We start from the raw sequence: 121,896 nt of genomic DNA on the forward strand, positions 1-121,896 counted from the left end.
ACGCTGCCTGCCACACCAGGACCAGAATCCACTGGAAATCTTCATTCAGGGGACATTGGGTGGTATGTGGATAAAGAAAGCCACTGACAAATCCCCAGGAAAACCACTGGCCCCTAGGCAAGGTGGCTCTGCTGGTACTTTCTCTCAATGCCTGGACTTCAAACAAAACTGCAACAGGCCAGAGTCAAACTCAATTCACACTCTCAAATACGAGTAAGGAGAGGGTTTGAGTTATATGTTATAAGCAATGTATTTTAAGACTTCTCCATTCTCGAGCATCACATATTACCCATCCTCAAATCAGAGATTTTAGGAAAACTTCATGGGCTAGTTGACAATGGCTCTGGCCTAGGATTCAAGAATGCAAGACTTTTGTCCTAACCCTGCTACTGTCATTGATCCTGAAGCATGACATTGAACTTATGGCACCTCAGTCTCCTTGCAATGAAGTTTGGTGACCACCCCATGGGGATACAATACCATGCCTCGGAGCAGCAGTTTTAAAATTCAGGGCACAATAATTACTATTCATTTTTGATAAATTACTCTCTCAAGAATTAGAGGAAATATCAGATGAAGAGTTCAAGAAAATCTAGTTAAAGGGATGAAAGTAAGACTAAGAATTTTCACTCAGATAGAATCTGTATCTTCAAGACTTCCCCTCCCAACTGATGTCTCCTGACCCCTGGGAAGGTGTTGTTCTTACGTCCCGCTGGGAGAGGCAGAATGCACAGTGGGAGCTGGGTTAGCAACCACGAGCTCTGGGGTGCTAGACCAACTCTGCCAGGACGGCCCTCCTTGTTGAGTTTCATCAATTTTATGGACTTTGTGAACTAGCACTGCTGGGCGAGGAGGAGATGGGGGAGATTCCAGTTGCTACTTAAAAAGGATTTGGAAACATCAAACCACCTCCTCTGCCCTGAAAGGAGACTGGAAACTTTGTGAATTACATCCCTCCGCCATCAGGAGTAGGTACAGCAGAAGTGTGACTGACATAAAATTTAAAGAAGTATAGGTGTTAAGTCATAAGAGACCATCATGAGGCACATTTACCATCGATAGTTTACAGGGAAATAGCTGAAAACTGTCAGATGAAATCTTAAGATAACCACTGTTAGGCATTGAATTGTGTACCCCCAAAATTGGTATGTTGAAGGCTTAACCCCCAATGTGACAGTATTTGAAGACAGGGCCTTTAAAGAGGTAATTAAGGATAAATGAGGTCATAGGGTGGGGCCTTAATCCGACAGGACTGGTGTCCTTATAAGAAGAGAGAGAGACACCAGGGAAGACACAGAGGAAAGGCCATGTGAGGACATAGCAAGAAGGTAACCATTTATAAGCCAAAGAGAGAGCTGAGGAAGAATCAAACAGCTAACACCTTGATCCTGGACTTCCAGCCTCCAGATCTGTGAGAAAATAAATTTCTGTTGTTGAAGCCATCCAGCTTCTAGTATTTTATTATGGCAGCCCTAGAAAGCTAATACAGCACTGTGAATACATTTTCTTCTTTAGCACAAGAAACAGATCACTTCTGTTTCCATCCTCTAAATATATAATTAAAATAAATGCATCCTGTTTTTGTGAACTTGCTTGTTTTCTTTATTGAGTTTTGTGCTTCTTGTCATTCCTCGTATTACTTCTGAATCAACCTTCCCCTGCTCCCCGCTCTAGTCCTACCATGACTCAGCATTGCACAGCGTGGAAGCTTCCATCCCTCTCTCAGACAGCTGAAGATAGGATGAGAGCAATAACAAGTTACGCTGATTTGCAGCATTTTGTGTAAGCTGAGGTCTGCCTAGAATGCCCCAATCAAAAGGCATCCACCTAAAGAAATGGATGTGTCTTCTTCAGTCCCAGCGAGGCGCCCATCACTTATTTTCCGTTCTGCGGTGATAACTCAAGTCAAAGAGGCCAAAGAGATAAAACCGCTGACCTAAAGATTTTTATCCTGCATCTGGGGGCGGTTTGGACACAAATTCACAGAGAGTGGACAGTGGGTAAGTGAAATTGATGGTGCCACACAGCGTCATATAAACAAGCAGGCCCAGAGGGGGACATGAAAATGTCCACCTGCCTTCATGGCTGTGAGTCACAAACCAATCATAGCTTCTATGATGTCATAACATATATGTCACCTCTGAGCTCCTTGTCACCACTGAGCCAGACTTAACATTAAATCATGAGACAGGGTGTCCAATGACCCTGACTTCCAGGGCAGACATTCTCTCACTAGAGGACCAAGCTTGCTGCGACATACAATCCTGTGTGGGAGCTGGCAGAGAGCCTGAACTGCAGCTGCAGAACTGTGGGGAGCCCAAGGCACTGGCAGTAAACATGGCGGCCAGCTGTGGGATGCTGGAAAAATGGCCACTCCTGAGAGGATAGCTGGAAATCTGAAGGGTGGCTCAAACTTCCTCAGAATTAGAGTCAGGGACCTACAGGGACATTCTCTAAAAGCTGCTCTGAAAACCAAAAGATAACTTTCCCAGGAGGCATTTTGGGAAGGACTCAGAGGATGACAGTCCCTATGGATGAATGAGCAATACCACCCGGGATTTCAGCTCCAAACCCTCTGACCAGAGACAGGGGCAGCCTAGGACTCAAAGCCATGCTTACCAACGTTCAGATCCTTAGTACAACCTTCGCAATATTTGTCATGTCTGAACATCTCCTGTGATGGTTAATTTTATGTGTCAACTTGACTGGACCATGAGGTGCCCAGATATTTGGTCAAACATTATTGTGAGTGTATCTGTGAGGGAATTTTTAGATGAGATTAACATTTGAATATGTAGAATGAGCAAAGCAGATTGCCCTCCCTAATATGGGTGGGCCTCATCCAATCAGTTGTAGGTCTGAATAGAACAAAAAGGCTGAGTAAGAGGGAACTCCTCTTGCCTGATGGCTGTTGAGCTGGGATATCAGTTTCTTTCCTGGCTTCGAACTTGAACTGAAATATTGCTCTTCTTGAGTCTCGAGTCTGCCAGCTTTTGGACTGAATCTATACCATTGGTCACCCTGGGTCTCCAGCTTGCTGACTACAGATCTTGGGACTTCTCAGCCTCCATAGTCATGTGAGCCAATTCCTTATAACAAATCTCCATCTATCCATCATCTATTGGTCTATCTATGTACCTATCTACCTATCTACCTATCTATCTATCTATCTATCTATCTATCTATCTATCTATCCTATTGGTTCTGTTTCTTTGGAGAACCCTGACTAACACACCTCCCATACTGTATTTACTTAACACATACTAAATCTTTAAATGGCCTATCTAAATAAATAATTTTTTTTTTTGGTGAGGAAGATTGGCTCTGAGCTAACATCTGTTGCCAATATTCCTCTTTTTGCTTGAGGATTGCTGCTGAGCTAACATCCATGCCAATCTTCCTCTATTTTGTATGTGGAATGCCGCCACAGCATGGCTTGATGAGTGGTGTGTAGGTCCGTGCCTGGGATCCAAACCCACAAACCCTGGGCTGCTGAAGTGGAGCACACAAACTTAACCACTATGCCACTAGGCTGGCCCCAATAAATAAATTTTTAAATTCAACTTTATGTCACATTCATAAATTCAAATCAAGTATTTTTTATTAAAATTATAAATACATTAACTGTAAAACTAAATAAACACATTAAAATAATAGTTCCCCTGAAAACACACATTTCTGATGGTAACTGTATATAGAACAAAACTTCTGTCTCTCATTTCAGTCCCTGGCAAATGGAGACCAACTATATTTTATAGTGATTCTTACCCTCCTTTTCAAGTATAAAATCCTTTTCTCTTAGGCAACGAAAATAATCCACAATACACAATACGACAGAAAGAGTGCCATTACTATGTGTTCCAGTTATCAATTGCTACATTTAAAACTACTCCAAACTTTGTGGCTTATTATGTTTCACCATTTTGTGGGTCAGGAATTCAGGAACGGTTCTATTGGGCAGTTTGTCTCTGATCCCTGTGGCATCTGCCGGGGAGGCTGGGATGGGAGATGCACTTCCAACGTGGTTTCTTCACCCACAGGTCCAGTGGCTCCATGTTTCCCGCCTCTTTCTCTCTCCCTCTGCTGTCTCACCCTCCAGGGCCTCTCCAAGGGTCGTTGGCTTCTCACTACATGGTAGCCTTGGGGCAGCCAAGATAGAGGGAGGGTGCTTCTTGCGTGGTGGCTCAGGGCTCCAACAGTGAGCATCCCAAGAGCCCCGGGTGGAGCTGCAAGGCTCCTTTGTCAGGCCTGGAACATCATTCCACCACATCCTATGAGTCAAGCAAGTCACTGAGGATACCCCAGAGTCAAGGAGAGGGGAATTAGACCCCACAGCTCCGTGGGAAAAAGAATCTGTGGCCATCTTTACTCCTCCTCTGCATTTTTATGTTCTGAACAAAGAGAAAGTCCTCAGATGTAGGATTTCCACATCATGGATAAAGTGTCCTGTGTATCCAGAACTGATGCAGGAGCCAGGTCACACTGGGGCAAAGGCGTGGGTTTGGAGTCAGGCACAGCTGGCTTTGAGACCAGTTACACCACTTACTGGGCGACCTGGAGCCAGTTGCTTAAACTCACTGAATCTCGGGGGGTTTGTCTGTGAAGTGGAATAATGATACATTCCGGGGCTGTCGTGTGGATACCTAGCACAAAGCCTGTACCATCACAGTCCCTCAGTAAGTGTTAACGCTTTCAAGCAAACCCAAAGAATAGTGAGGATATACAAAGGTATTTTTAAAATACTGTATTTATGATACAATCCATGCATAATCTGAAGGAGAATGAGACAAAATAGAAAGGGTCTTCTCGCTTAGCTTAAAACTGCAGTTTTTAGAGGAAATTCACCAGCAAGCACCTTCCCAGAATGTCAAAGTTACCCCCAAATTCCTGCCATGATATTTGAGATAGCTCTGCTTAGTAATCATGTAGGGAACCAGCAAAACAGGACCATCTTTTTTCTAAACCATAATTATCAGGTGTTTGGGGAGGTAGGAGAGACAGAAATGCATGACAGGTCAGCGTGCTCCGGTCCACGTTATCACACAGTGGTGGTGATACCATCCCCTGCCGAGGGGCACTTTGGAAATACGTTGGAAATGGTTTTATCTGGCACAACGTTGGGGCGGAGTGAGCATTACTGCATTAGAGGGCAGAGACCCGGGATGCTGGATGCACGGAGCGGTCCTGCATAAAGAGCGTCGTCTTGTCATATAGTTACGGAAGTGAAAACTCCATTTTTCTGAACCAAGAACTAACTTCTTTTTACACATAAACATAGTGTATTTCTACTCAGCTATCATATACACTTTATTTTCCAGGAATGCAATTAGCATGTAAATCGAGGGAAGACAGTTCTCTGTTTTGTTCAGAATTCCAAGCATTGTTTACCATTTTGGAAACTCGTGTTCCGGCAGCAGCACCAGCTGGGTGTGATCTGAGTCCCCAATACCGCTCGCCTGTTGGAGGCTGCACTGGAGGTAGCAGACGTCACATATCTGGTCACGTCGTTATGGCATCCACCGGAAGTGATTATAAGTTACTTTGCCTTCATTCCTCTTTATATTTCAGTTATGACATTATACTGATTTTTCTTAAATTATGGGTGTGGGTGGACTATATTATCTGGGAATTTCACTTCAGGATTGTAAACAGGGCGTTAAAAAATATTTGTAATAAAAATGAGGGTTGAGTCTGACAGGACTGAGCATCCACTGCCTTAAAAGAAGTTTGCTGTGGATCAAAACTGCCTTTCCAAGTGGAAACACCAGAGAATCATTTCCTTTCTGGAACCTGCTGGACCTGGGAACAGCCCAGCCAGGCCGAACAGGAGCAGCTGGCTCTGAGGCATGAAAGAGCTCTTTCTCTGCAGCCCCCAGGGGTGAGAAGACTCAAACACCCCAATCGGCTTTCAAAACTGGAGGAAAAAAGACTCAGCAGACTCCCTATGGCAGTGACCCTTGACAAGTTATTTAACATAAGCCTCAGTTTCCCCATCTGTGTAATGGGGATAAACATAGCCCCTTCTCGTATTGACTTCCTATGTGGATTAAATAAGATGAAGCATGTTTAGGGCTTCCCTTAGCATCCCTAAGCATACGATGCTCAACAAATGGGAACATATATTTATTACCATTCATACAGCACTTTACAGTTTACAAAGCCCTTTTCCATATACTGTATCCTTTGAACTTTACATGCAACATCCCAAGTAACCTTCCCAACAAATTCTGAAATATTATATCGTATGATCTAATAAGTTAGGGGTAACACCAAAGAGTGTGCATGCTCTTTCCACAACACTATGCTGCCTCCACCATGCTGACAGTATCATTCATTTAATCATTCATTCATTCATTCAACAAATATCGAGCACTTGCGACATTTGAGACACTGGGCCTCAGCAGTGGGGACTGACAAGGAATACCATCCTTGTGGAGGGGAGGGTCAGAGAGCCCCATGGTTGCCACCATGCTTGCCCTAGATCATACTGGTAGCCATTAAACTGGCTTTTCCCACTCAGTATCCAGGCTGCCCCATTCATATTTATTCTGTGCAGCTCTGAGGACAGAAGTACACTCTCAGAGGAGGAGGAAGTTCTGGAGGGAAAGATGACCTTATTAACAACTGGAGCTTCCAACAGTGGAGGGGCAGCCTTTTGAGGTTGGAGGCTGTGCTGTCTGCATGCTTGGCAGACACTAGGGAAGGGTCTGAGGCTTGCCCTGGGAGAGAGGCCTTCAAAATCCATTCCATCTAAGAATCTGTGACCCACTTAGAGACCACTTCTCAGAGTACAGGTTTTTGCTTTTAACTCTTCCCTTCAAATGTCAGATGTTTTTCCCTCAAGCTCATTATTTTGGCTATTATTTTAACCTTCCAGCTTCCACAGAGGGGTGAGCTGGCTGGAAAATGGTCTGGGACTTAAGTGGTTCCATGGTCCCAGTGTAAATTCTCCTTCTCCTGTCCTAAATCTGTATTCTCAGGGATGAGAAAGAAAATCCCCTGGAAACTGATAATCAATCTACCAAGTACACAAGTGGAATACAGGAAATCTCGGCCAAAGGGTGCCCTGGGTTTGCTTATCTTTGTCCAGGAAGCCATGTAACCCACGCTGTCCACTGTTCAAAGTCTACAAGGACCAGATAGGTCTTTGGTCCCGCGGAAATTTTTTTTCTTCAGGCTTGAAAATGTCAAATATAGTCATAAAAACAGTGACCTAACCTGTGCCCAGAAACATATTTTTTTCATGATTATAATTACAGTTTATTCCACATTATTCTGGTCTCAAGCCAGTCAGTAAGAACTCAATTTCTCAGCCCTTGATCTCAGCAGAGATTTGATTCCAGGGAAATGCGTGTGAGACAAACTTTTCTGAATGTACTTTTTCCTTACTCTGCTATCGGAGAACTTCTACTTCCTTTTTCTTTACTGGGTTCATGCCAAATGACTTCTAACCAAAAGGGAGGCAATAGAAAGAAAGGACCTGTCCTCTATACTAACACATGTCATCGGCCCCCACACATTGTCACACACATCTCACCCCAACTTGAGTTTCTAACTTCAGTTCCTGGGGAGAGTTTATACTCATCTGGTCTCATTAAGGCAACATACAGTTATAGAGCTTCTCACTGTGGGACCAATTAACCATTTCCACATCAGGCACCAACATCACCCCACCACACACTTTGCCCTTATTATTTATGTCAAGTACTTAATTATGTTACAAACACTCAAAACAAGAGCTGTATTTTCACATCATGGGTGGTGATTTCAGGCATGAGAACCAGTTGGGTTTCTTTTTTTTCACTGTTTCAATGCTTTGTAATTTGTGCACCAAAATCTAAAGCTATCTACACCTTTCCGCTTGAAGCATTTTTGCAAATGAGGTCTTTAAAAGTGATACAATCAAATATACTCGAGCATCTTTTGGCATCTGAAATAGAGAATTCCAAATATAAAGGGGAATGCACCAATGGCTATTGGCTTGACCCCCACATTTCATGGCAAACTCCCCCAGCACAGGCAACAATAGCAACAGCATGAACCAAACCAATGACCAATGATTTCTGAAAAATGACAGAAATCTATTCTCAAGGTGGAGTTCTTATTGATCAATAAACCCAGCGCCTCACACGACATTTTCGAGCTATTCTCTTTGGGATGAACAGCATATTTTAAGAGCTAATTGTTTGATTAAGCCTTGACATCACCATCATTTCCCAGTAGAGAGGGCACTAAATCCTAAAGGATTGGGAAGGACTGGGAAGGAAAGAAGTCAGCCTCTTTTCTGGAAAGCTACAAAGAATGAGAATGATGCTTATTGGCTTGTAATAGTTTAGAAATGGCTAGGCCCAAAGGAATTGGTTGTTACACAACCTCCAAATCCCAGCTCCAAGACAAAAAGCGCAGATGCCCTGAAGTTGGTTTTCACCTTGTGTTTTTCTCTTCAGTTCTCCCTTTCCTCGTGTATCAACGCCTCGGTTGCCTGTCCAAACAAGATTAAAATCCTGAGGCATCCCCAGGCCAGCTCAAAGGCTGCATCCAAGGCAGACCCTCAGACATGGCCGCTGAGTGTTAACATCAGTCTGGTGAGAGGGCTCAGGGCCTGGCTCCTGGCACCAGGGAGAAACACACTCCTTGGTGTACAATCCTGGTTTTCTCATCAGAACAATGATGTCCCAGGATGACCTGTGGACAAATGCAAAAGGGAAAACAGAAAATCTTTTCTTCAATCCAAAAGGAAAGGACCTAAGGTCTATAAGCAGACAGCCGTATACTACTGTTGGCTATTACTGAATCCTTTCTGAACTGCACCAGGGGATACAAGAGGGAAAGCGATGGTCAAGTCCGCATGGGAAGGGGGCTGGAATAGGCTCTTTCCTCTGGGTTCTACCCCAGTACCTCTCTATTCAGTGCCATTTTCCCTTGGCTGGACTGGGACCCAACTGGGGGAATTCTTCTCTCTGCCCAGCTCAGCATTTGTTCCCAAGTTCAGCACTCATCTTCATGAAAGGCTGCATATTTCTTTAGGATTACTTTCAAGCCATATGTTTCTGTTTTGAAAGAATTAGGGTTTTTGCTCTATAATGATCAGCACAGAGAGAGAAAAAGGGCAAAGGCTTTTGTTACTCCCAAAAGTTGAGTCACCATCACGGGGCTAACCAGACAACATCACCACCTTTGAAAGCACAGCGTGGACGCTATTTTTCCCTGGCACATTAATTTTCTCATAACAGCCAACTCTACTCCTCTGCTTCTGCATTGTGTGCCTTATGGAGAAAGCAAGGCCAACCCTCCTCAGCCCAGCCCCTTCCTCAAAGGGCTGGCACAGCCTGGCTGCAGTGCAATCATTCTTGAAGGTCAGCAACACCAGGACCAAGTTCCATTTCTCTGATCAATCAACGCAGCTGCTGAAAAATAAATGTGCATCTGCCTCCCCACAAATAAATATTGAGGTAGAACGTGTCTGAGTTGGTGGGAGAGTAAAGAGGAGTTTCTATCATTCTGTGCCACCAGATTCTCTATAAAACGCAACTGGTCAGACAGTAACAACAGCAATCCCAGGGAAGCCCACGATGTCGATCTCAGAATATATTCCCATCACTCCAAGGTGTCACAGACTCAGGGGAATGACTTTTCAACTTAATACAAAGTGAGAACTGCCACTGGGTAATAAATTCTTTTCTGTCCTAAAAAAGTAGTCCACGAAGTAATCGTTGCAAGGAGCACGAGGTGTTTTATCTCCTCCATGGTGGCAAAGTGACTTTTCTGATTGGAAAGTGCTGATTTATTCCAAAATATGCACAAATCCTGCTTGCTGCTCATCTCCATCCCACCCTCCTGAAGGCAAAGATATTCTTAACTGTGTCGGAACTGCCAGCTTAACCCAGCAGGAAGCTTCGTCACCAGCAGCCTGTCCCAGCCAGGTATCTAGGCTGAGTGGAGCAGGAGCCCAGCAATGGTAACATTTGAAGAATCCAGAGGGAGGAGAAGTCAGACTTCTGAAGGAGTGATTGCCACCCATCACCACTTGCCTTCCAGCAGCTGTGGCTGAAGAGCAGCATCCCCATCACCCAACAGGCTGCCCCTGAGTGCTGCCCACTGGTTGACCAGCAGCACTGGTGTGTGTGTGTGTGTGCACGCACGTGTGTCTGAGAGGGCTCCTTGTGGACCAGGCTGCTCTGAAATTCTCAATGCTCCTGTACCTCTTCAGACATTAATATGTCTAGGTCAGAATAAGCCAAATTTCACATAACCGTAAGCACATCCCTTCTGCCCGAAGCTCCTCTTCTTCGAATCTCAACCTAAATCGCCACATCTGACAAGCCGCCCGTGAGAGTTTGCAGAAATATTAAGGAACGAACCCTTGCCAGAACTGAAACCGAGATGCGGGCAACAACAATGAAAAACACTTCGAACCTCGTGGGCTTGCAGTCTAGCACTCGAACTCGGTATGTGCGTACCAACGAATGCAGCATTCGCCACAGCGATTTACAGCCGAGATTCTAGCAGAGATTTATAGCAGACACTAAAGTGTGGCACTCTTGCAAATGCAGAGGTTTGGGGGGGGAAGGTAGAAAAGGAAAATGAGGAAAGAGAAAGCGACAAATTCAAATGCAATCCAAACATTCCGAGCCACCTTTCAATCTCAGAAATTTTACAGTCATTTGGGTGAGCCTAATGGTCTTTGAACCACCTTGGAAAATGTCACAATAGACGTTTGAATTAAAATCCAGTAGGTTTGCGAAAAGACCAATTGTTAAAAATTGGCAGCATTCCAGAGAATTTACTAGGCTGCATACTGCCCGGGGCTGAGAGAATTGCTAATTCCAAAGAAAGTTAATTATCACCTTATTGATAAAGGGGTAATTTTTAAAGCTTGTGGTGTGGCTTTTGAGACTCATTAATTAAAACAGAGTAATTTACTAGACACAGTGGTGGCTTCTGTTATATTATGTATGTACCAAACCATTTGATTTTTTTTTTTTCTCCCAGGGGCTGTTTTTAATCCCCCTGGTCTCTCCTCACCTGTCTGCTTTCGAAAGCAACAAAAACGTTAAAAACGTATACATCTCAAACTAGCCTTTCGGGAGATGCCAGGATTAGGAAATAAGATGTGGAAGGAGGCACTTAAAGCTCCCTCCCAGCCATGTCAAATTCGCCCACCAAAATTAAGAAGCACGTGTGCTCACACCAAAAGAGATTGCTTTCACACACTTCACCTCTAAAATGTTCGACCGAGCGTTATGCTCTTTGCTAGTGAGAAGAGAGTCTTTCTTCATCTCCTTTCCCTTCCCTCCCACACCGCCCCCGAAGAGCAGGAGGCTCCCTGGAAGCGAAGCGGCAAGGAATGAAGCCGGAGGCGCTTGGAATCTGAAGCCCCCAGCCCGGCGAGGGGCAGTGTCGCCCCTTGCTTTCTTCAGGACGTGTGGGTTGCGGGGAGCACGTCCCGGCCGCTTGGCGTCAGTGTGATGCTGAGGCTTCCAGGGGTACAGACCCCGGAGGAACAACGTCCCGCAGAGCTCTGCGGGGGGCCCCCGGGGGCGACTCCGAGCTTCCGCCCCCACCTCCGCCTGGACCCAACGTTCGCTCTCAGGTGTCAAAAGGGGCGAGTGTACGTGTGTGTGATGTGTCCCCTGGCCACGCCACACTGTAAACAGACCTACAAAACACTCTAAAATCGAACTCCCCAAATAGACATAAAGGTTATTTCTCTCCGAGCATTCCTCGTTTTGACTTAAGGCAACTTTAGTAATGTTTCCTTAAACTTGTGGAAGTATTTGAGATCCAAAATTGATATTAAAAAATAAACAAAAGCCACCCCGTGATGAGAGGTTGAACGCAATCTGCTTGTGATTTTTCACATCATTTAAATGTAAAGAATTTAAAAATTCTATGTTTGTACTTTGGGGCATCACTTGAATTTTTATAATAAGCAAATATTATTTCACATTTAGAAAAAGTCTTTACTTTTTCGAATTTCCAGTATGAAAGTTCTTACAGCAGGGTGACTGTCCTCGGGGCTGGCTGGTTTTCTAGCAGCTGGTCAGCTTGCCTTACCTGCGGTTGGAGGAGCACCCCGCGACCCCAGCCCCCAGGAGCCACGAACCAGAAAGTGAAACTCTTCGTGCTGGTTTCACTTGCCCCGAAAACACACCACCAAAAACCAATAAATGACCGAAAGCAATTTACTCTTGTCTTCTTTCTATTATTGTTCATTTACTTTGTTTTTTCTTTTATTCTTTTATTTCTTTCTTTTTTTTTGCAGCAAAATAAAAGTAATTTTGATGGCACAGGGAAGAAATGTAAACACGTTAAACGTAAAAGAGCTGGGTTTCAGTGGGATTTGCACTTTTCTTATAATTCCACAAATCAAGCAGACTGAGACATTTACCAAAATATGACATAGCCTCTCCACATACACAAGTTAAAAAGCTAAAGAAAACACATTCATATTTTTTAAAATATCTGTCTCAAATAGCTTTAAAAAGTAGAGATTTTGAAGCCACCCAACGACTTCCCTAAAACTGAAGGTTCTACATTAACATTTTATTTGAGTTTAGATGATCACAGCTGCTTTGCTAGGTAATCTTCACCCAGCTGCTGGTGCTCAAATACCACCTCAATTTTTCAGGCTCGTTCTACCAAGCAGCACAAAAAATGCTCCACGCAGATACTGTACCCCTAGGTAGTTTTCTTAACCACACTGTAAATTCCTTCTCAGCTATTTTTATGCTTTCACTCCAAATATTCTGTTTTATTTTTTTTTTTGTCTTGAGAAAAAAAGCGACTGTCTCTCACTCTTCAAAAATGGTTCCTCTGATTGAGAAAGAAGAAAATACACAGATTATACAACAAACATCTCGATTCTAAAGTGCCTGGATTACTCTCAAGTACCGCAGTGTCTGAGACCAACCAAAAAGCCGCTTTCTCAGAAAGCTGCTGATCATCTAACCATCTTGAGGACCGTCACAGAATCGAGAGACATCACCACGAGCCACCTTTCATTACTATTACAGGTAGTAGAAAGAACTCTGACCTAGCACCTCAACAATTGGTCAAATGACTTACAGGCAGCCGGTACCTCACCCTCATCCAAGTACTACACTGCTCAGCAAGCAACGTGGAGAGGAAGCCTTGTGCCACCGAGTTCAAGTCATGCAACACCCCGCTGGGGAAGGAGATGACCGTATCTGAACTTGGAAAAACTGCTCCTCACATTCCATAGTTACCTGGTTTTCTTCCCAAAACTAACCAACACCAGCAGCTAGCAATAAAGAGTATTCTCATCTATCCTGGTAAATTAGGAAAAACCAGCACAAAGACACATAAAATATTCCATCTGGGATATTAAAAATAAAATTCCATTTAAAAAGCCACTCTTGCATGTTCATAACACATTGATTTTAAAAATTAAATTTTAGGTAAATATTTTTTATCCCAAAACATACTACAATTTTTTAAATTTGAAGAACAAAACAAAGCAAAGTGAAATCATTGTGCAAAAAAAAAAAAAAAAGAAAGAAAAGAAAAAAGAAAAAGCTAACCAGTTATTTGAGTTCACATTTGGGGAAAAAAATAACTTGCTACATATTTAAATGCAGAGTTAAATAGTAGTGAACATGTATATACCCCAAATTTATAAACTATATAATTCTATACTGCATCTTCCCCTCTGAGATCTGGTTGAAAGCAATGTTGTATTTTGAGCAGGAAGAGGTCAAGTTTACCTGTTGGCCTCCGTGGTTTTAGATCAGGACATTTGTGCATTGCCATAGAGGGCAGCATGCAACCCAGAAAGCCTGAACCAGGTAAACTGTCATGCTGACAGTAAACAGAGAAGGATCCCGTGTCAACGGCACACCCTCCGATTGTGCATCTCCCTTACCTACGGCTTGTTCACCAGAGCCCTGATCAGGTTCTTTACCAGGCCGGGAATGTTGACTCAGAAGACAGATGACTTTCAGTACATGCAAACCGAGTATTGTAAAAGCTAGTCTTCCACCCGTGTGTTAGGAGCTCACAGTTAGTCTCCAGCAGCCCTGCTCTCCGGCTGCAAACATCTCATTAGACTAATGCATTCAGCACAGGCAGAAAACTCGATTTACCATAGCTACAGCAATGAATTTCCATTACGATGACAGCTTCAACCACATCATGTCCGGAAAACCAGCCAACCACTGGCTTTTAAAGAACACACACATTTTACATGCAGAAAACGAGGCGTGCGTGCGTGTGTGTGTGAGTGTGTGTGTGTGTCGTGTTTCCTTCCTCTTAGCAGCCTAACTAAGAGAAACGTGCAGTGTAGCTTTTTGCCGACATGAGCTGCAAGGTAATGACACTTCTGCTTCTTTGGTAGTTACGTCCTTGTAATAACCTGAATTATGTCACAATTGTCAGAATGGGTGTTTCCAACATTTCGGTTTTCATTACCCCTCTTCTGTTGCCATAGAAACCAGACTGTAACATCATTTCTTTGTCCCAGTCCTGCAGCAGTGTGGGCCAGCACCGGGCTTATAAGATACTGGTGATCTGAAGGAGTGAATGTTTGACTTTGGACAAATAAAACAGAAAGAAATATTCTAATGACATCATGGTTAGGGAGAGACTGTGTGTTTGCCAGAGGAGTGTGCCGACACAGGTGAACACACAATGGTCATACGTATAACTCTACAGCTGCATACTGCACATGTGGCCAGTTCATTAAAATAGGGCCCTGACTTGGGCTCCAGATCTGTGTGTGTAAGTGCAGAAGCATTCTACACTCATGTTCTACACTCGTGAACGTGGTCGGGGCCTGCATAGTGTGGAATGGTCCTCACACAGGATAAAGGTTACTCTTCATCCTTCGTGTCCTATTGTGTTCCTGTGGCAATTCAATTTACACTGGTAAAAGGACTTTTTCTTCTTTTTTTTGTAAAGTGGAGAAAGGCTACCCCTTGCCCATTTCATTCACCACATTCTGGGGTATTGTCATTGTTGTTACGTGCCATCAAGTCAGCTCCGACTCCTAGTGACCCTATGAATGAATGATGTCCACATGTCCTGTCCTCAACAGCCCTGCTCCAACTTCTGTAGACTCACACCTATGGCTTCCTTTATGGAGTCAATCCATCTCACATTTGGTCTTCCTCTTTTCCTAGGGTATTATTTCTGGAGCATTATTCCCAAGTATTTCTTACAAGATGAAACATCCATTCAACAAATAGGTGGCCATCCGCAGGCTTACTTCTGGGGATGAACGACAAGCAAATTGAGCCAGGACTAAACATCAACTAGGACTAATTAAGGCTTAGGCCACAACTTGGACAGTTACCGAGAGTGGAAAAAAAGAATTTACACCTTGAGGTTTTTCTGAACATATATGCAGAGTCCCATTAGAAAGAAATAAGAAATCTCTCTCCTCAAATTATGAACATAGGAAAAAATTAAAAATTTTTAAGTCAAAGCATTGTCCTTATTTAGCAAGAAGTAAATTCACTACTTTAGTTCATTTAATCATCTAATTTTGTTGTTGTGTTTTGTGTGGGAAAAGGCAAGTTTGGTAGTTTTTCGTTTTGGTCATTTAATGTAAGTTGATTTCATTAAAGGAGGAGGAGGAGGAAGAGGAGGGAAGGAGATGAAAAGGAGGAGGAGGAAAGAAAACAGGGCCCAATGGATGACTTCAATTTGGCCAGCATCTCTGTCGCAGCCATAGTGGTTGTATCCATGCCCGAGGCCTTGAACACAATCCCACATTACACCCAGCAAAGTACCTGGAGTGTCTGAGATGCTAAACCAGTCTTCACTTTTAAATGTGTCTTCAGATAAATGAAATAAATCTTTCTTAAATAATCAAAATTATTTCCCAAATCCTGTAAAAGAAGAAAAAGGTTTGGCAGAATCTGCCTGAAAGAAAGGAGTTATGGTTTTCCCGCCCAGCTCTGTGAGAGTTTGTGATTCTGATCCTCGGAGTCCACACTTCCTCACCTCCTCCCAGACACACTGTAGTTATGGCCTGTCCTGTGTCTGGGATGCAGGCTTTGGCACCACAGGTGAAATGCACAATGAGGCTTAAAATGGAAATTAACTAAAGCTGGCTTGCTTAAAAAAAATATATGTATATATTCCATATATATATATATGTATGTATATATATGGAATTAAACCCACGTTTTTAAAAGTCCTAAATGTTTTCAAGTCTAAGAAAAATTTAACTTAAACATGTAAGAGAAAAGAAATTTGGTGAGATGGCTGCATACAAGTTAAGGGGTCTGTTAGGAAGAAAAGGAGCCCTTCCGAGCTGATGTAGCTCTGTCTTGTATATCCCTGGGCTGTGACCAGGATGCTTAGGTTGTGCCACGTTGTTAATTTTCTTTGGCGCTGTGGTTACATTTCTGTCTCAGACCACAGGCAGCATGCTCTACTCTTTCCACACAAATGCTACTGGGTTGGTGGTTAGCAAGAGGCAGCCAGAGGGAGCAGGTTAATTTGGGGGCATTGCAAACACAAACCTACTTGGAGTGGTTGCCATTTGAAGAGTAATCCCTCTGTCAGCTGCTGGTAAAGAGTTGTGCTTCCAGCACAAGCATCAGGTAGAGAGGGCCGGGTCCTGGACGGGAGAGTCAGGACTTCTGCAAAAACAACCCTCGTTGTCATAATAATAGCTAACATTTACTAGGGAAATACAGTGTGCAAGCCTTTTTCATATGTTATCTCATTTACAACCATTCTATGAAGTTAAGTATTATGAATACCATCCCCATTTTACAGATAAGGAAACTGAGACTTAGGGTTGTTAAATAACTTGCCCAAGGTCACACAGCTCAGAAATGTTGGATACAGGATTAACCCCAGCAGTCTGTCCCCAAAGACACAGTGATTAATCATTTGGCCACGTGGCATCTTGGTACTGCCCCTTGTTCTAGCTCTGCCATTAACCCAATGACATTGGTCAGCTCACTATCCTTCTATAACACAGGGGATGGGGATAGGGGACTAGATCATCTTTGTGCTCCCTTACAGTTCTGACATTTTATAGTCTGATGAATTGCTTTACCTGCTGGGCTGGAACAGACCAATGCTTTGGGTTAGAGGAGAACTCAGTTGTGGTTGTAGCCATAGCTATGACTACTAAGGGGCCAAAAGCACTCTCATTTGGGGTGGAGGTAGGGGGGAAAGAGCAGAGAGAAAGAACAGGGAAGTTTTAAAAGCCAGGATTCCATTCCTGAAGTAACAAAGGGAGACCAGTCTCCCACACTCAAGTGGCCCCATGACTTTGCTTCCTCATTATTCAACAGAGACTTTTCCTTAAGTGTTCCTGAAAGTTTGAGAAGTTTCAGGGTTATGGAAGGTATGAAGCTTATGATCAACATTTTGCCAAAGGGGAAATCAAAGCAGCAAATTGTTAGTCTGGTTAGTCAGATAAGAGAGGCAGAACAAAGAGTGCATGCCAGGCTCCTTGGCTCCCCGGACCTGCCGCTGCTTCAACCTGACACCCTGCCTTCGTGGGGCCAGATGTTAGTTTAAACCACACGAGCAGGGATCTCTCTAAATTAAAAGCAAAACTGTTCTTCATAGTGAAGATAAACAGAAAACAACTCAATGTCCAACACAAAGAGATTCCTTAAGTAAATGTGCGTGTGTCCACACCATAGAATATACAATGTAACTACCAAAAAGGATGTCATAGGAAACCATGGAATGACATGAAAAAAATGTCCTCAATACATAGTTGCTAAAAAATTGCAGATTACAAAATAATACACAGAACAGAATCTTATTTCGAAAAAAACAATTTGGAAAATATTGGAGATATGTTAACAGTAATAATCCCTTGGTGATAAAATTGTGAGTAATTTTTATCTTTTTAATCTACCTTTTTTATATTTCTACAAAGGAAGACCGACTTTTTTGTGATAATAAAAAGTTATATGAACTAATTGATTAGTAACAGAATTTTTCCTTATCACATCTGCAAAAGTATTTGCTTATACTTTTCATACATCTTAAGTCTCAAATTTCTTTTTCATCAATGAAATAAAAATAAAACTTTTGCCTGGCAGTTGTAGGCTACAGTCAGCCCTGGCCTTAGCTAGTGCTTCAAGCCTAAAAACCGCCCCCAACTCGCTCAAGTCATCCTGCTGTCCTCATCCTAGGCTTCACCATCACTTCATATCTTTGAGCCCACGCAGCGTACTCAGCACAGCCAATACAAAATCAGGGACAGACTCCCTATCCTTATCCCCACCCAAGGGCTCCCATAGTCTGTGGGGTCCTCTCAGAGCTGATAATACTCAGTCTTGTTTTCTTAAAGGCATGTGTTAAAGACACAGGTGGTTGGGGGGAGGGGAAAGCGATCAAATGAAGTGAAAACCACTCCCATCCAAGGAAAGAATGACTCATTCAAATTCTCCTGGGCCTAAAACATGGTTCCTTTCAGATGGCGCCTTCTCTCTTTGTGGCTCTGGGTCTGTGGCCCTAGCTGATATTCAGGAATAGACTTAGTGGAAATATTCGTCTCAAGGTCTGGCAGTTTTGGTAGCAGCAAAGAGACCTCATCCCAGGGGCAGTGTCTGGTAACAGGGTCAGTATGGTGAGGGCATGTGCTGACAGCTGGGAGAGCTGAGGGGGACAGGAGCAGGAACTTTTTCTTTGGTCACTAGGCTGTGAATTCCAAGATGACAGGGAACCAATCTTGATCTCCACTGTACCCCCACCATGTAATGCAGTGTCTGGTGTGTAGGAGGAAATCAACAAGTAATTATTGCTGAATGAATAAAAGAAATTAGGGGTTAAAGAAGATGACCTAATCTTAATCAGTATTAGTACAGGCTTTTAGACATGATTCCTTTTCCCTGAAAAAGTGATTGACTTTGGATCTCTGTCATCAGAAAAAAAAAAAAATCATAATTTGTTAAAATTGAAAGGATGACTTCTCTTTTCCCTCTCTCTCATTCTTTATGCTGTTACACTATTATCTCCTTGGGATCACTTCTCCTTTAGACCATGTTTGTTTGAAACTAACACACTTTTATTCAAAATTCACATAGGTGATCTCCAAGCACTTTTGGCTATTAGCTAGGTTTCCCTTTTCCTCCTAAAATATTTTCCCCAAGTTAAATATGAGAAAACAGCCTTGGAGTGCTCAGAAACTCCTAGAATTGGAGAATATCAGCCTCAGCCAGACCTATATGTGTCCTCCAAAGAGACAGAAAGAGAGACTTCAGATAAAGAGTATATGCAATTTCAGCTGACAATAGTTACTGCTTCTAGGCTCAATTTCTATAGAAAGGTGTGTGTGTGTTCACGCACCTGTGTGTGTAACATAGGAGGGACATAGCAGGGGGCCCAGCTAAGAGACACTCTACATATTTTAAAATGTCATTTAGAAAATAGCCTTTTGGAGTTGCCTGCAGTTTCAGTTTATAGAATATAGCCATTGATCACCTGAGGCTCCATCTCCCTTTATTTGAGGGAAGAGCTCCAAGATGAGCCCCTTAGTCACCAAAAGGCAAGAATACAACCATTGTCCTTGGAACAAAACTTGAATCTGAATGCAGATGATGCAGTCTGAAATTTTTCATTCTCTTTAATAAAAAAGCAGCTGGTTAGTGAATAAAAAACAACTGGTTGATGAGTTCCTCTTAAGGACAACCAACTTTAGTGTGGACCATGTCTTTGATAAGCCCATTTAGGGTAGAAGCTGAACCCAAAAAACTGGGTCTGGGGCCCAGAGGAAGGAAGAGGGTAATAAGGTTGCAAGTAACAGTAAAAACAACTTAAACTGGCTTAAAAATAAACAGCATTCATTGGCAGGGAGTTCAGTGAGCTTTAGGTGAGGATGACCCAACAACTCAATGATGTCACCAAAGACCTGGTCTGAATCGTCCTATGTCTGGCTTTCCTCATGGCCACAATATGGCTGCCAGTTGCTTCCAGGCCACATACTACTTCCCCATTCACTTCCAGCCCAAGGGAGAGCCTCTCCCGGTGGCTTCCACAGAGGAGTAAGGAAGCTTCTTGCCAACATCCCTCTCATCTCATTGGCTGAAATTGGGCCATGCGCCATCCCTGGACCAATGACTGCCACCAGGATATGCTGATTGGCTTAAGTTCACCTTTGAATTGGGTGTGAGTGTGGGGGTGCTCTGCTTTCCCCCAGGCACAGGAGCTGTCTGGGGAGGGGTGGATTTCCGAGTAATTGCAATTGCAGTGCTGTAACTTAACGAAAGGGAAGAGGAAGGGGTGCTAAAGAACCAAAATCGGCAAGAAGAGACTGACTAGTTGAAGGTGGGGAGGGGGAGATCTGGGAGAAGAAGAGAAGAGTGCAGAGGTGGGGGGATGGTAGGAAGCTGTGCCCTGCGCATGTGACCCACATCCCTATCTCGCTCTCAGACACCCATTTTCAGGAAAGACCACAGAAATTGTGAAGTGCTTGATGTGGTTGAATTTCTTATAGAAACTGGTGAGGAGGCTGAGTTTTGCATCCTGGGTCGATGCAGGTGAAACCAAGATGACGTGTGAGAAGCCAGGGGCCAAGACCAAAGGGATTCAGACTCTGTTAAGTCTGGGGAAGTAGGCAGCCATCTGGGGAGGACTCTGGACTTCCCTGGGATGTGAAAGTTGGGAATTTAAGGGGCAGAAAGGCAGTCAGCTAACAAAGGGATTACAGCCGTGTAAATTGGATGTATATTTAGCTGTATTGCGTCTTTTAATAAAGGGGAGGAACCTTCTGGACGAAAGAATTGGCTAGGATTGGTACTCTCAAGATGGGTTATTTAAGACTGAATAACTTTTGAGAGTAGTGTTGTGGACTACCGGGATTATCTTATCCGCCTGTGCGCTTCACCCCTCAGCTGTGCACACACTGTGCGTTTGTGTGTGTTGTGGAGTGGGAGGTAAGAGCCAGGCCCTGCCTGAAGGGAATTGGTGGGAGGGTCTGTTCTGTCCTCTTGAACCATTTGGGGGCTGCAGGCAAGCCTTGGGAAAACAGCAAGGTGGGAACTGAAGGAGCTGCTGAGCAGGCGCCATATGGCCTGAGGTTCAGGGGACACTGTGGGGACTCAAGGACTGCCTGCTGTCAGCAGCAACAGGCCATGGCAGCACCATTTCGGAATGGGCCCTCTACTGACCTTCCAGTGACGGAGACCAGGAAGGACCTCTTTGTACAAAAGAGTTTGCTTCCACTCTTTGGACTAAGTCCCCCAGAGAGTTTGGGGGACTCTCCAGAGAGGGATGGCCGTCTTCCCCTGGTTTGTGGAAAGGGGTCCAGCCCAGATTATAGTCATAGGAACACTAAAGAAGATGAGAATAGCAAAACCTCAAATGAAAAGAAAACTTAACAAGAAATGTACAAGTGTTATGTGATGGTCAGTGGCTCAGAGCAGGGATTCTGGCTTGACCACATCTGTGACCTTGGTCAAGAAACTCAGTCCCTCTGTGCTTTAGCTTCTCATCTGTAAAATGGGGATAGTAATACTGTTGCGAGGATTAAAGGAGTTAGTATAGATATAATGTCAAGCTGTTAGAGTAGTGTCTGGCATATATATATATTAGGTGCTATAACAAGGAATAGGGAATCTAAACGCTATAAACACACTATGAGAAACAGAAGGAGAAGGGGACAAAAGCAACAAAATCGTAGAAGCCGCAAAGCAGATGGACAAGAGGGAATTGACCTGGGGACCCAAGACATCTGACCCTTTATTCTGAAGTAGGGGATCCTAGGAAGTACACAGTTCACACCAGGGGGCCCAGAAAGGCTCTGAAACTGGAGGCCTCAGGAATCTGCAAAAGTGGAAGTGAGGGGGAACTAAGAACGAGAAGAGCAGACCCTCTCCCCACCCCTGTGCTGCTGGTCACGGCCCCTCAACCCTGATCAAATGCAGCTCACTCTGTTCTCAAGGACACAGGCACAGCTGAGGGCAGAGGGGCTGCACTGAAACAAGATTCAGAGAAAGTCCACATCCCTAACACTGAGATCCACAGCACCTGCCCCCACTCAGCTGCCAGACTGTTAGCAGCCAGGCTTATACCCCCAGATGGGACATAGGAGGATTCCTCTGGGGAAACTGACCAGCCCTCGAGAAAAGATCTACACACACTGACAGGTGGGGTTCACATGGCCCAGCAATATCCCACTCCAGGGACGCCCACTGGTGACAAGCCCATCCATATGCACAGCTTCCCGTCACATTATAAAGGCCTCCCTAAATTTGAGCCTGTGGCATGAAAGACAGAGACCAAAACCAACAAACAGAAAGAAAAGGATTCTGGAGAAAACAGGCAAAATTCAGAGAGAAAAAGAAAAACATTTAAAAAATTATGATTAATGTCCTGGAAGACATAATATAATAAATTGCATCAATAACATGCGAATGGGTTGGTACAAAAAAAAAAAAAAAGACTACAGGAAAGTCGCAGGGTACAAAATCAATCTACAAAAATCAGTTACATATCTGTATGCTAATAAGGAACTAACAGAAAGAGAGCTCGAAAAGATAATACCATTTACAATTGCATCAAAAAGAATAAAATATCTAGGAATAAATCTTATCAAGGAGGTGAAAGACCTATACAGTGAAAACTATAAGACACTATTGAAAGAAATCGATGATGACATAAAGAAATGGAAAGATATCCCATGCACATGGATTGGAAGAATAAACGTAGTTAAAATCTCCATACTACCTAAAGCAATCTACAGATTCAATGCAGTCCCAATCAGAATCCCAACATTCTTCATGGAAACAGAAAAAAGAATACTAAAATTCATATGGGGCAACAAAAGATCCCGAATAGCTAAAGCAATCCTAAGAAAAAAGAACAAAGCTGGAGGCATCACACTCCCTCACTTCAAAACATACTACAAAGCAATAGTAATCAAAACAGCATGCTACTGGTACAAAAACAGACACACAGATCAATGGAACAGAATTGAAAGCCCAGAAATAAAACCACACATATACAGACAGCTAGTTTTCAACAAAGGAGCTAAGAACATACAATGGAGAAAGGAAAGTCTCTTCAATAAATGGTGTTGGGAAAACTGGACAGCCACATGCAAAAGAATGAAAGTGGACCACCTGCTATCGCCATTCACAAAAATTAACTCAAAATGGACCAAAGACCTGAAGGTGAGACCTGAAACTATAAAACTCATAGAAGAAAATATAGGCAACACACTATATGACATTGGTCATAAAGGAATCTTTTCGGATGCCATGCCTACCCAGACTAGGGAAACTAAAGAAAAAATAAGCAAGTGGGACTTCATCAGATTAAAGAGCTTCTACAAGACAAATGAAACCAGAATCAAGATGAACAGACAACCCACCAGCTGGGAGAAAATATTTGCAAAACATATATCTGACAAGGAGTTAATCTCCGTAATATATAAAGAACTTGCACAACTGAACAACAAAAAAACAAACAACCCGGTCAAAAAATGGGCAGAGGAAATGAACAGACACTTTTCCAAAGAAGATATACAGATGGCCAATAGGCAAATGAAAAGATGTTCAAAATCACTAATCATCAGGGAAATGCAAATCAAAACAACACTAAGATATCACCTCATACCCGTTAGAATGGCTACAATCACCAAGACAAAAAACAACAAATGTTGGAGAGGATGTGGAGAAACAGGAACCCTCATACACAGCTGGTGGGAATGCAAACTGGTGCAGCCTCTGTGGAAAACGGTATGGAGATTCCTCAAAAAATTAAAAACAGAAATACCCTATGATCCAGCTATACCACTACTGGGAATCTATCCAACGAACCTGAAATCAATGATCCAAAGAGGCTTATGCACCCTTATGTTCATTGCAGCATTATTCACTATAGCCAAGAAGTGGAAACAACCCAAGTGCCCCGAGACTGATGATTGGATCAAGAAGATGTGGTATATATATACCATGGAATACTACTCAGCCATAAAAAACACAAAATCGTCCCATTTGCAACAACATGGATGGACCTGGAGGGTATTATGTTAAGTGAAATAAGCTAGAAAGAGAAAGACAAACACCATATGATCTCACTCATATATGGAATATAAACCAACACATGGACAGAGAAAACTGTATTGTGGTTACCAGGGGCAATGGGGGTGGGGGGTGGGCACAAGGGGTGAAGGGAGACATATATATGGTGATGGACAAACAAAAATGTACAACCAAAAATTTCACAATGTTATAAACTGTTAAAACATCAATTAAAAAAAAGGACATTAAAAGGATAAAAGAGAGTCCTTTGGAATTAAAAATATGAGAGCAGAAATAGAAAATGTAATAGAAAGATCAGAGGATATTGTCGAGGAAATGTCCAAGACAATAGAGAAAAAAGCTAAAAGAAGGAAAATAGAAGGAATTAGAGGATCAGTGTAGGAGATGTTTGGCAGGCCAACGCCCCTAAAGGATTCACAGAAGTGGAACACATGTCCCTCCCGGCTTCCCCCTCCTAAAAGTTTATTTCAGCCCATTTTTGGTTATATTTTGATGTCTTCTTGGGGAAACAAGGGTTTGGAGCTTCCCAGTCTGCCATTTTGCCGATGTGAATAATCTTAAGTAAATTTTGATTGCAGCAATTTTTGTTCTTCTGCTGTAAGATGTATTTTAGAAGCATAGAATAAATTTCCTAAAACAAATTTATACACGCTGCTAAGAAAGCATGCTGTTTTGGAAAATTACATTAATTGGAATATTATTGCTCTCTCACTTGAAAATACTTTAGTAAGGGGAGCACTCTGAAAACGTACAGATGGGTCTGGAGCAGGCACAGGGACGAGTCCTGCAGGTCAGAGGAGCACTGTCCCCTTACTCTCAGAGCCTTATCCCTCACCCACCCAGAGGCCACATCACTAACATCCTAACTGATAAAACTCCACTTAAGGTACCGCGTCCTCTGGACCTAAAGTCCAATTTCTAGATACTGAATCTCTAACCACATCACAAGACCTAGGGACATTCCAACCCAGGGCTTACCAACAATGTGGGGTACCCTCACCATCTCCAGACCTCCCAAGCAGCACCCTGGCCACAGCATCCATCATCGTCCGCCTCCTTGGTCAGAGATGGGAATAGCTCTCCCACTAATACCTTTGATTGCCCAGACAGGTGTGGGGACTCCTCGGTCAGGTGATGGCCTCTGTTACTCAATATTCTAACATAACCGATTCACATAAAACAAAACATAATACACATTATATTTCATAAGCTCCCACTTTATCAAAAAAATGAGAAGAATCAAGACCACATATCCCAGGGCTCACTAAGAATCTGCCTAAATTTAGCCATTTCCTTATATTGTGTCTTGCTGAATCCTATATATTTGGGAAGTTGTCTGGCACATAAATGCCACATTCCTCCCCAACAATATCACATACTCCTCCCTTTTCAGCTGGAATAAGTTCTAAGGCCATGAAGCGTGGAGCACGACAGTTCTCAAAGCCATCATTCTTACAGTGATATATTTCTAATCTCTCATATGGCTTTGCCCCTCCATACATTGGGAATTGTATATTTAAACACTGTTCTGGAGCTTATCCTGGGTTCTTGACTCCCAGTCTTGATCTCCCTCCCCACCCCCTATGTCTCAGGGAGCCGTCAAATATCCATACATGTCTCCATACGCAGGAGGTAGAATTGGGAGCGGGCCACCATTCTTTGCCCATTATCAGAGCCCACTTTGTGGGATCTGCATTGAGTGGCAATGGTATAGAACCATTAGGAAGTATCATGATGTTCCAAGAACTGTGCCTTTCCACTTCTGCCTGGGCTTATGAAACATGTATACCCCGAACAAGGGAGTAGCCCTATAGGGTGGGTGTCTTGGGGTGTCTGGGGTTAGATTGCCAATCATGAGTTCTATGTGCCCAGTGTCTGGGCATTGTGGACCCCAATCCTAGATGTCCAGAAGCTAAAAGGCCCAATGTGCTCCCACGCACACCCTATGAATTCAGGGTTTTGGTCCCACCCTCCTCCATAATGGCAAGCGCTTTTCCTGACATTTTCTCTTCATTTATGATATTTATCAAGTTTACCACTGGCGACAGGTCCCCCAGAAGCCACTCATAGCCTGTGGCTCTTGATCTGTTTAAAACCAGACACTATAGTAGCCCATCCTTTAGGGATTATGGAGTGAGGGGTCTTCCAACTCTGGAAGAGTATTTTTCCTAAGCATTTCTTGATGTAGATCAACTCTCTATCAGGGGCCCTGACTGCCCTGGAGGTACCATAACACTGCCTAGTAGAGTTGTGACTACATTATCTCTCCAGTTGTAGCTGGTTCCCCACATTAGCACAGCACGGTGTTAGGGCAAGCTGATTGGCTTAAATCTTATTCCATTTGGTATTGTAACCCAACATGTCCCAGAATAACCTCACCATCATTAAGAGGGCAGCAGGGGAGTCCTTAAGTTTCTCCCCAGAAATAACAGGGCAGGGTTAGCACTGTCTTACCATCACCTGGGCAGAGCTTGTGGCCCTCCAGAGTCCCAGAGGTGACCACTCAGCCTCCCTTTCTCCCCAGGCAGCAAACACCAGAGGTGAAAGGAAACATGATGTCAGGTTCTGGCCCGTCTTCAATTCTTCCCCTGTGTCCTCTACGGCTTGGTTCAGGAGTGTCTAAAGATGGACAAATCATCATGGGGCAGTTGATAGGAGTGATTTGTTCCAGAATAATGGTGAGGGGAAATTCCAGAATGATAGATATGCAACGGACCTAGAGAGTTGCCCATCCTGGAGGGATGTCTCCAAGGGAAAAACTAAAACTAGGAGGTAAGGTAATGCTCGAACATAATGAAGGCATTATGATGGGTGATTTGGGGATAAATTTGTGATAGGTACTGGGAAAACCAAGCAAAAATTTTTAAAAGATAGAGAGAGAAAATTATTAACTTAAAAAAAAAGAAGAAAGAGAATGAAAGAAAGAAAGAAAGAAAGAAGGAAATATAACCATAGTACACTATATGGCTCAATTCAAAGTAATAGATACATTTTTGAAACAATATTAACAGTAAGTATTGATTTTATTGAAAGTTATGCTATAACTTTATTGGGAAGATGGAGGGAGGAAGAGGTGGGATGAGGTTTTCAAGCTATACCCTCATCTTCCAAAGTCAATAGACTATGAAATCAATAGACAATGTCTAAAACAAAAAATAATCAAGAAATGGGAATATGTGCAGGTTAGTTAGAAATTTAAAGACAAATACTAGAAGAACCAGCTAAAAAAATGGTTGTCATTGGAGAATGGGGATGAGGGAACAGGGAACAACTATTTTTTATATAAATCTTGCAGAATTACTTGCCTTTTTAAATCAGATAGATATGTAGGCAACTTTGATTTTTAAAAACATTAAAGTTTTTTTTTTTTTTTGAGGAAAATCGGCCCTGAGCTAACATCTGCCAATCCTCCTCTTTTTGCTGAGGAAGATTGGCCCTGGGCTAACATCCGTGCCCATCTTCCTCCACTTTATATGGGACGCTGCCACAGCATGGATTGCCAAGCGGTACATCGGTGCACGCCTGGGATACAAACCAGCGAACCCCAGGCCACCACAGCAGAGCAGGCACACTTAACCGCTTGCGCCACCAGGTCGGCCCCAAATAAAAAGTTTTAAGCATGTTCATTAAAAAATTTGGAAGATACAGAAAAATAGAAAAAAAGAAAATCATTGATCCTCTACCCCTGGAAGTTTAGGAGTTCACAAATACTATGAACATGATTTTTTTTCACCTAAGAAGAGTCACAATTTTTAAAAACGTGTAATAAAACTCAATTGTAAATTAAAATAAACATTGTAAACATAATTTTAAAAAATTTAAGCCTAATTTGACTGCTTTTTTACCCATAATAAAGATTTCCTTGTTTCTACACATTCTTTATGAAAACCCCTAATCACTGCTCTCTAGTTGGATGTTGGAATTTTTTCTTGGAGAGATCCAGTGAACCCTGTGGAGCCTAGAACACTGCCTGCCACACAGCACTCAATAAATTCAGAGATCAGTGAACTCCAAATGAGTGGGAGAGAGTTCCTTGAAAGTGGAAACTGTGTCATATTTATTATTGGGCCCTGGTTTGGGATAAATAATGTGACCCACTGTGTGCCCGGCACACACCTATCATGGACAGTAATTTTATAATAAATATGGCACCTTTTGAGCTATCTAGTATATCAGATGCTTACAGATTCCTGACTTCTGAATGTCCTTCTACTAACTTATGATGGCTGAGATGACAGCAAATCTTTACTCATTCATTCATTCAACAAACACGTAACAAATGCCTTCTGTGTGCCAGGCACTATTCCAGGCTCAGCTTAAGAAACAGATCAAATTCCCTACCCTCGTGGAGCTTACTTTCTACTGTAGGAAGACAGACAATAAACAAGATAAATAAGTAAAATGTGTACATGTTAAATGGTGATGAGGGCTAAGAAGAAAAATTTAAGTAGGGAAAGAGGATAGAGAGTATCAGGGGTGTGGTGAGGGGGAGGGGAATTTTAATTAAAATTAGGGTAGCAGGAAAGTCTCCTGGAGGTGAAGCTGCATTAAGACCTGAAGGCAGTGAGGGAGGGAGCCAGCTAAGCCTCAGTTCTTCAGCCACAATGCGTATTGGAAAGAGGGCAAGCAGGATATCAGCCTGCTCTGGGGGACCCCTCACCCAATGCGTGTAGGCAGAGCATCCTGGGCAAGTTACCTAAACTCTCTCTGGGCCCCTCAGACTGGGAGTAATGACAGTTAACTCATAGAATGGACTTGAAGATTCAAGACACTGAATTCTTTGCTCTCCTCTGTGACTTCTGTGATGTTATCAGAGAAACATCAGTCCCCATCTATCTGCTCAATCCCCAAACCCCATCTCCCTCTGTCACCCATTATATCACATCATAAGATATAGAGTGAAGGGTTGTCTATATTGACCAACATCAGTCATTTATAAATAGTTTAAAATGTAGAGTGGTAGTCATCACCCTTCCAATAGGCCAAGGTTTTTTTCATTTGTATTCTAAAATGGTCTCAAGTTTTAAATCAGCCAACTAGCACTTATCTAGATCTATTGTATGCCAGACACCGTACTAGGCATGGAAGAAACAAATACAGCCTCTTCCATCATGGACTCATGGTCGCAGATACCAGCAAAAACACTCCTTTACATCTGATCTCTGAGGCCAGAGGACATGGATGCAAATCTTGACTCTGTCACTTATTAGGTGAGTAACTTTTGGCAGATTACTTAGCCTCTGTGTGCTTCAGTTTCCACATCTATAAAATGGGGGTGAAAATACATTACTTGTAAGGATTACATAAACTAATACATTTAAAGTGTTTATAACAATACCTGGAATGTCATAAGCACTCAACAGATTTTAGCTTTTAAAATGACATAAATAGTTTATAATACTTTTTTTAATTCATAACCTCTAGTTTTCACAGTGGTACTAGATGAAAGAGAGCTAACAGTCACAGGTCTAACCTGTGTAATTGAATGAATTCCTCCTCCTCTACACATCTCTATTTGCATCCACTAATAAACAGAGAGACTTAGGACTCTTCTGGGGGGGGGGTGGTAGGAAGGTTTTTCTTTTTTTCAATTTCACTGATTTAAGCTCTTTATTATTTTCTTCCTTCTGCTTGCTTTGGGTTTAATTGTTCTTCTTTTTCTAGTTTTTTAGAGTAGGAACTTAGATTATTGGTTGGAGACACTGCTTCTTTTCTAATATAAGCATTTTAATGCTATAAACGTTCCTCTAAGCACTGCTTTAGCTGCAACCCACAAATTAGACATAATATATTTTCATTTTTATTTTGTTCAAAGTATTTTTAAATTTGCCTTGAGGATTCCTTTTTAGCCCATGGGTTATATAGAAGTGTGTTCTTTAATATCTGAATATTTGGGGATTTTCCAGATATCTTATTTTTATTGATTTCTAGTTTAATTTCATTATGCTCCAAAAACATACTTGGTGAGATTTCTTTTGCTTTTTTTTTAACTCTTCCACCTTCCCTCCACCCCTGGACACAGCAGGGGCACCCTACAAGCTCTCCAGGTGGCATCGCCACCCAACAGCATGGTGCATGCCCCAGAAAGCCACTTGTCTAAGGGCTGCAGCTCCAGGAACCAAAAAGAGATTTTCATTTTTAAAAGTGTGTTAAGGTTTTCTTTATGGGCCAGCATACGGTCTATCTTGGTGAATATTTTGTGTGCAATTGAAAAGAATGTGTATTCTGCTGTTGTTGGGTAGAGTATTTTATAAATGTCAATTAAGTCAAGTTGGCTAAAGATATTATTCAGATCTTCTATGTCTTTACTGATTTTGTCTACTTTTGGATCAATCACTGAAGCCTCCTTCTACGATTGTGGATTTTTCTCTTTCTCCTTTCAGTTCTAGCAGTTTTTGCTTCATGTCTTTTTAAGCACTGCTGTTAGGTATGTACACATGTAGGATTGTTATGTCTTCTTGGGGAATTGATCCCTTTATCATTACATAATGTCACTATTTATCCTTGATAATATTCCTTATTCTGAAGTCTACTTTTTCAGATGCTGATATATTTCAGATATTGATATAGCTACTCCAGCTTTCTTTAGTGTTTGCACGGTATTTATTTTTCATCCTTTTACTCGTACTATATCCATACATTTATATTTAAAGTCAGACAATATCAAATGGTCTATTACATATGCAATTGAAACACCAGAAGGAGAAGAGAGAAACAAGGAGGGAGAAGAAATACTGGAAGAACTAATGGCTGAGAATTTTCCAGAACTCATGACAGACCCCAAACCACAGATCCAAGAAGCTCAGAAACATCAAGCAGAAAACAAAAACAAACAAAAATATCACACCTAGGTATATCATTTTCAAACTGCTGTAAACAAAAGATGAAGAGGAAGTCTTGAAGGCAGCCAGGAAAAAAACAGCACATGACATTCCCTGGGAGGCAAAAGACTCTCAAAGAGTAGTCAGAGGTATCATTCCAGTGCCCCTTGAGAAGGTCATCAATCCAAATTTTTTTGAAAAAACAATCTAGAACTAGCTTCACCAAACTTATAACAAACTGTTTTGGAGCCATCTTAAAACTTTCAAGAGCATGCCCTTTGATCCCCTGATATTCCAAAGCACAGAGAAGTGCCTTGTTCAAAGTAACCCAGGAAAAAAACTCCCCCCACAGAAGTACATTCCACTACTCACTAATGTCTTCATCAACCTGCCTGCTCTCCCCCTAGACCCTGCTATCTGTTATCCCCACACGCCCTACAGAGGGGGATTGTAGAAGAGCAGTACACCCGTAGGCACATGCAACTTTGGGGAAGAAGGAGACTGAACATGCTGCCAGGTAGGGATCATCCACCCAAACTTCCCGAAACAGGCTGGAGTGCGTGGGAAGGGGACTTAACCACACTCTGCTTTCACAAGAATGAAAGAGACCACTAGTGAAGAGATTGGCAGGTATGTCACCAGGGCCAATGGCACAGGGCTGCTGGCGATGTCCTGTTGACCAGCTTTGGCACCTGCACCCTGGTTTCCCTACCCCTGAAAGAGAGAAAAAAATCAAAGCAATAACAACAACAAAAAATCAAAAAAATCAAATAAAAAAAATAATAGCAAACTGAGTAGGGGAAACTATCAAGGACACAGTATGAGAATGAAATGAGTATGTATTTGCTAAAGAAAAGCTAGATGTGAGATAGTAGACAGAGGGAAATTGAAAAATAAAATGTAAACCATGACACAGAACAATTAAATGACGGGAAACAGATGCAAATGTGTGTAAGGAGGAGAAAAGTAAATGAAGAGGCTGACAGAAAGAAAGCACGTGCTGGCTATGAAAGGGTGAGTGGGTCTTCTGGAGCAGGGTTGACCCACAAAAGCATGATGGGATATATGTCATAGAAGGAGGGTGCCAAGGAGGGGAAAAGGGTGTTGGTGCCCATGCGCACACATGATTAAATTAGTCTTTTACCCGCAATCTCTTTTCACCTTAAATGTATTGAGATAAAATTATTAATGTGGGGCCGGCCCCGTGGCTTGGCAGTTGAGTGCGCGCGCTCCACTGCTGGTGGCCGGGGTTCGGATCCCGGGTGCGCACCAACGCACCGCTTCTCCGGCCATGCTGAGGCCGCGTCCCACATACAGCAACTAGAAGGATGTGCAACTATGACATACAACTATCTACTGGGGCTTTGGGGAAAAACAAATAAATAAATAAAATTATAAAAAAAAAATTATTATTGTGCTCACAATGTATCAAGAAACTAATGATTAAAATGATTTGCAGGTGCTGATTAGCAGCCACAAGCCTCAACTGTTCTTAAAGGTGTGCAGAAAGATGGTAAGCCCCTAGCTGCTCCTGTGGCCAGCAGGATCAAGGCTTCCTCACTTTGCCAGACAACTTTATTTTTAAGGACAGACTCCAATTCATTTCCCAAACAACTGCCTTCAGAGCCCCATATTGCACTGACAGTCACAGCAGGGGGACTTCCTCCCCACAGTCAATTCTCTGTCCCATTAGTTCATATGCCATATTTTGCACTTCCAACACACTATATATTTTAGGGAGATTAAAAAATCATATCCACAACATAGTGACACAAAGGATCTCACCTTTGCAAAAAGGACCATCTGAAATTTGGCTTGGGGGTCAAAAAATCTGTCCTGACACAGCAGGACAGGATGGCCTTGACTACCAAGCTAGCATTGCTGGAGCCTGGAGACTCTCCCAGGGGGACGGGCAAAGGTGGGAGATCGCACGTGCTCTTAGCCTGTTTTCACACTGGACCTAGCAGCTACTAGAAGGGTGATGGTTCTCTAGAAATTACAGAATGATGGACTGGATTCTTTTTTCCCCATGAACCAATAGAGGAACTGGGATTTTTCTCCCTTGCTTGCATGATTTCCTGTTACTAATTAGAATATTAAAATCTTATGAGGATGATGAGGTGACCAAAGTCTGAATTTGAAACTCTTCAGTGACTATGCTCCCTTAGAAAGAAATAGGCAAGGGTATTATTTTGAATCCTCGGATTTCAATTGTGTGTGACAATACACAGAGTTGCATTAGAGTTTTATTGTCCTAGTAAGGGGATACAGTGTGGGGAGGAAGGGTTTTATGAGACTTGAATTACCACGAACATTTACTACACATGTTATTAAATTTTTACCTCAAGTCCTCCAAATGCCTGGCCCTTGTTTTTCTTTCCTGGACCAATTCCCAGCTCCCCAATGAACTCAGGGCCACACATATTGGACTAATCTGTGGAGAATGCTCTGCTCAAGGTCCTGTTCCCCCCTGCAGTGACAGGAGACAAGTGGGCTCCTGCCTTGGGGAAGAGAAGTACCTTCCCTGAGGCGAACATCTCCATCACGGAAAGGCTCACTATGGAGAGGAAAGCACCTCTCCTGCCAGGAGTTCGGTCGGCCTCTCAGACAGAGCTTAGGTATCCAACAGGAAGAGAGCTCTTTCCCATGAAGCTAGCACTTCTTGGGTTCTAGGAGCTTCCTGACCAAAGCCCCAGCCTGGCAGCCATGGCCCTATCTATTGAGGGGCTGAGGGCACCCCTCAAAGAGTCGTCTCTCAGGTACCAATGAATTGTACCTTCACTCATCAGTTTCCTTGGTGTTACGGGTTGAATCACGTCTCTTCCCCTCCAAAAAAAAAAAGGTATATTGAAATCCTAACCCCTATTACCTCAGGATGCGACCCTATTTGAGACAGGGTCTTTACAGAAGTAATCAAGTTAAGTTAGGTCATTAGGTGGGATCTAATCCAATATGACTTGTGTCCTTATAAACAGGAGAAATTTGGACACAGAGACAGACATGCATAGAGAGAAGACAATGTGAAGAGACACAGGGAGAAGACGCCATCTACAAGCCAAGGAGAGGTCCTGGAACCGATCCTTCTCTCACAGCCCTCAGAAGGAACCAACCCTGCCAACACCTTGAATTTGGACGTCTAGCCTCCAGAATAGCGAGACCATAAACTTGTTTGAGCCCCCCTGTCTGTGGTAGTTTGTTACAGCAGCCCCAGGAAACTGATTTATTGGCTTCCTCTCCTCCATGACCAAGCAGGTCAGGACGAAGGGGACGCATATCCACATCTGAGCCAGTCCTATTTTTGATGGGATTCCACAGTGGAGTGAGGGAAAAGAGCTTAACAAGGGCCAAGCAGTGTTATTAGTAATGTAATACGGGGAATGAGTCCCTTGGCCCAAAATCTAAATGCAATGGACACATAGACTCTGTGTGTGTGTGTGTGTGTGTGTGTGTGTGTGTGTGTGTGTGTCCCATAGGATAGTGCGTGTGAAATGGTTCCCCAGAACTGAGGTCCCCAGGAGGCTCCCACAGGCTTTGTTCAGGGCTGTGAGGGTGGTATCATGACTTCTGTATTTCCGCCCCACAGCAAAGTTCCTATTCAGCTTGGGCTCCAGTCAGAAAGTAAACCTCTCTGCCTAAACAGCAAAATATAGATTTTCCCATAAAAATAAATTACTATAAAAATATTAAGCTCCTCAAAAGAAAATGTTCCATAGTCATAAAGGGTAGCAGCTTAAGCTGAATGCCGTGATTGAAATGATCAGTTGCTTCTTTTTAAAATCTGTTAAGAAAGCTGAGGGCTTAGGGGAAAAAGTCATGGACAAGGTTGTGCTTGAGTTTGAAACAAAACAGAGAGAAGTAGGATTTTTTTTTAAAAACTAGCAGGGTTTTATAAATGGAATTAAAAATACACAGATAGGAAGATATTCAAAAGACCAAATAGAAATGAGTATCTTTCATAGTGAGAGCTTCACACATTCTTTTATTCCCCCACAACCTCTCCCCTCCTCCCTCCACATAACTTCATTCCTGGCTAGAGTTGCCACAAAAAATACAGGACATTCAGTCAAATTTTAATTTCAGATAAACAAAAAATATATATATAATATATATATACATGCACATATATATTATATATACATAAATACATATACTTTTCAAAATATAAGTATGTCCCAAATATTGCACAGAATACACTTATACTAAAAAATAATTTGTTTATCTGAAATTCAAATTTACCTGGGCATCCTCTTTTGTGTGTCCTAATCTGGCAACCCTGTTCTTGGCCCCAAAGAAGTCTCCAGACGGCTCGGATGGGCTGTGGAGCGTGATGACTAAATTTACCGTGGGGGTACGCTGGATTTCCCCCTGCTCCAGGGAGAGGCCCTGAAAGCTCCCTGCTCACTCCCCTGGGGCAATGAACGAGCTGTCCTCCTCCCCCACGTGGGGGGTCAGCGGGCTACGGCCTGGGGACAGTGGGGGAGCCCCCTTAGGAGGCAGGGCGCCAGCTCTGTCCACTCGAGGGACCAAAAACTGAAGCGGCAGGGACTCCCTTTGCGTCTGGGGGTCCGAGGAGAAGCAGCTCGGTCCCGGGGTGGGCACAGGGACAAGGTCGGGACTCGGGGGCGGGGAAAGAGCGGATGCCCGAGCCGCCCTGAGCTCGGGAGTGGCGGGGGCCTGGCCCGGGGCCGGCAGGGCGCCGGGAGCTGGCGGGACCGCAGCAGCGCTCCAGGCACCCCGGCTCCGCCGCGGGCTCCAGGAAGGGGCACCGGATATCCCCGTTCCCTGCGGGCCTCGCTCGGCCCTCCTCGGCCACCTCGCGCCCCCTGGCGGCCACAGCCGGAGACGCCGCTCACCCACTCCGGGGACACCGGGGACTGAGCACCTGAACTGCGGGGGCGAGAGTCCTGAGGGAGCTAGTGCTTCCCGGGACAGGAAAGAAGAAAGTGGCCGTTTCAGCCGAAGACACCTCTTTCAGTGTCTGCACGGACAAGGGAATCACAGCTGTGAGTCCCCCAAAGCATCTACCTGGTAGTAGGACTGAGCCCCTGGTTGAATGTCCCCAGGGAAGATCCCCACTGCCCCTGAGAGCATCTTGCCCATCTCGTCTGCAGGCGTTAGGTAGCTTAAGGCCTTGCTGGCCCCACCTGTAAGATCTCCTTGAGTGCGTTTGATAGAGGAATACCGTCTTTTCAAATATAAAATTTGCCAAACTGTAGGAAGTTTGTAGACATGTAGACATCTTCCTCTCTCAGAATTAATATTCTCTGGCTCTTGCTGCTAACTCAAAATAAAAAGATCAAGATCTTGGGTCTCATTTTACTTTATTCACACAATGATTCCATCTTCTCTCTCCTTCCCACAATGCTGTGGGGATGTTCTCTAGACCAGCAGAAGAATCAAGAGGCGGAGGTTCTGAGTGAACACCAAGGACAAGAGGTGTCCTAACACCTCACGTGTCTCTGGCCCTCTTTCTCTACCCCAAATAAGTTAACTTGGCAGAGACTGTCTAAGTCCTCATGACGGTTAATTTTATGTGTCACTTTGGCTGGGCCAAGGTACCCTCATATTTAGTCAAACACTGGTCTGGATGTTGCTGTGAAGGTATCTTTTAGATGAGATTAACATTTAAATCAGTAAACTTTGAGTAAAGCAATTTCCCTCCATAATGTGAGTGGGTCTTGTCCAATCAGTTGAGAGCCTCAAAAGGAAAAAGTCTGACTTCCCCCAAGGAAGAGGGAATTCTGCTTCCAGAATGCCTTTGGACTCCAGACTGCAACATCAACTCTTCCCTGGGTCTCCAAGCCTGCCGGTCCACTCTGGAGATTTTGGACTTGCCAGCCTCCAGAATTGTGTGAGCCAATTCCTTAAAATATATACCTCTCTTGATGGATAGACAGATATAGATTCTCTATATATTTATAGATGCAGGTTTATTAATAGGATGTATAGCCATAGATACATCCTATTGGTTCTGTTTCTCCGGAGAACTCTAATTCAGCATCTCCAGAGCTCGTGCCCGGCTGAGCCCAGACCCATCCCTCACACCTGCTACGGAACTTGCCTCCAACAACACCGCTCTTCTGTCTTGTCAGTTTTTCCTCTCCAGTGGGTGATTTTCTTCTGCATAAAGTGTACTGTTGTTTGTCTCACCTCAAAAAAAGATCTTGATTTCAGTTCTCTTCCAGCTGCTACTCGGTTTCTTTGATCTTCTTTGCAACAGCATTGCTCTAAAGAGTTGTGTATGCGCTCTGTCTCCAGTTCTCTCCTTCCATTCTCTTTGTTCACCTTTTCATTGTGAAATATAACACATATACACGAAAGGGAGGGGGGTAAAAACAGAAGCATACAGCTTAACGGTTTATATAAAACAAATCCCCCTGCTACCACCACCCAGGTCAAGAAAGAGCACATCAGAGCCAGCCCTGATGGCCTAGTGTTTAAAGTTCGGCGTGCTCCGCTTCGGCAGCCGGGGTTGGGTTCCCTGGTACAGAACCACACCACTCGTCTGTCAGTTGCCATGCTGTGGCAGCAGCTCACATAGAAGAACTGGAAGGACCTACAACTAGAATCTACTATGTCCTGGGGCTTGGGGGAGGGAAAAAACTATGTACTGGGGCTTTGGGGAGGAAAAAAAAGAGAGAGGAAGATTGGCAACAGATGTTAGCTCAGGGCAAATCTTTCTCAGCAAAAGAAAGAAATAAAAAAAGAAAGAAACAAGAAAGAGCACATTAGCAAGAGCACAGAAGCCTTCTTCGTGCCCCCTCCCTCTTCCTACCGCTATCTGCCCCCAAAGGTAACCACCAGCCTGACTTTTATGGTAATCACTTCCTCAATTTATTTTATTGTTTTACCATCTGGGCGTGCATCTCTAAACACAGTACTTGAATTTTACCTGCTTTTTGAACGTCAAATAATGGGATAACAAAAAATGTCTTCTGTGGCTAGCTTCTTTCACTCAATATTGTGTTGGTAAATTTTACCCATGTTGACATATGTAACTTCATTTCATTTAGTTTCATTACTTTATAGAATCCTGTTGCATTAGTTGTCTATTGCTGTGTAACAAATTATCCCATAACTTAGCAGCTTAAAACCAATGTTTATTCTATCATCTGTGTTCTGAGAGTCAGGAATCATTTGTGGCTTAGCTAGGTGGTCTGATTTAGGGTCTCTGATGTAGCTGCAGTCAAGTTGTCACCTGAGGCTGTAATCTCTGAAGACATAACCAGGGCTGGAGGATCCACTTCCAAACTCACTCACACGGCTATAGACAGGAGACTAGTTCCTCACCACATTGTCATCCCCATAGGGCTCCTCATGACGTAGATTCCCCAGAGCAAATAGTCCAAGAGAAAAAATGTGAATGAGAGAGCTCCCAAGATGGAAGCTGCAATATCTTTTAAACCTAATCACGGAAATAACACATCATCACTGCTGCTGTATGCTATTGATCACACAGACCAACCCTGGTCCAGTGTGGGAGGGGACCACCCAGGATGGGAGTACCAGGAGGCAGGGATCATTGGGGACCATCTTGGAGGCTGCCTACCACAACTTTTATATAAACACAGGAACGTTTGTCCATTCTATTATAAATCAACACTTGGGTTGTTTCTAGTTTGGGGCTGTTATGAATAGAGCTTCTGTGAACACTCTTGCACATGTCAATTGGTGCATATGTGCATGCATTTCTGTTGGCTAAATACCTAAAAGTGTAATTGCTAGGTCACTGCCTATGCATAACTCCAACATTAGTAACTAATGACAAATTGTTTTACAAAGTAATCTACAAATTTACACTCTTACCAGGAATATATGAGATTTCCAATTGCTATGTGTCCTCAACACCGCTTGGTATTGTGAATCTCTTCAACTTCTGCCCTTCCGGTGAGCTTGTAGTGATATCTCGTTGTGGTTTTAACTTGCATTTCCCTGATGGATAAGAGCTTGAACAGCTTTTCATATACTTTTTTGGCCCTCGGGATATAGTGTTTTGTGAAGAGTAGTAGACATGGAGACATGGCCTCAGATCGTCCTTCAAGGAAGGACTTGCTGCCCAGCGTCAGGGCGCGTGGTCAGCAGAAAGCCTCAGCCCGCGGCAGCTTCAGGGTTTGCCTCAACTGCAGAGAACCACCTTGTCCACGGTCACCCTCTTGCTAGGGAGCCCACGTGTTGACTGAGCAAGGTGGGACTAAACGGCATAAAGGCACCACCATCTCAGTCTGACATGGGACACATCAATGAGCAATGTTCATCCTGAGCCCCCTGCCAGGTTGGCCCAGGCTTTGCTAGGCCTACATTCCAGTTCAACTCCTTTCTCTGCCCAATCCTGCTTCCTCCCTCATTTTGTCTGCAATAAACTTCTTGATTCTTAATAAACATCTTGCTCCACAAACTACTTCTCAGGATCTGCTTCTGAAGAACCCAATCTGGGACATGAAGTGCCTTTTTAAGCCTATTGCTCATTTTCCTATTGAGCTGTCTGTCTATTTTCTTTTTTCGTACCAATTTGTAGGAGATTTTTGTTTAGTGTGGATGCAAGTCCTTTGTCAATTACGTGTCTGGTAAATATCTGCTCCCACTCTGGGGCTTGCCTTCTTCATTTCTTTATTGTGTCTTTGAAGAAGAGAAATCCTTCATTTGGATGTAATTGAATTTCTCAGTTGTTTCCTTTTTAGACAAGCTCTCTGTCTCCTACCCTGAGGTCATGAATACATTCTCCTATATTATATTCTAAAAGCTTTTATTGTTTTGCTTTTCGAATTTAGACTTATAAGCCACTTGGAATTAATTGTTGTGTAAGACATGAGATGGGGGACATGCATCATTTTTTTTCCCCCCAAATGGGTATCCGATTGTCCCAGCACCATATTTTGAAAATGCCTTCCTGTCCCCCACTGTTCTGCAGTGCCAACTGGTCACATGTGTGAAGTGTATGGGTCTGTCCACATGTGTGGGTCTGTTTCTGGATTCCCATTTATATCATTGGCCGCTTCATCTGTTCTTGTCCCAAGACCACACTGTCATAATTCCCATTCTCTTTCAGGCCCACTTGAAGAGGGGTTCTTGTCTCCAATTGTTCCACTGAAATTCCTCCTATGAAGATCAGCAACACCTCCTCCTGGCTAAACCCAATGGTCAATTCTCAGTCCTCATCTCACTTGTCTTCTCAGCAGCAATCAATACCAGTGACACCCCTCCTCCTTGACACAGTGTCTTCAGGACACCACACTCTTGATTTCCCTCCCACCACACTGTGAGCTCCTTTCTCAATCTCCTCCGCCGTTTCCTCCTCACCCCAACCTGATAAGGGTAAGCCTCCTCAGCACTCAGCCCAATCTCCACTCATTTCCTTGGCGATCTCAGTCAGCGTGTAAATGCTGTTGAACCCCAAATTTAGATTTGTAGCTGGACCTTGTTCTCACACTCCAGATTCGAGCATCCAGCTGCCTACCTAACTTTTCCATTTGAAGAATCTCAAACTAACATATCCAAGACAGAACTTCTAATCTTTCCCCCAAAATCTGTTCCACATCTTGCCTTTACCTTCTCTGCTGATGGCAACTCCATACTTTCCCTACCGAGGCACAAAACCTTAGAAGAATCCTTACTTCCTTCTTCCTCTCATAACAGCACATCCAATTCATGAGGAACTCCTGCCGGGTTTACCTTCAAAATACGTACATCCCAGATCCAAATACTGCACCCCACCTCCACGGCGGCCACTCCGTCGGAGCCTCCATACAGACAATGGATGGCTGTTATCATCCGTTGCCTTACAACATATGTGAAAATTCCAGGGAGATTTCTGCAATAACCTTCTAATTGGTCTTCCTGCTTCAACCACTCTCTCCTAGTCTTTTTTTTAACACAACAGCTAGAGGGATCCTTTTAAAACATACGCCAGATCCTGTCACTCCTCTGCTCAAAACCCTGCGGTGGCTCCCACTTCACTCAGATTAGAAGCCAAAGTTCTTATTACTACAGGCCCTGCCTGCTGCAACCTCCGTTCTCTCTCTGAGCGTATCCCCTGCTGCTCTCCCCTCATCCGCTTGGCTCCAGCCACCAGCCTCCTTGATGTTCTCCTCACGTGCCAGGCCGCTGCTGTCTTTCAGCCTGTGTGCTAGTTTTGCCTTCTGTCTGGAACATTCTTCCTCGAGACATCTTTATGCCTAACTTCTTCACTCCCTCAAGCCTTGGCCCAAATGTCAGCTTTGAGATGAGACCCATCTTGACCACGAAAATTGAAACCCGCTCCCCTCCCGCCTTCTTTCTCTTTCCCTGCTCTTTCTTTTTTCCATCACACTTATCAACTTATTTGCTATTTAAATTATTTATCTATTATGTTTATTGTTCATTCTCTTTCCCCCCTTCTAGAATGGACGGCAGGGAAATTTACCTGCTTTTTTTCTGTTTTGTTCTCTTTGTATCCCAAGCACCTAGAACAGCCGACAATCATCTACTGTCAGCTTTGTTCTCTGCCCCTCCCCACAGCCTTGGGCCCCTGGACCGGGAGCCACGTGAGGAACCTCAGTGTTGGGGCTTCCTGTTGTAGCTCTGCTGTAGGAAGCAATGCGGGCAGGGAAAGACACATGGGTTGTGGAATGTGGCGCTGCACCTGGTAGGAGAAGACAAGTCACATCTCTTCTCTGGGACTTTGTATCTATGTCTCTCGCTCACATCAATGCCTGGCCCTCTGTGGGTGCAACTGGGAGTGCAAATTACTTCAAATCAGAGCCGTGAGAGGGCACCTCACAAGTTCTCAGCACGTACACACACGCTGTCATTAACCACCCACGATAATGCCACCCCGTGGAGGTGGCTCCAAGACTCAAGTCCAGGGATTTCATTTCCATCCCTACATTCCAGCTCTGCTTATATTAGGCAGTGGAGGGGTTGAGGGGCAGGCATTCGGTTGAATCAGATTATAAGTACCCTAGTACCAAATGCAAAGAAAAACTTTACAAACTGAGATGGAAGAAGACTGTTTTTAAGATTTCTTTTCTTGCTCTAAAAATTATTCTTCTTAACACACTGAAACATTCACAATTCTACTCAAAACTCAGTTTCAGTATCACCAAACCTAAACTGACGTCTGAACTGCGCCGCTCCCGGAGCGTCACTCCTGACATTTAGTGAGGCACCCTGTCATTAAGTCAGCAGACTGGAAGGATGTGGGGGTTTCCAGTGTATCAAGAAATAATGCCGTGAATCATAACACTACAGTTTCATCTCCAATTCTCAACAGCACTTTGCTGAAAAGCACATTAATCCTTATAATTTCCATGATAATAGGCCCAGATCAGTGTCTTGTGAGTAGGGGTGGGGTAGGAGGGGCCAGATCTCCTTGGGATCGTGGGAACAGGAGTAAGTGCAGAGTTCTGCACCAGGAGTCGGCTGTGGGGAGAGCGGTAACTCCAAGACACTTGGAAGGGGTGCCTTGTCTCCCTTCAACTTGGGGCACCCCTCCTGGTGCCCTCCTTTTCTCTCTCTCCGTGTTGTCATGTCAAGAAGAGGAACTGTAGGAGCCATTTGAAAGGTGACATACAGCAATAGCCAGTGACTGGAGTCCCAAGAATGTGGCAGAGAAACAAGAAATAAAAAAGCTGGAGAAACCTTGGATGTGATTATAAAGTAGGTAGACTAATTTGACAAAGATGTAGATGCAGACTAATGCGTATAAATGAGGGAGGCTATGGTTACCCAGTAACATTATCAGATGTCTCCTTGGGAATCCTCCAGTGCAGTTTAAAGATTATGGTTTTTTAAATGTCTCTCATTGAATTTTAGTCACATGCCTAATTTTCGATCAAAGCATCTATCACAAATTTGATTACCTTCCCTATTCCTCTGCATCATCTCTAAATGACCTTCACAGTCAAAAACAAAAATAAACCTTCCCTCAAAGGTTGATCAGGTGCCAGCATGACTGTTCAGAAGAATATTGCAGAGGTTTCTCCATGATTACAACCAAAGAAGGTCCAAAGACTCCCCGGGCTTGGGCAGCATCTTAGGAAGAAGGATACCACTGAGGAAATGGTAGCTATTCCACAAGGACTCAGACTCACTTGGAAGCAAACATTGTGGGGAAGATGTGGGGTTTTTTTGTTTTTGTTTTTGTTTTTGTTTTTGTTGGTTGGGGGGGCAGAGACAGGTTTTGGGTTGAGGTTTTGGGGAGGGCTGCAGAGGACAATAATCAAAATCTTTTATGGTTACAATATACAATAGATATAGTGCTCATTTTCTAGACACTCCTTTTCCATTGTTACGCTGAACTGGATTCAACTAAAAATTCTGGTTTATTTTTTAGAGGTAAGTGAACTCTCTTCAGTTGTAACGTAAAACTATCTTTGACAATAAGATAAAACATCTGCAAGAGGTTTAAGTGTACATTATTCTCAAGGAAGATGACCTTGCTGATCCTAATTTTCACTAAATAGAATTCAACTCCTTTGAAAATAAGTACTCTATACCTCTTTGTAAATAGAGGTACTCTATATTTTGAATTCCAGCTTTTGAGAGAGAATTTTCCATGGGTATCTCATGTTTCTGCACATCTTGTGAGCAGAGACACACAGCTTTTGTTCCAGACTATCTTTTTATGTTTCTGTGGGGAACAGCCTTGGAAGAGAGTATCTCCCGCTTAGACAGTCCTGCTTGCACATCCTTTAAAAGATTAAGTCTCCTGAGCTCGAAATTCCTCAGCTGTGACACACCTACTGCATGCGCAGCATCCACCTGGGCTACTCAGCATCACCCCAGGGAACCTGGGGGACAAGAGGAGCAGACGGGAACATGAAGCTCGTGTGGCCTGTGGTGCCTCTGACCCGGGAGTCTCCTGTCTTCTGCCAGCGTCTGTGACAGTGGGGCAGGTTAATCTGTTAGCTTGCAGATACAGTAAAAATCTCAGACCCTTCACAGCTCTTGACACCAACCATCCAAAAAAATTAAAATTTTGTAGAATAAAAGGATTTCTTTGTCCTGCCCGACTTCCCACCTCTCTTAAACTAATACAATTCTAGCACAATGAATAAATATGGATTGTCTTCTGGAATTTGTTACAAAGGGGAACTTAATGTTTTCAGCCAGAAAATCGAGAAGTAAATTTAATGCATTAAAGGATACATGTAAGAAAGACAAAGGTTAGATAGGAGTAAAAAAGATTAAAGGGGAAGGAGGTAGACCTAGAAGGTGGAGGTAGAAATAAATTACAAAGAATATCTTTAATTTTGGTTTTTAGTCCCATAAACTAAACCATTCTTTGCTAAAGAAAATCACAGCCCGGGCCGACCCTGTGGCTTGGTGGTTAAGTGCGCGTGCTGCGATGCTGGCGGCCCGGGTTCGGATCCCGGGTGCGCATCGAGGCACCACTTCTCCGTTCATCCTGAGGCCGAGTCCCACATGCAGCAACTAGAAGGATGTGCAGCTACGACACACAACTATCCACTGGGGCTTTGGGGGGAAAAAATAAAATAAATAAAAAAAAAATCTTTAAAAAAAAAAAAGAAAATCACAGCCCTATCACCCTTTACTGAAACAAGGCTTGGAAATCACAGGGAAATAGTTCGAAATTGCTCTTCATGGAATCTGCTCACACCTATGTGCACTGCTGCCGTTATCCAGATTTTAAAGTGTAAACCTCAGGTGCTCAGAAGAGGAACACAGCTCCCCTTGCCTATCCAGCCTGACACCTTAGAGCTGAACCATCTAGTGCTGAAAAGAGAGTGGACAGTCCTTCCCACACTCACCTTTAATATGTAGCAGCCACTGATTGCAGGGACCACTAACAGAGCCGTAGCCTTTGCTGGAGGTCCCAGTAAGTCGCCCCTAGCACTTCTGCCCTTACCTGCCCCACTTCCATTCCATGGATAACAGCTGCTTAGAACCCTCCCCTCAACTAACCCCATCAACAAACCCTACTCAATTCCATCTCAAAAAGCATCACTTTGCTCCTGGGGGCTACAGCAGGGTTGGCACAGTGAATGCCAACCTTTCCACTCCAGCAGAGTAACATCACCTTGAGAACTCAGATGGTGAGTACCAAGGGTCCAAACTCTCATTTTAGCTGAAATTTCACCCTATCAATACCTCAAAGCAGCGTATCCAAATGTTTTGATCATGCATTGAAAGCAGGAAAAAATATATAATGCACCAATAAATGTATTATTTATTTATAAATTATAGACGTGTACAATTGTACATTATGTACATTATAAAACACACAAAAATAGAAATTTAAAAGGATGAGATTAAATACAAATAACCATTTTAACATTTTCCCAATGAATTGATCATCTGCATACCCCTGGGATGTACACACCCCCACCTGAAACCACGGCCCTAAAGCATGCCAATGATTGCTGTGTTTGGATTTTTAGTTCAGGTTACAGAAAAACGTACAAGATCACAGCTTTTTTAAGTTTTGCAAAACAGCCCCAGCATCAAGTTTAAAGGTGTGAAGATGCTTGATGCTAACTTCTTAAGACGTATTTGGACTAATCACTACACAACTGGTAAAAGGTCACATCATGGTTCACTGACAGCTGTTTCACCTTAAGGCAGACTAAATAGGGGATTTCATGGAGTAAGGCTATTTGGGGAGAAAAATGCTTTAAAGAAACACTTAAAGTATGAGAATTTGCCCATTTTTTAAAAAAACCAACAAATAGCTAGCACCTAAAAAAAGTTCTTCTGCCTACAGCTGACTTAAAAAAAAAAGGCATTCCAAACAATGGCCAGTAGCCACTGCAAATGGATTAAAATAGATTGCCACACATCTGCCTGCCCTAATACCAATGAGTCTTTAAGAACATAGATTCTTTGATTTTTATAGGCCCAGTATCCAATCACAGACTCATGCACAGAGAAACTCAGTAAATATGTGATGAATGATAAACAACCCCTCAAAAAATACGTGAAGTGCCAAATAATATTTGAAATATGAATTGTTGCTAAAGAACACTCCAGTATCTGGTTTTGATTGACTGATGCGAATGACTGGATAAACGTTGTGGTCAAAAATATGCTCAGAGCGCCTCATTACATTCCTCCAACACCCTCCCTCCCCTTTTCCACATCCTCTGGCTTACCCCCACTGCTTCCACCCAGGGCCTTCCTTCCCCCCAGCCAATGGAACAGTACAGCCAGACAGGCTCGGCCTTCTCCACCCCTCAGCGCAAGCCGGGAGAAACAGAACAGAGCATGGTTCCTTACAGAGAAACTTATTCAATGTGATCCTTAATTTTTAAAAAATATGCATGAAAATTTTAAAACTTTTTGAAAGGGACATGAACATCTGACTTTGAGACTGAAATATGCACGTGGAAAACACAGCAGGGCCTCTATGTGTTCATCTATTCTGTTGACAAAAATGTCATGTTTCTTGATGGGAACAAAACTGAAAATACACTCAGTAAGTTTCCATTAGATTAAGTGCAAACCAGGTTACAATAGTTATTAAATCTCCATCAAGAGAAAGAAAGGAGGGATGCAGACGTCAGAGACTTGCAGGAGAGATGAGAACCATAAACTGAAGGCTCAGTTCTTTCACTGCAATATGGCACGAGTTTACCTAAGGACTCATTAGAGCAAAATGTTGATTTGGTTGGGAAGTACATGGATGTCACACAAAGGGCAGAAGGGAACAGACTGGTAGGGTTTTCTAACATCGAGATGATGCTGTTTTTTTTTTAAGCACTGTGGTGAGTTATTGGGTTGTGAAATCATCCTCTCCAAAGTCTTATAAGCAGAAAGAAGCCAGTTGTCTCAATGAACTTATAAAGCCTCCGTAAGACAAAATAGCCACTAGGATAGAAATACATTTTCTTAAAAAGTATCCTTCAAGAAAGCCAAGACACGTGCATACTGCACAGTTTCATTTGCTCACTTTCCTTGCCTTCGTGCCACACACATTTTCTCTGACCTCTGCTCTCACTTGATGCTGGAGGCTGGCTCCCTCCCTTCCACTATACTTAGGTGACCAGCAGCTGCCTTACCTGACACTGGAGCTTCCCACCAAAACCTGACTCGAAAATTAAACCCACCGTCTATTTGTAAAATGAAACAAATCAGTGGCACTCCTGCTGGCTAAGGAAGGGTCTTGCTAACAACTTCACAAAATAAAAACAGGTGATGGAAGTCCCAATGAAAAAACTGCTTTGACCATATTATAGGAAATATTACATCCTAAATTTAGAACCAAAAAAAGCCATTCACATTTTTGGTAATTTTCAAATTTTATTTCCAACTACTGCAGTAATAAAATACCAGTGGTAATTCTGCATGGAAAGTGGTAACGTTTTACGTAAATGAGGTCACAAGTTAGTATTCCAACAGTACCCTTGGCCTATGAAGATTTTGGTAGGAGAGGATTATTACAATCAGTCCTGTAATATTACAGACTTATGCTTCCTCCATACCTAGTAATAAAAATAATCATCTTACCTCAATGATTCATCATGTATACATTTCTATGCCTTGTAAGCACTATCTTTCCGGGTTGCACTACGTGAGGGAGAAATTCCTCCCACTCATGGGTTTTTCTATAGTATACAGAAATACCAGTCACTTCACAGTAATGTATATTATTATTAAATTTCTGGTTGAAAAATAAAAGAATGAATTATCCTATTACATCCTTTCTCTGGGAGTAAAAAGACACACACCATCACAAAAATAAAATGAGTCAAACTTCTATTTTATTGACAGGAGTCCAAAATGAATACAAAAAAATGCCTCCTTTGCATGTTATATATTTTTTCCTTAAAAGGCTTCTGATAGAGTCAGGTAGATTAAAAGCTAAGAATGTATTTCAGCTTTTATAGTGAACCTTTTAAAAAAGGTTTAATAACATAAGTCACCAACGTTAGAGAACATATGGTCCCACAATCATTTTTAGACCCATAGCTTATAAAAAGAATTAGATCCTGCATTGATCTGCTAAAATAGAGGCTTAAAAATGTTTTAAGCCATTAAAAGCCATTTTTATAATCTGTCTGATAACTCTGGGCAATTAAGAAAAGGAAAATTCCAAAATGTAGCCCTCTATATTATGTGGAATGTGAAAGAATGCCAACTTATGACCAAGATAGGTAAAAATAAAAGGTTTAAAGCTATGAATGGAGCTGTTATTTATAAATAGTCTCGTATCACTGCAAAATGTCAATAAACGAATGATAGATCTTATCAACAGATTAAAACTTGAGCAGATGTTACTTAAAACATATTTGTGGTATTCATCATACTTTAATGTTTGCTAAATCTAAAGCTAAATGAAGAAAAGTTGCTCATTTATAGGTTGTTTTTCATGTACCTTTACTTTTCCTGGGACCATAAACTGATCAGATAATACATAGCCCACACTTCTGGACAGTTGTAACAAAGGGTTTATTATCATTTGCAGATGAAATAAATGCACCATCCCATACTTGAAAGGCTTGAAGAAGCCTTAAGCATTTTTCAGGCTGTACCAAGGCACGACCACTGCCTAGTTATATTATGCACCCACTTCTAGTAAAAAACTAACACCTCCCATCAACATCAATTCTGCACTGTTTCTGGTTTATTATACACTTCCTAAACAGCAAAAATTTGCAAATATTGTGGTCCATTCGTAGTATTGCTTAGTCATCATCTTCCTCTTCTTCTTCCTCTTCCTCAAAGCTATCTTCAAAGCCCTCACTGTCCTCCTGGTCTTCATCTCCCTCTATGGCTGTATCCCACTGTGGGTGATTTTCTGGCACAGGCTTAGCCTCATGAACCTCCAACTATAAAGAAGAATTAAATGTAGACATCAGAAATTTGGGGAGAAATAATGGAAGAAATATCTGATAAAGAAAAGGTTTTCTTTGACAACAACAATTATAAATAGATTTTGGTTGTAACTCTAAATTTAACACATTCATTTGGAATAGACATTCATAACAGAAATAAAAAGGTAAATCTACTAACATGTAAATGTAGTTAAATTTCTAATACAGTTTGATATTTTGTTTTTATATAAGTTATACTATTTAATCTGTGGCATGCAAGATAATTGTGATTCTTGAGCAAGAACACTAAGTAATGTCTTAATAAGTCTTCTGCTGATGGAAGAAAAACTCAAGTGTGACTTGCAAAGAAGTATTTTGCAGCCTCCAGACTCATAAAGTAAAATTCTATAGCCAATGGAAAGAAAAATGGTACCCTCCTGGGAAAAAAAGAGGTGCATCCTACTGGCTCCCTTTACTTTGGGACTCTAATACACAGTGCAACAATACTTCAGCACCATCTCACTAACATAATAGAATGCCTTTTATAAAAACCTCAAGTGAAATGGTAAACACTGATGGGCGTGTGCTTCAAATGATACTTATACAAAGTATACTCTAAAATGATAAAAAAAAAAAAAAGTTTCAGAAATTAATAAACACTCCAACAGAATCTGTGGGAAAACACATCTGCTTTTCTAAAGAAAACAGAACCCATTCGTGAGGCCCTGTAAAGTTATAGCATATTATAGCACATTAAAACATATCACTTTATATTCAGGGACCTAATTCGTTATACTCCTTTAACTCAACAACTTAAGTTTATTATTGAAAGAGTAGTCCATCAAGTGTATCATATATAAAGTATGAGATGACCTCTTTTTCCCTCTATTACTCTACATTTCAAAACTAGAAATGCTTCCCTAGTATATTAAGTACTTACTCAAACAGACAACTATATTTATTGAAGAGTTACTATTCTTACCTTCAACGGTTTAATCTGATCCAAACCCATATATGAGTCTGATCTCAGAAACACTGTATATTGATAATTTCCAGGCTTGCCTGGTGCAGGAAACTTTAGTTCTACCTAGAAGATAAAATCAGCACTTAAAATCTGTATTTTGAGGAGTGGAAGAAACAACAGCTCACTCCTAAAATTCCTAGACCCAGACTATTTAATAGCTAGGTATTTACGTAGATGACATAGGAAGTCCTAACAAATGTTACAAAAGTTCTAACAATAATACCAAATATATATATGAGGTTTATGTCATATATTATCTATACTATACAAAAAAGAAACCAAATTAGGCAGAATTGATGGGGTTAATTTGTATCTCCACAATTCAAGAAAGCACACTTAAAGCAATCAAGTTCTGTGTTGACCATCACCTTGACAACTTGAAAAAATGAAGTAGGGTATAAAAGTAAAACAAATGAAATATTGGAATTAATAAAAGAGATTTCACCAGACAGGAGATAATTCTTGTCAAATTTTCTTGTTTTTCAGATAAATGCTGTGAGAGAATAGAAAATATATATACTGGTCTCTGGCCCCAGTTCCTGGCACACAGCTCCTCAAACCCCTGTAATTTTCTGAGCGATAAGAGCACAAGGAGCATGTTCTGTTCTAATATTTGGTCTTTGACCCCGGTTCCTGACATTGAGCTCATAAATCCATCGGAAGTTTCTGGGTAACACAAATATGTTTTCTTCTAAAGAGGTGACCCTTAGTGGGCTCTCCTAGATGAGGGCTGGTCACCAGAAAGACCAAGCCACGACTACAAGCTGGGACTTTCAGCCCTACCCTTCATTCTCCTGAGAGGGGCTAAAAATTGAGTGAATGATCAATCATGCCTACATGATGAAGCCTCCATAAAAATCTCCAAATAAGGATTCAGGGAGCTTCTGAGTTGGTGAACACATGGCAATGCTGGGAGAGTGGAATGCTCAGAAAGAGCATGCCCCTTGCCACATGCCCTATGCCTCTATTCCATCTGGATGTTCATCTACACCTTGTATCATATGCTTTTACAATAAACCAGTAAACGTGTTTCCCTGAGTTCTGTGAGCCATTCTAGCAAACTGTCAAACCCAAGAAAGGGGTCATGGGAACCCCCATTTATAGCCAGGTGGTCAGAAGTACAGGTGACAACCTGGGACATGCAATTGGCATCTGAAGTGGGAGGAGCAGAGGGTGGCAATCTTGTGGGACTGAGCCCCTAACCTGTGGGATGTGATGCTATCTCCAGGTAGATAGTGTCAGCACTGAGTTTTTAATCTGTAGGCCACTCAGCTGGTGTCACAGAGAATTGCTTCATGTGGGGAAAAACCCACACATCTGGTGCCAGAAGTGCTGTGAGAATGGTAGTAGTATGAGGGTAAAGGAGAAACACACAGAAGTATTTCCTTTACAAATGTCCAGTGCCCTATCAGGTCAAAAAGATATTTTATTTCCTATCAAATCATAAACTTCAAATACAAAGAGTTACAAACTCTTATAAATTTCAATACCATTTGGACAAAGAAAGAATAAATTTTTAAGATGACATTTGGATGTTCTGGTGATCTGCCTCCAATCTCCAAAATCCAGATTTTGTAGGCAAGATTATATACTAAAATATGCCATTAAAACAAGCAAACTAGAAAAAATCATGGGAGAATCTTTTTTTTTTAATTAAGCTCACAGTTTGGCCTTTCTAACTATAACACAAAACCGGAAATCATAAAAGAAAAAATTACCAAATCACACTACAAAAAAACTCCAAATAAATAAATTTATTTATATTTTGCTTGGTAAAAACAACCATAATAGTAAAACAAACCAGGGAGAAATATTTGCAACACATATCACAAAGGGCTGATTTCATAGTATTAAAAAAAAGAAAAATTCCCAAAACCAATTTAAAAGACCACTAACCCAACAAAACTGAACAACGGTCACAAATAGTCACAAAAAGAGAAATGATTCAAACACACTGAAAGATGTTCAGTTTCACCCTTAAGAGAAATACAAAATTAAAAATACACTGAATACAACTAGCATAGTAAAAATTGATTCAGGCAAGGATCATCAATGTATGCTAATATGAGGGGGTAAAAGAAACCTGTTCTTTGAGAACAGGATATTCACAGAGTACCCAAGTTATCACCCCACAGATTAGAGGAAAAAGTACCTTTTCCAATAGAGAAAAGCCTTAACTAGATAATCAACCATAACAACACCAATGTGAGGCACACTGATATAATGTGCACCTGATGTGATGCACCAGAGGTTACATCACCTATGCAGTATTTTTGCCAAAAATATTTAAAATAAATATAATCATGAGTAACCAAGAGTCAAGTTCAAATTAAGGGACATTCTATAAAATAACTTGCCTAGACTCTTCAAAAATGTCAATGGTATGAAAAATTTTAAAAAAGAAAGGCCAAGGAAGTGTTCTAGAATAAAGAGGAATGATAACCAAATGCAATGCATGATCCTTGATTGCATCCTGAATTTAAAAACAAAACAAAATAAAAACTGTAACAGACATTAGTGGCATACTGGGGGAAATCTGAATATGGACTGCATATTAGATAATAATACCATATCAATGTTAAATTTCCTGAATATAATAATTATATTGAGCTTATGTAGGAGAAGGCCTTTGTTCTTAGGAGATATATGTTCAAGTATTTAGGAGTCTAATGTCACGATGTCTACAAGTACGTAAAGTGGATCGGGAGGAATACACATATGTGTGTGTGTGTATGTATTTTGTGTGTACACATACAGAGAAACATAAAACATATGGCAAAATGTTAACAATTGATCACTGTAGATGAAGGGTCTACAGGGGTTCATGATACTGTGCCTGCAACATTTTTATAAGTTTGGAACTTTTCAAAATAAAAGATCAGAGGAAAAAAAATAACACTGAGATGTCATTTTTCACCTTTCTGATTAGCAATGACATTCAAAATGTCTGACATACTGAGAGGCAACAGGCATACTTAAACATTCATTCTGCCTATGGAGAAATAAATATCTATCAAAACTACAAATGTACAGAGCCTCTGATTCATTAATTTTACCTCTATGAATTTATCCTATAGATATTTGCACATGTGCAAAATCACATATGAGGTTATTCACTGCAGCAAAAGACAAGAAACAACTTATAAGTCCATTTAAATAGCAGAGTGTTAAATAAACATCCACACAGAAGAATATCACGCAGCTGTAAAAATGAATGAGGAAGATTTTCTGTACTAACATGGAACAAATTCCAAGTTATATCACTGAGAAAAAAAAAGCAAGGTGCCAAACATGGTGTATGCTACTTTTTGCATAAAACTGGGGAAAATATACGTAGGTATTTGCTTGTAATTTACACAAAACATCACATGAAGAATACATAAAAATTTGATAAAGGGGAAGGGGTGACTGCAAGACAGAGACGCAAGATGTTTCAATGTGTGTACTTTTGTATATCTTCTGAAATATTAACTAGGTGAATGTATTATCCATTCAAAAATAGGCAAAATCTAAATTAAAAAATAATAATAAAATCACTCTGTCAAAGAAATACCCTTAAGTTGTCTCTAAGTGTCAAATCAACAATAATAAACTACTTCATACATCTACTACTTGGTTACATGGGGGAATAAAAGCTTTTTGGATTAAAAATCAACATCATGGAACTATCTTAAAATTCAAAAGCCTTGCTCTTGGCCACCAAGCCCAGGCAGACAGAACCTTCCTCCTAAAAAAGTAACAAAAAATTAAGAAGAAAACAGAAAGGAGTTCTCAAGCGTAAAATATGTTCATCACAATGCTATATTAGTGACGTCATTAAGAGGGGACAACGCCACGTAATCAAAAATTCCATTCTAGAAATCTAATCACTAGTTCTTACACTTGTTTTTAAGACAAAAGGTATATATCTTAGCACTATCCAGTGAGGATAAACACCACAGATTTTTGTAAAATATAATTAAATTCTGGAGAAGAGAAAGCATATGTTCTTAGACACTAACAGTGAAATCTCCCCAAAATAAGTTGAGAATAAGTTTTTAAAGGACTGACCCTGCTGTCTGCCTTTAACAAGTCAATACTTCATAAATTTTCAATGAGTTCTCCACAAAAGACATCAAAGAAAGTTATAAAATGTCTTAAATAAAATGCAATAAGCCAAACATGATAAATTGATTTCAAAAAAAGATTTTATGAAGCAGTATAATGACAAGAGGCTGTACATTTGTAAAAACTCAAATAACGTGGTTGGATAATTACCTCTTCTGTATCTTTTAGTGTACACACATGATATGGCATAGATATTAACGTCTGTTCCTTCCTATCTGCAATATAAAGCCACCACCATTCTTGTTTTTCCTGCAAAGAAAAAAAAGAAGAGTATAAATAATCAGAAATAACTAGAGAAATATACATAGTTTTGCCTTGTCTCATTTTAGTGGTATTGTCCTTATTTTATTCATTGCTGTATCCCCAGCACAGACACAGTGCCTGGAACAAGATAGATGTTCAACAAATATTTACTGAATGAATAAACTGTTCTTAACCATTTGTAGATCCTCTCTCCAAAAGAATTTTGTATGTAATTTTAGGGTTTCAAATGGCCCCTTAAACCCTACTGATGGGCCTCGGTATTAAAAACCTCTGATTACCTTAAATGACAAAAGATATTCCAAAAAAGAAAACAGTATAAACTATTACAATATCATCTAGCAAATCTTAGCAATTTTTCCTACTAATAAGCAGAAGCCAGAAAGTAGGAGTGAAAGTGACTTGAGAAACCAAAAACAGAAAGCAATACATTAAAACACACTACTTATAATAAGCGAGTATCTCGGATTCTAGGAGCCTATTTATATCTTTCACTGCACATGATTTTAATAAGCTCAGCATTTTTAATTACACTTCATAAAAGATCAGGAACAGAAAAAGAGCCAGGTAAAGAAACTGCCCCCAGAATGTACAATGACAGCAGGGAGAACTAACAGGAGACAGAAAACTATTTAAAAAAAAAATCACAAGACCAAGCAGTCTGGAAGCACCAAACGTCAGTGTGCTCACTGGCCATTGCTGTAAATATTACAGAATACATCAGGAATTGTTTAGTCATCTGCTTAGGATCCACTGCTTAAGAACCGGGTAGGGGGCCAGCCCAGTGGCCTAGTGGTTAAGTTCGGGGGGTTCTGCTTCGGTGGCACAGATTTGGCTCCCGGGCGCGGACCCACACCACTCATCTATCAGCGGCCATGCTGTGGCGGCAGCTCACATATAAAAAGAGGAAGATTGGCAGCAGATGTTAGCTCAGGGCGAATCTTCCTCAGCAAGAAAAAAAATGAATTGGGTAGGGAAGATATCTTCCTAAAATGGCTTCAAGAAAAATCTTCTGGAGCTAAAAATAAACTCTAGGATATTCTAAACACTCACTTAACCAAAACAACACTACACTATTCTAAATTCCTAATTATCCAAAAGAAGGTTAAAAAAATAACTTTTTACTGAAACCAGTTTCATAGGGAAAATGTGTTTTTAAGCCAAAATCACTTGCACTATTTTATTTTGACCATAAGACATTAAAATTTGATTTATCTTTCTAATAATGCTATACTAAGTTCAATTAAAATTAAGTTCTTTTGTTTAAATGCCTTAAACTACAAAGCACTGCAACATTAATAAGCAGAATAAATAAATCACCAGCACATGATTAACCCAACTTCTGCTTAACCCAAGGGTTAGGACTACCACAATAGGTATATGTGTTTGTTTATGCTTGTCTATGTGTGTTTTGCACACACAAAGAGGGTAAAAACATAACAGACTCAAAGTGGAGTATTAACACCTAGGCTTTGTGGGCCATAGAGTCTCTGTTGCAACTACTCAACTCTGCCATTGTAGCACAGAAAGAGTGAGTGTGGCTGCCTTCCAATAAAACTTCATTCACAAGAACGTGCAGGGAGGCAGATTTGTCTGCAGACTGTAGTTTGCTGATGCCTGTTTTAAAGCCACACAGACCTGGATTATTTCACTTCTCTAAACCTCACTTTTCTTCTCTGTCAAATGATGAGTGCCTATCTCAGGTCGTGTTGTGAAGACGAACTGAGGTTATTACACACGTAAAATATATGTTAGAATGCCATGCACATAGAGTGCCATAAATGACAGTTATGATTATTAATGAAATGAGGTGAACACCTCTATTGTTTAAGTGTTTCTGACATTTTATAGTATGTAATATACATGTATGTAATATAAGAAACATAGGGATATGTTCAAGAATATGCATTTCTTCTTTACCTTTCCACTTGGAGAATCCCTTTCCCTCGCTTCTCCCAGGCTATTTAAAATCAAGAATATTTATTAAGAAGCTAGTGAATATCAATCTACGGCATTACTCCTGTGCCTAGACTCTCTGATGCACACGGTAAAAGTGGAAAAGATGTTGTACCATGAGTTATTAGTACTTAAAAAAATTATCCTGTTGTGTGAGATTCCCAACCATTCTTAACATTAAATATAATAAATGAGTTTCAGTAACACATTAACTCAATTATTAACATAAAACTTGAAATAATTTAAGTGGGTAGTGTGTAGTTAGGGTAGTTAGATAGGTACATGGGAAGGTAGATAGGTAGGTATCAGGAAAATCCTAAATAAATTTTATCTAATAAATAGTACTTTGAGATGTTTACCATGCAGATGCAGATTAAATTAGAAAAAGGCATTTTCACTGCTAAAATGTTCTAAGGGAGTGAATGAATGTTTTTGCCTACTAACTAAGCATGGTCTAAAATGAAACTGTATGTTACAAGGGCACAAATTATGCAGCTTAGAGCATCCCATGGCACTTTTAAAACCAATCAATGAGTGAAATTTATTCGCTTGATTTCAGGAGCCTTGGTGCTGGCAGAGTACCACTGCAATGGGCAAAATGCCCCTAACAGATGGGCTAAAGCTCAGGACACGCCAGAAGACCAGTGCGCGCATTAAGATGGAATCCTGGACTGACTTCTCTCCAAAGTCAAAACAACAGCCTGTGCAGAGTCACTCATTTATTATTAGGAGAGCCAAATTACTTAGGAATTTGCCTTCAGAGGCCCCCAGCAACTCAGGATTGACACTCTAGACCAGAAAGCAGATTTATACATGAAATTACCTGCCAAACATGAGTGGTGAACAGAAGGTTCTGCGGCAAAGCTGTGAGGCAGTGTGTCAAACAGCTTCCCTGAACTAACAGGCAACCAGTTCTTGACCTCTTGCCGCAGACAGAATCATCCACAAAAGCAAAATGTCAAGCAAATCCCAAATTCATTTGAAAGACCAACAACACAGCCTATCAAGATCAAAAGCTGAGCAGGCCACAACCACAAAGTAAATAAAGACAAGGGAACAAACAGCACTGCAATGACCTGTCCTGAGTATGGGGCTCAGCTACACTCAGCTCTTACTGAACTTAGCTGGTCCCACAGTCATGGGCTTGCCTATTCCAACGGACTGGGGGATTTACAGGGGCCAGAGCAAGTCTAGCGGCTCCAGGTGCCCAGTATAGGACTCTCAGAGAAAATCCATGGGGAAAATTTAAGAACTTTTTCATCCTGTTTAAAACTTGAGGGCCAGCCCCGTGGCTTAGCGGTTAAGTGCACGCGCTCTGCTGCTGGCGGCCCAGGTTCGGATCCCAGGCGCACACCGATGCACCGCTTCTCTGGCCATGCTGAGGCCACGTCCCACATACAGCAACTAGAAGGATGTGCAGCTATGACATACAACTATCTACTGGGGCTTTGGGGGGAAAAAAAAAAGAAGGAGGATTGGCAATAGATGTTAGCTCAGAGCCGGTCTGCCTCAGCAAAAAGAGGAGGATTAGCATGGATGTTAGCTCAGGGCTGATCTTCTTCACAAAAATAAAAAATAAAAAAACTTCATAGAAGTGACAGATTCACAACTGCCACACAGTCACAGGCAAAATACACATCTGTCTGAGTAAGACTGCCTGAACTGTTAATGAGAAATCATCACTAAGCATAACCCTCAGTAATCGGGGCACAGAAAAGACAGAAGCACAGGAAACCACAGAAATAGAAAGTTAATAATCCTTTTTAACCAACCCATTCACTAAACGTAATTTATACTGAAATATATCCTTCGAAAACGTGGGCTCATCAAGAAGAGACCACATTTAGCACAACTGAGCCAGTACACACCACAGAAGGATAAAAGGCAACTGAGAAATATCTGAAGAGAAAGTAAATGGAATAAGGAAACACTAGGCTGTGTATAACTCACCTCAGGAAAGTAAAGACTATAAACAGGATGTGTTATCTTTGATTTGGTTTCCAGGAGAGCTCTCTCCTTTCGCTGTATACTTTGTTGTAATTCTTGCCACTCCTAGTAAAGTAAAAATTAAATAGTGGAAATCAAGTATATGTTTGATCGTTCTGAGGAGTTTCCATCTTCTTCCGGCTATTATTCCTAACAATGCTTACTACTACTGAGTTCAGTCCCACAAATCTGATCATTTCCCTGTTCAAAACAAACACTGCTTCTTTTCATAAATCAAACCTAAGTCCTTTAGCATGAACTACACAGCTGTTCGCAGTCTGACCTGGGCCTCTCTCTTCAGTCTCCCGTCACTGCTGTCTCCTTGCACTTTTTATTCCAATTGTTTGAAACTACCGAGACTTCTCTGGACTCACCAAGCTATTTCACTCCTTCTAAACCGTTTGGATTTTTGTGTTCCCCTTTCTCTACCTAGCAAATTCCTACTCATTCTTCTTCAGGAGCAGCTCAAGTATGAGCTTCTGAGTACCACCAACTCCCCCTACCTCAGGACTGAGTTGATCACTCCCTCCTTCGTGCTATCACTGCACCTTCTACAAAATGTGCATAATCTCTTTGTACTATAACGGTTATTTACAAGTCTGCCTTCCCTACTAGCCTACTATATCATTCAAGGGTGGAAAGTGTTTCACATTTGGTTTCGCATTTCTGTTATCTAACACACTGCTTGCAATGTGACAGATAATGAATAAGTATTTGTTATTTGTATAATTATTTGTCCTTTGAATGAATTTTTGGTTATCTGAATAAACTAGTCTGTCAAAACTCTAAGAGTCACCTCTACTAACCCTAAATATTCTCAGAAAGGAATATGTCAACTCTTTTGCAAAGCAAGGCTGGGGAAATAATTTCTTTGATAGGTTTTAATTTCCTGGCAATCAATTTAATCCCTAAAGTACAAAAACAGTCAAGGGCTAGAAACCACTAAAAACAGTCATCCTTATTTTGTTCCCACCACTCCCAAGGGCAGGTACATTATTTCCTCATACTTTTATCCTTTGCCCTCTATCTCTTCCTCGTTTTGGCCTTCACTTTTGCCTCAGATGCTATTTAGGGAACCTCTTTTTCTCTCCTAAACCACAGGGTTACTTTTAGATCAACAGCTCAGTCAAAAAGAACACAAACATCTAGGAAACAGGTGACCAGTTTACAGTTCATGTGCAGTGAGCCTCTAAGGCCATTATTTGTCCACCAAACATTGTTTTCTACAGCCTCCTTTAAATCACGTGCAATTTTATGCCATGTCTATTCTCTATACCCTCACAATCTTAATAATTCCCTAGAGACTCCCCCTTTCCTTAATGTCTTATATACCTCTTGAAGCAAGGTGGTATTCTGTAAATGTTAGCTTTTCCCTTAACCAAACTCTTGACTTCAGAGTCCACAGTAATATTTCTTTCCCCTAAACATTACCTGGAATTTTTGAGAGACTCTTTCAGGTAACTGCCACCCATATTTCATAACCCACCTTTCCTTACTCCTATCGCCTTGAGACCAAACTGATTTCACCTCAGACGCAGGTGCTACTCCACCTAGCAATTTACAATTCAAGAAAATTAGGATTTCCAATCCTTGTTGGAAACAATTTTTCTTGATAATTCTGACCACCATCCCTAAAAATATTCTTACAAAGTAATGTAAGATTATAAAATATACTGGTATTAACACAGGCAAACAAGTAAATGAAAAAAACAATAAAAACCGAAACTATCATCAGGGGTATAATTCCAATTATTTAAACCTATGCATCTTACTGCTTCATCATCTTTGTTTTGTTTTTCATCTTGCTCTCTATCAGAGTCTCTGTCACTACCATCATCTTTTTCACTTTGGGAGTCTCTGTTGGTTTCTTCTTCTTCAGAATCACTGCCTTTGTCAGAAACTTCTTCTTCATCTTCCTTTACTGCAGCTTCCTAAAAGGAAAAAGCAACCACAAAAGTTCTGAATATCTCAGTGAATCTATCATTCTGAGTCCCTGAAGCTAACTTATTGGCATTATAATTAAAGTGCTCAAGACTACAATTTCACTATTCATACAGAATTTTAGAGAATTATAAACATTCTTATTTATAAATATGTGGGAATCAGACTGAAGACTTTAACATTTGGCTTATCTGTCTGTTGTGAGTTACTTTATTCATTCTTTATAGTTTGTAAAATAAAAATATTTCATTTTTATTTGCAAAGTATACTACCACAATGGCTAAGATGCTCATCTTTCAAAAACATCAATTATACAACATATTTTATTTGAGGAGGGGAAACGGGAAGTTTATAGAAAAGCACTGCTTTGGGAGTTTAATATTATCTTCTACAACTGATAGAGTATAATGCAGTAAGGAAAGACAATATCCCAGACAAAATACTTACTAGTCCATTTCAAGAAGCAAGAAAAAGAACAGCAAATTAAATGCAAAGAGAGTAGAAGTAAATAATACAGACCAGAAATCAGTCAAAGAGAAAGCACTATACAAAAGGAAAACCCAAACAAAACCAAAAGTTGGTTCTTTGAAAAGATCAGTAAAACTGATAACTTGTATTAGGCAAGACTAATCAAAGAAAAAAAAGAGAATACAAATTACCAATAATAGGAATAAACGAGACATAACTACAGATCCAAGAGACATTAAAAATAAAGGATATTATAAATAACTTTGTCGATAAATTTACTAACTCAGAGGAAATGGACAAATTCCTTGAAAAACATAATTTACTAAAATAGATATAGGGAAAAAAGTAGAATATGTTAAAGAAATGGACTCTAAACAAACACATTTTAAAAACTCCAAGCCCAGATGGCTTCTCTAGATAATTCTTCCAAACAAGAAAGAAACAAATCCAATCTTACACAAACTCTTACAGGAAAAAGAGAGAATATTTCCTAACTTGTTTAAGGAGGCCAGCACAAACCTGATGCAAAACCTGATATTAACAAGAAAGGAGAATGACAAGCCAACATCCTGTCATGAAAGCAGACGCAGGAATCCTAAATAAAGTATTATCAAATCCAGATAAATATAAAAAAGGAGACTATGTTATGACCAAGTGAGATTTGTTCCAGGAATGCAAGGACAGTTTAAAAATTTTAAATGTATCAATACAATTCACCACATTAATGGAAAGAAGAAAAATCATCTCAATAGATGGAAAAAAAGCATTTAATTAAATTCAGTACCTGCTTATGACAAAAAATTCTCAAAACTGAGAACAGAAAGAAACATTTCCTTAACCTGATAAAGAACATCTACAAAAACTCTATAGCTAACATCATCCTTAGTAGTGAAATGACGTTTGCTTTCTCCCTGAGATCAACAAGAGGACAAGGGTGACCACCATCTTCATTTCTAATCAAAATTACACTGAAAGTTCTAGCCAGTACAGTAAGGCAGAAAGGAAGAAAGAGCATAAAGATTAAAAAGAAAAAAATAAAACTAGCTTTATTCCCAAATGGTATACGATCATGTATGCAGAAAATCTTTTTTAAAAAATCTAAAGATGGTTAGAATTACTGTAAATTCATCAAGACTTCTTGAAACAAGGTCAACATTTAGAAAGTAACTTTATTTCTATACACCAGCAATAACATTGAAGAATGCATTTTTTTATCACGTTACTCGCAATAGCACCAGAAAGCATCAAATACATAGGCGTAAATATAATGAAAGATGTGTCATACTTCTGCCACTGGAAATTACAAAACAGTGCTGAGAAAAATTAAGGAAGACCCAAATTAATAAAGATAATCCATGATTATGAATAAGAAGATGCAATATTGTTAACAAGTGAATTTTCCCCATATGGAACCACAGATTCAACACAACACCAATCTAAATTCCAGCAGTTTTTTTTGGTGGAAACTGTCAAGCTTATTCTAAAAATTTAGCTGGAAATAAAAAGGACCTAAAATAGTCAAAACAATTTTGAAGAAGTAAAACAAGAGTCTGAGGACTTAAACTACTATATTTTAAGACTTAATGTAAAGCCACAATAATCAAGACTGTGGTACTGGCACAAGAATAGACAATCAGTGGAATAGACTAGAGAGTCCTAAAACAGATCTGCACATACACAGTTATAGTCACTTGTTTTCCAACAAATCACCACTGCAATTCAGAGAGGAAAGGATGATCTTTTCAATAAACAGTGCTAGAGTAAGTGGTCCCCAATCTCTATCTCATGCTATTTACAAAAATTCAAGATGTATCATCGAGGTAAATATAACAAGTAAAATAATAATACTTCTAGAAGAAAACAGAAAATATGTCCATGCCCTTGTATCCTTGGGATAGGCAGAGATGTCCTAAACAGGACACAAAAGCACTAACCATAAGACTGATGAAACAGACTTCATTACAGTTAAGAACCATCAAAAGCTATCATTAAGAAAGTAAACAAGGACTCACATCCAGAATATATAAATAAATCCCACAAATCCACAGGAAGACAGACAACCCAGTAGAAAAAAAGGATATCCAAGTGGCCAGTAAGTGTATCAGGATCATTAGAAATAAGATAAATACAAATAAGAACCACCCACAGAGATATCACTTAGATCCACCACAGTGGCTAAAATAAAAAAGACTGGTAAAACCAAGTATTGGTGAGGATGTGGAACAACTGGACCCATATTTTGCTGTTAGGAGCATAAAATACTAACTTTGGAAAATGGGGTCTTTCAGTGCATTAAACTGACACCTTTTTTATGATCCAGCAACTCCACTGCTAAGTATGAAAAGAATGAATGGAGCCCGGTGCAGCAGTCAAGTGCTCGAGCTCCGCTTCAGCGGCCGGAGGGTTTGCAGGTTCAGATCCCGGGCGCACACTGACACACCGCTTGTCAAGCCATGCAGTGGCGGTGTCCCATACAAAGTAGAGGTAGATGGGCACAGATGTTAGCCCAGGGCCAATCTTCCTCGGCAAAAAGAGGAGGATTGGCATCAGATGTTAGCTCAGGTCTGATCTTCCTCGCAAAAAAAAAAAAAAGAAAAAAGAAAAATGAATGTTCACAAAATGACACGTACAAGAATAAGCATAGCACTTTTTTTTTTTTTTTTTTTGTGGGGAAGACCAACCCTGAGCTAACATCCAGTGCCAATCCTCCTCTTTTTTGCTGAGGAAGACTGGCCCTGGGCTAACATCCGTGCCCATCCTCTTCCACCTTATATGGGACGCCGCCACAGCATGGCTTGCCAAGCGCTGAGTCAGTGCGCGCCCGGGATCCGAACCGGTGAACCCCCGGCCGCCACAGTGGAGCGCGGGTACTTAACCGCTTGCGCCACCAGGCCGGCCCCAGCATAGCACCTTTATTCACAATAGGCAAACACCAGAAACAACCCAAATTTCCACCAGCCACAGAACAGACAGATATATTATGGTATATTCATACAATGTAATACCACACACACACACAATAAAGACGAATGTCAGAGACAGAATGTTGAATGAAAGCAGTCAAACATAATTCTAGATATACGAAGTTTAAGAACAGGCAAAACTAATTTATGGTAATAGCAGTCAGAATGGAGGAGAGGGTTTCGAGGTAGACGGAAGGGTCACTGACTGAGAAGGGGCACAGAGAGCTTCCTAAGGTGCTGGTAAGGTTTTATATCTTGATCTGGGTATCATGGGTACATACATACGTAAAAACCAGGAGCTGTACACATAAGATGTGAACATTTTAGTGTATGCTTTATCTCAATACAGATAATAATGATAATAACAATAATAAACTTACACTCCCAATGACTCCATTTGCCTGCTTTTGTTTCTGTTGCTTTAATTGTGATAAGGGCACAGGTGTAGGTTTTTTTTTTAAAGGTTTCTTTTTTTTTGATTTAGCAGTTTTCTTGGGTCCTTTACTCTTCTGTTGCCATCCTCCTTTTGTCCTGTTCTTGTTAGTATCACCCTGCTGTAAATCACAACACACATACACACTCAAATTTTACAGCAATAGTTTCATTTGGTAGTCATAGTAATTTTTAGATGGAAATGGCTAAACCAAATGTTTTCATAAACTGAATTACTCTCCCACAGCAATATAAATAAAGCCGAGAACTAAACAAAACATTTCTTTCACCAGGAAAGGTAGGTAAAAAAATTCAAGTTTTTACCCCATCTTCTGCTGGCTGTTCCTCTGCAGCACAGATGGACTGCTCCTTTTCAAATACTTCCTAGAGATAGCAAGAAAAACATAAAATCTATCAATCTGTATCTTTCAGATAAACAAAGCAATCTCTCAAAATATATCACCAGTAAGTTTTTTAACTGGTGACAATTGAGGGGAGGAAACAAGAGACTTCTAGCAATTACCAAATGATGAATGTGTACAAATTTAGCAATTACTAAATGATACTTCAGAAGTAACCTTCTGAAATATCTCACATCTGTCTTGAATATATTTTGAAAAGTACAGTCTACTTAAATTTACAAATGCAATGACCTAAGATATGTAAACTTCTTATAAAGTCAAAAATATTTCATAGTTTAAATTTTCACTTTTTTTCTAACAGTAAACAGAAATGACTATTTTAATGTTATGAGAATTTGAATACATTATTAAAAATTCACAAGACCAATATTAGTTTATTCATTATTGTCAGTGATATTCCTCACTGGACCTCTAACTAAGAAGTGGAACCAAGAAAATCCACATATCCTAAAGACATATCCACCCACTATATAATCCATTAGAATCAGTACAGAAGCTATAAATTTAGGATTTAAATTCCAGTAAGAATCTGTACTACAAGATGACAACAAGTAATATGTGCTTAATAAACTCCCCGGATTTATTAAAGCTAATAAGTAAAAACAATGACAACTGTTAGGCTCTAAACTATTAGCCTTATTCAGGGGCCAGCAAACTATGGCCCATTGCCTGCTTTTTAAACTAAGTTTTATTGGAACACAATCATGTCCATTTGTGAGCTCAGCAGTTGCACAGACTGTATGGCCTGTAAAACCTAAAATATTTACTAACTGGACCCTTATAGAAAAAGTTTGCCGACTCCCAGTCTATCATCTTTGCTTCATTTCTTCATTTACTAGCTGGGTTCTAACAATTACTCCGAGGTACAGTTCATACAAGAATTGGAAGATAAATACTTGATTTCTTCCCTTCCTCCAGGAAGTTCTGCTTCTACCAATTACCTCAGAAAAGTCAACAGCCCAAGGCCAATTTTTTGCTCATTTCTCAAGCTTGGAATTCCAAAGTACACAGGTAGTATAAATTTGGATTCTAAACCTAATCCTGGCCACTCGCTTAGAGTTTCTTCTTCTCCCAGGAACCACCTCTCAACCAGAGTCCATGACACAAATGTTTCCTTACCACTTGCTACCATAAAATCAATCTGTGATTTGATATATCCCACTACAAAATATGCTTTTCCTACCAGAGGTTTTAGACATAGAGCTTAAATGCAGCATATGTTTCCTGCAGATGCTTGTAGACCCCAGAGTAGAATAGGCTAAAATCTACCACTAGTGGAATAAACTGAGTTGAAATACTATACAGTCTATTAAAAACAATGAGCTACAACTATAGTTGTAGCTTGGGAGGGACAGCTGACTTGAGAGGCAATATAACTATGTAACAGAAACTGAGAAAAACAAGATGCAGGAAACATACCATATGATCAGATTTAATGAAAAAGAATGAGAAAAGTGCCAGTATAGATGTATATGCATATACGTATACATACTATAAAGGTCGAGACAGTAAATATGAGCGTGGAGAAAGATATGAAAGGATATACATAAGACTGAATTCTGATCATCTAGGGCTGACAAGGGGTTTCCTGAGAGAGGTGGGTGAGAGAAGGGATCCAAGCAAAAACATCATTTAACTCTACAGGTATTCATGCATTAGGATATCTAAAGGGATAAGCTTCAAAACTGATAATCTCAGAGTGGTAGGATTTTAGGTAATTTTAATTTCTTCCTATACTTTTCTGCATTGACTGAATTTTTTCCCAGACAACATGAATTTTTCACATAATTAGGAAATAGTTATTTTCATTGTAATTTTTAAATTTTTTAAATAAAAAATAAAAGGAGGTGAATTCTCTAAAGAATTGACTAAAAAGGAGTAGGTGATGAAATTCTCAACAATAATCAATAATTAACCTCTGTATAGCACTTTACAGTTTAAGAACTATTACCCACATCACCTTATTATGCTTCATAGGGAATTAACAAATCATCACATGAAGAATTACTCTACTTTCTAAGTTTGTGTGTGTGTGTGAAAACTAATGCGAAAAAGTATGAAAATTAATTTAAAATTTCACAACAGCTAACAGAACTTGCATAATTAGATTTTGCTATACAAGTTTTGACTTTGAGAATATATGACTTAAAATTAGAAAATAAATATAAAAACCTTAACACATACCTCTTAAAGCATAAGAATAAAAATAGATTACTTACTGCCATTGTTTGCCTTGTCAATTTAACCAACACTGTAACTAGGGATCCTACTGTGATGTTGTTGCTATCTTCATCATCCAATACTATAAAATGAAAGGAAAAAAATAAAGTAAAAAATAAAAATCAAGCTCTATGTCAACACAAACAGCAAAATTACTCAAATCAATCTGGTACTTCAGTATTTCAAACATACTATATTTTAAACTTACTCAATAAAAAATAATAATTATTGACTGTCTACTCTGTATAAGGCTCTCCAGTATACGCCTTCAACAACGTACACGTATAATCCTTAAAATAGCTCTCTATAAAGCATTATTATTATTTCCAGTTTAAAGAAGAAAGTGAGGTTCAGAAATAAAGTAAAATACCCAAGGTCACATAATGGCTATACCGGCACTGCCAAGTTTCAAACCTATGACTTTTAAGACGAGTATGTGAAGACAACCATATCACAGCTTTCCCTCATAGTAATATAAAAATAAGGTTCTGTCACTCTATTAAATTGTGCAAACCTTATATTTACAAGATTTTACCTGTATGATCAATGCTTGCCTGTCAGAAAAAAATCAGAATAAAATAACTAAAACTAGTATTCTAAGCCACATTAAAGGATTTATTTTTTTTAAGGCAAGAACTTCAAAATATTGTTTATATTAAAAAGCACCTTAAAAAATATTTTTTGCAATGTTTTCATAATTGTTTAATTTTTTAAAACTACATTTGCCACACACATCCCCAAAAGTCTAATTAAAAAACCTTAACATTAAAATTAAATTAAAATTAACTTATGAAACATATATCCTATTCAAATGTAGATATAATTCATTTTTTCCTACACATGTTATCTGTAAGAGTTTTCTTCACTATGTATTTCTGCCTACAGGTTTTTCTAAGTTTGTTATGTTTATTTTACACAGATTTAGATTACCACACTGTTCTGGCCTGCACTAACATACCACCAGTTGGAAAATTATGGCCTCCAACAACCTATAACTGCTATCTCCTCCATTATTGGCTGTGAGGTGTAACAGCTGGGCATCAAGAAAGGGTACAATATTCTTTCTTCAACTTCGAAGTCTCCATTATCTCAAATCAAATCTGGGCTACATAGTCATCAACACTGCAAAGCTGTATGTATGTGAGCACTGCACGTGAATTAACAGCTATAACAATGTCTACCTGCCATTTGACCCCTTAAAGTGAAGAAAAAGCCTATAGGAGATTCTGTACAGCCTCTAACAATGTGGGGAAAGAGATCCACCATCTCCAGCACTGGATCACGCAGATGCCCCTTTTCTGCTTCTATAATTCTTTTACTCTCCCTCCATTAACTATACTACTCATACCACACATTTGGATAACACTGTAAAAATATAAAATAACAAACTGTCTATACAAGATGCTATGGAATGCAACATATCATAATTTTATTTCCCAGTGAGACTGAATATACTTACCTTACTTCTAATAAGAAAATCTCTGACATTCATTTTTCTAAGCAGCATGTACTTTTTACAACCCTTGATTATATCGAAGAGTATCTCTAAGGCTCACACAAGATTTTTATTTGAATAGTTTCTGGATTAAATTAGTATGGTCCTCAATGAAACTTTTAAATTAGTGTTTTTAATGTTCGAAAACTGACAGACCCTCAAGGAAATCCCAACTCCACACCAAAGCAATCCCAGTTTTACATGTATTCTACACTCCAGCACAACTGAAACTAGATTGTAGTCTACCTTCCTTTCTCAAACACCCCCGGTCTTTGGGAGCCAAGTATCTCGTCTCAATTCCAATTAGAACGCAAACTCAGGGGCCGGCCCCGTGGCCTGGCGGTTAAGTGTGCGAGCTCCGCTACTGGCGGCCCAGGTTCGGATTCCGGGTGCGCACCAACATACCGCTTCTCCGGCCATGCTGAAACCATGTCCCACATACAGCAACTAGAAGGATGTGCAACTATGACGTACAACTATCTACTGGGGGGCTTTGAGGGGAAAAAAAAAAAAAGGAGGAGGATTGGCAATGAATGTTAGCTCAGAGCTGGTCTTCCTCAGCAAAAAGAGGATTAGCACGGATGTTAGCTGAGGGCTGATCTTCCTCACAAAAAAAGCATATATATAAAAAATAAAATAAAATAACATAAAATACATCAAGAGATGTCTAGCATCTCAATTTAAAAAAAAAGAATGCAAACTCAATATGGCAGGGGCTTTGTCTTACTCACCAGAAGACTCCCCAGTACCCAGAAGAATGAGTGGCAGTCAGTATTTGTTGAATGAATAAATGGCACAATGTCTGTGTCATTCACTTAACACGTGGCCTATGTTTTCTTGTTTTTAATTCGATGTTCCTTTTTCCTCAACTAGACTATAAGCCCTTTAAAGACAGAAACCATTCTTAACGCATCCTTGTATTCTTGGTCCCACAAGATGTTCTCACAACAGTAACTGAGTAAATGTGCAAGCTCAGAACAATGTCACAATGAAGGAATGGAGCAGATAATCTTTAATTCTGTCACCATTCTAAGATACTATTACTCAGCTATTAGAAAAATAACCTCGATTTTTTCATTCCAAAAAGACATTAAAGATAAGAGGTAAGTCAAGCAAAAACACATGAAATGTGGCACAGAACATGGTTAACATAAATGAGTCGGGTTTTTAAAAATTAATTTTAGAACTAAGCAGCTATTTTTTTCACACTAACAATAGATTTCAAATATCTTTCATTACATCTGGAAATCTCTTTCATTCTTTAAAAAGTTAAGATATTCCTGAAAGATGAACTACAAGAGTCCTCAAACTCAATCCCATTATGAGAATAATAAATTAGGACTCTATCAGTGTTCTCAAAACTATTAAATATAGATCATTTCCCATCATAGCCAATCTAACAGATAAAACTACAGTTCTGCAAAGTCTAATTACAAGTTATGTTATTAAATGGAGTGTTTTGAGAACTTCGAGCCAAATAAGCAAGAGCCAATCTATTAAAAGGGAAGCAATGTTCAACAGGGAAACCTCCCACTTACCCTGTGACTTTATGTCCATAGTCACATACGGGAAACTCCCAAGGACAGCCATAACCTCTTCATATTTCTCATCTTCAAGGAAGTGCAGCAGATTGTGACGATCTGATTCTTTTAAGCTCACCAAATCCTGGATAGTCTTAATTTTGTACTGAATTTAAAAAGAGAGAGAAAAAGAATAAATCCCAAAGTCACAAATCTTTTCATAAAAGAAAAATTATTAGCAAGTTTACTAAAACAAAATCCAACAGGTTTTAGAAGAATGCTAAGATTGTATACATTTCAAAGCAGAAAATACAACTTTATTGCATTTCATGGCCTTTTTCTCCAAGGAAATTTAAATTTAGGTTTTTTTTTTTATTACAAAGTTAACATGAGGTTATTTTTTAAAATCAGAAAAAATAAAGTTAGAGGAAAAAATAGTAACATTCATATAGAATCTTGACCCAAACAAGAACTACTACCATCTGACGTGTTCAGTTTGCTGACCCTTATTTTCAATTTTACTAACAACCTTTAAGAGTATAAATTTATCTCTAAATACAGCTGCACCCTTAAGGTTTTACTATGTAATTTTCTCATTTTTGTTATTTTCTAAATATAGCTGTCTATTATTGCAGTAATATCCATCTTGGCTGAATGGATATTCTGAAGAGTGTTCTTTAATTTCCAGGTGTTTGGTGCTAGTTATTAATTTTTACTTTCACAGATAGGGATTAGCTCATGAGGCATGTGAAATGCCTGCTTTTGAATTCTGAATTTTCAGTTATGACTTAAAATGTGATCAAATTTATAAGAGTAACACAATTACTTGAAAGGACAGAGAACTCTGATGCCAATTTCTAATATACATTATTAATTCTACCTTAATATTCTATCAAATCCAAGTCTATCTTCTGCCCACTTTGTCTAATGCATACAAAGTAATGTTTAAAATCTCCTGCCAAAATTATAATTTCATTCAGTTTTTTCTTATATTTCCTCAAGATTTTCATTTATATGTATGTCTGCTATATCTTAAGATTCATTATCATGTCTTTACTACAGATTATATTTTCTAAATAAGAATTATCTTTATTTGATCTACTTTTTTTTTGGATGAGGAAGATTAGCCCTGAGCTAATATCTGTTGCCAATTCTCCTCTTTTTGCTGAGGAAGATTGGCCCTGGGCTAACATCCGTGCCCATCTTCCTCTACTTTATATGGGACGCCACCACAGCATGGCTTGACAAGCGGTGCGCTGGTGCGAGCCTGGCATCCAAACCTGTGAACCCCGGGCCACCGAAGTAGAGCTCGTGCACTTAACCGCTGCCCCACTGGGCCAGCCCCTGATCTACTTATTTTTTGAACGCTTAATTTTTTTCGTTCATGCTCAACCAATAAGCCGTGAATGAAATGACTGGAAAATATACACTGCATTTTTACTTAGTACATTTATTTTTGGTAACATAATATAAGGAACAAAGTGTTAACTGCTAAGATGCACTGACCTCCAAAGTAGTAAAATCACTTACAGTAGTAAAATATTATAAAACAGCTACCTAATCAAGCAAATATTAACAGAACCACTTGAGGGATAGTTTTAGAATGTTTAAGACATTCTAAATCTAAGAAATTCATAGTAACTTATTTCTAAAAAACTTTTCACTCATATTACCTTTAAATGACATGACCAACTGCTTAAACTGATTTTAAAATAGCCAAGAATTACCTTTTTATGATTAGAAACCCTTCTAAGATTGTCCTCTTCAATGTGAGGGAGCTGCAGAAGGGGAGACTTAAACTGCTGAAGGCCTTGCACAGCCATCTGGGAAAGCTTCATGCAGTTTTCTAGGGATGCCAAAGTTGGAGCACGAAACTCCCTTTCTTAGAAAGAAGAGGAGGAAAAGAAAAAACAAGGCTGGACTTTTTATATGCTCAAGAATATAAAATTCATCACAAAAACAAGATTCATGCGAACATCCTTAACACCTCAAATTTTAAGATCATGGTGTTGAATATTTTCAAGCACCATGTCTGACCGGGCAAGAGAAACAATAGAAAAAATAAACAAATGGGACTACATCAAACTAAAAAGCTTCTGCACAGCAAAGGAAACCATCAACAAAACGAAAAGACAAGCTAACAATTGGGAGAAGATATTTGCAAACCATACATCTGATAAGGGGTTAATCTCCAAAATATATAAAGAAGTCATGCATCTCAACAACAAAAAAACTAACAACCCAATTAAAAAATGGGCAAAAGACCTGAACAGACATTTCTCCAAAGAAAATATACAGATGGCCAACAGACACATGAAAAGATGTTCAAAATCATTAACTATCAGGGAAACGCAAATCAAAACTACAATGAGATATCACCTCACGCCCGTCAGAATGGCTATAATTAACAAGACAGGAAACAACATGTGTTGGAGAGGATGTGGAGAGAAGGGAACTCTCACACACTGCTGGTGGGAGTGCAAACTGGTGTAGCCACTATGGAAAACAGTATGGAGATTCCTCAAAAAATTAAGGATAGAACTACCATATGATCCAGCTATTCCACTGCTGGGTATTTATCCAAAGAACTTGAAAACACCAATGCATGAAGATATATGCACCCCTGTGTTCACTGCAGCGTTATTCACAATAGCCAAGACTTGGAAGCAACCTAAGTGCCCACCAAGGGACGAATGGATAAAGAAGATGTGGTATATATACACGATGGAATACTACTCAGCCATAAGAAACGATGAAATCCAGCCATTTGTGACAACATGGATGGACACTGAGGGTATCATGCAAAGTGAAATAAGTCAGAGGGAGAAGGTCAAATACCGTATGATTTCCCTCATTAAGTAGTAGATAATAACAAAAACAAACAAACACATAGAGACAGAGATTGGATTGGTGGTTACCAGAGGGGAAGGGGGGAGGGAGGAGGGCGAAAGGGATAATTCGGCACAAGTGTGTGGTGATGGGCTGTAGTTAGTATGTGGGTGGTGAACGTGATGTAATCTATGCAGAAATAGAGGTATAATGATGTACACCTGAAATTTATACAATGTTATAAACCAACGTTACTGCAATAAACAAAAAATTAAAAAATAAATAAATAAAAGAGAAGTTTGGTAAAAATAAATAAATAAATAAAAAGATCATGGTGTTGATTTCCTTTAAAAGTTACTGGATAAGATACAAAAAATATATAAACTTCATCAAACACACAGTATCCAGCAACAACCACAGATTTGATAGAAAAATTCTTTGCATCACCTCCAAAACCAGTAAATTATCAGACATCATCAGTATTAAGCACATAATGACACTGCCAAGAACTGACATCATCCATAACAACAAACCACAACCACTAACTTCTTTCTTAAGAGTCTCCCTTTCCATTACTGACACAAACTCCCTCATTCTTTTTTCCCTTCATGCAAAAAACACTACATGTCAGGTGATCATTGTTCCACCACTTAAAGAATTATTTCAAACTCATTCTTAAAATACAGAATAACCTAACTCTAAAAACATTCAGAGGAAGGAAAAGGATATTTTAAATCTTTGTAAACAATAAATAACAATAAACAATAAAACAATGAAAAAATTTAAATTCAAAAACATAATGAATTGTGATAAAGACTTTACATAATGGAAAATATAGGAAAGAACTAAGAAAAACCATGAACAAAATTGGGAAAGCTGATTCAACGTATAGATAGAATTAGAGTAAATACCCATAAATCTTAAAACTATAAAGTGTAATCTGCATATGCTTGCAAGAAAAAGTACAACAATTAATTGTTTCCTCCTCACCTTCACGGCTCCGGGCCATTATTATTAGTTGGCAAATCACATTAACCATTTCTTGAAGTAGAGCAGGGCATTTTTTCAGCATAAATTGCTGATCTGCAAAACAATGAAAAACCTGAAACAAATCATGTTCCACTTTTATAGTTAAAACATCTTTACTACCTGTAGTCCAAGACTAATACTAAATTTAAGTTGTCCCACAAATATTTTGCGTGAACTCAGAATTTTTACAGGTTGAATGCAATAGTTTCTCCTCAGCAGCACTATGCCAAAAATCAGCCAGAAAACCTTAGCTCACATTAGAGGTTTCATAGGCAAATTTTTAATAATATGGTGCTGGGTTTTATAAGTTAACTTCCTACCCTTTTTTTTTTTTTTGGAAACAGTCAATCTTAAATTTCATCCTAATCTTACTATATTTAAGAACTGTAAGAATTTTCTTCTTGTGCACCTAGGTTTCTATAATTATGGATAAATCCAAAGACTAAGATTGAGAATAAACGTCAACTAAATGCCCAGGGGAGAGGGGAAGGGACGACAGAGAGACTCTTTCATTTATATTTCATATAATAGTTAACCATTAAGCTCATCCATTGGGGTTGGTACTTAACCTAAAAAAATATTTGTCCCGTTTCTTAGATAATTGGTAAAAATGGAGATTATTAATATCTGTACAGAACATTAGGAACAGAATTACTAGTTAACTTGCAACTCCAATAACAATGCCTAAATAGTGCTCTTTCACTCACTCCATAAGAAGCATCCTATTCTATCACTACTCACTAAGCACCAACTGGCCTTGTTTCCAGAGGAATTTGACTGAATTATTGGCTTAAAAGGCAGGGTACAGGGGAGTTACATTCAGAAAGAACATTTATTCCCTAAGGATAATAACTTTCTTGTAAAACTTCAATGGAAATAATGCAGGTGAAGAAGAGATGACACACTCAAATTCATGACATCCCTGGAAACACTGCTGCCCCAATCCACTGCTTTTCTTTTAAGTCAACTAGATGGCTTCAAGTACTTATAAAGCTTTAAATAAAGATTAAACAGACACTTTATTGGTAATCACTGCTGGAAGATGATGATGGTGGTGGAGCTGACTAAGACAGTTGTCATGAAATCCATTTTTTCTCCCCCCAAAAGCTTAAACTATCTTTTTTTTTTTTTAATGTCATTAGGAACTCTTGTATAATCTGCAATTGACTAAACATTTCTCAGAGTATTTTCTCACCTTGAAATACTAAATTTTAACATTTGCCAAAACATCTGACTTAGACCTTCAAAGTATTTGTGAAGTAATTACGTAGCATACAGTTTTCTTTTTAAAAGGCCCTTGTGCAATTATTCATTCGATTGAGCAAAAAAGAACAGCAACAAAAACACTGCACTATGAGGTCTAATTAAATCCATTCCTTTCGTACACTAAAACCCTGCAGATATTAGAGTCACAAATACCTTCTTCAAGGGTCTCAGGAATTTTCATTCTAGCAAGATGAGACAGCAAAAGAACTCTGGCCTTCAGGCTATATGGGCAGGTAAGTGGAGGCTCATTCTTCTTTAAATTAATGCTGCCAATTTCTCTGATTAGCTAGAGTAAATAAAATACTTATTCAAAAAATATATACTTAAAAAGCATTAACTTTAATACTTAAATGCTTATCAAGGAATCTGGGAGATAGGCCTAACCTGAGGTATTAGAATATTATCTGTTGGTTTGCTTGTGGCATCTTTATTATACTGAGGATCAAATTCAGAGGCTCCAGCCAAAACCATGATAAGACCTAGGAAAACAAAAGAAATATGAAGGTAAATAAATAAATGTACTCTACCTATTAATTTCCCCTCCTAAGATACTTCATTAATCCTAGAGCGAGGCAGTTTTCCAATCAGGCACAATGCTAAAAATCATCTTAACTCCCATCTAATACTAACAAGTATTAATTTCTCCCATAAAAAAGAAGTGTCTCTTTTTTAAATGTTGTGCAATATTACCTATCACAAGTGAACAGAAATACGAATCAAATTAAGGGCCCCAAAGCAAGTGGATGTATTAAAATCACTTCAAATAGCACCTGTTTATAGACCCAAGCATTTGTTCCACAGAAAACTTCCATAGAGTATTAAGTATTCCATGTGATGTTAGTAACGTTAATGTGGAAAAAGGGGGCTCTGTGGTTAAATAAGGCTGAGAAATAATGAGTTAAAAGGAGTTTTAGGTTTCTTCACTTCATGACTTCTCAGAGCCTTGAGTAAACTAAAATACTCCGTAATTTAGACAATTTTTAATTTTGGAACCCTGGAGAATTTTATGGGAGTAGTGTTCCTTGAAATACACACGATTCGCAGCCACCTCTATTAGCATTATTCTCATTAGCCTATACAAGCTCTTTAATGACTGGCACTACAGTCATCAATCACACCTTAGCAGCAGAAAACACATGCCACATACTTACAAAGAGCAGGACAGTATAGAGGTTAAGTGCATAGACCCTGGAGTTTTCACTTGCTAGCTAAAGGGCCTAGGACAATATTCTTCACCTCTCTATGGGTCTCAGTTTCTTCATATGTGCCTGACACACAGTAAGCACAGTAATATGTGTGAGCGATTACTATTACTACCCTCAAATGCTTTCATGAAAACAACTTTTCCTAAGACAGCTATGTAAATGGTGCCAGTGCTAAAGTAACCAAAGATATACAACCAAACCCATCAGCTAAACAATGCTTTTCTGATAGAATTAATTGTGTAAGGCTAAGTATCACCCTCAGAAATGAAACAGAAATCAAGATCACTGTTTATAACAGGTTATAAACATGAAACATTTTCATGAAGGAATAAGTTTCTATATTAATATATTTCAATTCAGCATAAGGAATAGTGACATGTGTGCATAACGGAGAGTAAAATTCACTCACTCCTCAGAAATATAAGATCTGTTCACAGTCATATGATCCTAAGAAGTCTCTTTCTCCTCACCAAGAAAGTTAGTAAAATTGGCAAATCCAAAACACAGAAAAGTTCATTTAGGTTTTGGAACAAAAATGCATTCTAACAAGTGAAGCACAATTTAAAACTTAAGTCTTGTTTTTTTCTTCTTAAGGAGGGGAAAGGGGATGTCTACGATTTCTGCAGAGCAGTGATTCTGAAAGGCAACACTATATATCCCAGTGATAAAACTTACAATGTTAGCTTTATAGGATCAAAGAAAATATTTAGGATGGTACTTTTTTTTTCATAAGAAATTTTAAATAAGACTCTGGGAATGAAATATTCTGGCAGGTTTCTTTCAACATACCCAAGATCTCTACTTATTTTACTATGATTAATAAAGCACAATGTATTGGTTTAGGGTTCAGGAACCAGATTGCCTGGGTTGGATCCTGGCTCTGTCACTTACTGTGTATCCTTGGGCTCAGTTTCCTTATCTATAAAAGGTGCTTAACAACAGCCTTACTTATGGAGGCACAGCCAAGATTAAATGAGTTAATACCTGTATAGTCCCTAGCAATACTTGGTACACAACAAATACTCAAGAAATGTTAGCTAGTATTATTACAAAATTAGTCCACATGAAGCTTTACCATAAAATTTCTGAAAAAAAAAACACATATATTTTATATATATATATATTTGAGTAAATGGGAATAATAGAAATACATATCAATAAATGTGATAAAGGGTATTAGCATTTTTCTCCAGCTTTAGTTATATGAACTGAGTATTTCTAAATTGTAAAATGGAATTTCTCCAATTGAATATTTATCAACTCCACATAAGTGACTCAGAAAATAATATCACAATTACTTAAATTTACTTACGTTTCATATCCATATTTCGGGTTTTATAAACAAAATATGTATAAATCTGTGTTGTGCGTATTAGAATCTGGTCTCCACTATAGCGTATTGAGCGATACCACCAAGAGCCCTAAAACACAAATAAAATTTAAGAAGAAATAAAGCATCACATTTTCTAAATGTTCATAAACCAATAAAAACACCTGAGCTTTAGAACAAATAACTTTGTTACACATTTCAAATGATTTATTTAGAAAAAATTTACACTGCCTGACATCTAAACACCAACCTATCTCACTACATATATATGATTAAAACATTTAAGTTTCAGCTAGAAATTGTTTGATGACAAAATATAAATGAAATAACCAATTGCTATAAGCAACAAGATAGTTCCTGACACACAGCATGTCTTCAATAAATATCTGATAAGTGTAGGAGCAATTTTACAGTTGATACACTATTTTCATTCACATTATTCCATACAATTGGATCCTCACACAACAATACTATGAAGAAGGCAAGACAAGCTAATTACTAGCCTCACTATGGGACTCAGAGGAACAATAACATCAGAAAGAACACCACCAGTTACAAAAGCAATAGACAGTAAAATCATAAACTTTATGGAATCTCCATATTAAGGTACTATGCAGCTATTTTTAAAAATGAGGTTGTTCTATATGTTGTGCCCCTAACATATGAAGCAAAAAAGTAACAGAACAACACATACAGTAAGATCATATTAAAAAAAATGTGTGTATGTATACATAATGCCCAGAAAAATATTTGAAAGGGGAAATACCAAGCTTAGCAGTGATTATCTCTAACAAAGAAATGGAGCTGAGGGAGGTGGTGAAGAAGACTTTCATTTTGAACTCTAAATATACCTGTATTGTCTCAGTTGTGTGTAACTTTTGGATTGGGAGGAGATATACTTTAACATACTCAAGTGATGTCACCTTTAGAAGACGATTCAAGTATAGTTGAATATAAGATTCTTAAAATTCAAGAATCAATGGATTACATTCTAACACGAATTACAATCCTACAGAGACACTCTCCAAAGCATGCCACCAATTCTCTTTCCAAACAAATGTTAACAAAAAGAGCTAGAACTTACCACAACAACTGGAAGGATAACCATGAATGCCAAGCCATACACAAGTAAAACCTAGAATTGAAAAGAAGAGAAAAAATTGATGGCCTTCATCAGGTAAATTATAACAACATCTCTGAACACTTATTTTGGGCCTTACATGGGGGAGACACTATCAAAAGCACTTCTCATATATTATTTTGTTTAATTCTTATTTTCAAACTCTATGAGGAAGGTACCATTATTACTTTCCTTTTGCAGATAGGGAACCTGCAGCATATATAGGTTACATGGCTTGCCAGACCACACAGCTAGTAGGTAGTGGAGCCAGGACTGGAATCCAAGCATTCTGGCTCCAGAACCTATGCTCTTATCTACTTCTACTATAATAAATTACCTTTTAATTTGCTCTATAGCTAACACTAGCAAAACAGCTTTATAAATTATATTTCCCTTCCACTCAGGTACTTATATAACCACACCTTGGCAAGTAGTTAGTGCCTTGGAAATAAATGATAGAACCCTGGTTCCTTTGCCTAAATATCAAGGAGCAACTTCATAATGTTCTGTTTGCAAGTAATTTCTGTCTATTGGTCTTAGATTTTTCTCCCACTGCTTGATGCCAAATCTGGTAGCTAACTATCTTCCTCCTCTCTAGTATTCCCACACTAACCCTAAGTATGATAAACAAGGTCATATATAGCAACTACACACCCTTGAAGATAATGAATGTTAATCTGCCATAAAATAACATTAAATAAACCATTTCAAAACAAAATTACAGACTGTATGGATTTCTTTATTGCTTCAAAGATAGCTCCTAGATAATTATTTTCAGGAAAGTTGAAGTAGGGAATCATTTATGCCTGAATAACAGGTTAAGATAACTCCTGACGCTTTCAGAGCTGCAGCATCTATCAGTGATTGAAGTCTGATGCCCTACTGCCTCCTGAAGAACCACATGGAATATATACCATTAATTTAGCATAGATTAAAATTAACCTAGGGCCGGCCCCATGGCTTAGCGGTTAAGTGCACGCGCTCCGCTACTGGCGGCCCGGGGTTCAGATCCCGGGCGCGCACCAACGCACCGCTTCTCCGGCCATGCTGAGGCCGTGTCCCACATACAGCAACTAGAAGGATGTACAACTATGACATACAACTATCTACTGGGGCTTTGGGGGGGAAAGAAAATTAAAATTAATCTAGTCTGGATAAATGTGAAATAAGGATAATGTAAATTTTGACCACTACTTAGGATAAATGTAGATACCATAAAAAACAGTAGCTCCTCAAACCAAGGGTAGGACCCGATCTAAAAGCGCCTCCAAAAGAAAAGAAATCACCACAACTTTAAGGTTTTAAAAATACACTTAAGAACACACTGCCCCAAACCAGCAACCTAATAATGGGAACCAATTCTTTTCTCCACTATGTAAAAACAGTCTTCACAACACAGAGTTAAATTAGAAACAGCACACCAATATTTTCTTTGTAAAAGCTCTCTTTATATTACTAAGATATGTTAAATACATTATAATGTGTCTTTTTTCTTTACCTTTTTTCTTCCTCCTTTTTGGTGAGGAAGATTGGCCCTGAGCTAACATCTGTGCCAATCTTCCTCTATTTCGTATGTAGAATGCCTCCACAGCATGGTTTGATGAGCAGTGTGTAGGTCCACCCCGGGATCCGAACCCCCACGAACCCCAGGCTGCTGAAGCAGAGCACACAAACTTAACCACTACACCACCAGGTTGGCCCCCAACGTATCTTCTTTAAATGCACTCACCAAAATTGAATTTTTCTGGTCAACTATCCAAGCTGGCAGGGCAATTCCAAAGCTTGTGGCTAAAACAGAAAGAATATTTGTGAAGAGTCTCCACTTCCAGTTTATTTATATCCCAAAATTCTGTCTCCTACCCCCCCAAAAAACTTTAAGAAAGATTATCTTATTATGTATGCCCCCATTACACAAAAGTTAATGGATATGGTTTATATCTGAAACTTTACATTTTTCGGGGGGGGGTCGGGGGGACTCTAGGTACATGATTTCCTTTTTCCTAGAAAATCTGAATTCTTTTATACATCCTGAGTTTATGTAAACATTATGAAAAGACAAGAAAATGTTTCAAGTCAATAGAGAAAAACAGATTTTTTTCATCCAGTTTTTATCAACTAACTAGAAATAATGAATAATGACAGTGACTACTCTTCTCATCAAATCAAAGTTCTACCTTTCAAACTAGTCTCTAGAAAGAAAAATAAAGTAAAAATTAAAGGGAACTCAATTTACATATCTGTTTAACTTCTGTGGTTGTAATTTTCCTATTCATAAACTAAGAAAATCAAAATATTCTTTTCTACCTAGTTAACATTTTCATAACATATACCACATCCTCAGTTTTGTTTTTTTTGGTTTTTTTGCTGAGAAAGATTCGCCCTGAGCTAACACATGTTGCCAACCCTCCTCTTTTTGCTTGAGGAAGATTCACCCTGAGCTAACAGCCGTGCCAACCTTCCTCTATTTTGTATGTGGGTCGTGGCCACTGCACGGCTGCCGACGAGTGGTGCAGGTCTGCGCTCAGACACTGAACCCAGGCTGCCGAAACAGAGCACACCGAACTTAACTACTAGGCCACAGGGTCAGCCCCCAGTATTTTTTAATCATCATTTACCACACCTTGAGGCCCATCTGGATTTCCAAACTCTTCCCAATTTTTCCGAGACTCTTCATCAGTTAAACTAGCATCAAAAGAACAAAGTTGCACAATTAGAAATCCACATCTGACAATAAGTACTCATATATATAAACTCCACTAACCAGCCAACTCACTTCTTAAAGAAATTAATTTCAGAGAATCAAGAAAAGCCTCTCTGCAATGAGGCAAAAAAAGGGGAGAGGAGAGCAAGGAATTCTGCATTAACAGAAAATCCTAACTATTGAGCCTTGATACAAATTCCTAGTTCTGAAGTAGCCAGTTCAAGCCAGAAGATGAAACTTTAAACACTACTACATTTTCTGAGCAGGGAAAGATTATAAGTGACTTTTTTTTTTCCTATCTGCTCATATATTTTCTAAAATTTCTTCAGTGAGCATGTTTATACTTTAATAATGATATATATACATTTTTAAAGTATAAACTTAATATAATTAATAATAATAATCCCTCCAAAACTGGCACATTCTCAAAGAAAAAAATGAACAACATCTGTAAAACTCCACTGCTGTGGAAAAGGTCATTTGCATTGTGCTAAGATCACAATTTTCCCCTAAGCCAACTGATGGCAAGACTAGGAAAATATCTGCTAAAGCAACAGCTTCCTAACCCAGGCAGTAAGAAAGTGACAGAGTGATTTTTTAAACACCTAAATATGAATATAACCCTTGACCTGGGCAATGGCTCAAGAAACAGAGTGAGAGTCATTTTATTCCAGGTTCCAGTATAGATGTTAAAAAACATTAAAAGGAAATTTCAGTTCCTTCAAAAACTGTACAATGTTGTTCAGGAGACAAGGCCGACACACAAAAAATGACCAATAATATAATAAGAAAGGCATTCTTGCAGACCAATTGACAAAAGATTATGTTTATAGCCAAATCTACTTTTAGCCATATTTCTATTTCCCAGAACAGATGCACTTAAAATACAATGTAGTTTGTATTCAACAAAGCTCCAAGTTGAGAGAGAGAATACAGAAGTACTTTTATAAAATAGCAAAACTTTGCAATGATTTGAAAATATTTTTAAACTTATCAATTTGGTCATTTACGAAAACAAGTACCTTGACATCTTTAGTCCTTATTTAACCGTAACTCCACTTACGCTATTTGACCTAAGGCCACAGTAAAATACAGAAGCCAATGAAAAGCATTATTAGAGAGATTGCAAGTTCATAAGGAGTGGTGCTGAGATTCTTTTCTGCTAAGGGAAGGCTGTTTCTCAAAAAATTTTGTCCTGAGAGGATATGAACAGACATTTTTCCAAAGAAGACATACAGATGGCCAATAGCCACATGAAAAGATGTTCAACACCACTAATCATCAGGGAAATGCAAATAGAAACTACACTAAGATATCACCTTACATCGGTTAGAATGGCTATAATCACCAAGACAAAAAATAATAAATGTTGGAGAGGATGTGGAGAAAAGGGAACCCTCATACAGCGCTAGTGGGGGTGTAAACTGGTGCAGCCACTATGGAAAACACAGTATGGAGATTTCTCAAAAAATTAAAAATAGAAATACCATATGACCCAGCTATCCTACTACTGGGTATTTATCCAAAGAACTTGAAACCAACAATTCAAAGAGACTTATGCACCCCTATGTTCACTGCAGCACTATTCACAATAGCCAAGATGTGGAAGCAATCCAAGTGCCCATCCACTGATGAATGGATAAAGAAGATGTGGTGTATATATACAATAGAATACTACCCAGCCACAAAAAAAAAAAAACAAAATTGTCCCATTTCCAACAACATGGATGGACCTTGAGGGTATTATGTTAAGCGAAATGAGCCAGACACAGACAGAGAAAGACAAACACTGTATGATCTCACTCATATGTGGAAGATAAACTGACACATGGTCAAAGGGAACAGATTAGTGGTTACCAGAGGGGAAGGGGGTCGAGGGGGTGGGCATAAGGGGTAAAGGAGCACATTTATACGGTGACTGACAAATAATAATGTACAACTGAAATTTCACAATGTTATAAACTATTATGACCTAAATAAAATTAAAAAAAAAAATTTGCCCTGATTTCCCTGCACAATTGTCCACCCCATCTAGAGCTTTAGCTATTGCTTCTCTAAATAGTAAGTCTTCTAATCAGATTTTTTTGCACAAAATAATGCTCTCTGCCCCCTTCTGCCTTTCTGATGATGGCAGCAAGATAAACTGCTCTGTTTGCTATACAATACCCTCAGATTTTGCAAAATAAAGCACAGCTCACATCATAGTAGCAGTTGATTTTTCAACCTGCACACACACACCTGATTACAATTCTATTAAGTCATTAATTAAACTGACTTGTACAACTGCTGTGTGACAGGAATCATGCAGGATCCTCAATCAAAATATAGGAATCATCAACTCTTTAAAAGGTCGGTGTAAAAAAAAAAACTGATTTTTTGCTACTTATTCGTACTTCAGTCTAACACCATTTCTAAGACTTAAAGTACTTAAAAACTATGTGATTTTAGTATAATTCATCTATAACAAGCTTAGACAAAACCAATGATGCTAATATAATTTTTAAAAATTCAATGAGTATAAAGTTTCCTAAATATGGTTACATCCTTTAACTTTGGAGGTGGGAGGTTGTGTCATAGATCCTATTATGAATCTAATGAAATCTATACCCATTTTGCCCTGGAAAAAATGCACATATACAAATACACATAAATTCTGTATACAATTTCAGGGACCCCAGATTATAAATCCTGATCTAGAGAATGCGTTCACTAAATTATATATGAGTGACCCTGAGCTGGCGATTAGAGCTAAGTTACATATTCACTTGTAGGAACACATGAAAACACATGTTTTTAAAAATTAAAATAGCTTTAAGGTAACATCTATGCTGCCCACTTGTTATAAAGTAGCTTAAAAAGAGGTTTTACGTCTGAAAGCCAAATCCCGAAGAATGAACCAGAAAATTCAACAACTGGTCTAACTCCTCAAAAATAACCGTACTTCCTTTCCTTTAAGTTAGAATCTGGTATGAAGAAACAGGAATGACCCAGCTAGTTTATTATAATGGACAAATAAGGGAAGAGAAAATACCTGAATACCAAAGAAAATTCTAAAAAAACTTTGTAGATCAAAGGCTGTAATTGCATTCCAAAAGTTGCATGAGTTATACTCAGGCTGCTAGAGTTATACAGAAGACAGGAGCTTTAACTCAATCACTCAGAACTGATATTTAGTGAAATGCACACCTTTATCTAATCTAGGTATACTCAAACAAGTTACAAGATCTCGAAGTTCTGGGTCCCATGATCATTTTACTTCATATGTCTGATAGATCATCAACTACTTAAGACTTTTTCATACCAAACATTCTGTATCTTTATCATATAACTGAGTTAAAACCAAAGGCCATATATTATTCTTCTATACTTTTTGGAACAGTGACAATACATCATAAAGAGTCAGATTTTCAGTAAGCTGAGAACAAAATCATGAACTTTAAAATATTATAATACCTGAAGACTGAGGGGAAAAAAAAAATAACTGCACCAAAAGCACTAAAATGAAAACTACTAATTATATAATCTTGGCTATCTGACTTCCTCTGGAAATCATTAGTTCTTCTTGAATTACCTGAGGACAGCAACTAAGGCACTAGAATACTTGTGCAACGAAAGTAAATGCTCGAAGGAGACACACAGAAAAAAAGGGAAAAGGAGACACCAACTGAAAAACAGCAATCTGGAGGACATCTGCTGTGCAGAAAAGAAAATGTAGTGCACACTTCAGAAGCTCCTGGAGGCATTGCTTTACTACAGAATCATATTCACACAGATAACCAGCAATCCGCAGAAAGGGGGGAGAGGAGACACAGTCAACATACTTTTATTAAGCACAAAAACAAGACAATATTTCCCAAACTTCTGTCATTCATATGCCACTTTCAGGGTTTGCTATTATATCCGAGTATCCTATTATTTACTTATATTTTTTAAATTAGCTCACAAAATTATACATCACTGAGTCCTCAAAAAACCAAATATCTTGCCTGTATTCTACTCAATTCAACGTAAGAGCTGTATAGGGATATACCTATCATGAGTCCTGAAGAATCCAGCTAACTTTTATCTCTTGTAATATTAACACTCAAGGAATAACAACTTCTAATTTTATATACTCTATCCTGTTTCCCAAAGATTAAACTGGTCTTTAAATAGTTTAAATGAGATAAGCTACATTGCCAAAACAAGAGAAATAGATCTAGCCTAATAAAAAGCCTACAAATGAAAACAAGGTGTAAGTATACCCTCTTCTAATCAGGATGCTTAGAAAACAGCTCAATTAACTATCACTTACTACTTAATTTAACCAACTTCACACAGCAAAAGCATTACTCTAAGTTATTTAACATTAAGCTTTAAATTACCACTTAGGTTTGCCAGCTAGTTCCCATAAATGACAGGCTCAACATATGAAGTCAGCATTTAATAAAAGTGTATGACAACTATTTTATTCAAATAGAAAACTGTCTATACCACTCTTAAAAATGTGTAATGGGTCCCATGATACTTACGCTGCATAAGCTTTTGCTATCCTCATGAACATAACTTCATCGCCTCCTTTATCTGGATGATATTTAAGTGACAGCAAACGATACTGTTTCTTAATTTCTGCTACTGTTGCCCCCTAAAAGGAAAAGCTTTGTTTTAGTAAAAATAAGCACGACACCATAAAAGCATAATCCATCCCACTGTGAACCTAAAATATGAACTACTCAATATTTCCAGAAAGAGAAAATGAAGTTCTCTTCCTACATATTTGTCCCACAAATTTCACACCATGTATTTTTAAAATATACTTATTTTGTCCAATATATTTATTTTATTGAGCACTTACTATGTGCCATGCCGTACCCTAGGCACTGATGATTTGAGAGTGAAACTATATAATGCAGTATTTAAGTAAAATACAAGGGCAGTAATATTTAAATATCAAAGAATGATCACAGTAAATTAAGCTTGGCTGAAAAAACCCTCAAATCAAAGGTTAACTTCCTTTCTAGGAAATAATCTGAAGAATATCTGCTTGTCAACACTGAATAAGTTTACCTTAGTTGTTTCCTAATTAGACTCGATTTCTATTAATAAATTTTTCATATTGATTTTTTATGGCATTCAATTGCCCCTAAATATTTTAATCTCAAAAAATCTCTCTTGGGCCGGCCCCGTGGCTTAGCGGGTAAGTGCGCATGCTCCGCTACTGGCGGCCTGGGTTCGGATCCCGGGCGCACACCGAGGTACCGCTTCTCCGGCCATGCTGAGGCTGCGTCCCACATGCAGCAACTAAAAGGGTGTGCAACTATGACATACAACTATCTACTGGGGCTTTGGGGAAAAAAAAAAGGAGGAGGATTGGCAATAGATGTTAGCTCAGAGCTGGTCTTCCTCAGCAAAAAGAGGAGGATTAGCACGGATGTTAGCTCAGGGCTGATCTTTCTCAAAAAAAACAACAACAAAAATGATCATGATCCTCACAATAAGAAAAATCAGATAATATGCAAACTTTTCTTCTACAAAGCAGAAAACTGGAAGATAAACACACTCCTTACTTTGTATTATATGAATGCCTGGATCAAGTCACCTACTGAGCAGAGACTAGAAGTAAAAGAAAATGCTTTGGGAAAAAAATGGAAAGAACACTAGATCCAGTTTGGCTACTAAGACGTTACGGGACCCCAGACAAGACACAAATTTTCCAGACCTCGTTGTCTCCAGCAGAAAAAAAGACTAGATGATCTCCAGAATTCATTTCAGTTCTAACTTTCCATTGTTATACCTAAAAGACTAATCTTGTATTGAGACATCAATCAAGTGATCACCTAAGGGGTATACCCAAGGTTAACCTGAATTTCTATGACAATGACACCAGTTCTTTATAAGACATAAAGACTTAACATACTGCCTTAATGTCAACTAACACAGGGTCATAAGATTTTTATCATCCAGCTAACATAAATGAACCTCCTGGTTTTAACTTTGCATTACACTACTCTTACACACGCCTTTTAAAAATATACTCACTGACTTTGTACCTCATCTTCAAATATTCTTACATTTTAGCAATTACAAACCAATAATAGGATGGCAATCAACATCGGTACCTTAAAAAACATATACGCATTAAAATAATACTGGATTAGATCTTATTTTAATAAAAAGTTTAACTGACCAAAGTCTGATTTCTTTAGGCACAGCCCAATTTCTTTTAGGATGTGGGTCTATAGTATTTTCATGCGATCATTAAACTAATGTGCATTATATAAAAATACTACTTACGGGATCCAAATTTAATACTTCGTAAGGATTGTATTCTTGATATTCTCGGTCTGTTTTGGAAACTTTGTATACAAGGAATAAGAACAATGCCCATCCTGCAAGGAGAACTATTTTCCTGTTTAGGAAAAAGATAAGTGAAGTATAAATAAATACATCTACATGGTTTTCCTTTAAAATTCTAAAGACAGTATGGCAAGATCAAGGCAGAGAACACCTAAAGTAGTCCCATTATCAGTGGGCTATTGACAAATTCTACAATCACTGGGTTGTAAACTCTTGTTACAACAAGGACAGTGTCATTTTCACCTTTGAATTCTGCAGAATCTAGTACAGACCCTTGGCATGTAATATTCCGAGTTACTATTTACAAAATTTTAAACACAGAAGTTAATTCAACTTACTAGCTTATTGGACCCATTACATTAAATCAAAATATACTAAGTATTCAGTACACCATTTAATGTGAAAAAGAACTGCTCTTGACCTTGCAATTACACTTTTAGTAAGATAAACTATGAAAAATAACGGGTCAATTGTGCAAAAATGAATAAATAAGCCTTGTTTATAATAGTAAAACTTTGGAAACAACCTAAATGTCCATTTATGGGGAACTAAATAAATAAACCATTTATAGGAGACTTACTAAATAAACCAACATACAGCCACACAATGAAACACTTTTTAGCCAATACAGCTATAGAAAAATGTGCATAACAGGTTAAAAAACAAAAGATACAAAAGAACATATAGTTTGGAAAAAAACTAATTTCTTCTCTCCAATATGTCCTGTTAGTAAAAATATTTAAAAGATTGATATTACCAGTGTTGGAGAGGCTAAAGAAAAAAAGAACTCTCATACACTCTACACTCTGAAGGACTATCTGGCAATAAGGTATCAAAAGCCCTAAAGAAGTACATACCCTTTTAACTACCAACCCACTCCACTTCAAGATATTCAGAAGGAAATAAACTAGAATTAAGTATATAAAGTGTAAAAGGGTGGTTACAGATATAAATAATAGCAGAAAACACACACAGAAACGTCCATCAATAGAGTACTGGACAAATGAGTTAACAGTACATCCATACAGTGAAATACTATCCAGCCACTAAAAATAATATTTGCTGTAGAAGATTATCTACCTTCTATTGTTAAATTAAAAAAGAAAAACAGCTTTCAAAGTTATGTGTATAATATAATCCTATTTTTTGTAAATAAAAGTTTATTATAAATAAACATATAGAATGTAAATCATCTTAATAGTAGCTCTTTAAGTGATGAAACTGAATAATTTTTATTTTTTTAAACCCTTTGTATCACAATTTGTTACACTGAGCAGGAATTGTTAAAAAAAGACACATAAAATGAATCATAGGAGGCCTAATCAAACAAAATTGAATTGACCAGTTTTCAAAGACAGAAAGTAAACCTTCCATGTACTTAAGCTCTCTTGGTAGAAACCTACCTTAAACAAGTTTATTTGGAATGAGCCTCTAGGATCCGGTTCCAACCTACCTGCTTACCTTTAATTACCCCGATTTTTCAAAGAAAATAAATCCCTATCTCCCAAAGTTCCCTAAGCTCTTCCCACCATCATGCTTTTGCTCTCTTGGATCTTTCTAGCTAGAATTCCCATTCCCCATCTCTGCCTATTCAAACTCTATTCATCCTTCAAGTCTCAACTTAAATTATCCACCATCCAAGAAGCAATACTTAATCCTTGTCAAGATGATCATTGGGGAGGCTATGGTCACACTCACAAAGAAGCACAAACCATGACTTTCCTCCTCTGTCTCGCTGCAAGCTCCTTGAGCAAGGGGATAGGATCTTATTCAGTTTTGACTAACCCCAGAGTAGCTTAAACGCAGCTGGCAATCAGATGCAAATTTCTTTCCATCTGGCCAAAGTAATGCTCTAAACCTTATTAAGGGCATAATACTGCAAGCTGCTTTCCATACTATCTATATGCGCAAGGAGGAAAAGGGAGCCCCACCTGGAACGCTCCCACTTTCACCTGGCTATTTCGGGAGAGGTAGTTAAGAACATAAGCTCTGGAACAAAACTACCTGAGGTCAAATCCTAGCTTCACTACCTATTAACTGAGAGATCTTGGCAAGATGCTTAGCCTTCTACATCTCAGTTTCCAACCTTTAAGGTGAGTTTGAGAATTAAATGAGATTAGGTATGTAAAGTACCTAGAAAGTCCCTCACAGATAGCAAACAATCAATTCATGTTAGTTGTTGGCTGTCATTAGTAACTCTTACCCAAATCTCAGCTTGGACCTCACTTACTCAGGGAAGCCTTCTCTGTCTCAAGCCAGAGCAGAGCCCTTCCTCTGCTCTTTCAAGGCACCCCCCTCACAGCCCTTACTAAATCTTATTATCATTACTTGTTTACTTGCCAGTATCCCCTAAGACTAAGTTGTTGAACCATGTCAATTTGTTAATTACAGTATATCAGCACCTAGTATATCTGACACATACATAGTAGGCACACAATAACTACTTATTGAATGAATAATGAAAATAATTCAAAACAGTAATTTTAAACTCAAACCCAAAGTTTGCTAATACCCTCAATATGCTAAAGAACACTTGAAAATACACTTTACTCCCACACAAATTAACAACTCCACATTTTGTTTTGCCAACTCCCCCAAAAGCTCAGAAAACAAAGATAATGGTGAAATTGAAATTGAAAACCACTAAAGACTTAAAGCAAACAAGGGTAGAAGGGAACAAAACACCCAGGATACACTACACCCCATGTTAGATGCTTTACATGTAGCATTTGGCTTTTAAGCCAACGAACAAAGGCAGGAGAGAGGCTCATGACAGAACACCCAGGCTAATGAAAACTACCACAACCAACAAAACCAAGCAACAGTGGAAACACAATGGATTACATCATGTTCCATGCCCAATTTTTTTAAAAGCATGTTTGGTTCCTCTGAAAATTTATTTCCCTACATATAGCTTCAACAATTGTGAAGTCTTGTGTTTTTTCTTTAAGCATACTTTAAAAGTTATTTTGGAAGCAACTTCCAGAAATTAGAGCATTACACTATGACTGCTTAATTTGACTGTTTAATCTTGAAAGAATGCTGCAGGGTTAAGTAGTAAAAAGGTTCTGATGGTTTCTGACCTTATCTAAAATTGTTACCAGTATCTATTTAATTCTTCCTTAAACATCTTTTAATCTGTACTTCCATTTAAGTAAATCAGTTTACTAATGACGGAAGAGAACTCCCACAGAGTTGGGGTTTTTTCCTTGAAAACTGAGGTTCAGATACCCACAAAGTTTTGACCAAAGCCCAGAAAAGGAGAGACTGGCAGGCCAAAAATATTTGCTTTGCTGCCTCATAAAAGTTTAATTTAAAATGAGAAGCAATAGCAAAGAATAATAAACAGTGAACATAAAACTACTTTTATATATACTTGTTTTGCCTTTTAGGGTCATATCACTGAAGAACTCTTAACACTAAAGCTAAGATTTCCCTCCCTCTACAAACGAAAAGTCACAGGGACCTTCAAACGTCAGACCTACCAGGCAAAGTCAAACCTTACAAAGAAAAACCATTTAAACCCCCAGAAATTACACAGATATGTTGAAAACTATCATTATCATTTAAAACAAGATTATAAAATAACTGGTTCTACTTGTACTAATTTCCTCTGCCAGGTCTTCTCCTCCTGTCTATCGGATAAAGAGATGTAGGTAATTCACAAGATACAGTCCTCCAATAAGGCAACTCTTTCACCTCTCAGTTCCATCTATTACCTCTAAATTGATGACAGGATGAAGGTCCAAAGCCTAGGCTCTCACCAGCATCACCCACAGCCTCACAAAACCAAACAGGCCCGCTCTAATCAAACATGCTAATGGTTTGTTTAAGCAGATGGGCCTGCCAAAACAAAGGTGACTAGGTCCCTGCTCCACCACTTCTAGCAGCAGGACCTTGGTCAAATTACCTTCTTAGTCTCAGTTTCCTCATCTGAGAAAAAGCAAAAACATCTACCTTGAAGTTAATATAAAACTAATGAGATGACATACAAAGCCCTAGCACAGCACCTGGCATACCGTACGTGCTCAATAAACTTTAATTATCACCATGAAATGCAAACTTGACCGTATCATCTCCCAGCTTTTAATAATCTTTTAAAGATTCGCCCATAGTCTTTAAGACAAAATTTAAATCCTGACACAAGATGCACAAGTTCTTCCTTCAAGATTTGACTTCTCTTTCTCCACTCCTCCTGAGTCAGAAGAACACACTCTCCTTCAAACTTCTAAATCTCTCTGTTCAGACAGCTCTCAAATTTACTAATCACATCTTACTCCTACTAAGACTACAATTTCTTTACAGATAGATTTTATTCATCGTTATACCCCTCTTTTATATGATACCTAGCAAAGAGTAAGCACTAGTATGTTTTTTAATTGAAACCAACTACTTACTTTACTGTAGGAATAATATTTGGCTGGGGTTTTAATAATCGTAAACGATACCACATACATCTTCCATATACTTTTCTGATATTCTTTAATCGAATTTGCTCTGTCAAAAAAGAAAAATAAGGTGATAAGTTAAACCATTTTTCACAGTGAAGGAAAAGCCAGACTTAATACCATACTAGTCTTCATTACCATGCTAGTATTTTATTGGAACATGAAAGTGCTGCCTACTTAAGTAACCTTTAAAAAAAATTCACAAGATAGGTTAAATTTTCTGCCACTCACAACAAACGATCTATCTGGAAAATTTTACTCAACTACCAGGCAACCATTTTCCACGTGAGACTTAAGTAACTTCTAATTGAAAAATGCAAAAACTGACTTGAATCCAAAATATATAGTCACGTAATCAGCAATTTCTGAGAAATTCTCTCCTCTTTTCCCTTCTGCTATAGAAGAAACAAAAAGTATAAAATAGCTGAAACGTGGTTATTAAGGAAACTAAGCAGAAATGACATTCTTCAAACATGAAAATAATTGTTAAATTAGAAAAGTCACCCAAACCGTACGAACTTAAAATAGGTTCATATAAGAGCTATGACAAAAGGTATTCCTTTAGTCCCCAGAAAATATCTGCAATTCAATTAAAGGAATTACACTGAAGCCAAAATATCATGTATTGTTTTACTAAACTCACCACAATCACTTGGTTTGAATAACTCTCCCAAGTTGAAAAAATTCTTTTTAAGTAAGTTTTAAAATAAAAATCTACCTTTTCATGAAAATGGCACGCAGAAAGCAAAGAAAGAAGTCCATGCCCCTCCCAAAGCCGAAGCCAAAACAAAGGCCTGGAAGGCCAAGAAGGCAGGGTTAAAAGGCGTCCACAGCCATAAGGAAAAAAAGAAGATCCGCAAGTTACTCACCTTCTGGTTGGCCCTAGACACTCCAAAGGCAGCCCAAATATCCTTGGAAGAGCAAAAAAACTTGACCGCTACGCCATCATCAAGTTCCCCCTGAACACCGAGTCAGCCATGAAGAAGAAGACAACACACGTGTGTTCATTATGGATGTCAAGGCCAAGAAGCACAAGATCAAACAGACTGTGAAGAAGCTCTATGACACTGACATGGCCAAGGTCAACATCCTGATCAGGCCTGATGGAGAGAAGGTGTATGTTCGGCTGGCTCCTAACTATGATGCTTTGGATGTTGCCAACAAAACTGAGATCATGTAAACTGCATCCAGCTGGATAATACTAAATGTCAATTTTTTCACAATATTAAAAAACTGCAAAACCACAGTCCTTAAATGAGATGCCAGATAAGTAAAAGAAATTTGCATATAAAAGAATGCTCCAAAGCCTCCATGTAAGAAGTCCAACTACTCTGTTACCACAATGTTTTGAGGAAAGCATCCACAAGGGAGAGATATGTGGCAGGAGATATCAGAACTAGGCTGGTAAAGAGGAATCTAAGTAGGGGAAGGAGTGGTAACAGAAAAGGAGACCGGTAATATGCAGGAGGACTGATAAATAAGTTAATATATTAAGGATAATGGATAAAAGGATAAATAGACAGTTTTTCACTGTCAGAAAAGGGAATTACATATATGAAAAAATAGAAAACAAGAATGAACCCTGTGGTGTCAAACTGGAATTGAAGGTATCAGTATAAACTACTATCTTTTAATACAGAAATATAGATGTAGATCTATACACATACACAGATATTCTCTAGCTCTATTAAGTGAGCCTAGAAGCAGTGGCATCTCAATAGCAGTGAGCACACCTAGCACCCATATCTTGGCTTCTAGATACCATTCTCTACTAACATGAACCAGGGATCCAAGTATCTTCCCACAAAATGTTACAAAAGAGAAAAGAATGATTTTATAGTGAAGTGTGGTAGGCTGAATAACTGCCCCCCAAGACGTCCACATCCTAATACTCAGAACCAGTGAATCTATTCTCTTACATGGCAAAAGGAACTACACACATGTGATTAAATTAACGATCTTGCGATGGGGAGATTATCCTTGGCCCAATAAAATCACAGGGGTCCTTAGAAGAAGGAGGGTCAAAAAATAGAGGTGATGGGGCAATGGGAGCAGAGATTGGAGCAATGCCCTTTGAAGATGGAGAGAGGGGCCACAAGCCAAGGAATACAGGCTGTGGCAAGGAAACAAAGTGTACCCTAAAGCCTCCAGAAAGAACCAATCCCGCCAAAGCCACGACTAGCCCAGTGAAACTGATTTTGGACTTCTGGCCTCCAGAGCTAAAAGAGAATAAGTTTGTGTTGTATTAAGCCACTAAGGTTGTGGTAATTTGTTACACCAGCAATAGGAAACTAATACAGAAAACCTGGCAGACACCACCTTAATCAGGTGATCAGTGAACATCAACAGCAATGAGACAAACTGCAATCATATACCATCTGACAGAATACAATGAGAAGGACAAAGAATCAGTTTTGTGAAATTCCTAAGATACATAACCTGAATCTAATCATGAGAAAACACCGGACAACCCAAATTAGGCTCACTCTACAAAATAACTGGCCTGTAATCTTTAAAGCCAAGGAAAAACTGAAGAACTGTTCCAGACTGCAGGAGACTAAAGAAACATGTCAACTGTGTTCACTTCAGCAGCACATATACTAAAACTGGAATGATACAGAGAAAAATTAACATGGCCCCCGTGCAAGGATGACACGCAAATTTGTGAAGTGTTAAAAAAAAAAGGAAACGTCAACTAAACGTGACATGATTCTGAACAGAATCTTTTGCCAAAAGGAACATCACTGAGACAAGTGACAAAACTTAAAGAGGGTCTGAGTATGAAATGGAAGTAATGTTAATTTTCTGATTTTCATAGTTAAATTACGGATGCTTTTGAAAATACTACTGGCGATTTTTTAATGTGTATTTCATTAAATTAAGCCTCCACAGTCTCCCATTTTCAAGTATAAAACCAAGAAAACATCTGATAAGATTATAAGAACAATGCTGAAATCTCTTTATTAACCAGACAGCTTGATCTGTTCAAAGGAATGACATTCTCCCAGTGTCCCTGGCGAAGAGAAAGCACACATGGTTTTCAGCCCCACAGTCTTGCACAATGTGTACGTGCACCTTGTAAGCTTCACTCTTCCAATCCAAAAATTAAATCTCAACTTTTCAGGAGAATATTTAAGTCAATGAATAAGTACTTCAGAGTATGGTTTACACAGTAACACAGTGGCATTTAGATTTCCAGCACAACAAAATATTCATAGTACACATTCCAAAACTCTTATATGAATGACCTCAAGTCAAAGTAACCATCACAAGTAAAGTCCTTCCAGGCAATTTTTTAATAAGACACTTATAAGAATAAAAAAAGGTTCATTTATAAACTTCTAGTTTATAAAATTACTAGTTTTATGGCCAGTAAAAATTACATTAGTATTATCATTAACTTACGATATAGTTCTTAAAGAAATTATCCACATTTATAGAAAAGGGAAATTACAAGGTCATAAAACAATTCTGTGATTTAAAAAACAACGTAACAACATATTATGATTGCTCTCAGCAGCTGAACATCAAGTTTATATGTCTGTGGAAGTAGGTCCAGGTTTGCGGGAAGGTTATTACAGTTGTGTTTCATAAGCTGCACAATCTTTGCTAAAACAGTCACATCCATCTGTCCATGCCAGGATGATCTGCCAGATGTAGTATAACTGAGTGAACTCTTAGCACCATATTCCTAGAACACAAAGAGCTGAAAGAATGTTAGCCAGATCTGAAGTCTTCAAACCTGTTTGCCTGCTTACCACAAAAGAATTTTTAAAAATCACGTACCTTCGTGTAGTTTTCTAATTTGGCATCTAAAATTTTTCATCACAGGTTTGTAGAGTTAGTTGCAAAAGATGTCATTTCTGACATAAAGTTGACATTTTAAAATAAAATAGTTGCATCATTTTTAAATGTACCAATGAAATCTAAAAACCATACCAATTTCATACCCACCATCATCTATTTACAAAAATTCATGAACAAGTCCTTCATTCTACTTCCCCCACATAATTTTATCCTAATGTAATATATTTTTATCCTGGAAAGTCATTTCTTATAATACTGACACATACTTCTGAAAATTAGTTTTCTTATTCCACGTGACTATTAAGTTTTTCCCAACTTTTTACTTTGAAAGTTTTCAAGCCTTCAGAAAAGTTGAAATAATATTACAATGAACAATACCTTTCACGTTAATTAACCAATTGTTAACATTTTCCAACTCCTGGCTCTATCTCCAGTTCCCTCTTTCCTGCCCCCTCCTTTTTATCTGAACTATTTTAGATTAAGTTGCAGACTTCAAGACACTTCACCTCTAAAGGCTTTGGCACATATCACCAAAGAATATCACTAAGTTTATCATACGCAAGTTTAACATTTATAAGGTTTTATAAGTTAAAATTTCTGACACTACATTTCTTTTGGTGTTATCAAGGCAACATAAATATTACAAATTGATAAATTACTAAAATGAGAGTAAAATATCTGTTATGCTTTCACTTATAAGCAACTTGTAAATATCCCATATGTTCAAAAAGAGTTAAAACTCTAAATACTAAAATTTATTTTTAAAAATAAAAAGTATACTTTTGACAATATGGCACAACATTAGGTAAAATAGCTTTATCTTCTACTTTAAGTATATTTTGTGAAAACTTGAAGTTGCAGATTACCTTGAATCATTCAATTTATAGAAAATATATGCTGTGCAACCTAATTGGCAAAAGCAGTCTTCATTCTTAAACCAAGTAGGCAAATCAAACTTGGTCAAAAAAAAGTCTGACTTCAATTTTTCAGTTCAAATAAATATATCAACATATATTTTGATATTCTGATTATAAAAATCACTGAGAAATAAATTTTAGAACATACCTTGTAATACAGATTACTAAAATTAATAAAGCTAAATGATATAGAGATAACATAATTTATTTAAAAGAAAAAGATGTACCACATTTCTCTTTGCAAAATTCAATGACTCCTAAAACAATTCCTAACTCCCTAAGTGGTCCAAGAAAAAAGTACCAGGAATCAAAAGGTTATATTCAATATTCCAGAAAGTCTAAAAAACATATATCTCAGTTTTCTAGCTACCCAAAGTCTCTCTGCAGCTAGTCAAGAATATATTACCACACTGTGATGATACTGGATCACTCATCGTTGGAACAATTGTTATTTTATTAATTTTTTTAAAAATGGGAAAACACGTTTTACTATAATGGTACAATTTGGTTCCCAGAATGCTTCAAAACAGGAAAGGCATAAGAGTGATAATTTGGAAACGAAAAATTGGGAATCACTGCTCTAGACCACCAAAACTATAGCTCACCTAGTCATCCTAATCTCAAAACAGACTAAGAGAAACTGAAGTTTCTGTTATGCTCTTATCTTGAACCTGAATAGTTAGCCACGATGTATCACTCTCAAGGCCAGTTCAGAACCATCTGGATTTAGGACAAATAAAGGCTTGACTAAACAACTACTCACCATCACCACCACCCAATGCACAGAGTCACAGATTATCTAAATTGGAAGGATTTCAGAAGCTTAGTTCATCTGCCTCCTATCCCCTATGCATACTCTGGCAATGCAGAAGGAAACCCAGAAGGCAACTGAAAATGTTCAGATCAAACTAGAACCATTCCACCACCACCAAAGTTCACAACCCTCAGGAATGCCTGAGGATTATATAAGTGCAATACAAGTGCAAACAGATACAAACGAAGTGGTTCAAATAGATTAAGAACTATTCAGTCTTCCTAAAGTTGGTACTTGACTGGACAGCAGCATACAACTATATCATATGCTCAACTACCTCAATTTTCTTTTCCCTTTATAGTACTGAAACAAGTATTACAGAACAAGGTTTTTCAGCCTCGGCACTATTGATATTTTGGACTAGATAATTCTTTGTTGTGGAGGGCTGTTCTGTGCATTAGAGGATTTTTGGCAGCATTATGGTCTCTATCCACTAGAAGCCAAAAGCACCTGCCCTCTGGGGACAAGATTAAACACATACACACACAACAAAACACACTGCTACAGAGGGGTCAGGAAAATAAGTTCATCGGCATGGCCTACAGATCAGGGACACAGGGAGAAGAAAGAATGGTTGGAAGAATGAACAGAGGCGATAAGGCAATAATCATCTTTGTCCATTCCCCTAAAAGTATCTTTCAGAAAAAGAGAATCACTATATATATGAATACTTATGAACACCTTGGAGGGGGAGGAGCTCGGGAACTTGCTTACTTCATTTGAAAAGACCAAAAAAAGCCAAACAACAAAAAAGCTTGGGGAAGACAGCCCAAAACAATCTCAATGATAGTTTAGCATACTTAGAGGTCATCTAAAGGCAAAAATAAAAAAATTAAGATATTCCATAATTATCCCTGGGGATATATCTCACAATTACAAGTGTTAGCTGTCATTGTAAGCAATCTTTGTAAAGATCAAAGTGGCTACATTACGGAGATTAAAAATATATACCTACAGGATAATCAAAATACCTAATGTTATATAATGCTACACTTGGCTTGGAATAAAATTTCCAATAATGGTATCATATTCAGAACCCAAAAGTGCTATATCCCAAACAAATGCAAATGAAATGTATATATTCTGAAACACTGTTAGATGACAAAAAACAGCGATGATGATCACAAAGACACTAGGTTGAATATATGAGGAATTTGAAAATAAATGTTTCCTGAAATGTAAGGGGATAAAACTGTATTTTTAAGGTACTATATCTTATAGTATGTGATTTTTAAATATGCAACTAAAATTTATAAATTAAACATTTCATATGATTTCATCCTTAAAAGGATATATATTCAAGCTGGCCAAAAAACTTTTTTCACCTTATTAAGAAATAGGAGACTAGGGCCGGCCCCGTGGCTTAGTGCTTAAGTGCACAGGCTCCACTGCTGGCGGCCCGGGTTCAGATCCAGGGCGCGCACCGACGCACCGCTTCTCCGGCCATGCTGAGGCCGCGTCCCCCATCCAGCAACTAGAAGGATGTGCAGCTATGACATACAACTATCTACTGGGGCTTTGGGGGAAAAATAAAAAAAAAAAAGAAAGAAAGAAAGAAATAGGAGTCCAGTAAGTCAGATCCTGTCACTTCTCTGCTTAAAAATCTTCAGTAGCTTCCCAATGCATCTAAAATAAAATCCGGCTTACAGACATGATCTACATCCCAGTTCCCTCTCTGACTTTATCCCAGATTATTCTCCTCACCTGCCACATTGGTCTTCTCTGTTCCTGGAATATGCCCAACTCCTTCTTGCCTTAAAGGCTTTTGTACACAACTGTTCCTCCAGCCTGAAATAGGCTTTTCCCATGCAGTTCAGATCTTTGAATGGCTAGCTCCCTTTTGTCACTCAGCTTGAAGAAACATTCTCAGGAAGACTTTCTGTGAATACTCTACTTCTCTATACAGTATGTATCATTATCTGATATTTTTTATAATTTATATGTAGTATGTCAATCATCTCCCCCACATTAGGATGTAAACTTCAAGAGAACAGGGATCCCATCTATACTGTTCACCCCCATATTCCACTGCCTAACACAACGCCTGGCAAATAGTAGGTGCTTAATAAATATTTGCTGAATGTATGAATTATCTCATTTAGACCTACCAACCAACCTGGGGGTATGTATGTATGTATACATGTATTATTATACTTTAAAAAAAAAAAAAAAAAAAACCTGAAGCTCAGAGACGTTAAATAACTTGCCCAAAGTTACAGAAGGTACCAAAGGAACAGCAAATAACCACTAAGGCATAGAGGCAGAACTTGTGCCCAGGTTTAAATTCATAGGCCTGTGCGCTTATCACTTTATTTTAACTAGAATGAATAACTAGATTGCCTAAACAACTCTCAAAAGCAGCTAAAATATACTGTGTCCTTGTTCTCATTAACTTACCCACACCTATTCTGATTATATCTCCAAAGCAGAAAATGTAATAGGAAGAAATCCAAGTCAAAAAATTTAAGAACAAGGAGTAGATACAAACAACTGAATAGATGATACCTCTAATAAAAAGTCTGGTGCAACAGTTTATAGGACCCCCCCCCCCCAAAAAAAAAACTGCTACAAATAAAACTGCTGCAAGGATTTCAGTACTAACGAGTGTGGGACAAGGCAATACAGCACATAAATTTTGGAGAAAAAGCGTCAAACCAGTTCTTTTTTGTTTTAGTTCAATTTGCTATAGAAGTGTACAGGTCCAAAAGAAAAGCAAACATCCATCCTTCACATCTGTAGGACACAGGGATTTTTATGAACGATCTGTCTCTAAGCCAGAACATAATACTAAAGAAACAAGGGGATTCTCAACTGTAGGAATGATTCATTTCAAGTTGTATTTCCTAAACTAGAGGAGCAAGACAGTGGAGAATTCTAAACAAATTACAGTGTGCTCCAAGTGGGGTTCTGAGAAGGATGTTATGTCTCCTTAGCATACTCTCAAACACGACCCAAAATCCTATCAAAGGGTCCTCTCTACCCTGTCATCTCATCTGCCAACAACACATCTATCCTGTTAGCTACTTCACTCTTCATCCAATCGCCTACCATTACCTCTCTCTTGTTTTTCTTTTCACGTTAATTTTATAGTGATAATCCATAGCCCAGATCAAAGGTTAATTACTTCTAAAAGAGACAAAACAAGAGAAAAATAGAGAAACTCAAGTACTGTTAAAGTAAAGAAACACTAGCTTGCTAGCTTTTGAAAAGAAAACACAACTTAAAACACTTACAAGGATGTATGTCCCACTGGGACAATCTAGTAAGTACATATCCCAAAGTAAAACCAATTCACTGAGGGGCCAGCCCCGTGGCTTAGCGGTTAAGTGCACGCACTCTGCTACTGGCAGCCCGGGCCGCATCCTGGGCGCGCACCGATGCACCGCTTGTCAGGCCATGCTGAGGCCGAGTCCCACATACAGCAACTAGAAGGATGTGCAACTATGACATACAACTATCTACTGGGGCCTTGGGGAGAAAAAGGGACAAAAAAAAAGGAGGAGGATGGGCAATAGATGTTAGCTCAGGGCCGGTCTTCCTCAGCAAAAAGAGGAGGATTGGCATGGATGTTAGCTCAAGGGTGATCTTCCTCACAAAGAAGAAAAAAATATATATATTTATTAAAAAAAAAACAATTCACTGAGCTGAAAAGGCCTCTAGAGCTAAGATACAGAGTGTGTTTTGCTCAAGATAACAGCCAGTCTAGCCAGAGACTGTTTAAATAAGCTTTTGGACATTAATACAAATTCATATAGAAAACTCAGTATATAGATAAGAGCAGAAAGAAAATATTCACCATTCCAACACCTAGATAATAATCACTAACAGCATTTTAATATGTTTCCTTCTTAGTCCTCTTTAGAAGAATATTTGGGAAACGGGAAGGAAGAAAGAGGAGTCGGCAAGGTTGAGGGTACACACTTAGGAGAGACATCTCTGTGAACAAGGAAGCTTCAGCAACTAACTTCTAGGGGCAATGAGCTTCCCTCAATTAGACGGCTGTGGAACTGCGTCAATCAAGGCCCTCAAGGACACTTCCACAGTACTGATGACACCTACAACTTGTCCCCAATGCAGCAGCTGCCCAAGTGATAGTTTCTCAGAGAAGAGGAGAACTAACAGGACATACAAAAGCTAAGTTAAGGGTAGCACTCTATAATGTACCAGTTTACAAACTGAGACACAAACACAAAAAGCTGAAGTTTGTGTTAAGATTACATTACCTGTAATTTTTAATTTTTTAATTTCTAAACATCTCCCATGTTTAGAAATGCATTGAAAATATCCCTTAATGACTATTAATAACCAGATGAATAAAGACACCATAATATACCTACTATCCTATAATTAGACATATAAATTGCTTCTAATTTTTTGGTATCATGGGTATCTAAATAGGGTGTTCTGAGACTCCATTTCCAACATGGGGGGTTTGCCCCAGACTCACTTCCAACAAGCAATTCTCAGAACACCATCTGGCTGTCAGTGGAGAATTCAACTCAATTCTGACACTATCTATCCAGAGATAGCATCAAATTCCACAGGCTGAAAGCTCAGTCCTACAAGATTGTACTCAGCCGCCACTTCAGATGCCTGCTGAAAGTCTAGGTTATCACCTGTGCTTCTGATAACCAGCTATAGTGGGAGTTCCAACGACCCCCTCCCTGGGTTCAATTAATTTGCTAGAGCGGCTCCCAGAACTCAGAGAAACATTTTACTTACTAGATTACCAGTTTATTATAAAAAGATATAACTCAGGAACAGCCAGATGGAAGAGATGCACAAGGCAAGGTACAGAGAAAGGGTATGGGGCTTCCATGCCCTCTCTGGGCACACTGCTCTCCCTAAATCTCCACGTGTTCACCAATCTGGAAGCTCTCCAAACCCTGTCCCTTTGCAAGGGTTTATGGAGGCTTCATTACATAGGCATGATTGATTAACTCGCTGGCCATTGGCAAATGAACTCAATCTCCAGCCCCTCTCTGAAAGTTTCAACCCTCTAATCACAGGGTTGGTTCTGCAGGCAAAAGGCCCCAATCCTGAGGTGCTTTCAAAAGTCACCTCATTCACATAACAAAAGACACCTTTATCATTGAACACTTAGGAAATTCCAAGGGTTTGGGGAGCTATAAGCCAGGAACTGTAGACGAATACCATCTGAATGACTAAATATATATTTCTTATAAATCACAATATCACAGTATCTTTCTTTGGTCCTATAAGTATTTAGAACTATATCCTTAGACCAGAGTCCTAGAAGCAAAATTACCAGGTTTAAAAATTTTAACATTTTTATAGCTCCTTTCTAAAAAAGGGAGTAGGACTATAAATTCTTTTCAACAGTTTGCATGAATGGCACCACCATTCTTCAGCAGCCAATATTAAAGCCAATTTTTATTCATCTGTACTCAAACTCTAGAGGGTAGAGATTGTATCTTATCCATAAACAATCATCCCTCCCCTTTCCAGGTGCCTAGAATATAGTGGGTGTGGGAGATCAAGATTTGGCCACCCTGAAATATATCTCTTTACCTTGATTGTTTTCTCTGAGGGACATCTGACCTCCCCCACTAACTGCCTAAAGAATTTGACATGGTGGCTCCTTCCTGGAACAGATCTTCTATCATGATGGCTGTAATGATAATGTAAAATAGATGTTACAATGGGAGGGGCACCAACCCCCTTTTATCAAAAAAACTCTATCTCTCCCTGACCACATTATCTATAGATGACCCTGAAAAGAATTGTCTTCTTGCCCTCTGAAGTCCCAGACCACTACCCACCCCTAACACCTTCCTCCCCTTTAGCTACAATACTTAAGCAAGCACCTTAGACAGAGGAACGAGTTGCTCACTTCTGAGTTTCTCCCACGTATACATGTTATTAAACTTGGTATTATTTTCTCCTGCTAACCTGTCTTGTTGATTATTTGGCCAGCCATAAGAAGCTTAAGGGAAAGGGCTGAGGGGGATTCTCCCTCTCTCCCCACAGTTTTGGCGTCACGAACAGGATCCCCACTGGCTGGCAAGTTGCCTTCTCTGGCTAGAAGAACTGCCTTCTCCCTGGACTACTGCAGATGATGAGATACGGGAACGCTTGACCGAAGCAGGCAAAAGGTAAGACTTAAGCCACGTCAGCCTCCCGGAATCTCTATCTGCAGAGTCCGGTGGAAGCAAGTGGTGAGAATTTTTTTCTTTCTAAATTTAGAATGGCAGGAGAAAATATTTGGGAAACTAGTTTCTTGTGCTTTTAGTGACTCTGGTAAATTTGGTAGAGTACTCTTGGTTTTGATTTTGATCCCTTTTCCTCCCAGAGATAGTCTCTGTTTTTCTCTTTTGTCTCTGTCTTTTGTGTGGTGTGTCATAAGAAGGAAATACCATAGGGTAGGACGCAGGCATCGGCCCTATAAGCCTGCTGTCCGGGCCGGCCCCAAGACTGGTGAGTTTGTGGGTCTCACCAGACCGGTGTCTCTTTAGACAAACTTTGCTGTGGGTTAATATGCACATGACGTGAAGGCCATTGCCAAGGGCATCTATGGAAGCCAAAAAAAGGCCGCAAATTTGGTGGGCACGGGTTGAGCAATTAAGAGCCATTAGGGCGCTCGCCACCTTCAGAAGACTCCCGAGACAGGATAAGTTGGGTCACGGAACGGGGTAGATGACACAGGTCCCCCGCCAACTGCAAGAAAATGTCCGTGCAACGACGAGGTACTCTGTAAAGCACGCAGCCCCCAATCCCGCGGCACCTCCCCCCCTAGGTATTATTCTGGCTCCTTGAGACCTAAGGCGTGGCTAAAGCTGTTATTGTGCATATAGAAAGAAAAAAAAAAAAAACCAGATGAGGTTTTTCCTTCTGCCTTGTTCTGTGTCCTGAGAACTTGTCTTTGTGACCAGTGAGAATATTCTCCTTGGTCTCCACCATACGGAAGGTGCATTTACCAGGGTGCCCCCTGGTGGCCAGCTGAGTAAACTGGGGTTCCGAACTGTCTCTTTGTCCGGCTGTGCCAAGCTCTCAGGGGAGTTTGTCATAAAGGGCCCAGTCCATAGGGCTTTTGTTGTCTTAACCTTCGTTGCTTGTTAGTGCTGGAAAAATCCCATTCCAGTAGCGCCTGCCCGGTGTCACAGATTAGCGGGTCTGTGACTGGAGGCGTCCCACACTGTTGTGGGAGACTGGAGACACCGTTTTCACTACACCATCCTTACCGCCTGTGCAACGAAGGTCTTTACCTTCTCTGAATATCTTTGGGAGTGAATTCTGTGGATCATGGGGGCTACATCATCTGCACCCTCACCAGGGACACCTCTTGCGTCCATGGTAAAGATTTATTTGGAATGGAGGTAACATGGAAAGTTACCTCCGGGTCTTTCCTTAAAAAGGCTTATTGGATTGAGTCACTATTGGAATAAATATACAAATGAAGATCCTACTCATCAATGGCCAGACAACGGATCCTTTGAATTGGAAAAACTTCTAAATTGGGGCGGGGGGATGTTTTGAAAGTTCTCACACAATTGTTTAATTGGTACCTAAAAAAAGGCCAGAAAAAGGAAGAGAAAAATTTGAATAGCCTTAAGACCTTGACTCAGGGTTACAATTGAATTGAGAACATGTAAAAGTGTAATTGTTGATAAGATTATAAAGGTTGGAATATTTGAGCTAATTTTATATAAAGAGGTTACATCAACTTTGCCTGAGTATGTCTGACTGGGAATGCTACCCTTGTCCAAAATTAGAAGACCAAGACCTATTGATAAACATCTTAATGATAACTATGTTTAGAGGCATAAGAGGTGATGAAATTTACATGAAATTTTGTAGAAAAAACTGATGTTATTTCTATTACAGAATTGGTTAACAAAAATAGTAATTTAAATGATGGCTAATTTTATCTGAAGTCTTATGAAGTCTTGTAGGCAATCTAAATGATTATTGGGAATAAGTAACTAAATAGTTGTGGAAAAGATGAATGTTGGGTGAACTTTAAACAATAATTATGTGCTATTGTGGTTACAGCTTCCAAACTCTTTTTGGTGACTTAGAACTTTAGAGTTTTGCTAAATTTTATGATAAAAATTCACTGAGTATCATCATTTCCAAAGAAGATAAGATATTAGACATTGATTGCTAAATGTACGTTTGTCTACTTTTGGCTTTTCATTACAGGAAAACTAAAAGGTGTTTTGGGTCTATTGGTAAACATGTTTTATTAAAAGACTGTACTATATATGGAACAACAAAAGACCCCGAATAGCTAAAGGAATCCTGAGAAAAAAGAACAAAGCTGGAGGTGTCACACTCCCTGATTTCAAAATATACTACAAAGCTATAGTAACCAAAACAGCATGGTACTGGCACAAAAACAGACACACAGATCAATGGAATAGAATCGAAAGCCCAGAAATAAACCCACACATCTATGGACAGCTAATCTTTGACAAAGGAGCCAAGAACATACAATGGGGAAAAGAAAGTCTCTTCAACAAATGGTGTTGGGAAAACTGGATAGCCATATGCAAAAAAATGAAAGTAGACTCTTACCTTACACCATACACAAAAATTAACTCCAAATGGATTAAAGACTTGAATGTAAGACCTGAAACTGTGAAAGTTCTAGAAGAAAACATAGGCAGTACGCTCTTCGACATCAGTCTTAGCAACATCTTTTCAAACACCACATCTGACCGGGCAAGAGAAACAATAGAAAAAATAAACAAATGGGACTACATCAAACTAAAAAGCTTCTGCACAGCAAAGGAAACCATCAACAAAACGAAAAGACAACCTAACAATTGGGAGAAGATATTTGCAAACCATACATCTGATAAGGGCTTAATCTCCAAAATATATAAAGAACTCATGCATCTCAACAACAAAACTACCAACCCAATTAAAAAATGGGCAAAAGACCTGAACAGACATTTCTCCAAAGAAGATATACAGATGGCCAACAGACACATGAAAAGATGTTCAAAATCACTAACTATCAGGGAAATGCAAATCAAAACTACAATGAGATATCACCTCACGCCCGTCAGAATGGCTATAATTAACAAGACAGGAAACAACATGTGTTGGAGAGGTTGTGGAGAGAAGGGAACTCTCATACACTGCTGGTGGGAGTGCAAACTGGTGCAGCCACTATGGAAAACAGTATGGAGATTCCTCAAAAATCAACGATAGAACTACCATATGATCCAGCTATTCCACTGTTGGGTATTTATCCAAAGAACTTGAAAACACCAATTTGCAAAGGTACATGCACCCCTGTGTTCATTGCAGCCTTATTCACGATAGCCAAGACTTGGAAGCAACCTAAGTGCCCATCAAGGGACGAATGGATAAAAAAGCTGTGGTATATATACACAATGGAATACTACTCAGCCATAAGAAACGATGAAATCCAGCCATTTGTGACAACATGGATGGACATTGAGGGCATGATGCAAAGTGAAATAAGTCAGAGGGAGAAGGTCAAATACCGTATGATTTCCTTCATTAAGTAGTAGATAATAACAACAATAAACAAACACATAGGGACAGAGATTGGATTGGTGGTTACCAGAGGGGAAGGGGGGAGGGAGGAGGGTGAAAGGGATAATTGGATACATGTGTGTGGTGATGGGTTGTAATTAGTATTTTGGTGGTGAACATGATGTAATCTATGCAGAAATAGAAGTACAATGATGTACACCTGAAATTTTTACAATGTTATAAACCAATGTTACTGCAATAAACAAAAAATTTAAAAAAAAAAAATAAAAAATAAAAAAAATAAAAAAAAATAAAAAAAAAAAGACTGTACTATAAAGTAACATATTTCTAGAAGTTATGAAGCGTTTATAAATTTTCCAAGCCACAAGATACTAATGTAAAAGAAAGTTTAATTGTTTACTTAGTTTTTACTTACAAATTAAGGTTTCTAAGGGTTAAAATTTCTAGTTAGTATATGTGATTGAAGCTACTAAATATTAAGAAAAATATGTCTGTGTACAAGGAAAGTAAGATGTATAAAGAAGGTGCAAAGAATGGAAATATTTTGTTTGGTTGATTAAGAAAGATAAATTTGGGGCAGGCCCCGTGGCTTGGCGGTTAAGTGCACGCGCTCCGCTGCTGGCGGCCCGGGTTCGGATCCCGGGCGTGCACCGACGCACCGCTTCTCTGGCCATGCTGAGGCCTCGTCCCACATACAGCAACTAGAAGGATGTGCAGCTATGACATACAATTATCTACTGGGGCTTTGGGAGGAAAATAAATAAATAAAATCTTTAAAAAAAAAAAAAGAAAGATAAATTTGTCCTCAAGTACTAGGAGGGAAAAGAAAGACATGGGACAAATTCTGAATGTAAAAAGAAAGTTATAGAAGGTTTGTGGAAGAGGAATTCTGGAAAAGGAGTTTTTGCATGGTCAAGTTGGCTAAGATTAAAATGAATTTAATTAAGTAAATGAGTTTTAATATCAGAAGTAAGCTGATACAAAATTATAATTTGGTCTTATTTCTCTTAAAAGGATAATTTTCTTGAACTTGATAAAGAGGTTATAAAAGATTTTTCTTTACCTTTGAGTAAGTCTACCTAAAAGACAGAAAATCTATGTTTTGTTAAAATAATTTCCAACGTTCAAAAGACTGAGGTCTCTCTATTAAGGCTTTTTGGACTGTTAATGCTCTGTTTGCTTTGACTTTTTATATTTTTGACAAGCTCCCCAAAATTCATATCTTAAAGTCTTTTTTTTACTTTTTTTCTTTGAGAATTTTCAAAGGGCCCTGGAACTTCTCAAAGAAATTTGCTCTCTTCCTATAAGGAGGAAGATACCAAACTTATTAGGCTTATTCAGTATGTTAAACTACATGGGAAACATTGTCAGACAAGTGACGATAAGCATACTTAGGTGGTATTTTGTGGGTAAATGTTATTGATATAGGTGTTTTAAAATTGTATAACATTACTGAAATTCTGATCTGTCCTGGTTATCAGTCATAATTCTGCTTATTATTATTTTAAAGTGTTGTATGTCACAAAATTAACCAAATTTCTTTTGTCAATTGCCATTTTGAGGTCTTGTTGTTTACAGACTTATTTCTTTGCTCCAATGCTTTTGCAAAATATGTTTCAACTTCAGAAAAATTCATGGAAAGGACTCTGACATTTACACTGGAGTACAGGCTTCTGACAAATTTTCTGATCATAAAACTGAACTTGGTAAGAAATTACAGAAATCTGATGGAGAAACTGATGACTTCATGAAGCTGCTAACAAAAAGATTGGGATCAAGAATGGATTACACAGGACTAAATGAACTGATAAGGATGATTATAATTTTTATGATTTTTCATTTGAAGTATTGCTGAATTTTTAATGTTTTGTTTTTTCAGATTTAAGAAAAACTTTTTCTCTTTTCTCCTGAGGTAGCTATGATTTATAGCAATTTGGTAAATGATACTTTTGTAAGCAAAATTGAAATATTTACCTTTTTCTTTCTACCTAATCCCTCCAGGATTTGGAAACTCGTAGTAAGTGAGTATTGTTGTTTTCATGGCAGTATAGTTATTTGCATAAGTTCAATAAGAATCTGTTCTCCTTATAACAGGACACAATTGGAAACACTGGTTATATTACGAAGGCTGTGACTGGAACATCATATTTGCGATATAACCATACAGCTTTTGAGGAACGAAGATTGGACTTTATGGAATAAAGCCACGTGGAAATATTGGCCTGGTACCTTATGTTCCAAGCAGCACTTACCAGGATAAGTAAAGAATTCACTTATCTGGCAGGTGCAAGGAACCTCGAAATATTTTGGGGGAACCTCGGAAGAGAGGAATTCACCCAAATCTGTAGGTATTACAGGCGAAGTCTGATGACAAAATCCTTGGCTTGGCTTTCCTGGCCTCGAGAGGCCTTTAAAGTTCAATCTGAGATTCCTTATAAAAAGTTCCAGCAAAGCAGATTTAAAAGAGCTTATATGATCAATTGCTACTTCTTGCTGTACTTATGTAAATAATTGGGCCAACTCTATTGGAACTACACTTATTTTGTAAACTTGTTTTAATTTGGCTATCTTTGATAAAAATGAGGGTTATTTTAGAGAGAAAAATTATATTTCAGTAAAAACTATAGTATACATTTGCAGATATTAGATCCTAGTTTTGTTAATTATCTTTTAAGGTTTTTGTTTTATATCTGTTTACTGGACTGGATCCTGATTTCTTCTAGTCTCCTAAAATATCTGGCTACAGATCTCCAAACTAATGTTTTTCATTTTTTCCATCATTTTCATTTGGAATCACTGAGAACTAAACCTGCCCTTTATCCTGAAGCCTTACAAACTGAAGCAAATGGACTTGATATAAACTTGAGAGATGACCTGACGACATCATCAGAGACATTTTAAACTGCAAAAGATGCTTTGACGCTGACATCTAAAAATCTTCTTAACTGGATGCCCTTTAAACTCAGAAACTGCTTTACAACTTGCTCCAACCATTAACCTTGTTTTTCTTTTGTTTACATAGAAATGCTTCTATTAAATACTTGATTGCTTGCTTCCACAATATAGGCGTAACCTTGAGAGCCCACCTGCATCACCACCTTCCGAAATGAACTTAATTGAACTGATCTATTATCAGGACTAAGAAATGTGTTCAGTGAGATGAAACAATCTACCAACTCAGTTTCTGGACTATGAAACTTCTTTAAGTTTCAAAAGGACTGTGAAACTTTTAGTTTCAAAGGCAGGACTGTGGGAGATCAAGATTTGACCACCCTGAAATATATCTCTTTACCTTGATTGTTTTCTCTGAGGGACATCTGACCTCCCCCACTAACTGCCTAAAGAATTTGACATGGTGGCTCCTTCCTGGAACAGATCTTCTATCATGATGGCTGTAATGATAATGTAAAATAGATGTTACAATGGGAGGGGCACCAACCCCCTTTTATCAAAAAAACTCTATCTCTCCCTGACCACATTATCTATAGATGACCCTGAAAAGAACTGTCTTCTTGCCCTCTGAAGTCCCAGACCACTACCCACCCCTAACACCTTCCTCACCTTTAGCTATAATACTTAAGCAAGCAGCTTAGACAGAGGAACAAGTTGCCCATTTCTGAGTTTCTCTCATGTATACATGTTATTAAACTTGGTATTATTTTCTCCTGCTAACCTGTCTTGTTGATTATTTGGCCAGCCATAAGAACCTTAAGGGAAAGAGCAGAGGGGGATTCTCCCTCTCTCCCTACATAGGCATTGTATAAATATTTGTAGGGAATGATAACTCCTTTACTAAACAAATATTTGGTGAGTACCTACTATGTGCCAGGACTTGTCTGGACACTGAGGATACAGCAGAAAACAAAACAAAAACCCCTGCTCTCACACACCATATATTCTAGTGGAGGAGAGAGCAATAAACAAAATAAGTAAATTATATAGTATATTAGAAGTTAAGTGTTATGGAGAGAAATAAAGCAGAAAAAAGGGAGAGCTTTCTTGGAGGTAAAAAGAAACATCACAGTTTTAAATAGCGTGCTCAAGGAAGGCATCACTGAGAAGATGGCACTTGAGGGGCCGGCCTGGTGGCGTAGCAGTTAAGTTTGCGCATTCCGCTTAGGCGGCCTGGGGTTCGCAGCTTCAGATCCTGGGCACGGACCTCCTCACCCCTCATCAAACCATGCCAAGGCGGCGTCCCATATAGAAGAGCTACAACTCTACAACTATGATACACAACTATGTACTGGGGCTTTCAGGAGAAAAAAGAAAAAGAGGAAGACTGGCAACAGATGTTAGCGCAGGGCCAATCTTCCTCAAAAAAAAAAAAAAAAGATGGCATTTGAGCAAGGACATGGAGATGAGGGAGGTAGTAATGTGGCTATCTAGAGGAAAAGCATTCAGCAAAGGGAGCAGCAACTGTAAAGGTCCGAAGGAAGGAGCATGCCTCATGTGCTCTAAGAACAGCAGAGAAGCTAGTGTGGCTGGAACGGAAAGAGCAAGAGGAAGAGTACTAATGAGATCAAAGAGATCATGAAAGACTTTACAGAACACTTCAAAGACTTTAGCTTCTCCTGTGATTACGATGGGAGAGCCTTAAAGGGTTCTGAGTAGAAGAGTGACAATGGCTGGCTTCTCGTCTAAGAGGATCACTCTGGTACTCTTTTGAGAATAGACTGCAAAGAGCAAGGGTAGAAACAGAGACTAGTTAAGAGGCTAATAACAAACTAGGATGGTAGCGATGGTGGAGTAATGCGAAATGGTCAGACTGGATATAATTTGAAGGTAGAGCCAACAAGACATGCTAACAGTCTGGAAGTAGAGTATGAGACAAAGAGATGAGTCAAGAATAACCCCAAGACTTCTTGCCTGAATGGCTGAAGAGACAGTTGTGATTAACTGAGATGAAGAAGACTGTAGGTCAAGAAGGGTGAAGAGAGGAGAGACAGAAATCCTACCAGTTTTGTGCATATTAGGATAAGATGTCTGTTAGATATCCAAATGGGAAGGTGGACTGGGCACTTATATATACACAAGTCTGGAGTTCAAGAAAAGAGTTCTAGACTCGAAATACATATCTGGGAATCTTCATCATATAGATGATATTTAAAGCCATGAGATAGGCTGAGATCACCAAAGGAGTAAGTATAGATGGAAAAGAAGTCAAGGACTCAGTCTTGAGGTATTCTAATATTAAGAGGTCCTCACTGCTAAACTATGTTCAATGTCATCCCATAAAAATAGATTCTACCCATACATCTATAGCCAACTGATTTTTGACAAGGGTGCCAAGTCCATTCAATGGAGAAAGAACAGTCTCTTCAACAAACAGTGCTGGGACAACTGGATTTCCACACGGAAAAGAATGAAGTTCGACCTTTACCTCAAATCACATACAAAAATTAACTCAAAATGAACCAAAGACCTAAATATAAGAGCTAAAACCATAATTCTCTTACAAGAAAACATAGGGGTAAAATTTTCATGACCTTGGATTTGCCAGTGGATTCTCAGATATGACAACAAACACACAGCAATAAAAGAAAAAACAGATAAGCTGGACTTCATCAAAATTAACAAGTTTTGTGCATCCAACGACATAATCAAGAAAGTGAAAAGACAATCTACAGAATGGGAGAAAATTTCTGCAAACCACATATCTAATTAGGGATTCATATCCAGAATATATGAAGAACTCCTACAACTCAACAAGAAAAAGATAATTTAAAAATGGGCAAAGGATTTGAACGGACATTTCTCCAAAGATATACAAATGCCCAATAAGCACATGAAAGATAACCAACATTATTAGCCATCAGAAAAATGCAAATCAAAACCATAATGAAATACCACTTCACACCTACTATGATGGCTATAATTTTTTAAAAATTTAAAATAAGTGTTGAAGAGGATGTGCAGAAATTGGAACCCGCATACATTGCTGGTAGGAATGTAAAATGGTGCAGCCACTATGAAAAAGTCTGGCAGTTTCTCAAAAAGCTAAACACAGAATTACCACATGATCCAGCAATTGCAGTCCTAGGAATACACCCAAAAGAACTGAAAAGAAGGACTCAGATATTTTATACCAATGGTCATTGCAGCATTACACACACTAGGCTAACACTGGAAACAACCCAATTGTTCATCAGTAGATGAATGGATAAAAATGTGGTATATCCATACAATGGAATATTATTCAGCCATAAAATAATAAAGTTCTGATACACGCTACAACATGGATGAATCTTGAAAACATTATGCTAAATGAAATAAGCTAGACACAAAAGGGCAATTATTGTATGATTCCACTTATATGAAGTATCTAGAACAGGCAAATTTAGAGAGACAAAAAGTAGATTAGAGTTTACCAGGGGCTGCAGGAAAGGGAGAATGGAGAGTTATTGCTCAATAGGTAAAGCTTGTTTGGGGTAACGAAAAACTTTGAAAAAAGATAGTAGTGATGGTTGCACAACACTGTGAATGTAATTAATGCTACTGAATTGTACATTTAAAATGGTTAAAACTACAAATTTTACGTTATGTATATTTTACCACAATAAAAATTTCTTTAAAAAAAGAAAAAGATTCTACCTCAGTAATATCTCAATAGGTCCCTTAGCTTCCTATTGCCACCACCATTCTTTAGGCCCACAGTATTTCCTGTCTGCTTCTTAATCTCTGTTCCTTCTCATTCTTTGAGCTATTATTACATTAACTTGCATATAGTACAGCTGCAAAAACATATTCTAAAATATCCAAAAATGACATACTGTCAACCAAATCACATAAAAACTCTTCAGCTGGGCATACATGGTTCTCCATACGACTTAAATCAACTTTTCTGGCCTTTTCTCACATTTTTTCACACTCTGAACTCTGCGACAACTGATCTGATCTGTACTTTGAACACATTCCATGCTTTCCAGCCTCCATACTTTTGCTCATGTGATTTCTTCTTTGTACCGCCCTCCCCCACCATTCCACCCATTAAATCTTTCTCTTCCTTTATAATAATCCAGTCAAAATCGACCTACTCTGAAGAGCCTTTCCTGACTTCCAGATCCCCACTATTAACCCCAACTACACGCAAATACTTTATCCAGCTAACTTCCATAGCACTTGTCTTCTTTTCTATTACATTTTCCCTGTTGTGCTCTGGACATAATTTGTGTATTTGTCTAATCCTAATCCTCCCACCCCACCCAGATTACAAACTGTTATCCAAACAAAACTATATTTACACTGCATCCATCTTTGTATCGTCTGCTGCTCCTAGTACAGGCAAACAGTGAATGCTCAATCCATTACTAACAGATTTAACAGACAAAAATCTAAAGAAAATTCCTTCATCCATACTGACACAAACACAATTCCAAAATATAAGCAACACCTTTTTAAGAGAATGAACACCACCACCTTTCAAAGAAACAATGTGATGGTGAGATGGTGTAACATTTCTCATCAAAAGTCCGGTAATAGGAAACATTTTTTAAAAGGAAGTCTGAGTACAATATGGATATATATTTGTTATGACCTTCTTTATGTCTGAATAAAAAGTATGAGTGAGGAATCAAACATCTGAGAAAATGAAAATAAGCCTATCTTCGTTTTTCAGGTTCTCCAAGATCAAGCAAGTATGCAATATGACCTTTAAATAAAAACAATTTTACATAAGACATTTACTAATCTAATATTTGTCACCACATTTATAAAGCCTAAATGTTGTATTATAATTCATACTGCCAAGCTCCCAGCTGGTTTCCTCTATTGTGTAGGACTTAAAGTGTGTATATGCTACACGTCTGGTACCCCTTTCTGTCAGGATAGAACACAGAGGAAATGACTATTTTAAAACGACTCAAACTTCTCAGATCTCTACTATTCCTTCAAGATCTAAAGTCTTAGGAAGACTATATGCTCTAAATTAATTACAAACAGTCATAAAATATACTCCTTTGAACGCAAAACTGATACAAACCAGTTCTTTGTTTAAAAAAAATCCACTGAATGAGAGATTGAGATAATCAACTCTATTATAATTAAAAATCATCTAGATAAATTAAATCAATAGATAAGGCCAACATTTCATTTTAAATAAAAATGTTCATCCTCATCTTTTTCCCTGCACTAAATCCCAAAACTGATAAAAGTTATAGGTTATTATTGGGCCAATCACCAAACAGCTTTTGAGAGAGAGAGAAATAACTCAAGACAGAAATGAGTGAAAATTCAAAATCTGCATTCTACTCTCATTCCCTCCACGGTACTCATACGCCATAAATAGCCCAAGACATCTTAGAATTCTCCTTCTAATCTGCCCATTCCCCTACATTCTCACATCTCAATGAACAAAGACGGCTCTGAAATGGACTCCTTCTCACCTAGTTTTTCCCCACCCAGCTACCACCACCTCCCACCTCACCCTCTTCCACCAAACCATTCTCCACACAGTGCTCCACAAAAGCAAAACTGAGCATGTTAGCACGCTACTTAAAAACCTCCACTGTTTACCCAATAACTTACAGAATAAAGCATAAACTTCCTAAAATGGCTGATTTGCTCGTAAGGGCCAATCACATTAAATCTTTACCATTTATTGAACACCTCTACCTTTTGCAGATGCTTTCCTCTACATCTGGAATGCGCTTCTCCCACTTATCCTTTTTTTTGTGTGTGTGTGAGGAAGATCAGCCCTGAGCTAACATCCATGCTAATCCTCCTCTTTTTTTGCTGAGCAGGACCAGCTCTGAGCTAACATCTATTGCCAATCCTCCTCCTTTTTTTCCCCCCAAAGCCCCAGTAGATAGTTGTATGTCACAGCTGCACATCCTTCTAGTTGCTGTATGTGGGACGCGGCCTCAGCATAGCCGGAGAAGTGATGCATCGGTGCGCGCCCGGGATCCCAACCTGGGCCGCCAGTAGCGGAGCGTGTGCACTTAACCGCTAAGCCACAGGGCCGGCCCATCCCACTTACCTTTTAAGATCTATCTCCAATCACCTCCTCTGTATGAAACACCCAAATCCCAAAAGAGAAGTATTCACTCCTTCCTCTGTGCTCCCACAGCACTTTCCACTTGCCATTTTAATATTTAGTATAATGTGTTATATTAATTACATGAGGCAGTAGAGTAGTGGCTAACACGAGAAGCTTTGGCATAAGACAGATTTGGATCCAACACCCAATCTTCCACCTAGTAGCTATACGGCTTTAGGTAAGTTGGTTACCTCCTCTAGGGCTCAGTTTTCTCATTAATAAAATTGGGATAATACATGAGTCTAGCTCCAAGTGCTACTGTGAGCGCATTCAGCACTATCCACCTTGAGACTAGCAAACATTCCATGAAGGACAGAAGAGCTGAGATGAGGAGGATCATAACTATCCGTCTCAGAAGGGAGGGGGATGTGGGGCCTTCTCCCACCAGAGGAGGGACTACGTCTACAGCCGTCCCTACAGAAGGGAAAAAAAGGGTTGCATACACCAAAATGTTGAATCACCTTTGGGTGATTTGGGTGATGGAATTACAAGCAATTTCTGTTCTGTTCCTTTGTGCTTTTCTCCATTGAGTATGTGCAACTTACCAAAAAAAAAATTTATCCACACTTAAAAATCTGATCCATCACCTAGAAGCAGCATCTAGCACAAAGTTAATGCTCTATAAATATTCGCTAAATGAAGGAATTTCTACAGTGCATTTAGTTTTTCAAGAATGTTTATATGCACTCATTTTTTTGCTTCTCATAATCACTTCTTGGGTAGGTAGGGCAGGTTATTATTACCCCTAGAAAATGAGGCTGAGAGTTCAGAAATAACTAAATAGGGAATAGGCTGGAACTTAAAAGCTTCTAACTTCAAATTCAGAGTTTTCTTACTACACTAAGCACTAAAGGTGGACTCCTACTCACATTCCCAAGTCAGAGAGTTGAATCATTTGTACACAGAGGGAGCAAGCAAAGAAGAATAAAGAAACATAACTTTTTTAAAAAGTTTCATTAATCCTTTCATATAATGGGAAAAAAAAAATCTGAGTACTTAACTACCAAATCAAACTGTTCCAGAAAGCCTATGTAACCAGCAAAAACAGTAGGAGCTAACAGCCCCACTATGTGCCAGACACTGTTCTAAACACTTTACATATATTTATTTGTTTAATCCTCACTTTAATTCTATGAAAGAGATAACTACTGTCTCTATTTTACAGATGAGTAAACTAAAACACGTATAAGTTAAATAATTTGCCTAAGATTACACAGTTACTAAGATCCAGGTTTCAAATCTAGGCAGTTTTGAAAAAGTTAAGACCAAGGAGTCAAAAAACAAACAAAAACTTGGAAAAAGTAATGCTATATTTTATCTCAGTTCAAAGGCTATAATCCTTAACCTATGGGAAGAATAAAAGCATGCTCTTGATTATCTGAAATTCTAATAATTACAAGCAGTTATTTTCTCTTGTTAAATATCACTGTAAATCTGTACTATTAAAGTTATTTTAACTTTATAACAAAATTTATAACAAAATATTCCGCTTTCAATACAAGAACTTTACAGCAGTATTCTACAGTAAATGCTTCTTAGTTTCGTAAAACAAAAAGACTAAGACATTAGAGGTTTGTGGTGGTGGTTTTTTTTTTTTTTTTTTTTTGGCAAAGAGCACATTTCAAAAGAAATACACCACCTCTCAAAATGACAACTCCAGCAAAAGACCACTACTAAGAAGTTCTCCTCTTAGCACTTCTCAAACCTAGCTACAACTTACAATCACATAGGGACCTTTTAAAAAACCAACACACAGCACCCACTCCATACCAACTAAATCAGAATATCTGGGGATGGGTAAAAGTGTTTTCAAAAGCTCCCCAAGTGTTCTAATGTGTAGCCAGGATGGAGAACCACTATTCTAAGAAAATCTAAACCCTCCATGTTGTTACCTTATACAGAGCTTTTGTCCATAATGATCTGAAAAAGTATTCAGTCATCTTGTTCAGCCAATTTGCAAACAACTGAGAGAGTAAGACAGACAGTACCCTTCAATTACTAAAAGGGGTATTAATTATAAGTGCACTGAGCCCAATAGATTAGACAAAAATCAAGGTAAAAGGATTCCAATGATAATGTTTTGGATAACAGAGTAACTTCAACTAGCATGTCAAATATGCCAATGACCAAGCTATTTCTATTTTTCAAATTCTTGATTTTACAATCTGTGAAACAGCACCATGCTTTCTGATGGACTCTAGAGCCCAATAATTCCAAAAGAGCAACAATGAAACAACTGTCAACCTTGAAACTCAAAGCCCCAAATGAGTTATCTTTTTAAAAAACTAAATAAAGACTACTTAAAACTGAAGGTTTACTTAAGGTTGTATAATGCTGGCAAAGAAAGTCTTTTCATGCCTTCATACAGAGGATACCCCTGAAAAGTTAAGATTGCCATAACAACTCTGAAATTCAAACTCAAGATGCTTACATTTTTGTATCTGACCACTTATAGTTTCACAGGAAAACTAAATAAGCTTCAAAACCAAATATTAAAATATCCTGTTATGTTATTCAAAATTACTACTACAGGTCCACATTTTTTGTTCAAAACCCTTGAGGACAGACATACTTCAAAATTTTTCAGATTTTAGAGAGACAGTACATTTCTACCCTAAGAAGCCTTTGAGGGTCTAAAACAGCACCAATAATCAAACAAATTAATATTCCAACAGCAAAATATGACTATTTTCTAAGTGAGATAAAGATTACAAGTAGCCTCCTGTCAGTCAAATTATTTTGCAGCAAACATTTGAAAAAAACTTTCCTTTTCAGAACTTTGGGTAAACCTGTAATTCAAGATTTCTCTTTGATATTCAAGACATTGCAACTGGACTTCAAAAAAAAGTCACTATGATAAAAACATTCTTTAATACCACTGTGATGCTAAAGAAACAACTCAAGTTATTATGGTAGATACACAAAAAAAGTCCAAGTGGTGTCCACCAATTTTCATGATGCTTAGAAGAGCATTTAAGTGTCCACCTGAATTTTCATAATGTAATTTGGGGCAAGACCAAACAAATACATCAACATGTGCACATTTACTAAGGCAAGTACGAAGCAGAGAGCCAGAGGCAAAGAAGGGCATAATCAACACCTAACTTTCTATCTAGCGCTATGGAAACAACACAGGGCTTTGAAGCTAAGCAGACCAGGCTCCACCACACAGGAAAGTTACTTAAGCTCTCTAAACTCCAGTTTCTTCATGCAAGTATGGAGACGATAATAGAAGAACCTACTTCATTGTATTTTTAAGGGGATTAAATAAAGTAACATTTGAAGTCCCTGACATAAATAGCCAATATTAATTCCCTACCACTAACTATGTGCTGAAGGAGCTCAAGTATAACTTGCCTATGATATAAGTTATGAGGCAAATTTTATAACACAAAACCCACCACGAAAATATGACTTTCAAATTTTAAAAATCCAGTGTACATTAAAATGACTAATTTCTAAAATCAAGACAGTTTCTCAAAACACATTCTAACCAAATCTACCTACTCTCCCAATACCCTTTGTCTTCCACACAACCAACTGCACACACAAATGGGTGATAAGTGAAAATAAACTACTATACTGAAAAGGGCACTCTTTTAACTCGAAACAAAATTACCAGAATATCCTAGGTTTTGCAGATAAGAGAAACCATTACAGTACTAAGACTTCATCACTTATATACCACCACTGTCCAAAGAACCCAGACAATTTAAATGCACTTAGAAAAAGACACAACAGTCCAAAATCCAATTTTCATAAACTATCCACTGAATAAGAAAACCGAATGAGAAATGGGCAGAAAAAACCGAATGAAAAAAATGGGCAGATTTTTGCACCTAATGAATATTTACACTTACTGTCAAATGTACAAAAAGATGGAATCCTTTATTATTATTTATCTTAAATTCAATTTTAGTTTCATTATATAACTCAAGAATTTTACAAAGCATTGAATCAGTCTTAAAGCATAATTTCTGAGCTGATTCAATGCCTCACTATTAAGCAATTTCCACAAAGTACAGTATATAACCTGAACAACCTAAACTTCCACCACACCCAACTTGAGAGAAGATATTTATCAAGTTAGCACAGCTCTTGTGAAAGAGAAAGCTTTCCCCAAAGGTCAACACTCAAAACCTAGTAATAGTTACTGTGAACCCTCCCATAAATAACCTATTAAGGACTTGCAGTTCCATAGCTTTAAGACTATCACCTGCCGTATGTCCTAACCGAGTGCAACCAACGGAATCCAAACATCACTCAAACATAAAACGCCTTGAAGAGAATCTATATTATTCTGTGTTCTAATCCGATGTTGTTTAATGTGAAAAGATTTAGAACTAAAAGCAAATGGACCAGCTACCTCACAACTACCTACGAGATGAACTACCTACAAGATTTAATCCTTCATACTTGCACTTTTTCCGCCATAAACAGGAAACTCCAAAGAAAAGGAAACAGAAAAGCCCACTTCTGCTAAGGGGAATAACGGCATTGCTTCCAACCCCCACAGCGTGAGTGAACAAATGAAAAGACAACGGGGGAAAGGGACGGGGGAGGGGCGGCTGGTGAGCTCAGCTGGAGTCCTCAACATGCCACCCAGCTCAGACGCTGCTCCAAACATCTGTAGCGACAGCTGCAACAGGGACACGGGGGTGAGGGGGGACGAGGACCGGGGCTTCGGGGCTCAGAGTTGTGCCTGCACGTTCGGCTTCCCCCGTGGCCAACTCTTCTCTCACCCCCAATTCCCATCCTCCCCATTCCATTCTGCTCCCTCCATAAGGAAAAATACCCAATGAAACCAGAGGCAGAGCAGACAAAGGGGCAGGAGGCGGCTGCGAGGAGCGTCCAGAACAATGGGGGAGAGGGTGCGAAGCCAAACTCCCGAGGAGGACAATGAAGGGGGTGGACAAGAGCCCGGAGAGGCACCGAGGGGAACACTGCGAGCCGGGCCCCGCCAGCGGCGGACGCCTGGACGCGAGGCCCCGCCGTGCGGGCGCTATCACCCGGGACGCGCGGGCTGGGCTGGGCCGGAGCGGGCGGGAGCGGCGCGGCCCGCAGGGGCCAGCGGGGCCTGCGCCGGGCCGCGGGCAGCTGCCGGCGGGACTCACCGGCATTCTGGTCTCGGGGCCAGAGGTAGTATGTGGCCGGGATCACGATGAGCCCCACGAAGGAGGTGAGGAAGTAGAAGAAGGTGTTCCCGCTGTCATCATACTGGAACTGCTGCCCCGCCATGGCGCCCCCTCCTCCGCCTCCCTCTTCCCACCGCCGCCACCACGACCCCGCTCCGCGCTCTTGCTCCCAGCGCTCCGACCCCGTGTGGCGTAGCTCCGACGCCGCCGCCTCTCCTCCCCACCCCCACGCTACTCTCACCGACACGCCGCCGCCACCGCCGCTGCCGTCGCCAGCTCTCGCGAGAAGAGATAGTTCCCGCCCCGCTCGGTTTTTCCTCCCCCTCCTCTCACCCACATGCTCGGTAAGAGAGACGTGGCGCGCGCAGCCGTGGATCTCTGCGAGGTCCCGCCCATAGCCCCGCCCCGTACGCCACAGCCCCGCCCCTCGAGCGCCTGTAGCTCCTCCTCTAGGGCCCCGCCCCTAGCCCTAGAATCCCACCCCCTTCCTCCTCTGCTTCGTTTCCCAGCGTCCCACCGCCAGTCCCCAGGGTTGCTTTATGGGGTCCCAGTGAAGGCTTTCGGGCCGAGCAGTGGGCGCGGGCGTTCACCTGGCTGCGACTAGGGTTGCAGCTATTCAGAGCAAAGCTGAGGCTGCCTTGCCTGCCCCTCTCTCCCATCTCTACTTCACCTCTCCTGCCCTCTCGCTTTTTAATTTCCCTGGGTGATAATAATGTTTCCTTGGGTTCTGGATCCATTCCTCCAGCCCCCACATTTTGGAAACAAGGGTCAATCAGAATAGGGCGGCGCAGGAGGGGATGGTGAGGGGTTTTGTTGTTTTGTTTGCAAAGAATATTTGCTATTAAAAGCCTGCGGTCTACACTGCGCCCATTTTGCAGATGCAGATTCCCCAAGCCGGCAGAGATGGTGACCTACCCATCCCGGAGCTATTAATATTTATAGTCACCAGTTCACCAGCGCTTTCTTTGACCCAGGCAGTAGGCTAAGACCTTTATTCCTTTATATCCTTTAGTCGTCAGTAAACCCCTTGGTGAGAAAATTGAGAGACATTGCCTCTCAGAGAGATTGCCTAAAGTCGTG

At 39.3% G+C, this 121,896-nt stretch overlaps 1 protein-coding gene, 1 non-coding gene and 1 pseudogene across 2 annotated transcripts; 2 read left to right on the forward strand and 1 right to left on the reverse strand.

The window, feature by feature from the left end:
• Window positions 1–47,487: 47,487 nt before the first annotated feature.
• Window positions 47,488–120,972, reverse strand: SEC63 (SEC63 protein translocation regulator). Its single transcript, XM_087443963.1, has 21 exons — window positions 120,796–120,972; window positions 91,567–91,666; window positions 87,107–87,221; window positions 85,345–85,457; window positions 80,753–80,814; window positions 79,862–79,920; window positions 78,097–78,147; window positions 76,995–77,103; window positions 74,862–74,956; window positions 74,631–74,763; window positions 73,173–73,265; window positions 71,081–71,235; window positions 69,372–69,519; window positions 66,338–66,420; window positions 64,021–64,080; window positions 63,645–63,818; window positions 59,665–59,823; window positions 57,857–57,958; window positions 53,840–53,938; window positions 49,541–49,645; window positions 47,488–48,573 (listed from the first exon to the last, which is right to left on the reverse strand). Exons 1-21 carry the CDS (start codon window positions 120,917–120,919, stop codon window positions 48,430–48,432), a joined length of 2,283 nt encoding a protein of 760 aa, XP_087300089.1. The 5' UTR covers window positions 120,920–120,972; the 3' UTR covers window positions 47,488–48,429.
• Window positions 91,778–92,797, forward strand: LOC106800538 (large ribosomal subunit protein uL23 pseudogene; annotated as a pseudogene).
• LOC147914520 (U6 spliceosomal RNA) lies at window positions 94,194–94,301 on the forward strand. The gene has a single exon (XR_015555287.1). It is a non-coding gene; the product is annotated as a U6 spliceosomal RNA (small nuclear RNA).
• Window positions 120,973–121,896: the final 924 nt, after the last annotated feature.

This window comes from Ceratotherium simum, chromosome 19 (assembly GCF_057802395.1).
Source record: "Ceratotherium simum simum isolate JZ-2026a chromosome 19, ASM5780239v1, whole genome shotgun sequence".
In the NCBI taxonomy this organism is placed as follows: domain Eukaryota; kingdom Metazoa; phylum Chordata; class Mammalia; order Perissodactyla; family Rhinocerotidae; genus Ceratotherium; species Ceratotherium simum.

What these genes read in the sequence shown, in the direction of transcription:
- SEC63 (XM_087443963.1), bottom strand. Translation starts at nt 120,919, where the DNA reads ATGGCGGGGCAGCAGTTCCAGTATGATGACAGCGGGAACACCTTCTTC. An exon ending in GCCCCGAGACCAGAATGCCG is followed by an intron (nt 91,667 to 120,795) that starts GTGAGTCCCGCC and finishes CTTTTTTGACAG; the next exon opens with AGCAAATTCGATTAAAGAAT. An exon ending in ATAATATTCTAATACCTCAG is followed by an intron (nt 74,764 to 74,861) that starts GTTAGGCCTATC and finishes TATTTACTCTAG; the next exon opens with CTAATCAGAGAAATTGGCAG.